Consider the following 144,179-nt stretch of genomic DNA (forward strand, 5'->3'; position numbering starts at 1 on the left):
TCAAAGCTCTGCGAGTTATGAGTCGCCCCGATCCCAGATCTCAGTCTGTGCACGCGAGCATCTCCATGCCGTCAAAAAAAAAAAAAAAAGGAAAGAAGAAGGACGATAAGGAGCCGTGCATGACGGTTTCTATCTTTGCCGCTCCCTTCGTTTATTTTACTTGGTGCTTGGGTTTCTTGTTTCACCCTCCTCTCATATAACACCAGTGAAGCCCATCGCCAGCGCGTCCCTGCAAGTGGTGCAAGGCGCCACCGCCACCCCCCCCCCCCCCTCCCCTCTCTGCTCTTTGCTTTGACGCTTGTTTTTTTGCATTGCATTTTTCGGCGTATAATTCTGTTAGGGCGGGCGGGCCAGCAGTATCGCGCTCATTTTATTTCTGAGCAACTAACTCGCTGACTGGCTTGGTTTAGCTGACAGTAAAACCCCACAAATAAATTTAAAAAAAAAGAACCGGGCCTCCTTCATTTCCATTCCATTCCGGGCAGGCATCTCATTCCATTGTCATTCCGTTCCCATTCCATTCGCCTCAACGTTGCCGCCATTCCATTCTTATTGCATTGCGGGGTCGAGAAAATGAGTAATGATTGCGGAATCATTCCAACTCCGGAGTTGCCACTCCGCAACACTGGAGAATAATATACTTCTTTCTATAAATGCTGCGAAAACCCTGCACATTTAAAATCAAATCGTCGAGGATCATTAAAAAAAAACTACCATGACAGTCAGACAGGTTATTATAGTGTAATATAAATCAATCAAGTACCAGAGTGTCGAAATCGCCGGATTCGACTTGGGCAGGCCGCTTCTTTTTGACAGTCGAGGTGGGTGGAACGTCAGATCCGCTGCTGGTAGAAGGGATGCGCTTCGCCGATACCAGATGGTGCTATCGACGTAGCAGTAACTGGCTAGTGCGGTGGGTATTTCTTGCCTGGGGTCACGCTCCGAGTAGATCTTGTGCAGTCTACGTCGCTCTCCGGAGATTGGAGGGTGGCGGCCGGATCGCCTTGAGGAGGGGATCCCGCTAAGTGCGGACTTACCCGAGAAGCCTGTGGGTGGCTCTGGAACAAGAAGGGTGAGGTCTACCGACCTTTGCGTGAAGGGTTTCTTCTGCTCGCCCATGTCGGGAGACTAAAAGACGCGGGGTCTCCAGAGTCGGTAATTGCCTTCGCCGCGGAAAAACTAGTAAAATGCATAGGGGGGGGGGGGGGGGGGTGAGACCCTGTGGAAGTTAACCCATAAGGTCATAAAAAAGTTGCAGTCGTCCCCTATGTACATCGCGTGTTGTACGGGCTCAAAGGGCCGCTTCGAGATACAGGGTAGATGTGGTGTTCTCGGAACGAAAAACGTTGAGTGGGATTTGCTCCGCAATAGAAAAGCGCGTGAGAGGGGGTGAAGAAACCGGAGGATGACGGTTGTAGCGTAAGGCACAACGTTGAGTTCGTGTCTTGCACCAAGGGGGTAGTTAACCAGATACACTTCTCTTGGGGAGAAAGGTATACATCGGCAAGACGGGCCGGTGCCTTAACCTTCGCCTGCGTGGGCATCGTAGCTCTTTAGAAAGGGCAGCGTGCTTCCACTTGGCATAGCATTGCAGAGACTACTCCTGCCAACCTGTACTAGATGAGACCGTCGTGTTGCTTACTCAAAAAAAACAAAATACACGGAAGATTGTCGAGGCTCTCAATATAAGAAAGGCAGGCCCAACCTGCGGGAGTAAGGCATCCCTGGCGCCCTTTGCTAGCGATATAAAATTTTTAGATCGGAGTGAGGGGTGTGTACTACGTGATTGACTAGGCAAAATTTTGTGAAGGCGCCAAAAACAAATACTTTGTGATGCTCGATCGTGATTGTTTCTTGAGTAAAGGGTCATATTCGTTATGTTTTCTTCTTGCTTTTATGAAAAACAAAAACAAGAAAACGTCAGTCCGCAGTCAGCGCTCGTGTCGTGCAGTCTTTCTTCGTCCTTGTCGGTGGCATTGTTTATATTATGAATACTACCAACTAGCCCAGATATCCGTTCTGTTAATCATGTACATACATCTATACACACGCACATGAAGTGAAAGATAGGCAAGCCAATTGTATTTTCTTTCCATTTCACCGATATTTTTGCTCGTGTTAACCCGTACGAAAATGTCAGATATGGCGCTGATATATTTTATATGCGGCCATATATGCTAATATAAGCAGTCAAATATGGCCATACTCCGCCATATATGGGAGCAAATACGGCAGTATTTCGCCATATAAGTGGGCAAATACTGCCAGATGTGCCGTATAAGTGCGTAAATACGGCCATATATCGCCATATACGCGTGCAAGTATAGCACCTGATAATGATATATGGGCCCGTTTCGGTCGTGCAAGCAACTCGCTATTACACTAGTTGATTGATCTATATTGCATGTGTCTCATGTAATTGGTTAACTATTGTTAACATCCTTAAAGTGAAGTTATTCCAGGTATTTGGGCCGATTAATCACTTGCGCATTTTGAAGATTGAAAGGCAAATGAAATTTGGTAGTCTGTTTGACGTGTGACAATATGACAAAGGGCGATCGGAAAGCGAGTTAATCAAATAATGGATTTTAGTCGCAGCTCTTTGGCACCCGCTTCCGAGTTAAGCGGTGTCGGCGTCGCCATCGGTGTAACCGCTTCGCTAAATTTAGCGAGAAATTGGCTTGGTACGTATGTCACGTGACTTCAATTTTTCCGTTAAATCTGGCAGTGAAACTAATTTGGTTTCAATTTTCGTTCGTTCGTTTGCGAGTGTCGGCGATTCATCGTGTGTTGAAAGTCGGAAGATGTGCTGACTGTGGTGTCTTTTACATGTAACTCTTTCGTAAACAAATTTGAAATTTAAAAACGTGAATCTAACGGTGTACACATAATTTTAAATTTATTGGTAAATAATATATATACCAGTGTGTCGAACCGAAAAAAATACGGGTTCGGTTACGGTTCAGGTTCAGGTAAATCTATTTTGTTCCGGTTCAGTTCCGGTTCGATTAATTCGATCCGCGAACCGGTTCGGAAATTATAAATGACAAATTGCAACATCAAAATAAATTACAAGTAAAACATCTGAAATCAGCACATACGAAACGGGATACATCGTAGTGTAAGGCTCAGGGATTTCTACCAGGAATGGTTTCTTTACGTGCACTCAAAGGTTACCTCACCGACGTTTTTAGGCATTCGGACTTCATCTAATTGGGTCCGACGCAGTAGCTGTAAAATCTGCGACCTCCTTACAAACCCACTTACAAGTAGAACTCGCTAACTATTCCGCCACCTCGGCGTGTAAGCAATTGAAGGAACAGTGGGGAGAAAATACAGCTTTCTTTATTTGAACTAGCCTTCGGTAACTCAAATTAGACCCTTAAAGAAGTTTTCATTAAAAAAGATACGGAATATGAAAAACACTTCACCGAACGCAACGCCAGAAGGACGTAATAGGATAAATATTAAAATAGAAGACTTCGCTGTCTCACAAATATGTTAGCCTCTAAGTGCCTATACGAAACCGGATATATTATTATCAAACTCCACAGCCTTTTCTTTTCTCATTCCGACGGAAGCAAGCTTCAAGAACTCGCGCGTTCTAGAAACGTGTTATGAAATGAGCACACAGCAGCATTTAGGATTTACGAAATTGTAGAAAAATAAAATCCCGTGACGCGATTTTTTTTTTGCACAGTCTTCCAATTTTCTTTTTTCCGTGCAAGCCGTGACCAGCGCAATACTGGTTCTTATGTCAAGAGTCATGGATGGATGCAGCGTTTGTCAAGATTCATGGATGCAGCGTTTATATTCCTAAGACTGAGTGGAGAAGAAAAATATGTAAGCGAGGCAGGGGCGGATGCAGGAATTTGCTGAGGGGGGGGGGGGGGGGGGGTCAGGTGTTGTTCAGCGTACCATATGTTTAGGAACCCCCTCCCGATCTCCCTTGTCTCACGCCCTAAATGTTACACATGCAAAAATCAAGAGGGGGGTCAGGACATCCGAACCCCCCCTCTAAATCCGCTCCTGAAGCGAGGTGTGTGTCGGTTGACGGCACTTAAAAAACAAATGGCATTGATAGCACATTCATTGTCAACAGCGCGTGGCCGAACCGTTTTGACATGAGCCGGTAACCGTTATTTTTTTTTCCGGTTCAGTTCCGGTTCGGGTTCATCGCGATAACAATATAACGGTTCGGGTTCGGTTCAGTTCCGGAAAAAATACCGATTCGGTTCCGGTTTTCGGTTCGGTTCGGTTCCGTTTCGACACCCTGATATATACAAATTTATTTATCTATTCATTTGTGGACATCGTCAACAAAAAAATAGTCGCGTTAATTTTTTTCCATTGAACAATATAATGTGGGTTGTGCAGCGAAAAACATAGTATCTTAAAACTCGCATCGTTTAGGGTCAATTTTGAGCTGGACAGCTTCTTTTAAAGTTCAAAAGCTGGACTTCATAGAGCTGTATGTTCACTCAGTAGTGACAGCAGGGTAGACGCTACACGTGTCTTAGGCCAATCATGTGTCTGCATAGGGTCACGTGACTACAGTCTAGAAGCTGGTGATAAAGCAGGACATGGCACCTACCTGGAACCCAAGGCCACACATAGCATTCACTGTAATGTCAACCTTTGTTACAAGTGACAAATCCCCTCGTTGTGGCCCCAAAAGTTTTGGCCTCTCCTTCTCTCCTTTTCTCTCTTTCCCTAAGCTTAAAGCGTGTTAGAAGGTACGTGGTCACGTGGTTTAACGGATGACGCATTAGCCGTTGGCTATCTCGGAATGCGTTTAGCCGGACCTAGTTTGGCGTGTGTTGGGCCCTGCGTGGCTGCTTCGGATGTCTTCTTCTTCTTCAAAGCTTCCTCAAAGAAGCCCAAGAATGTTTTGTGATGCATTTAGTGTTCGATTCTACAAATGACAACTTGTGCTACATCGTGTTGAATCTTCCTTCTCGATTTTGTGTTTGAGTGGCGGTTTTGCGTGGCCATGTTGACATCTATCTCGAATTACACCTTTCAACTCCCGTCTCGTCAACGTAAGTGCGCTGCAACTTACTTCGCGACAATTGATCGTTTTCCTAAAGGTATTTCTCCAGATAACTCTAGGATTAGGCCGTGTCTATCTCCTGGCAGCCGGGAGAATAATTGTGCAGAATGTTTCGGCATCGGTGCGATTGCGCTACAAGCAGAAAGATTCGATATGCCGCCGACAAAGTTTTGACGTGTCGCCAAAGAACAACAACGACAATGACTCTTAATTACGCATTCTAAAATTTGACGAGCGGCTTTACGAGTCGCTTGTAGAAAGATTGTTACGATTTTGCGAAATACTGGAAAACAACGATAGGTTACCGTCATAATCTAGACCCTGAGATGAGGATAAATTAAATAACGGACAACTCTCATTGACTCAGGCTTTATATTATGATGTTTCCTAACCAGCTTGCCTACATACTTTCGCTCCTTACAAGGATTACCGTCTCGCGAACGGCACAAACCGATCCCCTGACGGCGGCGTCTCAGCGAGCTTGCACATGGGGCCGCCGCCGACCGATTGCCGTCTGGCCGGGCTCGCGGCGCGACAAACGCCCGTACTAGGCCAGGAGCCCCGAAGGTGCGCTCAAAGCGGGGAAACGGCGTTATGTAACGATGGGCACAGGGCATCTACTCCACGAATGGGCAAAAGCCGATGCGAAGGCGAACGAGAACGTAAACAACGGTAGAAAAGTGCAGTTGCTCGCTGCTACGAGATGCGTGCCGCAAACTCGGTCATCCACGGACGTATCCCTCTCCTCCCGCTCGTACTTTCTCTAACTTGACGGACACTCTTTCACTCTGTCTCGCGGTTCATGCCGACGAAACGATCGTCGGGATACCGGGTAATTGTTACAGCCGAGCGCGGCACAGTTTACCATTGCTCTCGCTGTGAAGGGTTGAAGAGTCAACCACCAGCATGGTGGATACCGGGTTTTTTTTTTTTTTTTCCTTATTCTTGCAGATTTGTTTTAAAAGAAGCCGTGAAAGCTACAGTTATGCGGTTGGTGCGAGTGAGGCATACGCCCAGGGAGCGTTATGTAGTTTGCTAATTTTTGTGATAAGTCGGCTAATAATTAAAAATCATTAATTAACTTTTAATTAGTGAAAATAGACATATCGTTTCAAATAGAAACTTGCTGAGCGTCATCCAAAACCCTTAAACCAGTAATTTTAAGAAAGACTTTGAGCGCGTGTGAAGCGCAGTAGTGCGCTGAAGGTACCACTCGTGGACCAGGCACAAGGCTGTAGATAAGAGATGTGTGTTCAGATAAGATCGAACACGCGAGTCCGGTTCAGATTTTTGTTTTTCTTCATATTTTTATACCTTACTCCCCAATATGTGGAGGGAACGAAATCACAAATGTTTTCTAAAAATAACAAGGATCTCTAAAAGAAAAAAAAACATGACTTTCCCAAGACGGCAACGCCGTTTTCGGGTTTTGTCTGTTCTGTCAAGTTTGACTGCATGTAATAGGCAAACTAAAAATACCAAAAAACTGAATATTTTTCAGGAAGCAGGGATTATAGTTACTACATTCCTGAAGGTTTACAGTGTTCTAAAAATTATATATCGTGCGTGCCAAATTCACAAATGTGAATTAGGCACGCGTTTTAACGTTTTGAACCCATTTTGTGACTCGCTATATCGTTATATGTTAAGGATATTAAACTGAAACTTTTTTCATATGTTCTTCCTAAACGTGTCTCTCATCGAAAAAGAAATTGCTGCTCTAGTGTATAATGCAAAATATATACAGCGCTTCAAACATATTCGAAATTGAAAAGTTTCGCAACTGCAAAATGCAATTAAAAAAAAAGAAAAAAAAAACATCTTCGATCTTTTTAAAATTTGTAGGAATCACTCTCCTCTACACCCTCGTAAAAGTCCGTTAAAAACATGTTGCATAATTGTGATTCCGTCAAACGTACAGCGCTTTGAAATGTACCTCCCCACGTGGACATGTTCGCACATGGTCACGGCCGCAGTGTGGCCGCCTTCCATTTTTTTTTTTGGTTTATAACTTCTTATAATGTCCTGTTTTTTACTTGTCCACAAGTTCGAATTCTACATGCGGACCGCTCTAAATGCATGTATAGAGTGCACGTAGCTCAGGACAGCAGTTCGAAGATCGAAGATACGAACTAAGACGAGCCCGCCCCTCGTGCATAATTGTTGCATATGCCGCTGCACGGTCGCGCGAACTGAAACACAACCACCAAACGAGACTCTAGGGTCGATAGAAAGAAAGTACATATATAACCTGCCGTGTATTACGTGCGTATTGAGCCAAAACAACGGCGGATGCAACCGGAGACGCCGGGAGGGAACAGCCGGGCGGCGATCCATGGGACGCCTGGAAGCAACAGACTGGGCGCGATCGCAGGCCATAAAAGACGCTTTTCGTAACACCAACCGATTGTAACCTAAACATTTATATTAAAGGGACCATAAAATGATTTTAAAATCGAATTTCATCCACCGCACGTCGTAAAAGGTGTGAAAAGGAACACAAAAACACAAGACTAGGGAGCCAAAAAAAATTATTTGCTATAGAACTTTTAAAAGAAAACTGGACTCTTTTGCGACTTCTTTCCTTCGAAAGCTCTGCCTTTTCACTACGATGCATACGCAGAATCGGTGCACGTCAGCCGAATTCACATCGCCTATTGGGTAAGAGCCTACCTCACCAGCACCGCGATCGTAAACAATAAATAGCCGGCGAATGTTTCCTAAAAGTTTTGTTAAATAATATTCAGATCCACATTTTGTAGCATAATTAGAGATGTGTGGCGAAAATTGCCAAATTTGATAATGTTGAGAGCCAAGCGCCATCTATCGTGTGGTAAACGAAGCAACTACTGCGCGTGCGCAGTAGGGCAGGGCCAAGTTCAGAATGGTTATTTCGGTTATTTCCTTTGGTTTCCTTCCTCTCAAAACTCTGACTGACTGAACGTTTATTTTTCTACGTGTTCATCTCGCGCGTGCCGACTTCAAGGAGCAAGAAAGAAATGTACTTAAAACAAACCACGACGAACAAGAACGCTGGATCCACAAACACCCGAGAAGAGCGACAACAGCCGCGAATCCCGCTCCGACGAAACTCTCAGAATATAGGCCTAGCAGGCACTCCGACTCGGCGCAGCGTTCCTTCGTCGCAAGACCGTCTGCCTACGACCGGCTGGCGTACTGAATGGAATATGCCCGCGCTACCCTTGTGGACCCTTCCGTATTATAGTTTGATCGCTGACCTCAATTTTAGGTTAAGAGGTGAGGTCAGTCTCTTCCCCTTGTTTTCCGAGGCAGTGTTGACGAACACTCGTCGAAAAGGGACCCTCGTCGATCCTCTCCGTGTTTTCTGTGATATAGAGCTGAAATAAACGCTTTATGGATTACCTTCGTAGCACGGTATGTACACTTTGTTATTGGTATGCCATTTTTATTCTGACAGACTGCACGTCACTGTCGAGCTGTAACAGTTCGTGCAATACCGGTCCAACCTTTCTTTGCCGAGTGTCGCGTCAGTATCGAGTTGCAATTGTAAAAGATCGGTCCCGAAGCGCTTACCAACAGCGCGAATACAGCACTTCATCAAACGCGCGCGTCCGCTCCGAGTGTGAACAGGTATTTACGTGGCTCTTGCTGACAGTTGAAACGTATCTTTTTTAACGTCGGCTCGCTCCTGCATCTCCGAGACCGCGAAAAACGCCGCGGCAAATTGTTCCCATCTGCACTTCCCAACAGGCATACCGGCGTATGGGACTAGTCCCATGCTGTCGCTGTAGCGCAACGTATCTCATTGAATTTCGTTCAGCTGCGATGCGGCGATGAGAGGCGCCGATTCAGAAAATACGTCGGTGACATCGGCGCAGTAAAACCCACCGGCGCACCCCAACTCGCTAACGCTCCCATCTCCTACTGCAGAGAGTACTTCCGGTTCCGGAAACATCGTACGTCACGGCTTGTTTTGCGGTCAAGAAAAAGTCGATATTTCATTAATTTTTTGTGTAGAAGTTAATAAACCGAGACGAAAACGGATGCCTGTTCGGCATTCAGTGAACATTGACGGTTTATTGTAACAGTTATGTGGAAAAAGTAAAAAAGTCATTTCATGGTCCCTTTAATATATCCCCGCACTATCCAAAATTAACCGGCACATCACATAACCAAGAAGCTCCCAACCTTAAACCCACAAAAAGGAGGAGAAGAAATATACTTTACTATGGCGAACCCTAGCTGCGAAAGAAAAAAACAAAACTATAGCCAAAAACAAACTCTATCGCGCGATAATACTTAAAAAACAAGCGCGCTGGTGATGATTCATAATAATAAAACCCGAGACTCAGGAACACAGAAGGGGACGAACACAACACAACGTCTCAAACACAGCTGAAGGTTTATTTGTCAGACACTCGTTTAAAAAGGCGAGCCCCCACGGTGCCCCAACCGACATCCACAGTCCCGAAGATCAAGCCGCTTCCTCCCGTCCAGTCCACGTCAGCAGCCCTCCTCGCACACACATACATGCCCACACGCTAGGCGCCACAGCGTCCACGAGAATGTCCACGCAGTTGACTTGTCACCCGCCACTGCCACCACTGCTAATCTCCCACTTCCTCGCAACGCTTCCTTGCCCCCCGCCGTCGAATCGTGCACAAGCACACCACTCAGATATACCCCCTACCCGTCCCCCCCCCCTCCCTTTACAGTTGCAGACGTAAACACGAACCTCGAAAACACATGTGGAAGCCCGCCCGCTGAGCCAAATATGCGCCGCCATGTAATCTCAAAGCCTCAAAGTTAGTGCCGCTATCCGTCCGTCCCCCTTCTATGTACTTCCTCATGTTTATTTACTTTTACCAACACGCTCGTTTTGTTTTTGTACTTACTTACCTCCGACTTTTCCAAAAACCTCCCTCCCCCCTTCCCTTTATTCATGTCTCCTTCCAATGCCTTAAAAAAAAAAGGAAACCCCGACCCAAAACAGATCATTTTTACTTAACCTTTCGGCTGGATCTAACCTGTCATGGAGACGGAAACTCCGTTTCAGATATATGACCAGGTTAGGTTGTCTAAAGAAACGGAAGGATCGCTTATACAGTTCCCAATACTCCCTATTCTAATGGTCTCCCTTAATATCCTTTTAGTCGCATCTTTTTCACTGTAGATAATTTCTGTTCCGACCCACTCCAGGTTGCACCCGTTGCACTCCTCAACATGTCTGGCTATTTCTGAATTCTGAACAATCAATTCTACTGCCCTTTTGTGCTCTAATAACCGATCGTTTACACATCTTCCTGTTTGGCCAACGTAAGTGAAACCACATGTCAATGGTATACCATAAACCACCCCCTCCCGATACTTGACTTCTCTATTTCTGTGTTTTTTTGGGCACCCGTTCACCCCTCCCGTGAATGGGGTTAGTCTACTGAGTCTAAAGTCTGGTCTGAAAACCACCGTTACGTTGAATTTTTTTGCAAGAGCCTTCAAATTATGGGACACCGAATCGAAAATGGGCATGCAAACTACATTGTTCATTTTTCCTTTTACTCTGGCCGTACCCGCCAAACGCTGCAAACCCCTCGAGGCCACAACGTCCACAAGCTCTCTTCTGTATCCTCCCGCTAACAATCTAGACACCTGCGCCTGCACAGCCTCCACAACCTTGTGCGCACAAGATTTACTGAGCGCTCAGTAAATCTTGTGCGCACAAGGTTGCGGAGGCTGTGTTTCACTATTTCATAACCGCTGCTTGAACATGTTGAGTGTCAATGCATTTTTATTCATTTTACAACAATGACAGACGACGCATCAAGAGACAGCCGAAACGAGTGGACAAGCCAACGTGCCATCGATTTATTAAAACAGTTACCTAAAGATGTAGCAAATGTCCTGATCCTCAATCCCACCGAGGTGTTATGTTCAGCTCTGAGGCTTATTTCGCGAGCCCAGGTGTTGTATATCGTTTCGTTCTAGGTATTTATGTTTAAGTTCGCGCGACCGTGCGGTCGCGTGACCCGGCGAATCCGGTTGCATCCGACGTTGTCTGGGCTCAATAGGTCGTGTTCGCTATACACGGCGAGCACGGACGTAATACGTGGCAGGTTACATATGCTCTTTCTTTCTATCGACACTAGTGTCTCGTGCGGGTGGTTGTGTTTCAGTTCGCGCGACCGTGCAGTGGCGTATGCAACAATTAAGTGCGAAGGGCGGGCTCGTCTTAGGGCTCATTCACAATGGAAGCGGATCCGCGTTCGCAAAGCGGTTGCGAACGCGGTTGTATAAGGATTCAGTACAATTGCACGCGCACACGATGACATCAAATGCGCGTGCAATTGCACTGGATCTTTATACAACCGCTTTCGCAACCGCTTCGCGAACGCGGATCCGCTTCCAGTGTGAATGGGGGGTTAGTTCGCATCTTCGATGCTTCGAACCGCTTTCCTGAGCTACTTGTACTTTATACATGCATTTAGAGCGGTCCAGATGTATGATTCGAACTTGTGCACAAGGAAAAAAATAGGACCTTATGAGCATTTCTAAACAAAAAAATTGAAGGCGGCCACACTGCGGCCGTGACCTTGGGCAAACATGTCCACGTGTGGAGGTACATTTCAAAGCGCTGTACTTTTGACGGAAACAAAATGATGCAACATGTTTTTAACGGACTTTCACGAGGGTGTAGGGGAGAGTGATTCCTCCAAATTTTAAAAAGATCGAAGACGTTTTAGAGTGCAGCTCTTAGGGGCCCGTTCCCGGCTTGAGCGGCGTCGCCGTCGCCGTCGCCGTCGCCGTTGGCGTCGGCGTCGGCGTAACCAAGGTCACCCCAAGGTCACACGACCCCCAAGGTCACCCCAAGGTCACGTGACCCCCAAGGTCACCCCAAGGTCACGTGACCCTTCCCCAGAGGTCACGTGACCCCTCCCCAGGGTCACGTGACCCCCAAGTCACGTGACACTGCCAAGTCACGTGACACCCCGAGGTCACGTGATACCCCCGAGGTCACGTGACCCCCTGAGGTCACGTGACCCCCCGAAGTCACGTGACACCCCCCGAGGTCACGTGACACCCCCCCCCCCCCCGAGGTCACGTGACCTCCCAGATGACGTTACCGGCATCCGCATCGTCGTCATCATCCCTGATGACGTCATCAGTGACGTCACTGATGACCTCACCGGCATCCGCATCGTCATCGTCATCATCACTGATGACGTCACCAGTGACATCACTGATGACGTCAACTGCATCCACATCGTCATTGTTATCATCACGGATGACGTCATCGGAGTCCGCATCATCATCGTCACTGATGACGTCATCAGTGACGTCACTAATGACATCATCGGCATCGTCACATGACCCCTCAAGGTCACGACCCCCCAAGGTCACGTGACCCCCCCAGGTCGCTTCACCCCTCCCAGTACCCTTCCCTCCTCCCCCTCAAGAGCTGCGCTCTAATTCGGCGTTACAGGGAGTTGTAAACGGCTTTCACTTTTTTCTTTTTTTTTAATTCTACGTTGAAGTTGCGGAACTTTTTAATTTCAAATATTTTTGAAGCGCTGTACATATTTGGCATTATACACTAGAGCAGCAATTTATTACTCGATAAAAGACACGCTTAGGAAGGAAATATGAAAAACGTTTCAATTTAATATCCTTAAGATATAACTATATAACGAGTCACAAAAATGGGGTCAAAGCGTTAAAGCAGCCGCATTTGTGGATTTCGCACGCGCGATATATAATTTGAAGAATGCTGTAAACGATCAAGAATGTAGTAACTATAATCCCCTGCTTCCCGAAAAATATTCAGTTTTTTTGTATTTTTAGTTTGCCTATTACATGCAGTCAAACTTGACAGAACAGACAGAGCCCGAAAACGGCGTTGCCGTCTAGGGGTAGTCATGTTTTTTTTTTCTTTAGAGAATCTTGTTTTTTTTTTTTAGAAAACATTTGTGATTTCGTTTCCTCCACATATTGGGGAGTAACATGTAAAAATATGAAGAAAAACAAAAATGCGAACCGGACTCGCGTGCTGGATCTTAACTGAACACACCCGGCGCCCTACCGAAACCGCTAGCCTTATACCTGCTCCACGAATGGTAACATTAGAGCGCTTCTCACGCACCCAGAGACTTTCTGAAAATGACTGATTTAGGGATTTTGGACGACGCCCAGCAAGCTTCGTATTGGAACCGTATGTCTATTTTCATTAATTGAAAAGTTAATTAGTAAATTTTAATTAATTAGACGGGTAATCACAAAGATTAGCCCCCCATGTAATGTCCTCCTGGGCGTATAACTCACTCGCAGAAACCGCATAAGTGTAGCTTCCATAACTTTTTAAAGAACAAATATACAAGAATAAAAGAAACACCCTGATATGGCAGGCGGATATACCCCTATTTGGCAGACCCAGATATGGATATATAAAAAATTGGGCAGATCTGGCTAGATAAGGCTTATATAAACTGATGTGCTTGATATGGAAAGAGCTGCAAAATTTTTTATATATCCATATTTGTTTTGTTTTTTTATATAAGTCCAGATCTGCCATTTTCGTAAGGGAAGCGCCAGGATAGCCCATAAGGATTTTGATTTTATTATTTTGGAGAAAAAAGGTTTAGCCATAATTTTGTTCTAAACAAAACCGGTTTTTATTTTCTATTTTTTTTTACTTCGCAGATTCTGTTTTTTTGCTATCAATTAATTAATGCCCCACCTCCGGGCGTCTTTGCAGTAAATACCACCGCGATACTTTTAGAAACCGATTTCTGCGAACCGTCAAAAAGTGTGATGAGGCGCTAGTTTACACGCGGTTTTCGAAGTTGCAATTGAATGCAGGCACTGAGCTGGCACGGCGTTCGGGTTTTATCAATCTGCGTTCCTTCACCCGGTCGGCGTCTTCGCTCGCCCCACGTGCCAGCAAATTTGTAATAGACCGATCCCACCAAGCGTTCGGCGCATGCGTGACGCCGCCATAACTTTAGTTCACTGGAGGCACCGTGCTAGAGGCAAATGGTAGTGCGCGAGAGGGTTCGTGGCGTCTCGTGCTCTACACGCGCAGAGGTCCAGCGAGATTGTCGCACGTGCAGAAAGACTGAAGCTCCCTCGATGCATTGCGGCAGCGGTGGCGTAGTCAAACTGGCTGCTGAGATCGGTCTGTTGTTTAGTTTTTCGCAGTGCCTAATCTGTAGCGACGAGAATAAAAGCGTACTTTCTGCATCGTGCGTAAGTGTGCAGCTATCAATGACGACGTGAGCAATGGCGCTGTGGCGAGGATAGCAGACGACATATGCACAAGCCGGTCAAATCCAAACCGAAACTACCTGTCCACAGTATCCTGCTCCCAGAGTGCACATGAACCGCTGGGGACGCTGCTATTTGGCATGTTGGCCATTTGGTTTGGATCGGTTTCAACTTGCACGCGACTAAACGGATGTTTTATGCAGTTTTTTTTCTTAATTTTGTGATACAAATGTTTTCTCTGTAGCACAGAACCACTCAAAAAGCGGCACTGAGCCGCTTACAGAACCGTGATGTGGTTCGGAGCACCAATGGCGGGAAATTTTGCAAGAAACCTTGATGCGTGACTGAATACGTTCATCGCTAATTTTGGCTAAATTTGGAGACAACACGAATAAAGAAATGCACTGAGAGGGTTAGCATTATATACTGCCGAAAACGATGCAAAAAATAAACAAATTCAGAGACAAATCCACCCTTTTAAATCGAAAAAGCAGGTCTACAACTTGCTTATCCGAGTGATTTATCTGATACGTATATTTCTTAGTCCATTAAAAAACGTGTCATCTTAAAAATTCAAGTAAGAGCACTGAAGAAACCTATAACAACATAGAATGACAATGTGTCTCAAAACTTCTCATATATTCGGATATTGCATTATATTGTCTTATAACGTTATTCCATGTTTGTATTTGATATTATTTGATTGTGTGGGTTTCTTTGACCAATAAATTTCTTATACATATAAGATGTTTCGCAAGGGTTACAAAATACCGAATCTCTGAGAACAGATGAACTCGCAAGTTCACTGCTCACTCTTTGATGTTTCTGGACATCATTGTTTTCCGAAATTCGCACACTGGAAATACATTTATAACGATGCGGAGAATCTATACAAAGACACAATTTTCTCTCGGCCTAGTTTATTACTAAAATTAAGCACTCCAAAGTCTATTTCGGTCATGCTATCTAGGCTGATTACAACACTGGCATAATTATCAGCCCTGCTAAAGTACCCGTTAACAAAATTTTAGAATATTGCCCTTATAAAATAATTTATTTGTGATATAGACGTCTGATTACATCGTTCTGAAAAACTTATACATTCACAGCTTTTTCAAATGAAAAAAGGGCAAGGGAACAGACTTCGAAAAGTTTGGCCAAAGTCGAATGCTGGGTAACACTTCCTGGACCTATGTAGAGATATCCTTATTTGTTCGAACAGATGCGCTCCGTCGATATAGGCTTCGGGAATCACTGAAAACAAATCTTTTTCGCCATCGACAAATCTGCGCTCAGTTATTTCTATACAGGCGGCCTTTTTTTCTTCTTCAAATATATCGCGCCCTCTCTCTGTGACTCTCTCTGTGACAGCTTTTTGCGCAAATAAGTCCCAACCCTTGTATTTAAACAAATTAACTGATTTTAACCGTTTTTCTTCTGAAAGACTGCAGACACCTGAAAGACTGCAGACATTGAACCGAGCGCGCTATACTGTACCCTGAAATTCATTAGTGAACCAATCAAGCGAGTGTTCGCATCGCAAAAATGATTAAGAATGTCAAATACATGATGGTGTGAGGTATTATGAAGTAACAATTGCCAGGTGTTAGCGTACCTTTATGCCTATCGTCAGATAAAATGTACGTTAAACGATCGCTAACAATCTTCTCCGCAAGCTCTCATACATAATTATAAGCAACCGTTTTCGACATATTTTAAATACAAACAACGATGCATTCGGGAAACACACATGGCTCCTTCCGCTGATTGTTTTTGTAGCCTTTCTTCGCGTATTATGCGAATGTTGCGCCGCTATTAGTAAGCAAACCTTAGTTGTCATAAACAGTCGGCCTTTCAACCGTCGTTTAATCAACGAGTAGTCACCCACACTGCATCCGGTATCTGGAAACAAAAAAAAACAAAAATTGCCGACAACAATATTTTGTTATAGAACTGTCAAAGCCAAGATTTCGTGCAGTGAGACGATCTTTTACGCGCTTCGAAACAAACGAAAAATGTAGGGAACAAAATTATCAGATGTATATTGTGTTTTTATAGTACCCGTAACGCAATGCCCACTGCACACGCTCTGTCTAAAAAAAAAGGCGATAACAAAATGCCGTTGTAGCAATGTTAATGTTAAGAGGTCATGCTTGGAGACGCACTGTCACGCGCTTACGAACAAAAAAAAAAAAGGAAAGAGTGCGCTCTGAACAAAGTAGTCTGTGGACTCTACTGTAGATTAACGCAGAGTGGTGTCATTATATTACGTGAAACATATGTATTTAATTTTCAGCCTTTGCTGGCCGGGTTACCTGCTAAACCGCATGTAGCGAAAATGCGCAAGGATAACATCGCTTACATTTTCGCAACCCTACTACCCGTGTGCCTTACCTCGGCGTGGTTGTGTAAAGGAGAGAAGCCATTACTCGATCACGCATGTGTCGCGTGCGCAAATGGCGCCCTTGTCGCGTCACGCTTGACTAAATCAGCTAAATTTAGCCTCCCGAGCAGCTTTCACGGAGGCGTAGCCCGGCACTACGTTTGTCGATCCGAGCGAGAGTTGTCGCTTATAAGAGAGCCCACTCTGCCATACTAGGTATATACTATCGAAGCCAAGCCGGTGCTCATCAGTAGTATTAAGGCTTACAAGTATGTAATTTCTTTAAGAAATTTGACGGTTGCTCGGCTATGGCGCCCGCAAACCCCACACGTAGTGTTCAGAAATGGCGCGAAAATACTCGGGCTGCAAAAGAAAGGGATGCCAATCTTCGACCACCACCTTTGACCAGGGCGGAACGTGTCCGTCTTTATATGGGATCAAATAGGGGAAGATCACGATTACAGGATAAGACATTAAGACCCTTATAGCTGTAACATAAGTTCAGCGCATAATTTTTGTCTTGCGGGAATAAGTGTAAGTTGAGTATATGGCCTCCTTATTGTTTACCATAGTGCTATTAACCCTCTGCACGACGCAGAGGAGATTTCCGATTATTCCTCTTACGTCACAACGTCCTACCTGAATGGATTACATGTCACTGATCTCTATTCTAGTACTCTGGATCGCGGATCGGGAGCAAGACGGTGGCATTACCGTTGGCCATTGCTTGACACCTGGCAATGCGTGCATGTCTAAGGGAGGAATTAATAAAGACTAACTTCTTGAAGCCTGTGTGAAGTGCATTTATTTATATGTGTGTGCTAGTGTGAGTTTGAGTATAACGTCTTTACTACTCCATTTCATCGTGCCACCGACCTACGCGTACGGGCCATTGGCCTTTTGGAGTGACCAAACTCACTTCAAGAGTCAAATAAAGAAAGCTCAAATATCGTAAGGGTCGCCATAGCAACAACTTGACGCAAACAGTCTTAACGCAATCAAATGCAACTATTTGAACGAGCCTCTAAAGAGCACTAGGCTTGAAAGGACAATTGCTTAGGACAACTCAGGTTTCCTTAATAATAGTGGCGGAACGTCCCCAATGTCACGCAAGGAAAGATGACAAAAACAATCAGCTTAAAGGGGCAATGCAACAATTTTACCTTCCAAAAAATTTTGCAGTTTTCACTTTTTTACATCCTTGATCTCACCACAAGAAATTAAAAAAAAATATACACCTCATTCTTGCGAAATTTGGCGGTTCCGTTGCGTAACAACAAGGAACAGAACATAAATATTTCGCGATTTTAGCCTCGGTTGGACGGGTATGGGAACCAAGGTATAATGTAATGTAGTGTATAATGTATAACCTAATGTATAATGTAAACAATAGGTATAATGTAATAACTTGGCAAGATGTAGCATTATGTGCTGAATCTGATGCTATGTTTAATAACTATTGTCGTTTCAACATCAATAACTGCGTGAACAATTTTCTTACCATCGACAGTGTTGTACTATATTCAGTTTTATTTACTCCATTAAACTTATGTGAAAAAAAAAACTATTCCTCTAAGTTTTACCCTGCTGTGCCACTACGTCAGCCAAGCTTCCTTATGGAAATGCGAGCTCTTTGCTCTTCCTCCCCTCCCTCCCCCTCTACACACCAGCTCAGAGCAATCTTCAAAAACGGCTTGTGAATCGCAGCCAGAGCCCACGAGTGGTGGAGGCTCTGAAAGAGAACTCAACTGGATACCCTCATCCCCCTTGCGTGTCACTGCGCACATGACTCGGAAAAAGGTGTACAAGTTGGAAGTGATTTGGGTGTTTTAGAGCGCTGTTCTTAGGCGCTCTTCTCCGGCTAGAGCGGCGTCTTGGGCGTCGGCGTCGGCGTCGGCGTAGCCGCGCGTTGCATTATGGGACGTTTCCCATAATGACTTAACAAGTAAAGTAACGTGTGACGTCACTGTTTGCCAAGGGATCCCGTCGAGTCTGCTCCCGCGGGCGACGACGGCGACGACGAGGACAGTTTTCTCGGCGCAGTCAACGTCGACGATAAGGTCGCACTATAAAGAGGCAACCCTGAGCTGCGCGAACTGATCGACCATCTGGAGGGAGGGGGAAATAGAGTTTCCCCCGTTTTGTTTACAAGCTATGGCAAGCTTCGCCGTCTGACAAGGCGTGCTTTACAAAAATAACTTCGGGGACAACCATACGGTGTGTCTCCTAGTGATCTAAGCCGATCTCTGACAGGAGATCTTAGAAGCCTGCCACAAGAACCCGACCGCAGGACGTCTTGGCTGCACGAGGACACTGGCACGAATCGGCGGAAAGTATTTCTGGCCCAAGCTCACGAAGGCCGTCTACCAGTACGTAAGAAAGGTCAAAAGAAACATCCAACGAAGCCCGCAGAAGTGTACTGACTGATGGCACCGCCGATCGCCCCGTTCCAGCAGATCCGAATCGATCTACTTGGCACATTCTCAATGTTGAGGCAGGAAAACCGTCGGATAGTCCTTGCGGCGGATTGTCTCACCCGACACGCCGAGACGAAAGCCCTCATATTCGGGACAGCTCTGGAAATCGCCAAGATAATCATTCAGTCTATCGTCAACGTCAGGGCGTCCCTCGACTCCTGATTACGGACAAAGAAGCTGCCTTTACGGCTCAGCTGACTGGGGAAGTTTGCCTGAGACAGAGAAACCACCGACGAAACAGAGAGTACCACCCGCAGGCCAACCGGCTCACGGAACGGCTCAACGAGACCCTCACTGATGTGATTTTCATGTACGTCAACGTGGAGCACAAGACGTGGAATGAAGTATTGCCGTATGTCACGTTTGTTTATAACGGTAGTTGGAGAAACCCCTGGAGCCTGGAGTGACACAATTTCAGCTGGTCCACGGCAAAGAAGGGGCGACGATGGTCGATTTGATGTTGCCCCGTGAGGTCGTTGACGACGAAAGCGTAGACGTCCAGGTGGTCAGTCTGCGAGAAAAGAAGGGGCACCAGCTATCACTCCAGCGGATTCTAGGTCAACGATGTTTGGACGCTAGCCGGAGAAACCCCTGCCAACATGGCGTTCATTTTAGACCGGGAGTGAGAGTGTGGACGTGGATACCGATACGACACCACGGCCTTAGCGAGAAGTTTTTGAAGCGATACTTCGGACGTTCCAAAGAGCTCCGTTGCCTCGGAGACTTGAACTGGTGCTTCCAGATAATACATGGTCGTCAAGGCGCCGCCAAAGGCGGCCTCCGGTGGTTTATTTTTGTTCAAACGACCCCACAGTTTACTCATTGCTTAAAAGTACATCAGGACGGTGCACTTTTAAAGGGGGGAGTAATTCCGCGTGTATGACCGACGAGGAACTCTTCACCGTACATCTAGAATATTCGTGTTTATTCTTACCCCGAGTGTAAAAAATAAGAAGGCCCGATTGACCTTGCCAAGTGAATCTCACCCTAGCTTACTTCCGAACCTTCTGGGGCGGATGCTCCAGAAACCGAGTGTATTAAATAAGGAACCGAGCGCGGTATTGCCGACTCATTCACTTTCGCGCTAGCCAACTGTCGGGCCGACGCACCGACGCTTGCTGCATGCCACCCCAACGTTTTTTTTTTTTTTTTGGCATAAGTCTGTCGAGCAAACTTCTTCTACTTCATTACTTATCGTATCTTCGCCTTCATCCGTGAAAATATTCACAAGCTCTGATAACTTGAAATGCTCCCCCATATACGCATACGCAGGTGTTGTGCGCCTAGTGCCTTTAGGCATTTATGTGTGAGATGAGTCTGCCCATCGGCAGGTACTGCGTTTCGCCTGAGTTCATGAGACGCTGGTCGCCCTGCAGCACGTGAAGTAAAGTAGAGCCTGTTTACTTCAACGCAGAGAAAGTCAGATGTTGTCGCCTCCCGCGATCGGAATATTGAATCCGAGTGGATCAAGATGCAGTGGACAATTACAAGCATGAAAGTTGACGGGGAGTCCTGCAGTTATATGTGCTCCGTTGCCCAAGAAACCTATATTTTGAATTACAACTAATCTGCTCTGAAATAATTTATTTCAATAAGAGCAAAAATGTAGTTGTGTTTACGTGCACTGTCAACCGAAGGTGCATCTGAAAAAAAACAAGACAATTATTTTTGTCGCAGCCTTCGCAAAGTTTTGTAATTTTGTTAAATACGAAAAAAAAAAAAAAATATTGAACTCTTTCTTGAAGAGATATCTAAAAGACTACGTAGCGTTCTTATTAAACCAAGACAACTCGAGGATACAACACTTTGCCTAGCCACGGTCGTTTACTTTGGCGTCGAAGCGCTCGGGGATCAACAGAAGAGAGACGCCTTTCTTTTTCCAGGTAAACCCCTCCCTGTGTCGACATCCTGGTTGACAACGACAAGCCCCACTTCGCACTTTTTGTAACTCTTATTTGGAACATCTCTTTCTACCGCGCCTTTCAGTGATGCATTGATGCCTGAACCAGACCTGTGAGACCTTGCGCACTCTTTGGAAGAGGGCTTCAAGCAACTACTTTCGAAGGCATCTTGAACACTTTCGGCGAACTTCGTTATGCATGCATGAAGTTGCTTTTTTTTCTCTTTTTTTGCTCTTTCTTTGTTTATTTTTTGTTCGGAGAATTTAGACGCTTCCTCTGGCATTGTTCTTCCAAAGTCGCACTTTTTCTCGGTGTCGCCTCTCTTTTTGTATTCTGCCTCTTCACGTCTTCCAAATGTTATTTCCCTTTTTGTTTTGTATTATTTTTCTTTGTTCCCAGCTGTCGAAGGAAGTGGGTGTCCAAAGACGCGGAAAAGACTTTTAAGCACTCTCTTTAAGAAATAAAAACACGTAAATAACAGACTTTCTGGTGGTTGGATATTCTTCGATCCTCTTCCCTCAGGCTCCGTATACCCGTCTGCAGGACGCAGCGCGCAGCGTCCTAAGAGAACAACACCAAACAGTCTTAAATTTATGCTGGATGTTTGTTTGTTTCTTTGTACTCTCTTTTACGGTGCATTTTTGCGTTGCTTCAATGTTTCTAGAATTTCGGCTTCACTATTTTTATTTCCAGAGCAGCACAGGGTTTACCTCAGAAGCTTTTTTCGCATTGCCTTCTTTTCCCACAATCCGGAGCCTTCCAAGATCGCCGGACTCGCAAAAGCAGCCTAAATCGTTCAGCTTAATCGGAGCGCGTCTCTGCCATTAATCTGCGACCCTCCAGTTGTGGACTTTGGGATAAGTAAATGCACCTGGCCTTCTAAAACGCGCATGCGCAGTTCCATCTTCAGAGCCGGGGAGTTAACTTCGCGTTGAGTAGACGAGCGTGCGTGACCGAGCTAGTCTCTCCGTGCAGGAATGCCCTTAATCTTCCGCCATTTTCTAGCTTCCTCTTTCTCATCATGGCGTCCAGGCGTTGGTGGTGCTCTGTAATTGGTGTCGGTAACAGATCGAATTGGCGTGTCTGCAGCGCACAAGATAACTCACACACACAGACCACAGGCACACCGTCAAAAAAGAGCATCTCAGGACGCGCTGGGTATGAACGCTTTTTTGAATTTTTGTTTGCTTCCTGTGCACCAAAAACAGTAAAAAAAAACAGCAAAAAAGTACTGACACATTGCTAATTTTTTTCTGCTTATAAGTAGGACAACTATTATTCTGCCTGGTATTTTGTTCCCTTCTAACGTTTCACAGCATAACGCACCTGTTATCTTCTACTAGAGTCTAGGTATAGCAACTCCTTATCGGAAAGTGATATAGAATGTCTACTAGCACATGTGCCACTCAGCTTCGCGATACTTGCTTCTTCGATAATTTCTCTTGTGAGTGGGTGACGATTCTTGCTGATCTTGAGCTTTTGAAGTTGGCTGAGCATCTGAAACCGCTGCAGCGAATGTCTAAAGTTTTAAATTTTCTACTCGGATGTTGTTTTTGGATTCCCTTAGTCGGTCTTTAACACATCTTCCTGTTCGATCTATGCAAAGTATGCAACACTAAAGGGAGAAGGAATAAGCCACTCCTCCTGAGCAAGAGATGTGAAGGGTTTTGTACTTTTTGTGCAGCCTTTATGTGTTTTTGGTGTTGAGTTATCTTTCACGCAAACCAGTGAGCTAATAAGGCGCCTAAATTACACAATCTTTGATCGGTTACCTACTTCTTGAGGTTATGGGATATGTGGAGTATGAAGGATATAACTGCCGGTCGTGGGGGACCCTTTCTGTCTCGTGATTTGTTGGGTGTTGTTTTACCATTTTTATTTTTGTAGGAGGCTTTGATCCACATTGGTTAAGAGGTGTGATAGGTAACCCGCTCTCTGTGTCCTGGATACCTGTGCTGCAAAACTTATTTGGACTGAATACAGGCAGAACTTGAAAATAAAGTTTCTTGAAGCACTGATTTATTATACCAATTTTGATCGACTTAGAATGAGCCGAACCATAATTAAGAAATGTTTTTTTCCACCTAGGTTCATATAACCAACATATATGGCAGGGCGAAATTGACAGTCTAATGTCCAGAAACCTTAAGCATCCTTGCTCACGATGCTCATGTTTTTTATCTAACGGGTCTAAACATATTTATAATTTGGAGAGCACTCTGGCCGCAATGCTGGGGAAGTCTTGTTCGTTAATATATAGGAGTAGTAAGAAATAATATAAGCAGCGAAACTGCCACTTTTGAGGGGTTTTGGCATTTTTTAAGTAATTTGCAAGAATTAGATAACTGAGAATCGGTGCTATGCAAAACCCGATTCAGACCCCCCATTTTTCATCTAAAATAAGTTAGCTACGAAAAAAGAAGTGAATCAAAGTGTTTATGTGAGGTGCTTGATTTAAGCTTTGCTTTCATGTCGAACAAAGCCAGAATCTTAGCTTACAAATATTTTTCAGGGTCGAGACAGTCAAAATTGACTGTCCCTAAAAGAGACCCAGGAATGAATGCTTTTAAAGGGCATATTTTGCAAACTTTTTTTTTTCTAAAGATCTTTACAACACTGCAATTGCAACGTCTGACACAACCATGTGATGCTCCTATGCACAAAGCACTGAGAAAACAATTTTTCCCATTCTCGTTGAATACATGCAATTATACATAGGCTGGTATTTGAGTCAGAATGTATGTATTGCCCAGCGTACAATGAATAATAACCTGATAATGTTAATACCACAATTTAGCGAACCTAGTCAGTAGCTTAAATATAAGGTTTAGAAACTACTACCATTCACGGGACACTTGCTGTGACCAATCGTCCTTTGGACGAATTATCCTATGACGAATGTTACGCTGTCACGAATGGTCCTGTTACGAGTTGCCCTATGACCAGTCGGCATGTGACGGATTGTCTTCATCCCGAATGGCTCAACCCTATCTGCTACACCTGGAGGATTCCTGACGTAAGCGCTAGTTCGAACGTAAGTCGCCAGTCTAGCGATCCCCAAGAAAAAAAAAAAAAAAAAACGCAGGCTAGCATGAAGCTATTTGGTATCTGCATGTCTTTAAATTTCGTTATTCTAAGGATGAATGGGGCTTGGGAAAGAAATCGTGGTGAACCTGATCATTGCAAAAAATATGATTAGAGGTAATAGCGATCCCTCCAAATTGCTTCCGGGATAAAACTTTTCGCAATGGCGCGTGCATGTAGCTACGATATGTGACTTTATCCTGCCCAAGAGATGCGGTACATCAATATGATTTTGGAGGAATTTCTGTTAAATTACTACATGTTGGTAATTCCTTTGAGGTTTTGGTGACATATGTGCTGCCTTGTGTCGTAGGATTTATCATACATGCTGCTTATTAAACACTATACGCATATAGAGAGTGTTTCACGAAAAGTGCACGAATTCGATATTGTGAAAACTACGCGTCGCAACATAAAAAGGCTTGTGTCGTTTTGGTCCTGGGGCTATTTGGAAAAATTAATACAATCCTGGATAATTAGATTGCAAATTATTTTTGCCTGACTAACTTTTTTAATATTGTGTTTATGAGCATAGTTTCAATTAGAAAATTGCTCACCATCATCGAAAAACACTAAATCAATAAATTGCAGAACGATATACGGCACGCCCAGCATTTTATGGCTTTTTGAAAAACCGCACAAATTCGACGGGTTTTATGTTTTGGTTTGCCATCGGAGCGCATCTCAGCCCCGACGGCACCGCACCCCGTGGATAAATAGTGCTACCAACCTCTGCTGCGCTGTCCTCGCGCGACTCAGCAGAGGCTCCTTGCACTACTTCTCCACGGGGCGCGGTGCCGTCGGGGCCGAGATGCGTTCCGATTAAAAACCGAAACTTAAAAACCCGTCGAATTTGTGCGGTCTTTCAGAAAGCCAAAAATGCTTCGTGTCCCTTCTATCATTCCGCAATTTGTTGATTTATTGTTAGCGTCGCGCGCTCTAGCCTGCGCATGCGCGTCGTCACCATTCGCCAATCCAAGACGCAGTTTGAAGCTGCGCGCACGCTAAGTTTGGAACACGCAACGATAACACAATCGCAAAGTGCTTGCGTTTGGACGTTTAAGCAATACTAAAACTCAGTATTGACATTTCCTGATGTTTGTGTATGTCATGTTCTGTACAAGGCCGCTGGCGAAATTAGGTTTCAACATTTACGATGCGGATGTTTGCAGAGTCACACTGAGGAAAGTAACCATTCAATCAATGGTCATTGTACTCACACTGCTCAGCAACAGCACCGCGCTTCCGGTCAAAATTCTACGGATCCCCAGGTGGCGGGTTCGAATCCCGACCGAGGTGCCCGCAATCGGAGGCTTATTGCGGAGAAGGCGCCGTGTAACCGAGCTTTCGGTTGCACGTCAAAATATCCCCAGGTGGTCGAAATTAATCCTCGGTCCCTACTGGGGCGTGCCAGATGCCCATCGTAGGTTTGGCACGTAAAACCCCCAAATTTGACCGGTCAAAATTGTCCCTATTGTTTACGTTTTGCCGAATTATATTGTGAATTTTGGTTTCGCCAATGTCAGTTGTGTTCGACCCACCATGTGTTCCTTCGTTCAGAAGACGATATTTCCGTTGCGTCATCATACATTCAATTTTTAATATCGGTTTTCCGAGTGTTGATATAAACACTTGAACATGTGATTCCGGGACTCGAAGATCGTCCCTTTAAAAATAAAAAGCAAATGATACGCCTTCGGGATTTCATAAGCAAAAACCTTCGGCGTATAAGGCATGAACATTTCGCCCACCTCCTCAAGGCCCGTCGTTATTTATATTGTCACGAATGACAGACGATGAGGCAGAAGAAAACGCAATGAAATAAAGATTGAATGGGGCGAACTTGTGCTAGAAACAAAAAACGGAGAACAGACGTCGACACAAGCAGCAGCGAGCTGCGATGGAGGAAGAAACCTGCAACGCTGCGTTGGCATAACGGCTAGCTATTGCGAGAGAGAATCACCGAATGAATCGGCAATACGGCGCGTGGCTCTTTATCTCCTATGCTCGTCATCTCGAATATTCGAACTAGCGACCTAGAATGTTCGGGAAAAAGCTAGGGCGAGGCTGACTCCGTCACGCTCGGGGTAAGAGTGTATGCATATGTTCTAGATGAACGGAGAAGCTACAGCGCCGCGGTTCCGGTAGAAATCGCACACACTGTTAATGTTTTCCAGAATTATATTGTGGATCATCTTTTCGTCGATGTAAGTTGTGTATATCCCACCATGTGTTTCTTCGTTCAAGAGACAAAATTTCCGTCGCTTTATCGTATTGTCAGGAATAGCAAGTGATGAGGCGACGAAAACTGATGTAAACTAAACCTTTAATGGGGCGAACTTGTGTCCACAATAAAAAGGGAACAGAAGATAACAATAGAGCTTCACGGGCGTCGAAGTCGGCGTAACCGCAGGATCGAACGCTGGGGCGAGACTGACTGCGGCTCGCCACGCGGAGCCCCTCATGTACATGCGTGGGCTTCTGGAATAATCGGCGTAGAAGGTTTGACGCGGGGAACATTCGGACCTCGAACAGGCCCCCCCCCCCCCCCCCCCCCCCTGCAACACGCAAAAGTAGGAATATTGGAGCTTCTACGCGGTGCTGAAAGGCGAGTATTTTATTATGTGCTGCGATCATTATATTGGTTGTTTGGAGATCGAATCGGTATTTGCCGAGCGTTCGAACGCTCATTAAAAACTCAAACGTGCCGGAGCACCCACAGCCAAGCTGACAAGCTTGCTCTCGTCGTGGAGTAAACAAGGAAACGCCTTCATTAGACCCTTTTCAGAGAAACCCAGAAGTTGATTAATGTTGAAAATGTTCCTCGTTGCCAGCGGCTTTCCGGGAGTTATGAATTCCGTGTAGCAAAGTCTTCAAGTTTGTCGTCTACGCCGGGCGGCGGAAAAAAGCTCACCGGAGAAAAGCTCACCGGAGAAAAGCTCACCGGAGATAAGCTCACCGGAGAAAAGCTCACCGCAAAACTGGCAGATGCGGAGAAAAGCTCACCGATTTTTTTTTTTTTTTGACTTAGCGGATTTTGCGTTAAACGTGGCAATTTAACACAATTTGCATTCGCCACCTCATTGAAAAAAAAACAAAAAAAGAAGTCCTCTTTCTTGTAATATTCTTGAAGGTCATTGGGCATAATTACTAATTCCTCAGAAATTATAATCCCCCATTCTGTAAATTAATAAAGCCGCAAAAATTATATCAGAACGTCGTACACCGGTAAAAAAGACAACAATTTATTGACAATTGAGGGTTCGCCGTGGGTAGCTCTGTCAAATAAAGAGGTTTGTTCTTTGTGAGCTAGTATGAATAGCGGTGTGTGAACCGCTTCAGCTCTAAATATTCTGTAGTGCCTAATAGTTAAGTAGGTATTTGTTGATGCAATCAGTGTCGGCTGCGCTGTTTTCTTTCTGTTAATTTCACTAAGAAAACTTTAGTTGCGAGAACAGCTTCGTCGTGTCGTGTTTGTTGTCTTCACTCCGTCGTCGTCGTTTGAGCGGTTTTCATCATGTATAACGTTTGCCAACTCGCCGTATTCGCTACCTTACAGAAGACTATTTCTTATATAGGTCACGAGTAACAACGGTGCCAGTGTGCAGCTCTGAAAGTCATGAGTGGCTCACCTTAGAAGGGCATTATCACACAAAAGCAACGTGCGGAAACACCAGCACGAACGGCTAGAAAACGTGCATGTCCGCGGAAGAAAGAAGCCTCGATATCCTATTGACTGTTTTATCCTGTTTTCATAGGTTAATAAAAGCTTCAAAAAGAATTTCAGGCACCGCGTTGTTGCGCATGCACTTTCGAATTTTCGGCATTTACAGTTTTGATTTTTAGGTTTTAGGAAGACATAAGTTTTCGAACTTCTTCATGTTATTCAAGTTCATAAAATTTTCAGTTAGGCTTTAGTTGCCTAGAGAGTAAGCCGCAGAAAACACTGGCCCGCAATCATTAATTTGGGAGCAATATACCCAATAAGCTTAACAAATAATACAAAAAAGGACATTTTATTTTTTTATAAAGTTGACGAATTCTAAGGATAATAAATTGATATATGTTGATATATACTTGATATATACTATACCCAATAAATTGATATATACTATACCCAATAAGCTTAACGAATTTTACAAAAAGGGACATTTTCTTTTTTACAAAGTTGACGAATTTTAATGATAATAAATTGATATATGTTACGCATGATCCAACAGCCTCCATATGAAAAGAAAACAAAAAGTTGGTGAGCTCTTCTCCGCATCCGCCGGTTTTGTGGTGAGCTTTTCTCCGGTGAGCTTATCTCCGGTGAGCTTTTCTCCGGTGAGCTTTTCTCCGGTGAGCTTTTCTCCGGGATTCGTCTGCTACACCCAACTCATAGAAACCGCCACCGACTCCGCGGTAACTCTAGGTAACTCCTTTCTGATTGAGCTGCACTACATTTTAGAGCGCAGCTCTTAGGTGCCCGTTTCCGGCTTGAGCGGCGTCGCCGTCGCCGCCGCCGTCGCCGTCGGCGTAACCAAGGTCACCCCAAGGTCACTTGACCCCCAAGGTCACGTGACCCCTCAGGTCATGTGCCCCCGAGGACACGTGACCCCTCCCAAGGTCACCTCAAGGTCACGTGACCCCCCAAGGTGACCCCCACGTGACCCCCAAGGTCACGTGACCCGCAAGGTCACGTGACCCTCCGGGGTCACGTGGACCCTCCAAGGTCACGTGAACCCCCGAGGTCACGTGGACCCCCTCCCCGAGGTCACGTAACCCCCATTCTCGCCCCCCCCCCCCCCCCGAAGTCACGTGACACCCCCCCGAAAAGCCGCCAAAAAGATTCAGTGCCGTCAATAGCTTACAAGCGAGGGAAAAGACACTTTTTCATGTTTTTTTTCCTTAGAGTCCCATGCATTGGCTGCGGTCAAGTGATCACTGCCGGTGGTGCCAATCGACAGCAGCAAGACAAGCCTCGATCCACGATCCAGCCTACAACAATAGAGATCAGTGGTATTAATGCCTCCGCTTCGCACGCAGCAGGTTTATATTTCAGTGCCAGCGGACTGCGGGTGATTTTTTTCAGGGACTTGACAAACTCGATGACGGACCCCCTACATTGCCAATGGACCTTTTCCACATACCGACGGCACCAGGCGGTGGCTGCACGAACTAAAAATCGAGGAAATGACCTACCTGCGCTACCAATCCATAACGGGAGCTACACTACCAGTTTCTTCGCTCTCTGAGCCGCGGCGCGTGCCCAACGCGACTTTAAAGAGGGGCATCCATGGTGTCCACCCAAACGTCGTGTTTTTCTTTCCGTCCACGTTCCTTTTTTTGTGTAACACAATTACATATATGCTGCAATTACGTTTTTTACTCGCTGATCCACAGCCTCCTTCCGAATTTCCTCAATTTTTCGTGACGACGTCCTCGCTTGGCATCTGGCGATCGCGCGTGCGCAGAACGCTTCTCGGAAAAGGTCCATTGCAAGAACTAGAAAATCCACAACTACAGCAACGGGCGACATTTCCACTGGTTGGAAGAGCCCCTAACAACCATCGATATGAAAAGGGTTCTGGATGTGACGCCTGCCCAGCCAAAATAGAGTTCTGTTTTAGAAGAGAGCTACCAGATCCTTTCTCGTAGCAGGCGTCCTCTCCTATAACCGTCGAACGTCGAGCTCGGTGTATGAGAAAAGGCAAATAATAATATTTTGAAGTACTTTAAGTCTACAATTATACACGTCTTGAAACTCCATCGATCAATAGGGTGTTCCAAGTCACCAGGCTCGATCTGGAATGGACCCTAAAAATCAACGCCTCCACGTTGCAATCTAAACTTTTCGACAAAGGTATGTGTCAAAGGTCGAATTTTGCTTGTAAAATTACAAAGCGTAGGTTTCTTTTTTATTTTAAAAAATAGGGTCCAAAAACTTTCTAGAATCGACGGTGGATGCCGACGCAGACAACCGAGTCGATTTGCGGGATGGGTTGCGGGACGTCAGATTTAGATTTTTACGCTCCATTTTAGATCGATCCAGGTGACTTGGGACACGCTATACTACTTGAGGGTTCTCATTATAATATTATTCTTGATTAGAAAGTTGGAAGCAGGAACAAACCACGCAGAGGTGAAGATACTAATATTGAGGCAAATGGTGAGAAACCAGTAAGCTACGAATGTTTGCCATAGGGACACTCGTAAAGTTTGTTTTTATGGCAGCTAATAATTGTAAAGCACTATATATTTACTTATCGGTGTTGCGATTTTATTCCCAATACTTATCAGCTGAAAACTAAAACATAGTCGAGGCGTTCCGGGACGTTCAAATGAGCTCGAACAGTTCATGGCCAAAACTCTGAGCAGTAAATTATACAAACGTGCATGGTGAGAGAATTTGGGGGTGTCTCCTGAGTTTAAAGGAGCGGTGCAACAATATTCAATTGAAATGTTTTTCACTTCATACGAGCTTACTGACACTAGTGCGACTCAACAATACTCGCACGCATCGCCACTGGCCAAGAAACTCCTTTGTTGCGGTGTAATTTCAAGGACAAAAACGAACATTTTCGTTCAATCTCTCTTTTGCAAAATTTGATGACGCAACGTAAGGATTGCAGCATTTGGCTAGGGGCCCGTGTCCAACCACTGCAACGACGACAATAGCCGAGCCATAACAATGTCTGGAACTCAGCGCGTGTCGTGTGCTTTGCAAACACCAGCGCGTTCTGGCTGCGAGTTGAGCGGGTGAACGCTGATCGTTTTTGTCTAATTTTTTTCTGAGACTTCTATTGCGTGAGGTGAAAAACAAACGCGTGTTTTATAGGTCATTAACGTCAAAGATCCCTTCTGAGCAGTATTTGCGCTAAGTACAAAAATTGTTGCATCGCCCCTTTAAGAAGTCTATCTTGAGACGGCATCTCTTTATAAAATTCATGTTTTGAATGTTGCACTTTGCTGCTAACTAGGACTATGAGCGTGCACTAAAGGATTAACCACGCAGACACGACGTCAAAAGCCAAGATTTATTCATTTTGTTTTGTCTTCCTCTCTCTTCATTTTATCCACTAAAAAATATTCAGCTCCCGCTCTTGACACCCGGCGTCGTTTCCGAAATACAATCTGCAAAACGTAATTGCTTTTATTCGCGACTGTGTCCTACTATGTTTAGAAAACCTCATAAAGTGGACTGTTTCGTTATACCGGCAAGACGCTTACGCCATCGTAGAAGGGACTATTAATATGTCTCGATTCCGAACGTGCAATGGTGGCGAGCTACTTATTTGCGGCCTACTTGATCCGAAACTTTAAGCATGACGAGTAGGGGTACTAATATTTGGCGGCATATATATACGATTTACTTTAGTGTTTAAAAACGTTTCTTTTTTATCTTTGTGGTTGTTAACCGTGTACTTATTAGGTCGATCTAAAACGGACTTCTATTAAACTTATTGGAATGTCGAAAGCCGCAGAGCCTGGTAAAACGAATTTAATGATAGTCTCGAAAGATTCGTTTGCAAACATATAAAAAAGTGTTTTCCTAATTCTGGAAAATAAACGTGTACAAGCAGTCTCAGTTATCATTTCTGGTATTTGGTCGTTTAACGTTCTGGAAAGCTTAGATTCCGAAATTTAACGCCTGACTCTCACACTCTTCAGCGTTTGTTTTTTACTACCCAATTTGTTTTCCAGGTCAACTGACACGACACACTTTCGTTCATAGCTTCGGTTGTAACGATGTCCGCAGTTTGGTAAAGTGTTTATTTAAGTAGCCTATAGGAATTTAACACCCAGTAAGACAAGGAGCGTGGAGAAGGCGAGACGAAAACGGAGAATGAAACCCCTAACTTAAGCAGGCAAAAACAAAAACAAAAAAATTATAAATAAGTAATGTTATCACATGGTTTCTAACCCTTGAAGCTGTCTTCGATTATTAAGCCAGTGAATCAAGGACAAAAGAGCACACCTCAAAACCAGACCGTTCAAGCAGAATATCCGAAAACACAAGAATTCCCACATGCCCCTGATAAAATAGACTTCGGCAATATCTTGCATTGATGGGTACTCTCTTTAGAAAGTGAACAGATCCTATGAAAGCACATTCAGGTTTTCCATTAATATTAAATGTACATGTGTAGGACTGAAAAGTTCCTAGAGAAATAAAAGTATTTTTTATAGTGTATGCAATTTATATATATAAAACGGGCATGGTGACGGGGGGCCAAAGGCGTGGGTATATAACTGGGAAGAAGAAAAAAAAACCTTGGTGAAAACAGCAACAACGGACGATTTATTGTTCGACGTTTCGGACGAGTTTTTTACCCCCAGTTATATATATATATATATATATATATATATGCAGCCGTAGTAATATTGTGAGCGAAGAGGGGAGAAGGTGATTATTGAATTTATTGCATTATAGTCAGGGAAAGGGAAATGGAAAGATAGCTGGCGAAAAATTACCTAAATTTAATTCAATACATTAAAAAATTACCATTCTCCTCTCTTCGTTCACAATATATATATATATATATATATATATATATATGCGCGTGTGTGTGTGTGTACGTTACCAGAAACCTGGTAAGAACTACGAGTTCCTGAAAAAGGTTTCTATAAATAATAATGTGATGATTCATGAAATACTTTTGATACTGATCAGCCCTAAGCAATATTGCTACGGGCGGTTTTATTTTGTTACCATAATCCCTGCCCCATAGCTATCTTATTGTTGTAACTGCGCCAGTCGTATTACCGAATGATCAAAATAGTTCAAGAGTTAAGAAAACAAAGAAAAGGTAAGAATATACCTTCTTAAAAAGTATAAAAATCTCAGCAATTCCTAATCCTCTCTTTGACATTAACTCTATGGTTCAAACCATCACTCTTGCTGCTTCACTTTTAAGCAGTCTCCAACTTTTGTATCGTAGTATTGCATCAACCTCGATGAGCACGTCATAGATCACAATAAGCCTTTTTGAGCTGTCAAGTACAAGAGCTTCCCCGTCTTTTGAAAGCATGCCGCCAGGCAGCGGACGAAAAGGGGCTTTCAAAGATGCCATCGATCATCGAAAGAATGGCTCAATTAATTAAACGGGATCGAATCGCGAACACGTTCATCACCAGTCAACCTTACTTCAGAGAATTGGAGACTCTGTTCGTGAACTCTCGCTAAAGAACAAGACTGCATCGTTTACTCGATCTCGCTTTCTTTTAAACAAGATGACCGATGTTTTTTTTTCTTGATGCTAGAGGTTCTATCATTGAAGCTCTAGGACGGATATTTTTTTGAAAACTCGGACATTCCAAGATTTGATTTTGATTTTGTTGACGGTATAAAAATTGAAAGTGCGAACTTTGGCCTCCAACTGTATTACCTCAAAGAACCTCCTAGAAGATAAAACCAAGCGACGCAATAGAAAACCAGAAGATCCTAGGTTTAGTACTTATGCCTGCCGGTTCCTATATGGAAGGGGATTGTACCGACTTGACGTCAAGAAATCAATGCTACCTGCTGCGCGTTGAAAATTTCAGTTTAGCAATCGCTTTGCATTGAGTGACTCTGAGACCATGAATTGGCATCATAAAAATTTGAAATTCAGTGCGGCACATTAGCAGTAACCGTGTACAACACTGAACACCCCCCCCCCCCCCCCCCCCGGCCCCTCACACCAAAAAAGATAAAATTCAGTAAATAAGTAGTTTGGTGGATCTTAATTCATAACTTTTATCTCGGATTAACATAACTTCAGATTTTATGTCCAAGTTCAAATGCCCTAGAAAAAACATTAAGCTATATGGATAAATAAGCAAATAGGCATTTTGAAGAATGGCTGACCGGCGGGTAACCATAGTGGGGAGAATTATTAATATTGTCTGATGGGTTTCCCGCCCACCCCTTAAGCGGACAGTGGCGGATGCGGTTACGAAGAGGTTCTTTCGTAATGTGGTTGAGATATCTTAGGAACACCATTAATAAAATACTGAATCGTATGGGTTTTGCAGATAGGGTAAAGGTTAATTTTACATAATGAATGCACTACTTAGGTGGCGCAAACTTTGGCCCTAGGCGTTGTGAAGGGCGAGATAATAAAGAGGCTGACTAACTGGTGACAATAGAGGAGCGAATAGTGAATATTGTATGATCGGTTTTCTGTCCATCCGTTTGGCGGGCAGTCGCGGACGGGGTTACGAAGTGACTTCCGTCACATGGTTATGACGGGAAGGCTTCATTTCTAAAATGTTAGGGGTGTTTAGGGACAGTGCATCAGGGCTCAGTTTCACCAGTGAGATTCCCGCGGATGATAGCTTACAGTTTTTTTATCTTAAAATTTTTTTTCGGAATTCACCTGTCTGTTGGTTTTATTGCCCTAGGGCCAAGAAGGGTGTGTTACCATTTGATTCTAATCACTCAAAAGTAATTAAGTGGGGCATTGTCTCCACATGCCTGAGAGCTGCCTTGACGAAGTCTTGCCCACATAAGATAGAAGACAGCTTTAGTTTGCAGATAATGAAGCTAGAGGAAGGAGGCTTTTCACCTACGCTTCTTGTGGGGGTGGCAGAGGGCCTGATAAAGAAACTACGGGGAGGATGTGGTGTTGTAGGAGAGAAGCCGAGGTGTAGGCCAGTTGTAATACCTTATGTTCATAAGGTGAGCCACAGTATAAAGAAAGTGGGGCAAAAACATAGGGTTCCCGTATTACTCTCAGCTCCTCAAAAACTGGGCAGATTGTGTGGAAAAGTGGGACGAGGGGAGACACGCGTCGGTGTCTGGCAAAAGAAGCATGAGAGCAGGTATGTGGAGCGCAGCGAGGGCGTGGTGTACAAGATTCATTTATCATGTGGCAAAGTATACATAGGCCAATCGGGACGTTGTAAAAACAATAGGCTCAGGGAGCATGCACTGTCAGTTCGATCGTCACCCTCGGGAAATCTGGCTGTACATTGTGACAGATATGGGTGTGTCCCGAAGTTTGACAACACCATTATCTTGGCCCGAAACCGAAACAAAATGACAAGGGAGATATCCGAAGCTTTTTTTTATATCTGAGTGCGTTGAAGGAGCGTGTGTCAGCGCTTCATCTTTAGCCCTGTTTGGCGCTGAAGTGGCGTTTTTGAAATCTTTTTTTAAAGTAGATAGCGAACAGACGAACACCGATTGGGGGATGTCGCATTTCTGAAGTACGTGTCGCGATGTCACGGTGTATATATAAGTGTGTTTCCTGAGAATAAACTTCAGGTGCAAGTAGCGCTGTGTGTTGTTCGTTTCTTTTACTTGTCCGTTGTTTTTAGCGCTTTTACCCAAACAAATATTGATATTTATATTAATATTTAGGCAGGAATGTTTCAATCAGCAAGCTTGTTAAAATGTTATTTATGACGGTTCTAGGTCCGGCTGACCGAGGTAAACCCATTGCTTCAGTGGCATACTTTCACTAAGAGCTGCGTTAAGATAAAAACAAAAGATTTGTGATTATATATTCGAGAAGAATAAAAATAGATATGAAATAAAAAAAGGAAAAAAAATGATGATAAATAATATCGAGCGCACTAGCTGCACGCGTTTGTACGATAGTGTCCAGAAACATTTGTATTTTGCCCCTCTTTAAAACAGCTTGACGAATTCCTCTAAGCTCATGTATTGCAGTAATTTAAACGAGGGCGAGAAAATTTGCCAACTGCGAATGTGGCAGATAGGTAATGCACGAACCGATTCTCGCTGTCTCGTGATCGCAGCGTTCCGTTAGAATTGGAAAGTGTTCATGGAGTAGGTACAACTCCGGCTCTCTGGTTGTGAAAAAAAGTACAAAAAAAAAACAAAAAAAAAACACAGGTGAGCTTGTGAATGACATTCATAGTAACCCTAAGACGTAGGAACAATAAAGCCTCTACTTCGTTGTTCTGTACGTTTTTTGTTTTTTTATTCCAATGTCTCAGGATTGCGATAGATCTCTGATTCTCTAAGTTTAGGTACGTAAGATCGAGCTCTTCCTGAAACGGCAGACACAGCTAGGATTGGACTTATCCCGGCAAAACAGGCGATAATCACGTTGGCGCTGTATTTAAAAGAGAGTGTTCTAGTGATGCGAAAGCTGTTTTCTCGCTTAGCTTCGTTCGACCTGACCGATAGGCGAGCAAAGCAAAGCCGCTAACCCTAAAAACCGGCACGACCACCCGTAATACCGATTCTAGAGTCACGAGGTTTAAAAAGCATCCCTTGTAACCCGGTCACAACCTTTACTTGGCTTGCAAAGGGACCTGATATCGTTTCGACTCGCTTGCGGTACCGCCCAGGCAGCAGAAACGTCGTGGAAACGTCGAGAAAAAGTCCCGGACGTCCGTGACGTCCCGCATGACTTCGATCACGTTTTTTCGATGTTGAGGTGACGTCCATATATAACGTTCCATTAGAGTCCAATCATTGACGTTGTGACGATGTTGTATTTCAACTCAAACGTCGTCAACGTTCCCACGACGTCGGTGCACGACGTTCTCACAACGTCCAACGCTCACGTTTCTTTGACGTTTAACTGAAGTTCATAAATGACGTCCCATTATCGTCCTGTCCGTGACGTGCTGGCGACGTCACGTTTCAACTTTAACGTCGTCATCGTCACCACGACGTCACGATAAATAAGACATTTTAGCAACGTCGAACACTCACGTGTCTTCAAAGTTAAAATAAAGTCCTGGGTGACGTTACAATATTGCCCCGTCAGTGACGTTTCAGTGACGTCGCGTTCACACCTAAATGTCGTAAACGTAATACAAGACGTGCTGGCAACGTCGACCACTCACGTTTTGTTCGACGTTTTTAGATTTTCCAGCTCAATCTCCAGCCGCAGAATCACTGTGGTCAAGGTGACAGTGCTCAAGAGCCGCAAACAAAACTTAATTTTTGAGAGTTTTTTTGAGAGAGAGTTTCAAAATGCTATTAATTGCAGATCGATGACGCTAAAGAGGGCATTTACAAAACTCAATGTACACGGAAGAAAAAAAATAATATGAAAGCATGTTGGGAATATCATTCCTTTTAGATGTGCTTGTTATAATTTTGGTTTGTTTAAAATGTTGTTACCGGTTTATTTTGCGAAGCCCATGGTGTCTAGAACAGATCGAATTGTACTATTCTTGCATTTTGCACGCGCGCTGTCGTCTTCCATGGGTCCTGGGCCCTGGCACGCGCCTCAGGGGCGCCGCTACACTATCCCCTCTCCAGGTGATTTCAGGCCTGCATCCATTCCTAGGAGCATCCATACTGCTCCGCGACAACCCGAGATTGTTTTAAGGTTCGTCAATTTTTTTTTTCGTATTTTGTAACCCATGCTGACCTGCGCACAACCAAAAAATTCGCATCAACATCACAGTTCATCCATAACACCAACTTCCAGCGCCTTAGCGCTTTCGGTAGATCGGGGCGCAAAGTCTTGTCACGTGACTGTAAGTACAGATCTGGCTTTCGTTGCCACTGGTGACGTACCCAAACGATAATCGCATGCCAGCACACACTTTATCAGTGCACAACTTCACTGCATATTTGCGCATTTTTGGAGTTGACTCAAAAAAATAAATAAAATACAAAGCCGGCAATGACAAAATCCGGTGGATACTATCAACGGTTTGTGGAAATTGACATTCATGAGGCCAACCCCTGAATGGCCCAGATGACGGTCCAAAGAGCGTTCAAGCCCAGTCCGCACTTACGTGCCGAAGAAAAAAACCACAACAAAAAAAAAAAGAAAAAGAAAAAAAAACAGCCGGCACGGCGCGACAGAGAGGGCGAAAGGTAGGCAGAGGAGATGCCAGTGGCAACTCCATAGAGCCCCATGCGATACGTCGGCAAACACGGCAAGAAGAGGGCGAGAGAGAAAAGTGGGGGAAGATAGCGACGGACGAACAGTTGACAAGACTAAGTTCCGGGTGCACGAATTTTCTCAGTCGTTCCCAAAATATTTCACTGAATGCTTTGTTCTTCGAATTGGCCCAGAGAGAAGAGCTCTAGGCCCCGGTCCAGCTTTTTTCGAAAGCCAGTCACTAGCACCGGCCGTCACGTCTACAGGTCTACGAGGCAGGCTGCTATGTAGCCGTGATTTTTTTTTCCTAGTCTGCATACAGTATAAGTGCTGCGATTGGATGAGTCGTTCAAGTCGCCCCCATGAAAAAGTCGGTGATCGCCAAAAACGTCGTCGTATTCAGTCACGGCTCGAGGACCTTTTTCAAGGCCATAACGCTTCACACGTTGAATCGTACTACTGCTCGGATCAAGGTGCCTGTGAGGATATGAATGACGCCCCCCGGAAAACAAGTGGCAGTGCACATAAAGGTGCGTCAAGTCTGTTGTGTCCAGAAGTAGACACACGGAACGACGAGGAAGAAGCGAGCTCGAGCGACCGACGCGAGCCAGCGAGCCAGCCGAACGCTGCCGTCTGCCGATACCGGAATCACCCTGATTGTAAATAGTTGTTCTATATGTACTAAAGGTTTATTCGTAACGGCTGCGAGTACTCCATGGTCTTAGAAACACAACAAAGTGGCGACGAGGAATCAACCTAGACCTGATCTACCAGGGCAAGAATCGACCGAACCAGGTACTGTGCATCATGGACGACCTATCGCGTTCGATTGGACCTTATGAGGAAGGAACAAGCTGGGACGAGTACGAGGAACGCCTTCAAGAGTATTTCGAGTTGCAAAAAGAAAACATCAAGACCAATCGGATGAAAGTTTCTGTTTTGATCACTGCCATCGGACAGAAAACTTACTCCAGACTTCGGGATCTTTCGTCTCCTGAGCAACCGAGCAAGAGGACTTATGAAGAGCTCGTACAACTCCTAACTCGATTCTACTCGCCTAAGCGGTTAGTGATAGCCGAGCGCTTCAAATTTGGAAAGCGGGATCAAAGATCAGGTGAACCTTCAACCACGTATTTGGCAGAACTAAGACGGCTGGCGGAGACCTGTTAATTTGGAGACAAACTCGAGGAGCAACTGCGCGACCGATTTGTTTGTGGTCTCAATCACACGATGGCCCAGAAGCAGTGCCTGACAATTGAAAATCTGACTCTGACACGAGCTGTGGAATTAGTAGCGGGATTGGAAGCGGCTGAGGATCAAATGAAAATTCTCAAGGATGCGCGCGCCACCGCTGAAGACGAGGTGAAACAACTAGCAAGTACAAGCGCTGCCTGCTGGCGTTGTCTCAAAACCAACCACACTCCTCAAGATTGCCGCTACAAGGGCTACGACTGTGACGCATGTGGACAAAAGGGTCACCTGCGGAAAGCCTGCAAAAACAGCAGCGTGCAACAAAGAGGGAAAACGTCAAATCAGCGTGGAAAAGGCAAACGCAAGGGACCAGCCAAGAAAGGAAAAGGAGCGGTGCAACAGTTGAAAAAGGAAGAGAGAGCGGACGAATATTTAGTCCTGCGAACAAACGCGGAAATACTGACTGTACCACCCCTCAAGAAAAGCGTCTTTATTAATGAAGTGACTCTGGAGATGGAGGTGGACACCGGAGCTACGGTGACAGTGATTCCAAAGCGGCTGCAAGGAAAACTGAAGATTCGCACGCTGGAGCCTTTCAGGACCAAGCTTCGCACTTGCTCAGGACAAAGCTTGAACGTCTGTGGTACTGCGGATGTCCAGGTCACAAGCAATCAGAAGACCTGGACGCTGCCACTAGTCGTGATTAATGCAGAGGTGCCACCACTGTTGGGAAGAAATTGGATACAAGTCCTGGACGAGACATGGATGCCAGCACTCCAGGTGAATACTGTGAAAGGTGCGCATTGCTTAGAAGGCATCCTGGCCGAGTGTCAAGAACTTTTCAAAGAGGAACTAGGGTGCTTCAAAGGAGTTGAAGTCAATCTGCAGCTGAAGCCAGACGCCCAACCAAAGTTCATGAAAAGCCGGAAAGTTCCCTATGCACTCCAGCATCTGATCGAAACACAGTTAGATGACATGGTAAAAAGAGACGTCATCGAGCCAATAAACTACAGTGAATGGGCAACGCCTACAGTCAACATTCCAAAAGGAGAAAAAGAGGTCCGGATCTGTGGCGACTACAAGCTCACGGTAAATCCACAACTTGAAGTGGACCAGTACACTCTGCCAACAGCCAGTGACTTGTTCACGACTTTGAACGGTGGGCAGAAGTTCACTAAGTTGGATTTAAGACACGCCTACGAGCAACTGGTGTTGAATGAGAAGTCTCGCCAGTACGTCACCATACACACGCATAAGGGACTCTACAGATACAAGCGTCTACCTTATGGGATCGCCTCCGCCCCTGCTATCTTCCAGAAACAAATGGAGATACTATTGGGAGGGATTCCAGGTGTCTGCGTGTTCCTGGACGACGTTTTGGTAACCGCAGAGGACGATACAACGCACTTAGAGAGACTGCACGAAGTACTAACGCGCATGAAGGATCGAGGACTTCGGCTAGCGAAAAAGAAGTGCCTGTTCATGAAAGACAAGGTGGACTACCTGGGACATACAGTTAGCGGTTCTGGAATAAGCACAATGAGGAAAAAGGTCCAGGCTGTACAGGAAGCACCGGTTCCCAAGAATGTGAGCGAGCTACGATCGTTCTTGGGACTTGTAAACTACTACGGACGTTTCGTGCCCAAGTTGTCTACGATTCTAAAGCCGCTCACGCTTCTGCTGCATGAAGACATGCCGTGGAACTGGTCACCAGAGTGCGACAGGAGATTCCAGGAACTCAAGGGAATCTTGAGCAGAGCCCCAGTGTTGGCTCACTATGATCCAGAGCTACCACTGATTTTGTCTTGCGACGCTTCCGCAGTAGGAGTTGGAGCCGTGTTAGCGCACGTGTATCCGGACAAGACAGAGCGTCCTATTGCTTATGCATCAAGGACACTTGCTCGAGCAGAGGAAAATTATGCTCAACTGGAGAAGGAAGCTCTAGCGATCGTCTTTGGAGTGAAGAGATTCCATGACTACATATATGGACGTAACTTCATCTTGGTAACCGACAACAAGCCGTTGGCAACCATCCTTGGACCCAAGAAAGGCATTCCAACAATAGCAGCTGCAAGATTGCAACGTTGGGCAATGCTTTTGTCAGCATACCAATATACAATGGTCTGCAAGAAATCAGAAGACAATCTCAACGCCGATGCCCTATCTCGCCTGCCAATTGATGGACAAGAAGAAAAGGTGAACGACAATGCCACAAGTTTTTACATGGGACAGCTAGACCTGTGTCCAGTAGACACGAAGACCCTGCAGGAGGCAGGAGAGAAAGACCAACTGTACACCAAGGCACTGAAATTCACTCAAACCGGATGGCCTGAGAACGTAAGTCCAGATATGGAAGTATACTTCAAGAGGAAGTTGGAACTTACGGTGGAGGAAGAATGCTTATTGTGGGGCCGAAGAGTTGTTATTCCAGAGGCATGCCGAGAAAGAGTACTGCACGAGCTTCATGCGGTACATGACGGCATTGTGCGCATGAAGAGTCTGGCAAGACTGCATGCTTGGTGGCCCAACATAGACAATGACATTGTCAGAACAGTCGAAGAGTGTTCTCTGTGTCAGAAGTTTCGGAACCAACCAGTTCAAGAGTATTTCCACTGGCCGACACCCGAACAACCCTGGGAAAGACTGCATATTGATTTTGCTGGCCCGTTCCTAGGGGAAAGGTTTCTAGTTGTCACCGACGCCTTTTCTAAGTGGCTAGAAGTGGAAATAATGTCGAGCACGATTGCGGAGAAAGTCGTGGAAGCTTTGCGGAAGTTGTTCGCACTGCATGGACTACCGCGAACTATTGTCTCGGACAATGGACCACCCTTTCATTCTGAGGTTTTCGAAGAATTTTTGAGGGGAAATGGAATCCAACACAAGTTTTGTGCTCCGTTTCATCCCGCAACGAATGGTGCAGCCGAACGAGCAGTACAAGTGCTCAAGCAAGGACTGCGGAAACAGACCGAAGGGTCATTACAAACGAAGCTTTCCCGAGTTCTGATGGCTTATCGTTGCACACCACACACATCCACTGGTTTCGCACCATCAGAACTGTTGTTCAAGCGGAGATTTAGAACGAGATTGGATCTACTTCACCCAGAGAAGTTATCGGAGTTTCAAGCTCAGAAAGAACCGAAAAGGAAGTTTGAAGAGGGAGACGGGGTTTTGGTGCGAGACTACCGAAAGGCAAAGAGAAGTTGGATTCCAGGCACGATTCTGAAGTGTCTTGGGAGAGCGCACTACAAGGTCAAGGTGCCCAACGGAGTTTGGAAACGACACGTCGACCAACTTCTTCGACGACCAAGCCAAGTTGCAGGCACCGGGGAATCCGAGTCAGATACTCTGTTCAATCCCGAACCGGAGGAAAGTACATCAGCGGAACGTGGGAAACCAGATTTAAAAGCAACTGTCCCTTCTCCGGGTGCCCGAACAACGTCTGAAAGTGCGGAACGCCGATACCCCTCGAGAGCACGCAAGCCGGTGTCTCGGTACGGACTGTGATTAGTCTGAGGGAGTGTTGTGTCCAGAAGTAGACACACGGAACGACGAGGAAGAAGCGAGCTCGAGCGACCGACGCGAGCCAGCGAGCCAGCCGAACGCTGCCGTCTGCCGATACCGGAATCACCCTGATTGTAAATAGTTGTTCTATATGTACTAAAGGTTTATTCGTAACGGCTGCGAGTACTCCATGGTCTTAGAAACACAACAAAGTCCAGTCTCCGATCAAGACCCTTCAGACGCCTCCGACGATCCCAATCAAGAACGCCCAGCGGACGGGATCCCCCTACTGAAACCATTCCCGTGCACGCAGCGAGAGTACCAGCTACGCGCAATGGGACGGCTAAAGCTCGCGCGTCAGCGCATTAATCAGAAGCATAACGAGGTAAGCGGTGGAACATTCCGCGCCGCGTGACATCGTCTCTTGTTCATTTATTTACGTGAATTTCTTTTTTTTCATATCTTTGAGGCTGGCCCATCCAGGGACGTCTTTTGGAGGCACTCCGTATTGCATCTCGTGTCTGCCAATGCTCAAATAAACAGTTCGTACCAAACCTGTGTTTTAGTTACTTCCTTAGTACTTCCATGATAGCAGCTTGCCGTCGCAATAATACTAAAAAAGTATATATATATATATATATATATATTTTTTTTTTTTTTTTGGGGGGGGGGGGGGGACAACGTTTTCCCACAACGGCTAAGGGACGTAATTTGGAAAGGTTTCTCGACGTTCTGTGAACGTCGTTGGTAGTCCGGATGTCGTAAACACACGTATCATAAACTTCGAGGGAGGACGCAACGGCGCACTGAGACGTGCATGTGACGTGCAACAAACGTCATTTGGAACGTCCCCTCGACCTCCCGTGCACCTTTTCTCGCGGACATTTAAAGGTTTCATCGACGTCGAAGGAAGGTAACGTCCGGATTTTCGACGTTTTACGACGTCACGTTACAGATGTCTTCGACGTTCTTTCGACGTTTTCTTCACGTTTATGTGCTGCTTGGGCGGTGTTACGCAACACTTGTCAAAATCCTAAATTCCCCAAAAGTCAACGCCGGCGTCAATGGCGAAATGCCGCCAGCCCTAAAAGCGACGTGAGCAATACTAGCGGCGTCGACTAAACAGTGCAAAATCGGAAAGGTGGTGGCTCAGACAGAAAACAAGCCACTGAAACCGGCGGTCAGCCGGTCGTAGAACCGTCATGAATAGCTTTTAAGAAGTTTGGGAACAAACATTCCCAGATCATCGCTAATATTTGGAAACATTCGCATATAATTTGAACCGCTGTACTAGATTTTCTACTACTTCCGGAAAAATATATTCCAGCAGCGATTACATCTATTTTCGTCCCGCTTTTGTGGAAAACGTTCAGGTGAAGCTCCTAGAACTTGTGATTTTAAACGGCAGAACAGACTTATTTGATAAAAAGGGAAAGCAACGCAGGTATGGTTTAATTGATAGAATACTTGAATTTGAGCGAAATACCGGAAAACAGCGCAAACAATATATATATATATATATATAGTCGTAAAATACACGGAATCAAAAGATAATCTCGTCTTTGGCATTGGGCAAAAATGCCTGTTTGGAAGGTGCAGTTTAGAGCGTTATAACATTGAAGGAAACGAAATTAATAAACATATTTTCTTTTATGTATAAACACAAAAGTATGGTGGAGAACCATCACTATAAATTTCAGAAAACGCGAACATGTTCATTTTTTTTTAATTGCTCTTGAATTTTCTTAACGTAATAATTTAGGACAAATTTGAGATGACATAAAAATGTTAATTGTTTAGATAAAGGAAATATTTATAGATCATTCGAAAAGCATCTTAAAAAGAAATGTGCAATAATTTGTAATGTTGTTAGTTATTCGATTTGTCAAGATAACGGCGCAGAAATCTTGTGACAGAACGTGAAAGGAGCCATGCTTGCGCAATTTAGACAAAAAATAAATAACCTCCACGATGATGTACATATTTAAAACAATAGTTCACAAAATCTGTTAAAAGAGAAAAATGTTTGAGATTTCTGATATTTGTAGTTCGCGTAGTGTTACCAAACGTGACATAAACGAAAACTTCAAAAATCGAATATGCCGTCCTAGCGCACGCCAATTTTTCATCTTGCAATAAATGTTTTTTTATATATGTGGTATCAATATGCTTTCCACATTTTTTTTTATTATGTTCTTGACACATGCTGAGGAGTAACATATAAAAAAAATACATTTGAAATTGTGTGTCATTCTTTATCAGAACAGAACCATTAGGGAAAGGTTAATTCTTTATCATAAATACAGTGGGCACGTGGCATAACTGCCGACCGATTGACGATCTTCAATAGTAAACAGTTATTCTAAAAAGAAAAAAAAAAAACGTTGTCCGAATGCATGACTACGCTGGCATACTTGTACATATATGTTTGTTTTGTTTTTTTGTTTTTTTTTCATCGGATGTTGATTTGCGAACAGATGTTGATTCAAGCACGGAAATAACGCATTGAGGACACTAGTACTTCTTTTTGTTTGTGTTTATTTTCACTAATGGTAGGTGACAAAGCGAGAAACACTGATGAAGTAGATGTTTAATGTGGACAACTTGTGCCAAAACAAAAATACAAGATTTGGCGTCGCGGGCATCGACGTCGGCGTAACAGGATGTTCATGAGATGCAATAAAATTGCTCCATGAAGCACGCTACGGCAGGATTTATACACGTTCTAGGTTCCACAAGGTTCTAATCTAGTATACTCAATAACGATCCTGAATAAGCTGTAAATTTTCCTTCCTATCAAATTGGGAGGATCAATATTTGTTTATACTTCGAGCAAACACCGGTTAGAAGGAATCTGTAACGTTAATTACCTATGAGACACGCGTTAGTTTTTTTTACCACACGCAATGGAGGTCGCAGAAAAAAATAAAGGGCAACAAGCAGCGTTCACCTCCTCAATTCGCAGCCAGAAAAAGTGGCCACGTAATGTGGAGCCGAATATAACTTCCAATGTGGATCATAGCCAATCGCTGGGGCTGATAAAGCACAGGACAAGCTCTGAAATCCACACAATGTCATGGTTCTGATACTGACGTAATTTCAGCGATTGGACACAAGCCACTACACGAATGCTTGTTAAGCTATTGATTATCACAAGCCCAAAGGGAGTGCTCTCGCAATGTTTGGATTCAATCTACGAGCCGCATTCATTTAACGTCATTGGGGGAGACTTCGACTCCCCAATTGCGTCATCAGGTTTTGAGATTTAAAAAAAAGGCTCGCCTTTGTCCTTGAAATCATACCATAAGAATGAAGTTTCCTGATCAGAGGTGCTGCGTGCGAGCATAGTTGTGTCCCACTGTACTCGGTTCACCCCTAAGCTGAGATTAGAAGCCCCGACTTCAGCGCGAGCTTGCTGGCTTACGCCGTGACTTGTTTGCGCGTGCCTGCGCGTTCACACTTGTGTTAGCCATGGATAAAAGCTTGCGCTGAAGGCGGAGCTTCGAGTCTTTGCTTTAGGGTGAACGCAGTACAGCAAAAAGCTCGGTAATTCAAACCGCCAAGGGAAAGCCGCTTCAGTTCGAATTAACGAAAGTTCGAACAAAGTGAAGTGAAGTAACGGCCTTTGCTTCTCCCGAGACAGCACGGAAAACAAGGTCGTAACGCTCGTAGAATCGGTGGAGCAACCCATCTGAAGCAGCGATGTCGTCGTAACCGAGCTGCTGGGCGAAGTCCGCTGCCTTTGCCAGTATTACAGTGCCGCTCATTGGAATATCCTATGCACGCATGTCCTTTATCCAAAGCAGAAGCGCTTTCTCGAGGTCGGAATACTTTGCGAACCGCATCCTCTTCCTTTCATTGGCACGTTCTGCGCGAGTGCCCCTTCAATAGCCCTCTTATTCTTCATGTAAGTAGATAGCGTGCTTTTCGGTATTGCATGCTTCTTCGCAATGGACCTTTTCCGAGAAGCTTTCTGCGCACGCGCGAGCGCCCAATGCCAAGCGGCGGAAGTCGGAACGAAAAATCGAGGAAATTCGGAAGGAGGCTGTATATCAGCGAGTAGAACACGTAACTCAGCATATATATAATTGTGTTACACAAAAAAAGAACGTCGACGGAAAGGAAAACACGACGTTTGAGTGGACGCCACGGATGCCCCTCTTTAAAGTCGCGTTGGGCAGGCGCCGCTGCTCAGAGAGCGAAGAAACTGGTAGCGTAGCTCCCATTATCGATTGTTAGCGCAGGTAGGTCACTTCCTCTTGACGTGTTTTGTCACGGTGTTTGCCGCGGGCACGCGCTATCTTCAAGTCACAGCTTTGGTCCTGCGCCACACCGCTGATGTACGCCGAAACGAACTTTAGCCGAGGCTTAACAACACCACAAAGAATCGCGACGGCCGGTACCCCCAGAGCTGAAAACTGACGAGCACACCCCGCGGAGAATGCCGAGACAGACGCTGAACATATAGGGTGGTCCAAATCACCAGGCTCGATCTAAAATGGGCCGTAAAAATCGACGCCTGCACTAGCAATCTAAATTTTTCGTCAAAGGTGTAATTCACAGGTTGGTTTTTTCTTGTAAAATTACAAGCGTAGCTCTCGTTGTGTAAAAAATAAGGCCAAGAAACTTGCCAGGATCTACCGCGGCCAGCAACGCTGACGACAGGGGTCCAGTAGCGGGGTGTGCTTGAGGTTCCTATTGATAGATGACGCTACCTACTCATCGCGACGGCTCGCGACTACCGTGGTTTATTAAAAATAATATAATCTTTTTTGAAATGTACCTTCGGTTAAAAAAATAAATGCGAACAATAAAAGCAAAACTTAAAGTAAAAAAACGCGTCTGCATAACCGCGGCGCTTTTGCCGCCAACGGGTTTCATCTGCGTGTCGTCTGCTTTCTTTCGCTAGTGGGCTGCACCGTCGGACGCTGGTCCCCACGCCATCTATCAATATGAACGCCAAACAGACCCCGCTACTGGACTTTGTCGTCTGGGTCGCTGCCCGCCGTAGACCCTGGCAAGTTTCTTGGCCTTATTTTTTACACGAAGAGAGCTACACTTTGTAATTCTACAAGAAAAAAACCGACCTGTGAAATACACCTTTGACGAAACGTTTAGATGGCTACGTGCAGGGGTCGACTCTTACGGTCCATTTTAGATCAAGCCTGGTGACTTGAACCACCCTATACATTGGCGAAGGTGGCAAAAAAGCCCCGATTCGTCGGTTCTTGATTGGAAGCGCAGCTGCGACCCACTTGATTCACTGTGTTTTGGTGCTTGCCGCGCCATCTACCGCTCAGCAACAGCAGCTACACGACAAGATTTTTAAAGCCTCCAAGATCGGCGCAGGCAAGTAGTCTCTGAATCACGTGCACGTAGAACGGAGAGGAGGCTCGTTGGCCGCTGTCTTCTGGCTGGCTCCGCAGGAGGTGTTGCTCCGCGCCGGTTAGATTTTTCCCGATTTTGCCTCCTCTCGCCGTTCTCTCCGTTTCGGTGGCGATGCAGCCTTGTGTCTAGGCATGTTGGCAGGCAGCGGGTGCGTTTCTCTGGCCGTGTACCTGGCGCGAAGCCGCCGGCGAGGTGGCACGTAGTTCGAATTATCCGTGGCGGAACCTACTCGTGTTCGAATTTACGGGCTTCTTTATACATATACATTTATGGAGCTTGGCCGGACCGAATCGTGCAGTTCGAATTATTTATAAATTCAAATTATTGAGTTCGATTTAACGAGTTTTCACTCTATAATGCCAGTAAGCTCGTGCAATTGAAAAAAAATATTTCAAGCTATCATCGTTCCAAGGCTCTCTAAATAAGGATCAATAGGCAAATCGTCCTCATAAACAAACACGTTAACCCAGTAGAATATATAAATTCTTGTCTGCGATTACAATAACTCTCATTCTGCTAGGTACCAAAGGTTTTCTATATATATTGGTCGTGACAAAATGTTGAAGTCTATACTACTTTTAAAATGGCTAATCAAATAAGTGTGTTGTGTTGTATTGGGGTTTAAAAACACGCATGATGCTGTTGTCGATTAATATATCAAATTACAAACATCGAGCCTAAATTCACAATGAAACGATTTTAGCACTTTCGCTAAATAGCGCTAAAATCACTCTTTGGCATACATATTCTAAGAAACATAGGTTTGTGTACTTTAGTTCTGTCACTCGATAGTAGTCTCAAAAGACATGAAAAAAAACACAAAAAACAAGCCTTTTCGTCCCCTTAACCATTAGCATGAACAAGCGGAAGCGGGATCTGGGTTCCATTGTACGCTGCCATGCACTTGGGTTGGCGATTAGCCAGGAACGTTGACGTTTGGCTATTTCTGTCATCGCAGCGGTCGGGCACGAGCCACTGCACATATGAATTTCAGGGTATTGATTGCCACGAGCCCAAATGGAATGCTCACGCCGCACATGAGCCCGCAACAGGAGCCGAGTTTAAATAGCGTCACTCTTGACATAGCCATCATGTTTTGCGAAAACGAGGCTAAAAAAAAGACAGGCCCCCTTACAGACGCTTTTCAGCAGCTGTGCATGGGCTCCGCCATAACCTACCTTCAGTTATTGTTCCCTCTTATTTTGAGCACTTCGCTCCATCCTTACCACAATACGACAGTTTATTGCCGTTTTAGATAGGACTGTCTCTTTCTTCTCCGCATTAGCCTTTGTAGAGGTTCGTGAAAGACCGCTTTAGTGGCTTGGTGTCTTGGTAAGACAAGAGAAGGTCAGCAATGGCGGCTGCAACCTGGCGCGTGTGCGAAGTGCCTATATTCTTTGTATTTACACGTTAAAAAATCAGCTTCCTTTTCAGTGCCGTTGCGTGCGCGTGTCCTTGTGTCTCAGTCTGCCAGTAAGTTTGTGTAAAAAGAGAAACATTACGAACACATAAAGTTGCACGGTTGCTCTAGGTATATGAGTATTGTGAGTAATAAAAATATCACGTGATTGTGGAATTAAATTTATCGGTTTATGAGGCAAACTTGCGGCTACAAACAAATGAAACGAAGCCGTACAATGTGTGAAGGCGACGAATGAAATCCCTTCCTGTTTGTTTTGTGAAATAAAATTTGTAACTGCATTTGAGACCTCGTTCGTGTCGTTTTGTGTTTTCGTCCCTTGTCCCTATCCCCAGTCTCGGGTTTGCATCTGTGCGCAAATTACAGGAGCCTGCCTGCACCCTCACCATTGCTTCATTGCGCTGCCATCCACATTCAACATAGCAGGACAAAGTATTGGTGAGTTGTTGGTGATGATTTATAGTTTGAGACTATATAAAGAGGGGAACTAAATAAATGAGTTTGCCGCGTTTGATACATCGTCCTATGTATCTTTTGTTCTTTATACTTTTTAATGTTTCTCTTTTACCCCAGTCTCAGGTTAATTAAACATGGTGCACAACACATCAAGAGCAAAATCATGCAGCCTGATCAAGTTTAATATCAATTGTGTGGCAACGACCCAGTGTAGATCGCCACCGACGGCTGATTTTGAGGAGTAATGAGCGTTTCTCATTTCATTAGAGCCACCAACGCAGTTGGATGTTGCTAGGAAGGAATCACCGTTTACGATGCAGAAAAGAGCATATGAACTCACATCAACGCCTACAACCCCGGATTCCAATGATTACTATAACGGAGATAAGACATTCTTGCCCACACCCAATCGCGAATGTGCCTACCACAAGGAGCATAATGGTTCGCTTGCAAACAAGAGTTGACGAATAGAGTGAATGACTGTTTCATAAAAAAGTGTATGTGATAAAGCATGGTCAAAACTTTGAAGTCCGACAAATCGCTGACCCAACGGCAAGTTTTGAGTTCGACCAAGTAAGATGTTCCAGAGAGGAAGTCAAAGCTTACTTTAATTGACGTATGTGAGCCAGAATTCAAAGGAATTAATACATCTTACATTGTTTTACTCTTGCAAACTATACTTCAGTTCATCCTCGTACATTTTCATCCCGCTTGTGGGTACTGTAAATCCGCTAAACTCCAAATAAAGAATTGGACATGCCAGTAACACGCTTTTTTGAGAAAAACCTATAAGCAACATTAATGCAAGAATGCTTAATAAATAGACATATTCAGCAGACATTGGACCTAATTGCAAGTCTAACGTAAATAATTTTATTAATCTGGCCATTAAAAAGACACTAAACCTAGGAAAAAGATGTTCTACCAGGTCAGCAAAGGCATGTTTCAAAATGAGTGTCATTCGAAAACATGTATTTCTACCCAATATGTAACGATATAATTTTTTTTGATTTGCGGACAAAACCTAAATTGTACTCCTGTAGGACGATGATGAGAGCATTTGTACCCAATTCGTGTGCGCTTCGAGATCGCTGGGCTTTAGAGCGCACACTATAGTCGGTTACAAGTCAAGAAGGTAGGAGAAGCTCCTCCCACAAGTGTGATGCGCCCGTTTCAAATCTCTCCGCAGTCGCAAGAAGAGTTCCTTGTTCCGCTTCAATGGATTCCCACTTGTCTCCGATCCCACTTTTTAAGAGAGCGACCTTTGTATTCATCGGAGAGGGAACCGAGCCCCTGAAAGCAGCCTTTGTATCCATCGGGGGGGAAGCTAATCCCCGAAAGTCGTATTTGTTTCCGTCGGTGGGGGAGAACTCTAATCTCCCTCTCGTGGCTTCCACAATGCTAAGTCAAAGCCGAAAGATAAAGCAAATATCTACAGAAAGGACCCTCCTCGCGCGTTGTCCGCGACGTCACGGAAACGGTGGGACGCTATTGGATGCAAAGGTGGCGGAGGGATATCTGATTCCCTTTGAGGGGCATTTGCCGCTACCTTCTTAACCTGTAACTGACTATAGTGGGGTACAATCGCTATCATCATCATCAGAAATGTGCACAACTTCGGTTTCATCCGCAAATCAAACAATTTGTATTGTAACATAAATATTGGGCAGAAAATTTTCTCCGACAAACATTTATTGTGTGACATGCCTATGCTAACTAGGTGAAACAAAAGTGATTTTTTCTAGGTTCAGTGTTCTCTTAATTTCAGTGAAGAATACAATCAACCGTACCATCAGCATCTGGTCAAACATCCTCCTTAAGGAAAGTATTGGTGGCCTCGAAGAGCATCATGTCCTCAAGTCGGGAAACACGAATGGCTCAGGTGCAAGCATGTTCCAAGCTCTAGCTACCCAAGAACCATTAGTCAACAGCCACTCCAACTAAGCGTATAGCCCTTGATTCCGGTGCATCGGTTCCAAGTAGTGGTAGCAGGCTTGTAACATCAGCTTAAGGTTGGAACGTCAAGGCTGAAAAGGTGAGGCATAAAAAATCAAACACTTAGCGCGAACACTAATACAATATATTTCTTGATAATTAGAACGAAGGTTTGAAGATAAGTATGATGAGTCTGGGCCCAGTATAGTCAAACCAAACGATTAGCTAAAAAGGGCTTCCACCACAATAGCCCTCTATGAAATTGCATGCATCTGAGTCTGCGACCCCACTGAGGATTTGCGAATATTCTTTTACTCTAGTGGGTTACAGTGAAAGTAAACTGCAAGCTCCTCCCACCTTTTTTCACTTTAGAAGAGCGATGTATATGAGTTCACCTCCACACCAGCGTTTACTTTAATAAAGGAAGAGATGGGAGGAACTCACAATTTATTCTTAACTTTTCATCGACTAGAACAACATTTTCTTTGGTAAACACTCAGTATAGTAGTGTTTTCAGATATTAATATCACTATTTACTGAACCTAGAAACAATTCTGATGAATAGGTTTTCAAATCCGTAGTGCATTGAAACAATTCATTCAGCAAAGGATTGTGTCGAAGAGTTTGTGTAAACTATACAAATGGAATTTGAGAATCGTACAGTTTTAAACGCAAAATAGGTTCCCACTGTGCAGGAGAACGGTGGTGAATAAATGAATTTCAAACAATAAAGCTGGTCATTAAATCATCAAACCTTCTCAAGATTGTCATCAGAAAATATGTCCTTATTTTCGATACCAGAATTTCAGACAGAACCCCAAGTTGCACAACTCGCCGGTTTGGGACTGGGGCGGTATTAGTCTGCTGGTAAGATTCTACTGGGGCGACGCTGGAAACGTCCTATGGGCGAAAAGGGGCCACAGAGATTGCCAGTCACTGGCCAGCGACTGGGACTGACTGAGACGCCCGGCACTGGGCGTCCCTGTGCGTCACCGGGATGCTGCCAGCACAAATCCCCAGCGTGGTACCAGCAGTACAGCAAGATACCAGCAAGACCCCAGGCTAGCGACCTCAAGCCATGCAGTTCCCGGTCTTTTGTCCCAGCGAGTTCCCGGGCTGCTGCCGGTGCAAATCCCCAACATAATACCACAAGTACAGCAAGATATTCACAAGACCCCAGGCTAGCGGGCTAAAATGTATCGTTCCCTGTCTTGGTTTACAGGCTAACATCTGGTGTTATGTGATATTCACACCTGTATAGAAGAGATGTGGTTCATAAGAACGGTAATTTTAAAAAATAATGAGTGTAAAGAATTATTTTGCACTGTACATGAAAGCACATTTCTGGCATAGGTATACACCTTTTTGGTAAAGCAGCTGCCACATCGGGTGGTTCTCATTTGAACCCGTTCGCATTTCTACCTTCTCGTTTTTACCTTCTCATTTCAACCCAGCGCAAAACAACTTCCGCATTTTTCCCTTTCTCATTTAAACCGTTCTCAAAAAAAAAAAACTTTCGGGTTCGGACCCTTCTCAAAACGACTTTTCTCATTTTAACCTTTCTCATTTCAAATTTTCTCAAAACATACATTCAATGTTTTGACCATTGTCAGAAAGACTTTTCTCATTTTAACCTCTCTCATTTCGAACCCAAATTAATCCAACATCATGATCTCGCAATCTTTCTGCTGTATTTATGGCAAATTCGGGTAATTAATTGCCTTCGAGCCCTTGCCTGTGGCACCGGCGACCAAAAACGCGCCAGCGGCACATCACGTGACCCTCTCCACCTGAATGCAAAGCACAATGAACTGGCGTTTTTATTTGACTGGGTCGCAAATAAGCTCTGTTAACTTCTTCTTCGATCATTCTATGGTACCATGAGCACGCTGCATACGCCAACAACATAAATTACGACTCTTTGAAATGTGTGTAAACAGAAGCGGCTTCACAAAACTTTTCAAAATATTGGCATTACCACAGTCCGTACTACTGACAGAATATTAAAATATAAAATCAATGAAAGGGCAGATGTATAAATCAGTGTGGTGCTGCCCGCACGCGCGTCAAATTTCAATAAACTTCCTTTGGATTTTCGATTAACTGTTGCCACGGAGGTTTGCCAGCGTCGCTTTCCATATTCTGTTTACTGTTAGTAAAGAGTTTTAGTAGATCGTTTCCATGACTCGGATAACGATACCCGATACTCCGGCACCGCCTCCCTTGCGCATGCATAGTGTCGTTATCGGGGCTATCGGGGGTATCGGAACGATCTACTAAAACTCTCTAGTACCTTTTTTGGAATCCTCAGTCTTCTCATTGCACCCACCCTCCTTGAAATTGTAATGCGTGTTCAAGTTTCAAACTGCATTACTATGCATACTTTTTTTTTTCTGCGGTGTAATAACTTGTTATTACAGAGCTGTAAAATAAAGTGATGTATGATGCAGCCCGTGCCTCAGAGCAAACATAGCTTGCTCAGGTTGGATAAATTCTTCCAAAAATGTTGACTTTCTGTGAAACATAAATTATCTTTCTCTTCGTTGTTTTTGCTATCTTGTCTCAGAGCACAAAAGGGTGCCTGTCTCGATGGCTTCGTTCGCCACTCGAACCCGCTATTTGCCGCCTCAGCGAGCATTGTTTCGTTTGGTTCCCTATCCCGATTCGGATGTGACGATACTGGATACAGTCTGGCAGACAAGCTGCCCGACCTCTTGGAACTCGGGAAAACTTCTGCTGGTAAATTGCCGGTACACGCCTGAGGAGCGCAACCCGAAAAGCTTGCACCCGTTAGACTTTGACCACGCGAACGCCATTGCCGAAGGTATGGGAAAACTTTTTTTCGGGGAAAATTACCACCCGAATTGGCCATTACAAGCAATAACACACGACTAGTACAATGATCCATCCGCTCCACACGATGACATCTTAACGACATACAGCGACAGAAGAGAAATGAAGTACCGAATCTGCGCTAGCACTTTTGAAACCACGTCACCATGTGACCACGTAGCTACGTCAACAGAGTCGGGGTGGCACGCAGGCATAAGGAAAATTGTTTCATGTGCTATGCAAGAGAGGGGGCCGCTTCGCTTCATCTTCAACTTTCATCCTTCAACTGTTTTTTCTTCTTTCTATACCTCACTACGGTGCTCAAATGACAACGCGTTCAAATGAGAAAGGGTCGAAACGCGAAAGGTTAAAACGCGAAGAGCGTTTTGCGGATGGGTTCAGACGAGAAGGGTTCAAATGAGACAGGTATAAATAAGAAAGGGTCGAAACGCGAAAGATTAAAACGAGAAGGGCGTTTTGCGAATGGGTTCAGACGAGAAGGGTTCAAATAAGAATGGGTTGTTCCGAGATACACCCGCTACATCCATCTGTCACTCATACATGGGTAGTAAATGAAACATACAAAATTGTTACCGTAATCGTTTATTGTCAGTTGCAGTGAAGCTACAGTTCGGCTGTTAATGATGGGCTTGTCGCCAGAGGAGCGCGCTGGATGAAAGAGGCTGCATGTTACAAGCCTAGGAAATTTTCTTCACACTTCTTATGCAGCTTATGATGCAAGTCGACCATGTACCCGGGAAGGCGAGTCCTTCATTACAGCACCTGTAAAGAGAATCGTCACCACAGTAGGACAGGGCAAATCAATACCAGCTGCACAGGATAATCCAGAAATTTCAAACTGGGGTAAGGGGCATGAGACAAGCAGCCCATGTAAAAGAAAAACGTTTTGTAGGTAATGCACTAATTATTTTATTTTCAGTCTGGAAACTATATAAAAAGAAAAATGCTTTGATTGCCCTAAGAGACACCTGTAACAACACACTGGATGACCAAGCGGCCAAAATGGTGCTGTTATCTCATAATCAGAGTCAGCTATTTGTATGAAAAAGGCCCATTCCAGAGTAAGGCTTGTGGAAATCATCTATTTAATTCAAAAGGGCATGTCGAGGGACAGGCGAGCTTTGCAGAGTAGTCGGCATGTAGTTTAGCATTGTCGTTCGTCTTGATAGGTGCGCAAGATCCAGCATTTTTAGGTAAATATAGCGATTCATTATTCTTACTGAGATAATGACGAATCATATCCTTGACATATTTTCGACTCTAGCAAAACGGACGGCACCAAGCGGGAAAACCGGGAACCAGCCGGAACAGGTCGCTTTGCGCCTCTCCGCGTCTCTGGCGACTTTCGTGGACACGTGTTGTCGGCGCGGTGGCGAACAATGTAATTTGACGAAGGTCAGAATATTTCTCAAGTTTGCCTAAGTGTTCATCAGTGTGATGATGCCTCAGTAGATTGCTTCCTTCCATCAAGTGTTTGAAAGCCCGTTTACTCCACAACACATGGCCCCGTGCTTTCGATTTCTTGGATAGAAAGGAATCAAGGAAAAACGTTTTGATTTCTTGTCCGGCTCGAATCACATTCAAAGTGACGACTACTTAATAACTGATAGGTGGTTTCTTTATAAAGATGTAGAAGAGTAGATTGAGGACGACAGACGAGGTGTTTCACTGGAGGGAACCTCAATGTTGCAGTCAAGTGAATGGGAAGGTTCCATAGCTGCTTTTCTTGAGTTTGGTTGAGATTGATTAGCTTCAAGATTGAGCCACCCATACTGGTAGATGCGTTGGCTACTCATCTTAGCTGCTTTTTGCCGAAAAAATCTCTGGACCAAACTGCAAGAGTCGGGCTGATTTCGCAATTACTTGAAAACGGAAAACCTGCTCGCTGCTTACGATTAATGAGGGAAATTGTCTGCTTTCAAAAAGGTGGGGACGCGTCACGCAAAGTTAGAATCTATCACAACATTATGATCTATCGCGCCTCCAATATTTATATTATACCCCCGTCGAAGCCAGCAGCAATATTCGGCTACATTGCTCAGGTTTTCCGGCCCTAAAGATACTCCATTTCTCCGTTCAGGATTTCAAATCAGGTTCAATGCAGAGGTGCTCTGCGTGAATCTCCGATGAAGACTCTCTTTAGTTCGTCCGCTTTCGTCTCCGTGCTGCAGGCTAGAACCATATGGCTGAGTTTAGGTAGTATCTCTCTGTCTGTAAAATATACTTTTATTCAGTAGTTCACTTAATAGCTAGGCAACTAATCTCATATTTCAACCTGAAGAATATACTAATAGCGCTTTAGTGGGACATAGCACGTAATATCCCAAGCGGCACATAAACGTGAAGAAAACGTCGAAAGAACGTCGAAGACGTCTGTAACGTGACGTCATAAAACGCCGAAGGTCCGGACGTTACCTTCCTTCGACGTCGATGAAACCTTTAAATGTCCGCGAAAAAAGGTGCACAGAAGCTCGAGGGGACGTTCCAAAGGACGTTTGTTGCACGTCACATACACGTCTCAGTGGGCCGTTGCGTCCTCCCTCGACGTTTATGATACGTGTGTTTACGACATCCGGACTACCAACGACGTTCACAGAACGTCGAGAAACCTTTCCAAATTAAGTTCCCATAGCCGTCGTGTAAAAACTTTGTGTCCCCCCCCCCCCCCCCCCACAAAATTTTTTTTTGTTTTTTTTTTTTTCAGTATTATTGCGAAGGCAAGTCGCTCTCATGCAAGTCCGAAGGAAGTATCTAAAACACAGGTTTGGTACGAACTGTTTATTTGAGCATTTTCAGACACGAGATGCAATACGGAGTGCCTCCAAAAGACGTCCCTGGATGTGCCAGCCTCAAAGATATAAAAGAACAAACTAATTCACGAAAATAAATGAACAAGAGAAGATGTCGCGCAGCTAGGAATGTTCCACCGCTTGCCTCGTTCTGCTTCTGATTAATGCGCTGACGCGCGTGCTTTAGACGCCCCATCGCACATAGCTGGTACTCTCGCTGCGTGCACGGGAATGGATTCAGAAGGGGGATCCCGTCCGCTGGCCGTTTTTGATTTTGATCGTCGGAGGCGTCTGAAGGGTCTTGATCGGAGACTGGACTTGACGCGCCGTTATGTGCACTGCCACTTGTTTTCTAGGGGGCGTCATTCATATCCTCACAGGCACCTTGATCCGAGCAGTAGTACGATTCAACGTGTGAAGCGTTATGGCCTTGAAAAAGGTCCTCGAGCCGTGACTGAATACGACGGCGTTCTTGGCGATCACCGAATTCTTCATAAGGGCGACTTGAACGACTCATCTAATCGCAGCACTTACACTGTATGCAGACTCGAAAAAAAATCACGGCGACATAGCAGCCTGCCTCGTAGAGCCGTAGACCTCTGGGCCGATTGCTAGTGACTGGCTTTAGGAAAAAGCTGGACCGGGTCCCAGAGCTGTGCTCTCTGGGCCAATTCGAAGAACAGAAAATTTAGTGAAATATTTTGGGAACGACTGAGAAAATACGTGCACCCGGAACTTACGCTTGTCAATTGTTCGTCGTCACTATCTTCCCCCACTTTTCTCTCGCCCTCTTCTTGCCGAGTTTTCCGACGCATCGCATGGGGCTCTATGGAGATGCTACTGGTTGCTACTGGCACCTCCTCTGCCTACCTTTCATCCTCTCTCTCGCGCCGTGCAGGCTGTTTATTTTTTCTTCTTTGCTTCTTCCTTTTTTGTGTTTTTTTTTTTTCGGCACGTAAGTGCGAACTGGACTTGAACGCTTTTTGGACAGTCATCTGAGCCATTCAGGGGTTGGCATCATGAATGTTAATTTCCACAAACCATTAACAGTATCTACCGGATTTCGTCATTGCCGGGCATTTTATTTTTTATTTTTTGAGTCAACTCCAAAAATGCGCAAGTGTGCAATGAATTTGTGCTTTGATATAGTGTGTGCTGGCATGCGATTTTTGTTTGGGTACGCCACCAGTGGCAACGAAAGCCAGATCTGTACTGAAAGTCACGTGACAAGACTTTGCGCCCCGATTTACCGAAAGCGCTAAGGCGTTTGAAGTTGGTGTTGTGGATAAACTGTGATGTTGATGCGAATTTTTCGGTTGTGCGCAAGTGAGCATGGGTTACAAAATACGAAGAGAAATTGACGAACCTTAAAACAATCTCAGGTGGTCGCGGAGCAGTATGGATGCTCTTAGGAAAGGATGCAGGCCTGAAATCACCTGTAGAGGGGATAGTGTAGCGGCACCCCTGAGGCGCGTGCCAGGGCCCAGGGCCCATGGAAGACGACAACGCGCGTGCAAAATGCAAGACTGGCACAATTCGATCCGTTCTAGACGCCATCGGCTTCGTAACAATATTTTAAACAAACCAAAATTATAACCAGCGCATCTGAAAGGAATGATATTCCCAGCATGCTTTCATATTATTTTTTTTTCTTCCGTGTACATTGAGTTTTGTAAATGCCCTCCCTAGCGTCATCGATGTGCAATTAATAACATTTTGAAATACGTAAATTAATGTATAAATAATTAAACTTCTCAACCTCTCAAAAATTAAGCTTTGTTTGCGGCTGCTCTTGAGCACTGTCGCCTTGACCAGTTATTCTGCGGCTGGAGATGGAGCTGGAAAATCTAAAAACGTCGAACAAAACGTGAGTGGTCGACGTTGCCAGCACGTCTTGTATGACGTTTACGACACTTAGATGGGGACGCAACGTCGCTGAAACGTCACTGACGGGGCAATAATGTAACGTCACCCTGGACTTTATTTTAACTTCGAAGAAACGTGAGTGTTCGACGTTGATAAAACGTCTTGCCTTGACGTCGTGGCGACGATGTCAACGTTAAAGTTGAAAACTGACGTCGCCAGCACGTCACGGGCAGGACGATAATGGAACGTCATTTATGAACTTCAGTTAAACGTCAAAGAAACGTGGGCGTTGGACGTTGTGAGAACGTCGTGCATCGAGGTCGTGGGAGCGTTGACGACGTTTGAGTTGAAATACAACGTCGTCACAACGTCAATGATTGGACTCTAATGGAACGTTATATAAGGACGTCACCTCAACATCGAAAAAACGTGATCGAAGTCATGCGGGGCGTCACGGACGTCCGGGACTTTTTCTCGACGTTTCCACGACGTTTTTTGCTGCCTGGGATAATACATAACCCGCATATTCGCCAAAATGACTTCTAGATCGCTATTAAAACCTGATTTGAAATACGAGCACAAGCTGCTTAATGGGGCACCAGCGAGTTAACATGCTCTTTGGCTTAGGAAGCGCTTCCTTAATTTTCGTAATTTTCCTGCTGCCTGTGTTGGCCGAGCAGACGACTGGCGCTGTTTTTTAATACGCACAAAAGCTCCACTTCGCGGACAGATAAGTCGCATGGTCGAGGCATGCGAGTTACCTAAAAATTACTCTCGGTGGAACAATACTGTAGTCATCACCGATTTCCTTAGCTGATCAAAACTGATTAGAGTCTATTACCGCCTGTCCGGAGCCCATAGTTTCGGTATTGAACGGAATCTCCGAAACAAAAGTTTGACATGAAAAAAACAAAAAGCACCATGACAACAAAACTATGCTCTACAAGTTTATGTGCACCTGCTAGACTTAACCGTCGCAGTTCAATTACCTATAAAATAGGGCATTTAACAGAAGAAAACATTTTAAATTGAATGCGCGACGTGTTCAGGCGGCCCGGCCGAGCCGACACAAACTGTTCCCTGCCGCCATGTTTGTTTGGTGGTGGCGCTCCCTATAGGTCGCTGGAGTCGCGAATACAGCTCATTGTTGTACACATACTAATGAGATTGGGTAGACACATGTAAACATATAATGTACTGCAGAGTACGACTAAAACCTGCGTTCCCACATAATGGCAACCTGACGACTAAAAGGCATCTGCAGACTTCATCAAATAAAAGATAGCGATTTACACACAAACTAGTATATATTATCAGCGTCCACCATCAAACTCACACTAAGAGTTTACCATCCGCATGCCCCATAGCCCTTGAAAATGCCCGCAAGCCTCACTTACTTTAAGCATATGACATCACATGACAAGAAACATTCCCTCATGATCATCTTTAAGATGTCTACAGGCGCGAACAGTTCAGGCAAATCAACTGAAAGATATGAAATCAGTAATGAAGCAGTTTTCATTGGTTGGTAGATGCAGGTTAATATGTATGGGACATTTTCTATTTTTCGAAGCAACATTGTTTACCTAGTCAATTTTCTTCGCAGACCCATCACATACTGAGAAAAAGTTTTGAATACAGTGGTAAACAGAAAGGAGGAGTGCGTTCTAGATTTAGTTTTGCACAAGCTATGTGGCAACCGACTTCATCCTCTTAGACTTTATTGAAGTGGATCTGGGTATAACAATATCTAGCCGGACAATACTGCCACGAGCACATGTCCCAAAACCTGTCAGAAAGGAATAGAGGAAGTTTGAATCATAATTTCCGTATTGCGATGAGAGCTGCTCATACAGAAAATTGATGTGAGCAATGTCGGCCATCCCTCTTCCTAAAATATCTATGCATCCGCACCCTCTATCGGAGAAAATTTTAGCTGGGCGCTTTTTACGACTCCTGCGCTCAGCCACGGAGCGAGACAGCCACCAGGCATGCCCGTAACGCTCAGCCGGCAGTGGACATCGGTGTGCAGGAATTGCCTGCTCTATCGGCATCTGCGCTCTGACTGGTTGTTGCTGACTGAGCGTTGTGCGCATGTAGGTGCTTTCCTGCTGAGTGGAGTGCAGTCAATTCTTCCTCACTTTCACAATAGAACAAAATTGCACTGCATACTGCTTTAGAGACTTGCTGACATGTCTTACACTTGCTATCTGCAGACAGCTAGGACTGTCCGTAAACGAGGAAAAAAATACTGTGAACAGATACCATGCACGACAAAACAAAACATCAACGGGACTACACCAGACTGAATTAAATTGACCAATTGGGCATGTTTTATACCGCACAGCCATCGTGTGTACACAAGTCAACTAGCTCTACACATACCGCTCAACACAACACAGCTAGGCTGAATGAGATAAGTGTTGCACTTGCCGAGCTTGAAGTACAGTCGTGATTAATATCAGTGTAAACAAGCAATCGTCGACTGCTTAGTATTGGGAGCATCATGCAGCAGCTGACTTGCTCTACTTTTCAAATGAGTGGCGAACCAAGCATGGTAAGTCGTCTGATAAGGAGAGAACGTCACCCCAGACAGTACTGAGCAGTTGATAATCTCGTGCTTACCTTCATATGGATCAAGTCTCTGCTTGGCCGAAGTAGGCAGTGTGTGTGCAGCAGAAACGGCTGTACTGAAATCTCAAGAGGATGAAAGATCAGAACAGGCTTGGTAAGGTTTCATATTGCAAGTATGTCCATGCAAAGTTCACTTTCTAAAACATAAAAACGCATTTCAAGCTGTCACCCAGGACAAGCTGCGATTACACATCTGTATATATAAGGCAGCTTAGTATCAACGACCTTTGCAGGCTGCCATGCATGGACCTGAACCTCGGCTCAGCTGGTGATGCAGGAACGAATCGGCCTAGTCAATGCTAGCTTATGTTCGGCGACGGTCGCACTGAGTATAGACCGACACGCGGAGCGGCTCTGTTTACCAACACGGCCGGAAGTCCGCGCATGCGCGGTAGCTATGTGGGAAAAAGCAGCCCGGCTCTCTGTGTTTTCGCCATTGCGTTCTATGGGGTGCGCTCGTTGTCGACGTTGTAGGGACGCTTGTATCTTTATTTGTGCGTCCCCCGCAGGGGGCACCTGTGAAAGCAGGTGTTTGGAGAGTGGCGTGTCCACGGACCCCGAGCCCCGCAGGGGCCGCCTGCACCTTAGGTGCTAGGTGCTTGGTGAGTAGCGTCACCACGGACCCCAGCCACGTGGGCCACCATACCCGCACGCAGGGGGCACCTACTTTAGTAGGCGCTTGGTGAGTGGCGTCACTACGAACCCCGAGCCATGTGGGTTCGCCCACACACGTCTGGCTGTGCGTGGCGTACCCGTGTCCGGGGAAAAGGGGACCCTGGTGGTTGAGGTGAGCCCGGGATATGTTTGGACCCTTCGGGGCCCCCCGGGCGAGGCAATAAACCACTTCGACACCAGCTTCTCGTAGACGGGTGTCCTGGCTTGGCCTGACCAGGATGATTCAGTCAGTCGCCTCTTCTACCCTCTACTTTCTTCTTTCACTTTTGCTCCCACCTCTGTCTCTTTCCTTCTACACTCTGTTCCTTCCTTCTTCACCTTCTTAGGCGGCAAGGGCTAACCTTGAGTGGAAACAGGTCCTGTCCCTGCATCCACACTCGGTTATAGTGCCCGGGCAGCACTGCTTGAGTAATTGTGTCAGCTAAGCCTTTCTTGTTATGGCCCATTACCTACCCCCTCGTTGGGCTCCGTGGTGGGCGGTGCACCCGGGCACTGAAATTCCTTCCCATCTTTATCGGTTTCAGAACTAAACAAACTGATCGGGCCCTGAAAAGGACCCGCACCGAAGTCCTTGACATTTCCACTAAGACCCCTGATCTTTTCAAATTTCCAAAGTTTCTTGTTCTGCACTCTGAGGACGAAAAGCCACTGGCTAAACTTTCTCCTTTTTTAGTTTCCAAAGTGCTTGAAGGTTTTATCGGTGCGAACTTTAGCGCCAAAAAGATGGCATCAGGCGACCTCCTTGTGGAGGTAAACACAAAAAAACAGAGTGTCTCACTTTTAGTCCTGAACTCCGTCTCGCACTACAAGGTCAGTTGACCCCTCATCGAAAGCTAAACACCATCCAAGGGGTCATCTCTGAAGATGGCTTGCTCCACTTGACAGATACAGAGCTAGTTGAGGGTCTCTCCGGACAGGGAGTGGTTGCAGCACGACGCATCACCATCCGTCGCGACGGCATAGAACGCAAAACAAGGCATGTTATTCTCACTTTCGACTCCCACGACTCTACCCACTAATGTAAAAGCAGGCTACCTTCAGTGCCGTGTCCGGCCTTATGTGCCGAACCCTCAGCGCTGCTTTAGTGCCAGAGGTTTGGCCATGGGTCGCGGAGCTGTCGGGGTAGCGAGACATGCTCCAAATGCTCCAGTAAGGAGCACGTCGCTGACGTGTGTGAGAACGGAGCTCAGTGCACTAACTGCAATGGAAAACATCCAGCATACTCCCGACCATGCCCGTTATAGAAGCAAGAAGAAGAAATTCTCACCTTGAAGGTTAAAGATAACATTTCCTACATTGATGAAAAAAAGCGTTTTGCCCTCCTCTCCAAAGGCTCTTATGCCCAGGCCGTACATAGGGGACCGGTACGGCCAATGGTTTCGACTGGAACACAGACGTCTACGGACGATCTGCGCCTCCCGTCGAGGTCCCCTGCGTCATCGGGAGCGGTGACAGTGACACCGCTTTCGAATCGCAAGGTGGATGCTGCCTCCTCAGCATCCACCTCAGGGCAGGGGCTGACCACCCCCCTGCTCCACCTGGCCCTTTGGCCCCTAAGGGCCGAGGCTTACCCCCTCGCACCTCCGCTCCCCAGAGGAAGCCCGGGGAGTCGCCGAAGCAGCCGATCTCCAAGGGTCAGCTGCCGGTGGCACCAGACGAGCCCAAGGACGTAAGTGGGCCCAGGTCCGAGGAGGATGCTCCCCTCTCAGGATCGGAGTCGTCTCTTTCTGTCGCCAGTGACCCCACTTGGAAAGAGAAAGATCCTCCTAAAAAGCAGAGTACCCCACGTGTAAAAATAGATTTTAAACATTAACGGATCTCCCTTTTAGGTCACTTTTATATTTTTTTTTGTCTTTAAATGGCAAAGAACTATAGTATCATGCAGTTGAATTGCCGTGGTCTCAGGCTCGTTGGACAAGGAAACGAGCTAAGAAAAGCTCATGGATGAAATATATTTCCAAGGTGAACATTTTTTGTCACTACTAAGGAGGTGTGGGACCGAATGAGGAAAATTCGGGGTAACCACCTCTCTTTTAGGACGCCTCTTTTTCCCTCGGCTTCGCCAACCTTGAAAGGCCAGGCAAATTTTCTTGCGGAATATTTTTGTGAAGTGTCTAGCTCGTCTAATTATTCGGCAAAATTTAAGAAGTTCAAAGCTGTAGCAGAAAAGCGGCCAATTAAATTGCTACGTCAGGATCAGACACTCTTGTATACAACCAGCCTTTCACAATGTGCGAACTCGAGGTGGCCCTTGGGTCAAAAAAGCAGTCGGCACCTGGTCCTGACAAAATCCGCTATGAAATGTTGCGGCACTTGTCTCCTGAATTTCTAGGCCATTTGTTAACCTTTTTTAATCATTTGTGGAGGGCTTCTGCCTTTCCTCCGTGCTGGAAGCGGGCACATATAACTCCTCTCCTAAAACCCGGTAAAGACTCTACTCTACCAGCAAGTTATCGTGCCATTGCAATGACCAGTTGTCTTGGGAAAACCTATGAAAAACTAATAAATAGACGATTAGTACACTTTTTAGAGACTGAGGGAATTTTGGATCCCAATCAGTGTGGGTTTAAAATGGGGCGATCAACATTGGATCATTTTGTTCGCCTGGAAACTTTCATACGTGAAGCGTTTGTTCATCGACAGCATTGTGTTTCGGTATTTTTTGACCTAGAGAAAGCATATGATACTACTTGGCGTTACGGGATTCTAAAGGACTTATACACACATGGTGTCTGTGGCCGCATGCTGCGCTGCATTAGGGAGTTTTTGACTAACCGAACTTTTCAGGTTAGGTTTGGTTCCACACTTTCGGATGTTTTTCCTCAGGAAAATGGCGTCCCTCAAGGGGCTGTATTGAGCGTCACTTTGTTTGTGGTGAAGATAAACAGCCTTCCTGCAGTGATACCTCCATCAGTTTCATATTCATTATATGTAGATGATGTGCAGATTTCCTTTTCGTTTTGCAATCTCTCAAGTTGCGAGTGCCAGCATCAACTCTCAATAAACAAAATGAGCAATTGGGCCGATGAAAATGGTTTTAAGTTTTCATCTGAAAAAACGGTGTGTGTGCCCTTTTCACTATGTCGTGGTCTGTTGCTTGATCCTTGTTTGCAGCTCAATAGCGCTGCAATACCTATAAAATACGAGCACAAATTTTTAGGGGTTATATTCGACAAGAAACTAACCTTTCTGGCTCACGGCAAAGAGCTGAAGCAGAAATGCTTGCGGTCGTCTAACATTCTCAAAGTACTTTCACACACATCCTGGGGGTCTGACAGGCGATGTATCATCCGATTGTACAACTCACTGGTCCGTTCCCGTCTCGACTATGGTGCAATTGTGTACGGATCAGCACGACAACCTGTCTTAAAAATGCTGGATCCGGTCCATCACCTTGGCCTTCGACTTGCCACAGGAGCATTTCGGACATCGCCTGTTTTGAGCCTGTATTTAGATACACATGAAATGTCACTAGAGAAGCGCACACAATATCTTAGCTTATGTTATGGGTACAAAGTGAAATCTGATCCTATGCATCCATCAAACAATTCGGTTCACACCTCCATATTTTTACGGCTTTTTGAAAACAAACCTAGCATAATACGCCCATTAAGCTTCCGGCTTCAGAGCATTTCTGCCTCCCTGCAGCTGGCTCTTCATGAAAGTGACTTGATTAAGGAAACACGAACTGTTGCCCCTTGGAAGGCAGTAAGATTGTCATGTGACTGGTCGCTTACAAAATATAACAAAACGTCAGTTAACCATCAGGTTTTTATCAAGGAATTTCTTGCATTACAAGAGAAATATCAAGACTATGTGCAATTTTTTACTGACGGGGCCAAACGCTCGTCTTTCGTAGGCTCCACAGTTTATTCGGAACAATTCAGTAGAGAGAGACGTATTGACAGTGTTGCTAGTATTTTCACTGCTGAGCTTTACGCTGTGCTCATGGCGCTTGAACACATCTTAGAAGACGTGTGAGGAAGGCTATTTTGTTCGTAGATTCCCAGAGTGCTCTACTGGCTTTATGTTCTCTTACCGTTACTAAGAATCGCCTCGTTCAACAAGCGCGGGTCCAAATGAATCGCGCTGTCCTACTTGGCCTTGATATAAAACTATGCTGGGTGCCAAGCCATGTAGGTATTCCAGGTAATGAGGCAGCAGATAGATTGCCTGCTTCTGTTATTGGTGGCCTAAAAGCATCGGTCGGCCTACCTTATCAGGATTTTAAACCAGTTATTAAAAAATCAATTCATGAACTTTGGGAGTTAAAATGGAATCAAGAAACAGACAATAAACTACATAATATCAAACCTTGTTTAGAATTATGGGAGAGTTCCCATCAGAGGAACCGGTTCCACGAGGTCTTGATGTGCCACTTGCGTATTGGGCACACTCGTTTAACGCATCTATATTTACTTTGTAATGATGATACCCCGCGCTGTGAGCATTGTCGCAAAACGTTGACTATCCTACATATTCTGTGGCACTGTAGGTACTTGGATCAAAAACGACAAATATGTTTTTCCACTATTTTTAGATCCCATCTTCCATTTCATCCCAAATTTTTGCTAGGAAATGAACCTCTTGTACATTTCAGTAAAGTTTTGGAATTTCTTAAAATAACAGGCTATCTACACCTGTTATAACCCCTCCTTTTTCACCATGTTTTCATGTTTTTTTTTTATTTTCAGATAATTCTTTACTGATTATAACTTTTACACTTACCTGAAATTTATATACATATCTTTTAGACGATTCATGTTCATACTTTTATTGCATCACCAGCTACTATAGCTCTGTCTTCTCCTTAGCCCTTTTCCTGCAATAGTGTATGCACCTGGCGCATTTTGGCCTAGTTGCTTTCGCGCCATAAAACTCCAATCAATCAAATTTATTTGTGCGTCGTATTTCCTCACAACGTATGTCGTATGCTATTCCCGACTATTTGAGCTCGTTGCCTGAGCCTGAACGGCAGCGGTATCGAAACAAACTGTGCGTGGACGGCGTTGCCTACGAGGATCCGTACGCCGTAAGCAAGGCATGCTGGACTTCCGACGTAAAGTTGCTCCACGGAAGTCGACGGCTCACGTCGTCGTTTATTTAGTTTTTTTGCCAAGCCAGTTCCCAACACGCTGCAGGCGTACAAGTCTCTCGAGGTCTACAATTACTTCAAGTTGGTTTCCGCACTGCCGGCGGGATCAGCAGCCCGTGGGTCTGCGGAAGTGTGTGTATTCATTAATTGATTAAATACACACAGCGTCTTCAAGTCAAGGTATGATATTTTCCCTGCCCTCATGACCACAAGGCATGAAAAGCAAGCAGTAACGCTTTGTCCGTTCTGCAGTCTTGGCGGTAACAGGTTACAAGTAACGGCGTTGTTGGTAACGCGTTACTTTTTCCAGTAACGTAGTAACCTACTCCTTACGTTTTCGACACAGTAACGGGTAACGTACTTACGTAACTAACGTTACTCTTTCAAGTAACGTTAGTTACATTACTCGTTACTACTTCCTAACTCTTAAAGAAATTACACTTCAATTTTTTACGTGTTTTAGGCGTCAAGCCATGTTTTTTTTTAGTTTTTTCTCGTAAGTATTTAGGTGAAACCGTAAAAAGAGATAAAGTAATTATGTTCAGTTTCTGCATGAACATAATGTTTCTTGATATATTACCTGTATCGTCAAAACCGTAAAATGTGGTAAATCATAATTTTCAAAAAGTAACGCAGAAGTAACGTGCGTTACTCGTTATCGGTAGCGGTAACGCGTTCCTTTTATTTTTAGGTAACGTAGCTCAGTAACGCGTACATTTTATTTGCAAGTAACGAGTAACGTAGTTCGTTACTTTTTTCGGTAACGCCTACAACACTGCCGTTCTGTCGCCGATCCCCTTCTGCTGGGTAGCACGGCCGTAACGAGCCTCCAACGAGCGCTTGGCCGTTGCTTTGTGCGCGAACACCATGGGAACAAAATCCGGGTGGTCTCGATCAGACAACGGTTTCCCTGCACATAAGCAAGTTTCGGGACGGAGATTGAAATGAAAGCCGCGCTTGCCTTCAAGAAAGTGTTTGCCGCACAAACGGTCGTTCGCGTGAGGCGACCATACTTTTCGATCCACGGATAGTATCCACCTTCTATGCCTTTCAGAGTCTGCCGGGAAGTTGTGGAAACTCACTCCGCTGCTTTTCTTGTACATTTCGGTGCAATTAACGGCAACACAGCTTCGCGGCATGCTGAAATGCTATGACGCCCATGCGAAACTTGCGCGCTTTTGCCCACACCCCCCGGCTCCGGCGCGATCGCAGCGCCGCCGTAGTTCCGTGACGTCAAACCCGCGTGTCGATCTATAAAGGTGAAAAAAGTGCTGTAGATTATGTGAAACAAACGAACAAACAATAGCAATCCTAGCATGCACAATCCGCTAGAGGCACTGACAATTAAAGATCAGCTTGGGTCAATTATGGTAATGCAATATACTTCGGACACGCACCATGACTGCTGATAAGATATTTGCTGCCTTCAATCTAGATAAGCTTGTAAATTTACAAGCCAAATTACAAATAACTGATAAGCTGAAACATATTTCGATGAAACTACAAAATCCGAAAAAATATCTTTGGAAATATGGTGCTATCTAGTGCACCAGAGATGAGACGAATCGGATTATAGCGTCCTCCTTACAAAGATTGAAGCAAAACAAGTATAGATTCTGCCGTGCCCCTACAACAGAAACGATGGTAGTGTGATCTCGTTCAGGTCAGAGTTCGGAACAGGTGTGACAGGGTTTGGCACAAAAATATGTCAATGTCCTTATTTATTCTTGCAACATTAAAATGACTTTGAAAGTGTTACCATCTACAGGGTGTATTCACACGAATCTTTCGAGTGTTGAATCGTAGGTACAGCGCCCTCGTTTTGTTCTTGTGCGATATATGACCAAATACCAAGAGACCAATACTGCAAACTTCTCCGAAAACCAATGGGCCCGGTGGCGACCGGCGAGAGTGGCGCTGCTCACCACTCTTGCCGTTCATTCATGCCAGTGTGTTGCCACTAACAAGCCCACCAATGGGAAGGCTTCAGCCATTTTTGGGAACACTAAATAAACAAATACAAAATACAAATACAACACACACAGCAATACTGGCAGCAGGTAGAGACGCACTTCTGTTGTAAACCCAGCATTCCGCTTACGAATGGAATGAACAATTCCCCTACAGGATTTCATTCCACGCGAGTGGCATCGGAATCGCCAAAGGCAAGTTTATAAACACAGTCTGTGTTGAAAGAACCCTAGCAGTACTAAGTTGCTATTATATTGCTCAATATGTCGAGCACCTTACCATGAACAGCCTTAGCAGTCTTCCATGAAGCCTGGACTTCAGCAGAGGAAGCTGTCATTTAGTGTCGTCTCACGACACTCACATCAGGATGACGAAAGTAAATGCCAAACTACACTTGGCAAAGGTTGCAGTAAGTATAAAGATGAAAACACAGAGCAAAATATACGATAAAAAAAATCACGGACCAACTTAAAAAGAAGTGCACAAAACGACAAGGACAAAAGGACACGAACACGTAGGACGCAGAGTGGTACACACTCGCAACTTGATCTATTGAACACAAAATAAACTAGGAAAGGTCGAGGATCAGAGGAATCAGAAAGGCTGTGTTCAGAGAACGTGAGCTTCAGAAACCAGTGCGTAAGGCAAAGATGTCAGGTAGATTGTTTTAAAGACACTTTGGAATTAGCAACATCCTTTCCATGCAGTAAGGTGGTGAGTTCATTCTGACTGAACATCTTGAAAAATAGGACAGAAAAAACAAGGAATAAAGCAGAAGAATACATACACTACATACGAGTGCAGACTCTTAGCTCACATAAATTGGAGAAGAAAAGAATGAAGAATGCGGAAGGAGCTTTAGCAAAAGTTCGATCTGGTCCAAGTAGAACGTGTTGATTTACCCATATGCTGTGGGGTTCTTTTTACGGAGATCCCTCTACAAATAATCCTGCCCGATCGGTATGCGCTCCGCCCGTTACCCAGGGAGTGACACGCTGCAACGAGAAGACAGCGAATGGGTTTACTGTACCTCCCGGTTGCCCGTCGTCGAGAGCCGTCAGTCCAGGCACGCCGACTCTCGTTGTCGCCCGCCGATCAGAGGTCACAGTCGCAGTCCGTGTCCAGGCCTGCGGATCGCCTTTCCCACGCCAGCGCTGCGTAGGCTGGCTGTCCCGGGCTATCAATGCCCTAGTCTTGCTGCGGAACCACTCCGGAATCGTCGTACCCCAGGTCATAAGGCCAGGGCTCGCCGTTTCTACCGGTCTGTCTCCAGACATCGCTGGCGGACCGCTCCGGGGTTCGTCATAATTAAGGCCAGGCCAGCTTGGCTTCGACGTTCCTTGTCCAGCTCCTGCCTCGCTCAGCTCGCGCTGTCCCGCGCCAGCTCGTGACTTCTCGGCCGGCCGCCTGTCACGTGCAATCTGCTTCGTCGTTCACCCTCGGCTCCCACACTCTCCCCCCTCAAGGCCCGGACTTCGGGGGACTTCATGGGCCTCAGGGAGCCGCTAGGCTTCATGGGCGGCCGCTGTTTCTGTTGCCGGAGTGGCCACGTTGCAGCGTCCGAAAGCGGCGTAGGTGGTGGTGGATAGCGAAGCCGTCAGACAATGCCGACCTGTCCGTCGCTCGCTGTCCTACTCACCGCGATGCAGGAGGGGGCTTGCTTTAAGCTGGTCCGGCCGACGCAGACGGACTTGCCCCGTTCCGCTTAGAGGTCACAGCGGGTTTAGAACTGCCCGCCTGAACCGTTCGTCAGGCCGAACAACTGTCAGCCACCCTGAGCACTTGGGAAACCGAATGGGCCCGTCTTTCCTCCCGGTGGGCTTCCTGGGTTACGCCGTCTACGGCCGTCTTTCCAAGAAGCTATTCTGCGCAGAACAAAATCTTAAAACAACACACAACGAAGAAGTACTCCGCCGCAGACTGTGGCAGTGGCCATAGCTCATAGCCCAGGTCATATGGCCAGGGCTCGCCGTTTCCACCGGACTTGCTCCAGACCTCGCTGGTCAACCACTCCGGGGTTCGCCATAAGCCAGGCCAGGCCAGCTTGGCTTCGACATTCCTTGTCGAGCTCCTGCCTCGCTCAGCTCGCGCTGTCTCGCGTCAGCTCGTGACTTCTCGGCCGGCCGCCTGTCACGTGCAATCTGCCTCGTCGTTCACCCTCGGCTCCCACACTCTCCCCCCCTCAAGGCCCGGACTTCGGGGGACTTCATGGGCCTCAGGGAGCCGCTGGGCTTCATGGGCGGCCACTGTTTCTGTTGCCGGAGTGGCAACGTTGCAGCGTCCGAAAGCGGCGTAGGTGGTGGTGGCTAGCGAAGCCGCCAGACAGTGCCGACCTGTCCGTCGCTCGCTGTCGCACTCAATTAAAACGGGGTGGGAAGGGCACCCGAGGTATAAAGACGCTAGCGTCATGTCTTACTTCTAGGCTTACTCGGCGAGATACAAACGAGGAGGCTTGCCAGGTTCACATCGCTGACTTGAAAGGATACTACTGTTGTCGCGATGGGGAACACGTGTAACATGAGGTTACGGTAGGACAAGAGAAATCCCCTGTTCTTGGCGACCCAGGAGCGAGCACTGGAATGCAGACTTGCTGAGTTTGCCGCATGGTACACGAACCCGTCGGCAAGCTATTTGGCGGTGGAGGCTATGGCCACTGCCGCAGTCTGCGGCAGAGTACTTGTTCGTTGTGTGTTGTTTTAACATTTTGTTCTGCGCAGAATAGCTTCTTGGAAAGACGGCCGTAGACGGCGTAACCCTGGAAGCCCACCGGGAGCGAAGACGGGCACATTCGTTTTCCCAAGTGCTCAGGGTGGCTGACAGTTGTTCGGCCTGACGAACGGTTCAGGCGGGCAGTTCTGAGCCCGCTGTGACCTCTAAGCGGAACGGGGAAAGTCTGTCTGCGTCGGCCGAACCAACTTAAAGCAAGCCCCCTGCTGCATCGCGGTGAGTGGGACAGCGAGCGACGGACAGGTCGGCATTGTCTGACGGCTTCGCTAGCCACCACCACCTACGCCGCTTTCGGACGCTGCAACGTTGCCACTCCGGCAACAGAAACAGTGGCCGCCCATGAAGCCCAGCGGCTCCCTGAGGCCCATGAAGTCCCCCGAAGTCCGGGCCTTGAGGGGGGGAGAGTGTGGGAGCCGAGGGTGAACGACGAGGCAGATTGCACGTGACAGGCGGCCGGCCGAGAAGTCACGAGCTGACGCGAGACAGCGCGAGCTGAGCGAGGCAGGAGCTCGACAAGGAATGTCGAAGCCAAGCTGGCCTGGCCTGGCTTGTGACGAACCCTGGAGCGGTCCACCAGCGAGGTCTGAAGACAGACCGGTAGAAACGGCGAGCCCTGGCCATATGACCTGGGGTGCGACGATTCCGGGTTGTTCCGCAGCGAGACTCGGGCATTGATAGCCCGGGACAGCCAGCCTACGCAGCGCTGGCGTGGGAAAGGCGATCCGCAGGCCTGGACACGGACTGCGACTGTGAGCTCTGATCGGCGGGCGACAACGAGAGTCGGCGTGCCTGGACTAACGGCTCTCGACGACGGGCAACCGGGAGGTACATTAAACCCGTTCGCTGTCTTCTCGTTGCAGTGTGTCACTCCTTGGGTGACGGGCGGAACGCATACCGATCGGGCGGGATTATTAGTAGAGGGATCTCCGTAAAGAACCCCACAATGCATAGGAGTGTAAACACAATTTTCTAGGCAGCTCAGGTAAGAGACGGATGTGAGGAAACATTGGTCGCCTATACTACGAATAATAAAGGCCTAAAATAGTCCCCTTGTATGTTTTTCATAGTATCTTCTAATTATTCACGTTTTTTTCGAACATGGACATACACGAGCAGCGTAAACAGCGCATAAGTACGGGAAAATCCATCCTAGATATTAGAGCGAGATTGAGCTGTCTTTATGTATTAGCCATCCATATGTTACATTAACTGGCAAGGAAATTATATTTTCTTTTTTATATCTGCTCTTGCTAACCGGTTAATCAGCGCGTTCCACTTGGGCCTCTGCTCGAGCTTGTTCCGCGTTCTTTATTTCTCCCTTCTTCTCTGTTTATGCGACTTGAGAGTCTGTGCTTGCATGTGGTCTACGTGTTACTCTCATAGTCTCCTTGACCTTTGGTGAACTATTTTTCAGGGTGTTCAATTACTACAGCTTACCACCTTAATACACTCATGCAACAACAAAAAACAATTACAACCTACACCATTCGCTAAAGGCAGTACGAAAGGGGAAAAAAGAAACAGGGATTGGGTGAGGTATGAACACTATATACTTACACTGAACAGAATGTACCTCCCATAAACTGGCGAGACACAAGCTTAATTAAGGATATGCTTGTAAATTTCCCCAGAAGCCCAGGAGCGGCGTCAAAAATTATTTCGCGGGCACAAAGTTTTGCGATCGGGAGCGGTATGCATGCAGTATACATCAAGGTGTGAATTTATGGTGGCACAGATTTTCAACAGTTTTTTTTTTCTTTTTCTGATTAGGAATCGCGGAAGTGAAGTCGTTTACAGGGCGGCGGAAGCTAGGTACTTGCTCGATCGATCAATCACTGCCTTTTGACTGGCTCAGCTCTCCTGACGCAAATACGCGCACAGAATCCACCCGGAGTGTCAAACCTAGAGCTTCGGAGATGGAGGGGCACCGCGCTCTACCAAACATTCTAGCTTACCAGTAAACAATACGGTGAAAGGAGGCAATCAAACCCCCCCCCCCCCCTTCCCTTTTCGCCTTTGCCTGGCCGCCCGCCCCCATGTCCGAAAAAGTTCTGCCGCTACTGATGGACCAGCGAGAACGCAGCCTAAGCGCTCATTTGTGACCGATAATTTAGCGCGAGGATGGAGTGCTCCGCATCGGGGAACAAAAAGAAGAAAAACAGTTTCGCATAACACCATTCGCGCACAATTAGTAATACTGGTGAAAGCAAGCGATCTAGAGAGCATTTTGAACGGAGGAAAGAATAATCTAGCCCTAAAGAACAAAGAAAGGAACTTACTTAGAAACGACCGTGCCATGTATTGATACCGCTGTCGAAAATTTTACAGCTATAGTGCGAAAGGGCATTGATGTGTTTGTACCGAAGCGTGTCAAAAGGCCTCCCAAGTATCCCGCTTGGTTTTCCAAGGAACTGCGATATTATGTGCAGAAAAAAGCGCATTGTCTTAAACTATATAAGTCAACTGGCATAGAGTTGTGGGATGTCAAGTTCAGGATCTATATAGCGCTCGTTAAAAAACTGTTTGCGCACGACAAACGCGCTCACCAGGTCCGAGTAGAAATAGCATGTTCCGCAAGCCGCATGAGTTCTGGCGATTTGTCAAACAACAGACAAAGGACACAACTAACAGCATTTTTCTACGGAGTGGGTCTGGAATATACGTGTCTTCTCCGCAAGAAGTAGCTAATGGTTTCGCAAATCACTTCCGAGAGTGCTACTCTTCAGAGATATTCCTTGGTGCTACCTCGTCTAAAAATTTTGTTTGCGATGACGCTTTGAATATCACTCGCATGGATACGGTTGAAATCTTGGAAGCGATAAAGAAACTGAAGCCAAAGTTTTCAGTGGGTGTTGACCAGATATCGAGCTTTATCGTTAAGGGCTGCGGACAGTTATTTGCGCCTGTTTTGGAGCACATTTTTAACCTTTCTTTGCGACTGTGTATATTCCCGTCCCTGTGGAAAAGTTCCATTGTCGTACCAGTCCACAAAAGCGGTGACGCTTCTGTGGTAAATGACTACAGACCGGTTTCTTTACTCTGGTGCCATTTCTAAATTTTTCGAGATAGTTATCCATTCCCGACTGTCTTACTTCTTTCGGCATAAGCTAAGCGCTCTGCAGCATGTTTTCTCGAAGGGTCGTTCGGTGGAAAGGAACCCCTGTTCGTTCCTTCAATATTATGTTCCTTTTCTTCTCACTCGCAGTCAAGTTGATACCGTCTACTTCGACATGTACAAAGCTTTTGATAAAGTAAATAATAAATTACTTTTGCAAAAGCTCTCTCTGTATGGTGTTTGTCCCGTACTTACCGAGTGGTTTCAGTCTTATCTTACAGATCTTAAAAGCAGTGTGCGAATTGGTGACAGTTTTTTCTGACACGTTTGTTCCTTCGTCCGGTGTCCCACAGGGCGCTAACCTGGGGCCACTTTTGTTTCTTATATCCATTAATGATGTTGTATTGTGCGTAAAAACTCGCAGTTGTTGCTATTTGCAGATGATCTGAAGTTATCTTTGAATGTCCGATCAGTCGCTGACTGTGAACTTCTCCAGGACGATGTGTCACGAGTGCAGGAATGTTCTTCGTCAAACTTTTTGTTGATTTATCCCGATAAAATGAAAGTGCTTTCAATGTGTAGAAGACGGGAGGCGATTTCTAACTACTATTTTATTGATTCCATTGTTATATTACGTGTGTCAGTGGTTCGTGACCTCGGTGTTTATTTCAACAGTCATCTCTCTTTTTCTCATCATGTCTCTCAGATTGTGGGCTCAACTATAAGCTTGCTGGCCGTGGTCTCGCGACTAACCCGAGAGTTTTCAAACGCAATATGTATAATTCCATTATTTTCTAGCCTTATTCGTTCGCGGCTTGAGTTTGCAAGTGTTGTGTGGAACACTATTACAATGACGGATGCTTTAGAGATTGAAACTGTTCAGAAGAGGTTTATTAGAATTGTTTACGACCGATACTTTCAACTTAGGTGCTACTACCACTATGCCTACATACTCGGAAATGTCGGCTTAAAAAAGTTACCAAGTCGAAGGACTGCGAGAGATTTACTACTTATGCACAAGATAATTCATGGCTAGATAGATAGCAGCTTGGCATGTTCTTTTAGTTTTCATGTTCCGGTACGTTTCAGCCGACACACATGCTTGTTTTATCCTGATTCACAGGAAAAGCTCTGTCCGACCACCCGTATGCAGCTCTGTTTTAATGACATTTCATCGAAATCTTCTTTAGATGCTTTTACAGATTACATCTTTTAAAAATGAACTTGAAATTGCACTCTACGATTCATAGTCATGTAGCATTCCCGCATGTGTTTTGTTCACTGTACGCATGTGCCTCATATCAAGACTGACTTCAGTCGTTCTGAAGCACGGAATAATAATAAAATAATAATAATAATAATAATAATAATAATAATAATAATAATAATAATAATAATAATAATAATAATAATAATAATAATAACAATAATAATAATAATAATAATAATAATAATAATAATGATGATGATGATCTTGGCTGTTGAGCAGATTCGACGTAGTTCAAGCGCTCACAGTTGCTTCCTCCTTTTTCGGACGCATTTGAAACTAAGCTAAACTCCACGCATCACGACTAATCGGTAAATTGACCTCAAGACAGAGATATGAAACACACGGCCAACGCGGCTGGCAAAACGTGCAAGCCAAGGTTGTGGATTGGATTGCGTTCGTTGGCTATTTGGATGTCCAGCGACTTTACGGATGCTATGTTCGCGTATCTTCAACACACTTGAAATAAAACTATCAGCAAAGCGCATTAAAGAAACTATTAGGAGACAGAGTAATAATAAATTATTGCGCATGCAAACATTGCCACAATATTAGAAATACCTCCTGACACGTAGCAAAAAATTCAACACGAAAGTAACCGCACAATCTATCCAGACGAATTTAGCAGACATATAACCTATCTGCCGGTTTGGCCTCGCTTATTAACACGCGGTTCTGCTGATCTCGTCGTCGGTGGTTCGAATCGCAGTAGAGTTTTTTTTTTCTTTTTTGCTAAGTTTTTTATTTGTTTTTATTATTTTAAATATTTGATATGTTCTCTGCAGTCGCCGCCCCCTACTTTAGGGTAAAAATCGCGCAGGTTGTGAAAATAGAAAGTACGAGCCCAAATTTGAACTGATGCGATGCACGAACCGTGGCCCTCTTGCTTTGTCAGATTAATTCGCCCCCCCCCCCCCCCCCCCCGTGCTAACAGGTGGGTCAGTGTAATAGGCAAACAGCGCAAGTTCTTTCAAAGAAGTAAAGAAGGTAATATTAATGGGAATATTGAGAGAAAAATGGGAAAATGTGTAAGTGGTCAAGCTGCCACAGTGATGCAGTCGAGGTTTGTCTGAAGGCGGTCACCTTTACCCACTATTAAGACAAAATATCCGCTATTTTAAGGCCGTTATTAACCTGAGCTCATAGCGCGCTACGTATTAAGCACATCCCTTAATTTTCTGACTTCCGGAAAGAAGTACTTAATTTTTTTTCTGGTATATCAGTGATATCCCTCGCCTGCCGCCTGGTTTTACTTATCGAGGTTGCGCTCCGCAGTTTTACTTTTTTACTAGGCCGAGACATGTTTCTATTCCTGAGATCCAAGAACAGTGCGGATAATTAAACTAGCTTTCAGAAACGGCATCGTTCGGCGTTATAACTTTTATGTTTCATAGCGTCAAGGGGTCACATCCACAAACCCGGCCCCAGGTAGCACACCGCGTCGGCCGGTATCGGGACTACGCCGGCCGGTCCTGGCAACAGGACGGCGGTGCCCGGCCAAGGGCGCCGGTGAGCTGCCCGCCGCGGCCGGCGTCGGGCTTTCGTCTTGCTCACTGGCCAGTTCAGCCGTAGAAGTTACAGTGACTGGCCGGCATCGGGTTTTTGCTGTCTTCACTGGCCAGTCGTTTCATGGAGGTTCCAGTAACTGGCCAGCATCGGTATTTGCTGTCTGTGACGGCCAGTATTTACATGGAAATACCAGTAATTGGCAGGCATCGGTGTTTTGCTGTTCGCGCTGGCCAGCCTTGCCAGGAAGTTCCGTTGAGTGACCGGCATCGCTTTATTTTATTTATTTTGTTCGCTGTTTTTACTTCGCAGTCATGTTATTGAGATTCTGACGAACTTCGGCAATTCATAAACAGCGACTAGAATTGTTCGTGAAGCGATCGTCCGTTTCTTTTTAGCATTCTTTCTTACAATCGAGAGGCTAGCAAATTGAAACTGTGTGATGAAAAATTTGCCATAGGCACTTGACCAAGCTGAGAAAAAGAATTTCTGAATTCATGGTTTGCGGCCTCGTCTACTTTACATGCCGATGTGGGGTCACTTCAAGTAGGGTTGTCTCACGAAATATCAATTTCACTTCCGGCAAGCCATCTGCCTCCGTGCTGACGTACCCATTTTCCATGCAGGTCCGCGGATGGAGGTGCGAGACAGAGCCGCCGATGCAGCCTTCCAGCAAATACTTTTGGCTTCCAGCGTGGAGTTGACGTCACCGCGCGCGAGACAAAGGCGCGGCGCGCGGTGGCAGCATCTCCACAGTGGAAGACTGCATTGGTTGTTCCGTCTCGCGCCTTTGTCCGCGGATTTCTCCTTCATGTGAATACGCCTTTAGAGATTCGTCTCGTGAGTCTGGGAAGCGCGACCTCCACGAAGGAACTGAAGAATAATATCGGACACGTGTTTGAGTCAAATCAACTCGTCTCATCGCAGTTGCTTTCCCTTTTGGAGTCGCCTCGGCGGCATCCGCCGAGTACACTTTGACCGCTGACGAGCAGTCTCCTGCCGGCGCGTATTTCGTCAGAATAAGGATCGGTGTGTTCCAAAATCTAGCAACAGCCGGTGCACCATGTCTCCGATTATCCTCGCAATTACGCTACAAACCAAATGCAAAACGCCTGCCAAAGCCGGCCAAGCGCATTTGGCGGTTGCTAATGGCCATAACAATTGTTATGTGCTTGCTTTCTTCCTGACTGAGTATGCCGAGATGATTTCAGACACACAGATCTTGGGCGTCAGTAAAAGCTCGTCCAAAAAGGCTTAGCGAGGAGGGGACGCTTGTTAGGGCCTCTGCCGTAGCTAGCCGACCTCAGCGTTTGCGAAAACTTAATATTCTATCAGCATAAAATTTGAATGTGAGATATGTGATGACACGAGGAAGACATTATAGTAACGTTTGTGCAGTAGGGAGGTCGAATTTATTGCGTTTCCTTAACATGCGCCAACGCTGGGTTCAAGTTTGATACTCCCGTGAGGATGCGACTTGCTTTTCGCCCAGCGGAGTAGCAACAAGCGGATGTTTGGCAAACAAAATACATGTAGGGCTCAAGGTGACCAAATTTCCGTTGTAGTTCACTAGAATTAGACCGGATTGAGCTCAAAGATGCACTCGCGGGGTGAGGTGAGTAAGCCACGTCTTACTACGTTTGCATTCGCACGCACAATATCCGGTGTTTCGGGAAAACTAAGGAAAGTGCCCCGGTCTTCGTTCTGTATCGCTCGAGAATGAGTGTATTGTACATTCGTAAAAAGTCAGATAATCGAAAACGCAAGCAGCGCGTTCCGCTCGGTCGCTGTGGGATAGCATGCGATGAAGCTGCTCAGTCGACACCGAAACTGATGGCCTACTAGTTCCCAGAGTGCACTGTGTGGTATTTCGCCGCGATGTGGCGCGTCGGTTTTGGAAGAAGTTTAATGAAAGGTTGCGTTACGTCCGGACGGAGCACTGCAACGCGTATACCTAACCCTCCCCCTTGCCCTTCTCTCGCTCCCCCGTGAACCTAGGGAAGGCGGAGATTTGGACGTAACTTGGGTTACGTCGGACGCAACGCTAGACACTTCAAACGTACCGTACGCGGGAGCGATATCGGTGCTATGGCTGCGTATGTGTTAGTTTCGGTTTCGCGAATAAACTCAAAAGTTTGTTTTGCGGTGTAAATATTGCGACATTTTTTTTTGCCCGGCTATAAATTGTGCTATGACGTCCCTGTTCTATTTAGGTAGTAACAAATGTGTTCTTTTGCAAGCTCAGTTTTATATGATTGCTCGTTAAGATCAGACAGAATTAGGCTGCCAGATCTTTGGACACCGAGCAATACCTTTTCTCGGAAAGGGTTTAATCATTCATATTATACTTGCGTTTTGGAAATATCGCTACATTTTTGGGCCTAATATAACAGGAAAACTGTTGAGTACTGTTATATCAATGTTCCTTCTTCACCTCGTCAATTTTGATCATACCACTTTCTAATTCCCTCACTCTAAATCCCACAAGTAATTTTTTTATAGCACTAAACAACAGCAATGTATTAATTTTGTGAGATCTTGGGCTAAGTGGATGTCACTCTCGTATCAAAAAAATATGCTGGTAAACTCATCTTAATTTATATTGCCAAAATAAACATGAAACTGTCATCTTTAGGAATAAACTAGACCAAATTTATGAAAAATACAAAATACAAAAACCTGCATACTTGACAAATGTGCCAAGAGAATAAAACAATTCTAGATCATCGCCAAAATGAGATCTATGAGTCAACTCTCATCATCATCCAGAATGAAAACACAAACCACTCAAACGAACAATATTATTCATGCTTTATTTGTGTCATGTCCCAGAATAACCAATTGGTCACACTGTTTACGTTCATAGAAAAGAAAATGATAATAGAATGCCATAGATTGTAAACAATGCTCTGCTTTCGGAATAACGTGTAGAGTGTCATAAGCCAAAAATGCATATATTCGAGGTACAATAAAAAGTTATTAGACTGGGCGAATATACAACGAAGCATTCTCCTTTGAAGTAGCCCCTTTGTGTAGCGATACACCACTCGCACTGGTTTTTTCACCCTTAGAAGGCTTTTTGGAAGTTTTGTTCTTGAAGCCTGTTAATTGCCTTCAGCGACTCACTCTGGATCTCATCAAGGTTCCAAGGCCACGTCTCTTGAGATTCTGCGAGTTTGTAATGATCTGTGCATGGGCCTATTGTCATGATGGAGCATCCAATGAATCCATTGCTACAGTTCAGGTCTTCTGGCCTGAATTTCCTCTCAAAGAAGTATCAAAACATTGAAACAGAACTGGGCATTGATGGTTAACAAAAATCAGTCGAAATTTGAGCACTCAAGCTCTAAAGTCTTCAACACCTCGGAAATGTAAAGATGTCATAAGCCCATAACGTGCCAAATATCAGCAAATACGAAGAGGGTACCTCAACGTCAAAATTCCACAAAATAGTGTCATTAGGACCCCAATTCCAGACACAAAAGGGTGGCTTTAATATTCTCGCACACAACAACACGTGCACGAGAGCTGCTCAACGTGTCTGATCGCACCTGAAGACCAAATAGACGAGACGACACACGAGTTTGCGCTCGCAGAAGACGACAGTCACACAGCCAATTCCACACAAGCAGCTGACAACTCGAAATAGACGGACTTTAAATTCCTCCAGAAAATGTCACCAGGGCTGCAACGTTCTTTCATCGACACACAGGGACTCTTCAATATCTACCGCACGCAACAACACAGGCACAAGCGTTACTCAAAGTGTCTGAACGCACCTGAAGACCAAATAGTCGAGACGACCCATGAGTTTTCACTTGCAGAAGACAACAGCTGCTCAGCAGTTTTCACACACGCAGCCGACAGCTCGAGATAGACGGACTTCAAATTTCTAGAGAGAATGTCACCAGGGCTCCTACGTTCCTTCTTCGACAGACGATGACTCTTCAATATCCTTCGCACGCAACAACACGGGCACATCACTACTCAAAGTATCTGAACGCACCTGAAGACGAAAAGTTGAGACGACTACTGAGTTTGCGCTCGCAGAGGACGACAGTGCACAGCAGATTCCACACACAAAACCGACAACTCGAGATAGAAAGACTTCAAATTCCTCGAGAGAATGTCACCAGGGCTCCAACGTTCCTTCTTCGACAGACGAGGACTCTTCAATATCTGTTGCACACAACAACACGGGCACAAGCACTACTCAAAGTGTCTGAACGCACCTGAAGACCAAATATTTGAGACGACTCATGAGTTTGCGCTCGCAGAGGACGACAGTGCACAGCAGATTCCACACACAAAGCCGACAGCTCGAGATAGACTTCAAATTCTTCGAGAAAACGTCACCAGGGCTCCAATGTTCTTTCTTTGACAGGCGGGGACTCATATATCTATCGCACGCAACAACACGGGCACTAGCGCTACTCAAAGTGTCTGAACGCACCTAAGACCAAATAGTCAAGACGACCCATGAGTTTGCGCTCGCAGAAGACAACAGCTGCATAGCAGATTCCACACACGCAGACGACAACTCGAGATGGGCGGACTTCAAATTTCTAGAGAGAATGTCACCACGACTCCAACGTTCCTTCTTCGACACACAAGACTCTTCAATACCCTCGCACGCAACGACACGGGCACGAGCACTATTCACCCAACAACACGGGTAAAAGCACTGCTCAGACGCTGGAGCTCTTGAAAAGCGGCAGTCCATCGATGCTCACTTGAAGATGCAACTCTTGCGGCAGGGGAAAATCACCCAGCGATTCCGTAAGGCCTTTCATTAAGCCGAAATGTATGAAGGTGTTGGCCTGCCCAGGTTGAGCCTTCCTTTCCGTGCCCAAGATAGTCCGGGCGTCCTTCGGAACGCCATGGCCCAACCTTCGCAGTGAGGCTGCAAAGGCGTTGACGGCCCCGTGCGTAAGATGAAATATTCGCGCTGTGGTGGCCAGTTCCTCCGTGGCCGAAGGCTCGGGTTGCTCGGAGGAGGGTTCGGCATCGACGTCTGAGCAGGAGTCGCTGCTCATCTCCTTCGGAGGGTCCTGCATCCTTTGCTCGGCCGGCAGGTCATCTCTCTTAGTGTCGTGATCACTTTCAGCTTCATTGCTGCTTGGGGAAGTACTTGCGCACGACTCGGACGGAGAATCGTTTGCGGAAGAAGCAGCACCAATGCTCATGCACGGCGTGGCGGTCGCGGCGGTGCTGGCCGCGATGTCCCGCATGACGGTCTTATATTCCTCCTGAAGAATCCGTGGTTTCTTCCTTCGCGAGCTCATCCTGAGACACTCAATCGACTTGTCGAGAATGAACACCGCGAGAGATGGTTCGGGCACAACGTTCGAAGCCAGAGAGACACAACGGGCACCCCAAACGTGACCACTGACAAGGGCACAACTGGCACGAAGCTACAACTCCGACCCAGTCAGCTAGAGTCTCTAGGGTCACCCGAGTCGCTGCCCACCGCACTCCGCTATTTCCGCTACACTCCGCCCACCAGCGGTTCCGCTCAGCGCTCAGCAGCTGCGCCGTTTAGAATAACTTGCTCTAAGGAAGATTTTTACCGTTTATAACGTAACTGTTGATGTTTCAATTTTAAAGATCGTTAGATAATTATAGCCGCTTCTCCTGGCAGATGCCGAGCGCTCCGCGCTAGCGATCGTCGAGGTTGGCCTTCGGCCTTCGTGAGCGATCGGTCACGTGATCCACCCCAGTGGCACGCGCTGCGGAGCAAATCCAGCGTAACGCTCCCAGCGCCACCGCTTTCAGAGCGTCTGCCCTCGCTTTTTAACAGTTTCTGTTTCCATTGCTAGTTTGCTGAAAGCATAAAGTTCCAACCGGAACTTCAATTGACAAAATTTGATTGTTTACTACTTGATTAACGGTGGCCCGACGTTAAGACACAATTTTTTTTTTACTTATATAATCCTGATGAAGACAACTAGAATTACTTGTACGAACCGTAGAATTTAAGCAATACCAAACACGGATGCCGTAAAACGATCCGTCATCTCCGAAGGCGACTTACATCTGCAGAGTATTTTGGCGTGTTGCCTTCTAATTATTCGAATTGCATTACAGAGACCACACAACGAACCAACGACATACCTAGCTGTTCGTCCGAATAGGCGCGCACAACGTCTTCGACGTAACACAATATCATGACCCTCTTCGCTGGCAAGGCGAACGATTCGGCGAACAATTCGCCGAGAACGGCTGCCTAGTCTTCACTCGAGCTGGAGCTAAGCTGGTATCTTCGTCGCTGTCGCTGATTACGCTGTCACTGCGTTTAATTAGACCTATTTCTTGAAATTAACTGCAACGATGTCATCGCCGCAGTATGCTCGGGCGAGTGGGTCATTACGAGAGGAACGAAAGCAAGCACAGCAAGAGAGCCCACCCAGCAATCGAAACAAAAAAGCCGCGAAACTCCTTCACTCCCCCGCGGGAACGTTGATAACGAAACTGATATGTTGCGAGTGACTACATATCGTGCTCCTCTGAAAATGGCTGCTCGGAGAACTACTTCGGATCGCTCGACGCGTTCCGCCACTTTCCCACGGATCGGTTGGAGCCGCTCGGCGAGCGCCCCACTGGGAACAAGAATCCGCTCGGCAAGCGCGCGCCGAGCGCTCGCTATTTATCAGGGAAGGATCTACTAGTCATGCCCTGTGACGAGCGATCGGTGCCTCAAACCACTTATTTTAGGGTGACTTCATATGCGCTTTGCTTAGGATGAAGACATCTGGCCATTTTGTCCCACTTTTATTTTTGCTTTTTTGTTCAGAAGCGCGTGAAAGAGCGTGTACCTGCACGCGTTTGTGGCGCTGACTGTGCTATGGCGATATTTTGTTTTCGTCGATTTCTTTGTATCGTACCTGTGGGGGCGTGCTGTCGGCATCGGGTACTACAAAGGGTGGCGTCACCCTAAACAGAAGAACTGGCATCCCCGTTCCGCGAGTACGGCCACCGACGGTCATCTTGCATCTCGAAAAATCACGTTTCTGGAGCGTAGCGGAGGCAGTCGGCAGCATACTGAAGACACGTTTCCTACTCGTTCGTCGTCATTCGCCTGAAGAAGTTCTTTAATACTCTTGTAAGCCGTGAGACTTGCCGTTGAGAACACGTGGAAATTTTTACGGAAGTACAGTGCCGCAGAAAACATGCACAACTCGTCGAAAGCAAATTTCACCGGTCTCGCGGAGTGATCAAAGCTCCATTTGCACGCCGAAGCGCTGCACCTCTGTGCCTGCGTACGCTTGCATGCCGATCAAGAATCGGCGCCGCGGCAAAGTTTTGAAGCTCGGTGTGTCGTGCGTAGATGTCTGCATCATATATCGGCCACGGAGTTCTGGACCGTCGAGCTGTGCCGGCGAGTTGCTATCAATAAATGAGGGAAAACAATATTTACGGTTGCTCTTTTGCATTATCAGCCACGGCTATGTTCCAAATCCACCCTAATGGATCACATGGCAGTACAAACAGAGCAACGCTGTAAAGAAAAGAGTGTTTTCGAAGGCCAAACTACAAGACAGCCTGAATTAAAAGTTTTCAAGCGTGGCCCATACGGTCATGTGCAATCTGTTTACCAATCCGAATTAGGCACGTTCGGCAAATTAGGCAGCCAAGCAAGTGCGTGCTAGTTGCTTCGGAGAGCTAGCAAAGCGCCCTCCTTATGCACGAATACTCAAGATGGCAGCTCTTTTTGAGAAAGGCCTGCAAGCGTATGCTGCCTACGTTACGTTGATTACTTAGCGCGCCTGCTGAGTGTGCTTGAAACAGTAGAACACCAGCCGGGATACCAGGCTTGGAATTGTTCTTATTGCTGGAGAATAAAACAACGAAAACTGGCTATCAAGCTGATATGATATATATCTGGAGAAAACTATTGAACCGGGTGAGATTGTACGTAAGGCTCTATAAGTATTTCTGCATAAGTCCATAAAAAAAGGGAAAGGAAACGGTTGTTTGAATTCCTGGCTTTATTATGTTATTCTCCGTATATACGCCGTATTTTCTGGTTTTTAGTATACTGATCTTACCTGTTCCAAATGTCATTAAAACAAATTGTTATAGTGAATGGGTTTCTTTTTCCCCCTTTTTTGCGAGTTTTGTTGTTCTTTTAATAACGCCTACAGTCAATACTATATGTATAAATTATTTAGTGACTCTAATAACGGCCACTGCTCTAACGTAACGATGACGCCGTGCAGGACAAAGCGGATGCGACGCTGGGGATGAGAAGAGGTTTCCCCCTCCCCATCCTCCCTTTTTTTCGCCGGTCTAAATCCTACCAGATGAGATGTCAGCGTTGCAGCTGCATACCTCCCTGTTTCTCACTCTCCCCGCCCCCCCCCCCCCCCCACTTGTTCCCCCCGAAAGCCAGTGACAAATGCACCCTCTGCGTATACACAACTGGCTTTGTTTCCCCCTTCCCTCATCTCTATTTACGACGCCTACACACACCCACCTCCGAGCCGTCCTTCTTCTGCTTTGCAAAGCAACGTCACCTATTGTTTGATCTCTCCCCCTTCCCCGCACCTTCTGGGAGCAGTCCAGTCCCGCAGCAGGGTCCCGCTACCATCCCAGAACTTCCTTCATTTTCCTCGGACTACTGCGTGTCTTCGGGTGCTCGTGTATCTTGAGTATTTTCTGAGTGTGAAGATTGCGCTCAGAAGTTTGGAAAACCTTTCTTTTTTGTCCTAGTGGCAGAGATGTCCCCGTCATATTAAGGTAAGTGCGTGCTTTCTAGCCAATTACGAGTCTTTTCATTGTTTCTCGTCAAAAGGGTTGAGAGCTAAGCTTTGTCCCTTTGACACCTGGGCCAGCTAGAAGCAGTGTCTTTGTAGAAATGCTTAGGCGCGCTAGCGTCTGAGATGCGGTTTAAGCTCGAGCGTTAGCTCTGACTGCGCTTAGTAGACGCTGCTTCTAGCAAACCGACCCCGTTTCTCCCAAGCAGTAGCAATCACTGTTCCGATTTTCGTCATTGAAGAAATAGTTTATCATGCCTTTTTACAGCGATCGCGATACATATCGCGGCTCAGTTTTGAGTAAAAACCTCAGGATTTGGTACGGTCGCGTGTCTAGTGGTCAAAATTGTACAACGTGGCGGCAGCCAAGTAGGGTTCACTTTCGCCTGGTGAACGGGATACCAGTTTTCGGGAAACGGGGAGCTTTATTTATTTATTCTTAATTTTGTTACCCGCAAGCCAACGTTGTTAGGCAATTTCTCCTTCCCGTTTTTTGTTTTTAGAGCGCAGCTCTTAGGCGCCCGTTTCCGGCTTGAGCGGCGTCGCCGTCGCCGTCGCCGTCGGCGTCGCCGTCGGCGTCGGCGTAACCGCGCGGCGCATTATGGGTAAATTTCCCCGCTAAATCTAGCGGAAAATTTCCCCGCTAAATCTAGCGGAATCATTTCCCCGCTAGATCTAGCGGAATATTTTCCCCGCTAAATCTAGCGGAAAAATTTCCCCCCTAAATCTAGCGGAAAAATTTCCCGCTAAAACTAGCGGAAAAATTTCCCCGCTAAATCTAGCGGAATATTTTCCCCGCTAAATCTAGCGGAAAATTTTCCCGCTAAATCTAGCGGAACAATTTCCCCGCTAAATCTAGCGGAAAAATTTTCCCGCAAAATCTAGCGGAATATTTTCCCCGCTAAATCTAGCGGAAAAATTTCCCCGCTAAATCTAGCGGAAAAATTTCCCAGCTAAATCTCCTGCTAAATCTAGCGGAAAAAGCCCCGGTAAATCTAGCGGAGAAATTTCCCGCTAAATCTAGCGGAATATTTTCCCCGCTAAATTTAGCGGAAAAATTTCCCCGCTGTCTAGCGGAAAAATTTCCCCGCTAAATCTAGCGGAATATTTTCCCCGCAAAATCCTAGCGGAAAAATTTCCCCGCTAAATCTAGCGGAAAAATTTCCCTGCTAAATCTAGCGGAATATTTTCCCCGCAAAATCCTAGCGGAAAAATTTCCCCGCTAAATCTAGCGGAAAAAATTCCCCGCTAGATCTAGCGGAATATTTCCCCGCTAAATCTAGCGGAAAAAGTTCCCCGCTAAATCTAGCGGAGACATTTCCCGCTAAATCTAGCGGAATATTTTCCCCGCTAAATCTAGCGGAAAAATTTCCCCGCTAAATCTAGCGGAATATTTTCCCCGCAAAATCTAGCGGAAAAATTTCCCCGCTAAATCTAGCGGAAAAATTTCCCCGCTAAATCTAGCGGAATATTTTCCCCGCTAAATCTAGCGGAAAAATTTCCCTGCTGAACCTAGCGGAAAAATTTCCCCGCTAAATCTAGCGGAATATTTTCCCCGCTAAATCTAGCGGAATATTTTCCCCGCTAAATCTAGCGGAAAAATTTCCCGCTAAATCTAGCGGAAAATTTTCCCCGCTAAATTTAGCGGGAAAATTTTCCGCTAAATCTCCCGCTAAATCTAGCGGAAAAATTTCCCCGCTAAATCGAGCGGAGAAATTTCCCCGCTAAATCTAGCGGAAAAGTTTTTCCGCTAAATCTAGCGGAATATTTTCCCCGCTAAATCTAGCGGAATATTTTCCCCGCTAAATCTAGCGGAAAAATTTTCCCACTAAATCTAGCGGAATGTTTTCCCCCCTAAATCTAGCAGAAAAATTTCCCCGCTAAATCTAGCGGAAAATTTTCTTTTCAGGTCAGGTGACCTGAGGTCACGTGACCCCCGTGGCCACGTGACACCCCCAGGTCACGTGTCCCCCACGTGACCTTGGCGAGGGGGTCATGTGACCTTTCCAAGGTCACGTGACCACCCCTCCCCCCCGATAACACGTGAACCTCAGTACCCTTCCCTCCTCCTCCTCAAGAGCTGCGCTCTAATTCGGCGTTACAGGGAGTTGTAAACGGCTTTGATTTTTTTTTTATTGTGCAAACGTTTTTTTTTCCTTTTTGCTTTTTTCTCTTCGCTCAAGTCGCATTGATAGATAATAGTAGCCGGGACGGCTACTATTATCTATACACGGCTCTGGCTGTACGCTTTGCAGCGGGCGGTAGCTTCCGCCACCTGGCCTTGAAAATTGTTTTCTTTTTCCTTGCTCGATTTAAATATGCACTTTCTTTCCCTCTATACCCCTGCAGCTATCATTGGGCCGGAAAGAAATCCATCAAAATAAACTTTAAAAAATAAATAATAAAAAAGCACGCACTTTTGTTTTTGAGAGACAGGGCAGGAGAGGAGTCCCAATTTTCCTTCGTACCTACTGTCGCCAGTTCTCCTGCGGTCGATTTTTTTCGGCGGGATGCTTTATTTGTGTTTTTATTTTATTCCTCGCAAGCAGGTGGTTTGCATTGTGGTAAAACCGAGACCGAGAACTGGGAACACGAACTGACGTTCGGTGTTACCCAGCACAGTTAATTTTTTAACCACTTATCCAGTTGGAAAGAAATGTACTGAGTGTCTTTATAATTATATTCCGTACATTTGTACCAAATTTCGTTCACCTGCATTGATTGTGAAGGGAACTACAAACGCAAGCAGACAAAATTTATGCAGCCTAGTATACCGTTACTAGATCAACTCAGTTATGGAACTTCCCATAGACGCTGTATATTGGAGGGGGTCCGAAACCGTGTCCGATTTTCTTGCAGCTAGGTGGCGCTGTCGGCGCATTATTCCACGCGTTTTCGTCTGCTACTGGTCCACGGCTGCTTGCGAGTCCCGACTCCTCTCGGGGTTCAGCATGGTTTTTGGTTAATTTTTGCCCTTTCGCCAGTAAAAATTACAATTTGAGCATGAAAAGCGCTACGACCTTTTTGGCATACGCTTTGCATTATTGTAAAATGCTGCTGCCTTAGCTGTGCTGGCAGCGCGAAGCGTTTCGAACAACCCAAATTCGTCGGCGCCACGATTCGGTGGCTACAATCAGGGCAAGTTTGTAGATACTGTAATAGTAGATGTGCCGATGACTACCAACTGCAGCAGAAACAATATCAAAGTCGTCTGCTACTGTCAGAAAAAGCGCCACGAACATCCGTAAGCTGAGTAGGACAGATGCAAAGGCCATGTACGATCTCTATGGCAACGGCCACAAGCGCGCCGTCAATGATGATGATAGCGAGTATTAATGCGGAGTGCGCGCCCTCTAACAGGCGCCACGCAAACGGACACCCCTCCGGAGCGGAGTTCCTGAACTGAGTTGGTTCTAATAACGTTGGCCTAGTAAACCTATGTACCGATTACTTCTCTTCTTTGTGTCCTCTGTCCCGGATAGTAAAAGAAGAACATCGGACCTGCCGGCTTGGCACACCAGTAACATTGCACAAGGGCGCGAACCAAACAGCCGATCCAGTATCCGTGTTAATGCCGATTGAAGTCACAAGTAAACAGAAGTCAACAGAAGCTAACACAGGATGGGAGTGTCAGGTATGCTGGATTCACCCTGCCGATCAAAAGGCACTCGCATTGCGGTCGCTTGTGCAGTTTCACGCACGTTTGCTGACGCGATGCTCACTTTGCGATAGAGAAGCTATCGCGCAACCGCCGCGACTCGCCAGTTGAGAGTTTTCGTAGACCGCGCTGCCTGGCTGCTTCCTCCGCTAAGCTCCGCAACGAAAATGCCGCTACTTCAAATGCGCGATACCAGCTCTGGCTGCACAGTTTCGCGCCGGATTGCGCAGAGCGTTGCGTAATCCGGGTCTCCAATGTTCGCCGGATGGCGCTCCCCAAAGAGTACGCACTACGTCGTGCATCTCAACCGGAAGTGGCTGCACGCACGATGCGTTGAGCTCGTGCCATTTACGTCACCCCGCTGATCTTGGGCGCTTTAACTCGGCGCTCCTTTACTCCTACATATACTTAGATTGGAAAGCCGAGACACCAGTTAGCGTTGTGGGAAAGGTTTCTTTGTGCATACCGCCTAAAAAGGACGTGCTATCGAACGACAATGTGCCGGTATCAGCGTAGCTTCCGTCTTGCTGCGAGCCAGAACCAGGGAGTCTTTGACAAATTTGAGGGTTTCCTGCGTCGGCAAGCGGGTTCAAGGATGTTTTCTTAAATTTAAATCGCAACAGCATGCATGGTCAATAAATAGATCGGCCAAGGTAACCTTCCACATATGCGCACGATGTGAGTCTTCAAACCAATCTGGAATATTGTAACGGTCGTAGAACCTTCATAACGTCGCCGTCTCTTTTGCTTTAGACTCTGCCGCTCCGTACGGGCCTAATTATTAATCTTAGAAATATTTCCGGCTTCTGCCACTTCTATCCAAAGTCAAAAGTAGCTTGTGTGGCCCGTCGATAGTTTCTGGCTGTGTTCCAAAACTTACTCGATCTAACTCTAGGGTAAAGGTGGTTATCGAAAACCTACCCGCGCCCAGCATTTCTCTATTTTCGATAGAGAAACGCTTACCACCGTTTCTCTATCGAAGATTTTCATTCTTGCCGTCTTGTACTTTTGCCTTCGAAAAACCTTCTTGCTCCCCAGCGTTGCTCAATTCGTGCTCCCACGTAATGCATTAAAGTAGATTTGGAACATAGCCATGGTTAGTAGTACATAAGAGCACAAACAGACCCCCCCCCCCCCCCCCCTTGATAGCAACTCGCCGAAACAGCTAGATGATCCATCCAGAACTCTGTGGCCGACATATATATATGGTCTAAAGACATCTACGCGCGACACACCTTCACAACTTTGGTGCGGCGTCGATTCTTGATCATATCCAAGCGTGCGAAGGCACAAAGATGTAGCACTCGGCGTGCCAAGGAAGCTATGATCACGCCGCGAGACCGGCGACACTTGCTTTCGACGAGTTCTACCTTTACATACGGCTTCACACATATTGTACTCGCAATACACATCCACACGGCGTCGATTCTTGGTTGGTATCCAAGCGTGCGAAGGTACAGAGAGGCAGTACCTCAGCGTGCCAAGGAACCTTTGATCGCGCCGCGAGACCGGCAACACTTGCTTTCGGCAAGTTGTCCTTTACATTTGGCTTCACACACATTGTACTCGCAATGCACATCCACACTGCGTCGATTCTTGATCGGTATCCAAACGTGCGAAGGCACAGAGACGCAGTGCTTCGGCGTGCCAAGGAAGCTTTGGTCCCGCCGCAAGACCGGCGAAACTTGCTTTTGACGAGTTGTAGTTTTTTCCTGCTGCACTGCGGTTTCATAAAAATTATCACAATTTCTCAACGGCAAGTCTCGATAGAGTCTTAAATGTCTTTTTCTGCGAATGACGACGAACAAGTAGAAAACGTGTCTACAGCACGCTGGAAGACCACAGCGAAACGCTAGCAAAACCGCACATCGTCTCCCTGGCCGTCCGGTGGTTTCACGTGCGGGGGCGGGAAGCGCAAAGTGAAGAGTGCAAGCGTTACATGTAGCAATTCGAGCTAACTGTACTGTTTAGCGTGGTAAATTTTTTTCAAGGAGTACCTGCATGTTTTATGCGTATGCATGATCTCCCTGGTTCGGCCTCAAGGCCTAGCGAACCGTGCGTATGCTTTGTTGCTCGAGGTCTTTCCGGTTTGGCCTGATGCCTAGCGAACCAAAGCTTAGAATTTTCATACACCGCCTCCGCTCTGCAGCCAAGGCTAGCGTCGCGCATGAGCAGTGCGACGTCCTCGTTGCGGAGAAGAAAACTCGGTTTACGAATACTTGCCATTGTACGGGTTTTCATGTTGATTGCTCCTGAGGAGTAAAGCTATACGCACGAGTTCGTGCACCTTGACCGGAAGTGGCTATACGCATAATGTGGAGAGCTCTTGCCATTTGGGTGACCCTTTTCGGACGGTGTGTGTATCACTGGGAAACTCATTAATCGCCCCCCTCCCCACCGACTGCGTTCACGCCTCTTCGCAGTTACAGTCTGCGGCTGCTAATGACAAAACTATTAACCTACAAAATTATTAACCTGTACATGCCACTTCGCGCCGTTCACCGAGCAACCCAAGCTCTGCTACCCCCCATTGTACCTCTGGAAAGAGAGTCGCATACGATTTCGCCAAAGTTTCGTCGACAACATTCGTTTTTTTCTCTGTTAATTAAAAAAAAGTCCTTAATATCGCCAAAAGCCCAAAAAAAAATAATCAGGAAAAAAAAGCAAGGTAGTTCTGTGGATCCAAATGGGGTCTGCTGTGTATGAAGCAAACGCCTTTCCACAAGGCTACGCTTTCCCTTCGGAAACTCGTAACCATTGGTTTTATACGAGTTTCGCGTCGTGCGTATAGCCATTTCCGATCGAGGTGCACGACGTAGTTCGTAAAGCTTTATTCTTCCATGAAACGCTCGATTTACCCTGCAGAGACTGGTAGTGTCGAGAAAACTACGCCACTACCCTTTTCTGTTGAGAGAACCATGTAACGGGCCTCTCCGAAATGTGAATCTGAGACATTCGCTGAAGTCAAAACATCATTATCGCATGACCATAGCACGTAAACCAAACAGGTTGTATGCACAGATTTTTCACACTTCGAACACATTTCTTGGTGTATTTCAGACTGGGCTGTCCTCGTGCTTTAACCTAGTCTTGGGTTCACCAAAATGCTTCAAAAGTGGTCGGTGCCAACCACTTTTGCTTTCAACTTTGCACCCACTTCTAAGTGAGAAGGACATAGTCCTAAGTCAAAGCGTGAAGATGTATCAATGAGAACTTGATTGAACACCATGTCTGACTACAACTTTCATTTTTGTTATGAAACGAAAACGTTTGCGTGGTAGAGTTTCTCAATGAGAACACTGTGGAGGCTGTCCCGTTGTCATGGGTCATCGAGGACAAGCGAGGCAAGCAGCTATGCTACTGGCCTAACAACATGTCCGGAGTGGAAATAAAAAATTATGTGAAAGTGTCTCACATTCCGGATTGAAGCTGGCCACGCTAAACTAAAGATTTTGGCAAGATGCAGTGAGTTTTATTTCTTTCGGTTGATCTGAAAGAAATAAAAGACTTCAATTCTTTTGTGTTCTGTACACCTCCACATACTTTGTTAAATCGTACAAATTTATTTACTCTTCGTTAGCATAATTGTTCACATCAGCCTTCATTGCGTCCCTCTTTTGAAGTGCAGCTGCTGTGTTCTGTTCAGTGAGCTTTATTCCCCTGTTGGTGACAAGTTCCCATTTACAGTAATGGTCATAGCAGAGGTTTTATGCACTAAAATTGAGTGCCAGAAAACATTGTGCATTGTGGGGCATAAACATGTTTGACAGAATTTCTAGCCTGAGCTCCAGCTCTTTATTGCCTTCTTTCACGAGCTGTATATACTGTAAAGTACCGAGCAAGTGCCCATTAAAAGTTTGGAGATAACCGCGAAAAAGTGGTAGATGGGCACTCGCTAGGTCATCAATTTTAGGCATATTTGTACTGAGCATAATTTTTCAGATGTTAGAAAATTTGGGTGTAGGGAGATGGCCGGTATTTTAATGGTATGTGCAAGGTATGATTATAGAGCAACTGACAGTTTGTGTAGCGAAAAATGTACCTGTGATGTCTCGTCTTTCGTACACTGAGACTCGGATTCTGTCGTCATATTTCAGTTCATTATTTGGGGTGGGAGGGTACTTACGGTCTTTATTCTCTGTACAGACACCTACAAGGAGGCAAAAAGGAAAGCAGGTGAGGCCAAGACTCTTTCCTGTCTTGAGACAACAGATGCTGGCGAACCTGACGATGAAGGTGATTATACTTACATTTCTAAAAATTGTGTTGGAACAGAAAAGTACAAAGTTGTAATATCCCGTGTCATCGCACCCCCCCCACTCCTCCTCCTCCTCCTCCTCCTCCTCCTTCCTTCCCAGTCTGGAATTCACCCAAAGAGCTGGGGTGGGAGATCAAGGTAGAAAATACTCAGAAAAAGCTTATCATATCTTTTTTCTATGTTGGTCAAGCCCAGCGGGACAGGAGATGTAACAAATTCAGCCAGAGTTATGCTGATGCCCATAACTCATTTGAAACAACAAACCGACACACAGTTGAAAGTTTGACTAGAGAGACCGCACGTTTGCTGGTCTAACTGGATATAAACCCTGCATACCGCTTCTGTCAATCTGAGTTGTAAACACCTTCAGGTTCCATGCTTGAGCGACCATTTCTGTGAAAGTGTGCTTCGAAGCCGCAATCTTAGGCCTCTAGCCTTTGCTGGCGTGCAGGCTTAACAATGAACCTGCAAGCCAAAAAGTGTAGTAGGAGGAAAACAAGTTCAAAGCATGTCAACAAAACTATAATCAAGAGGAGTGGCAGCTGGGAGAGCAAAGTTGGGCATCTTGTCAATTAAGAGTTGCAGGCTCTTGCGCAAATTTTCTTGTTCGCTGTGTGTGCAGCCTGCATACAACACAGGCGGCAGGCTGCACTGCAGCAGTGTAGATGAGGCATCCTCTTCCTGTTATCCTATTTATTTTTCTCTGACAACGATGTCACTTGACTGTACAAACTGCAGTTGTGACATCCCAGGAGCATGCCTGTGTGTTCGCTGAGGGTATTGTTTTTGCGCAAGACATCTGTCGGCGTATTTTAGGTAAGTAATAGAACAAACCCTCCTTTTGAAAACAAAAAGAAGGTTCGGCCTGTTCAATAAGTTCTTTTTTCTTGGCTACAACCCTTCTTGAGTTTTGTGCGCTGAAAACATTCCTGAAAAAGGGGCATTCGCTGACTTCTATATCCACAGATTGGCTTGTTTATAAATGCGAAGCATTTCTGGGCGAACCCTTCTTTACTTCGCGCGTTGGTTGGTCGCTGAGTTGTGAGCTCCTGTTCAGAACCATGTAGGCGCGAAATACGTCAAAAGGCCAAAAAGGCATTCGAATATCGGCACAACATCTTGAAAAAAGAAATAAAGAAGGGGAACAACAATCAATGGGTGGCACGAGGAAGGCGCAGAGAACCGAACGTCGGCACAAGCTTTTGAAGAAGGGGAATACCAATCAACACCCCCCAGAGAAATTTGCTACACCCCGCCCAGATTTAGAATTCTGGATACCTCCCTGGATGACGTCTCCTGCGATCATGTATGATTAAGCAACTTTGTGTTGCGTGATGATCATGTAAGATTAGCACTAACTGCAGGACTAATTTACGCGCTTACATGACACAAAGTCACGTAATTGTGAAAATCTTAATTTAACGTAAAAGTTTCAGGTCAGTTTCACGGCAGTTACAAAGAAACGTTTACGCAGTACAAGAAACTGCAAAATGCTTCGCATTTCAAAGAGAATCTGTGCAGTGACTTAGCTATGTTTTTTTACATATTGATCGTTCCATTTCTTTTTAAAAGGGGGATACAAAGAAAAAACATTTGCTTGCGAACAAAATATAATTCTGTTATTTCATTACATTTTTTTGGCACTAGCGTCCTTCAATCTTGGGGTCCCAATAATTGTGGAGGATGAACGAAAGAAAGCTTTCTGTAATCTCCTTCATTTTTATGTGTCACTTCCTCCAATCTTGCAATCTCAGTACCGAGGAGGACACAGCTTTTTTAGGGGTTTCTTGTGTAATATGTGTTTTTTTCCGATAAAGTGGGGTGGGCGATGTCTTGGTGATAAGCAATAGCTCGGGATATTATGATAGGTAGAGTGGACAGTTAATAACTCTTGTTTTAATTTACCTTCAGTAGCAGCCGGCGGACACATTGAGTCAACTTTACTTTGAAACACCCTGTAGATACCATGTTACACTGTAAACGACTTATTTTTTGCTAGGTCCACTTATTTCGTGGTATTGGCTAAATCTGAAGTTTTGGATTTTTTCGCTGGTACTAATTTTCTCAAAATGGAAGGGATTTTGTTCTTGAATTGTTCACGAGACCTATCTTTTTGCGAAATTAATGAAAATTAAGGCCTGGGGAAAATCAAGGCTTCTACAGTATTTTTTGACATTTGTGCATTGCATAGTTTCGGAAAATTTTATAATCCGTCAAAATTAAACAACCTTGTTATTTGTAGTCCCAAGTCGGTTTGGCAGAGCATCCTCTCAAGGTAATAAGCATTTCACATTTCGCTCTATACTTCATTTGATTGCATTTAAACGCCCACGTTTTGTTCTCTAATCCATGAACTTGAGACTTAAAGCGGCACTAAAGTGGTTTCTGAAGGAGATCATTTTTTTATATTAAATTGTTTAAAAAGTATTAGTACATACAAGTTCTAGGTTGCAAAACGGCGTCATCATTTCTAGGCAAGAAAAAACATGCGGACTCTTTTTTCTTGCGAACCACATTCTCTGGACAAGTGAAATTCTTACAATAGGTACAGATTCTGTACGATTTTATTGTAATTTATTTTGAAAGGAGTGATACGCAAACATTTGGATAAGACTCCGCTTTTTGACTACGGGCGATGCCACCGCTTGCAATCGGCCGACGAATGCCCTTCGTCGACCACTTCACTCTGGGAAATTTCCTAGGGAAAAGGCGTGTCGGTGACCTTTGGGAGCGTTTTTAACATGTCAATAATGCGCATAAGATTGTAATTTTGGGTTTGTTAGAATTCTTGGAGTATGTAGATTCAGTTATCGCCATATTTAAAAAGGTTATTTCAAAAATCCCTTCAGTGCCCCTTTATTAAAGGAAAGAAGGGATGCTTTGCTATGCAATGGATTCTTTTGTTATCTATGCTTTTGATCTTTACCATATGCTGGCATTGAATGGAAGATTCTATCATTCGTAGAAAGCCATAACAGAAATTAACATTTTACAACCCCAAACTCTGAAACAAAAAAAGTGTGACAACAGACGCAGTTCCATTTTGTTGTGTTCCTGAATCTCACTTTGCAAAGGATGCATTCTCACCAGCTCGCCTGCTGCCTAAGTACTTCATTATGAAGGCATCTTTTAATGCATGTTAAGGTTAGCTTTTTTTACTGTTGTTCCCTTATTTTTAGCCTCATTTCGGGCGGATCATCCCCTGGAGCCAAGCAAACAGCGGATGAGGACGGAGCCACAGCATGTGACATGCGAGTCTAGCATTTAATTTCTGAATCCGGTGCCAACTGAAAAAGGGAGGGGGGGAGGTAAGAAAGGTAATGGCATCTTACATGATATGCCTGCTTCAGGAGGGAAATATTTTACATGCAAGACATTGGGACATTGACCCTAATATCTTTATGTGCCGAGGTCCTGCTGGAAGCTCGGCACCGTGTGCTATCTCACATGTCTGTATAATGGGAAAGAATATGAATGTGTGCGGTATTTGGGGAATCTGTTTTATTCGTTCTGGCACAGCATGAACACTAAGAATAGGTTTGTGACCTTTGTGAAAAGAATCATTATTTTTTTGATGAATGGTAAGAATTGGTGTTTGCTATGGCTGTATATATACAATCTTGCCATGTGCCTTAATGGGTGAATCCGGCTATTTATTGAGCTACCCAATCAAACTACATTCTCTGAATACCCAGACGTCGCTGTTCCCCGCATAATAGTTTGCACCTTTAAATTAAGAATTGTTATTGAGAAAATGGCGATGTCAAAATCAGCATTCACATTTCACCGTGCTTTCTAGTTGCATGACGTCACAAATAAGCATTTTTGCCACTGTGACAGGAATCCTAAGGAACGCATTACCTTGCACTTTTTTTCGTTCTAATGAGCAAGGGCTTTCACATCATTCATTATGCACCATGAAACATTTTGTAATCAGTCGAAAGTTGTACAGCCCAAACAGTGAAAAAGAGACGTCAGATGAAAGCATTGGTTCAGTGTTGCCAGTGATGACTTTCACTTTGAAGTGAACGCTGGATTTTCACCATATAATGCTGGTTGCCATCTTCTGACAACATATCAACTTGGCTGTTATGGCTTGCAGTACATGCTGCAATTCAGATTTAAAAAAATTTAGGATATTGATTTTCTTGGTTCTTTTTACAAGGTTATTCTTTTAGTATAATTTATGCTTATGTTTCTGGCACGGCATACTTGCTGATAAATTTCTGCAGTTTTCCTGGGCGACAAATTTTGATCTACTATTGCAGTCGTAATTTTAGGATTTTTCAGCATTTCAATGGCACTTGCTAAACCGACATTATTTTTGCCCATGATAACAAGCATCCGGCAGATAATGTTAAAATATTTCCCACTGCTTGGCTGTTCTTCTGGGTATTAGCACTGAAGAATTTGATGCATTGGTTTCCAGCCCAGCAGGGGCTACTGGACTCTTGTGATGAGAGTTCAGCGTCAGCAGAGGTGCTGGAGTACACTATCACTCGCAAGTCTTGTGATCACAGTTTTAGTCGTGTGCAATTTGCTATAGCTAAGCCTTTTAACCAGGTTGCTGAGCATCTTCAGAGTAGTGAGACATGAAAACATCCCATAAATACTGAGGTAATGATGTCAGTCGTGAATAAAAATAAAGTTCACTCTTCGGCAAAACAGTAAAGGTCATAATGGTACCATACCCATTTTCTAACCTTTGGTGGTACATAACTAAAGGTATGTGTTTTTGGATAAATCTGAAAAACTCCGAAGAACACTAGCCGGTAAAGTTTCTGTCAATTCGGATTTATCCGAAAAACTGATTTCCGAGGTCACAGCGACAAAATTAACAGCAAAAAAGACGGAGTTCTACAACTAAACCTTATAAGTGCACAAGGTCAGTGGTCCCGAGGAGATTCCACTTCAGTTTCCTTTGAAATTTGGACCTGCTAACAAAAAAGGGTTTGCTTTCTAACACATTGAGGTTCCTTCGGTACAACGGGCCATGGTACTTGTACCATATTTATTTCGTTTTCAAATTTTTAAGTTTTACGCAGCAAAATAAACTTTGTATTTCAAAGAATTGGGAATCTAACAATCTCATTATTTTGGGTGCACACTAGCTCCACCTTTATCTCATTTATTGGAGATCATCAATACGATGCTGGTTAGAGCTATCGTAATAAGGCCCTTCATGTCCATTTTGCTTCGTTCCATGAAATTTCACTGCTCTTTGGGGTTAGTTCAAGTTAATCATTGCCATGCTCGACTTCCTTCGAAGTTACAGGCAGGCAGCATATGCTAAAGGACATGTTTGCTGAGACCATGTTGATAGTTTTAATGATTTAGTTTCCAAATTAACGCGGATTAAATGAACAAGGTTTTACTATGCTGTAAATGACCTAATTTTCGCGAGTACCTAGGTTTCGCGAATTGCCTACAATTAACGAAAAATAAATACCACAGACAATTCGAGTAAATATTTAGACACATTGGAAGCTACATTGAGATCCTACCACGTTGCAAAAGTTTGCAGCGGCGAATAATTAAAATGTTCGAAGTTTGACCGAAATCACAAAAAATTGAGCCCGCAGTCCGCGACTGCAAAACTTTTTAAGACTACTAATTTGTTTTTGTCACATGCGCTCGCTATGGTGCTCTTATGGCACTCTTCTATTTATTTTGCTTGAAAGCACGATCGGTCAGTTGTTTGGGTGCTTGTACCATCTCTGCTGACTTCAAAAATTTTGTTAAGTGACATAGTTACTTTTAATTCACCTGCTATGTGTTTACCTGTAGTTAATGCAGGTTGTACACTCACATAGCAGCAAGGCGACAAGAAATATGCTTCTCTAAGAGCGACTTTAATCACCAGTGTTTCCTGTGGTATGACGAATTTTCACAGAACATGAATAAAAATTACTGGTATCGCTTTAATGACACGAGATACGATCACAGCCAAAATATTGCAAAAAGGGGACGACACATTCCCAACTAATACCTATATTAAAAATGTGACTCGCTGCGACCAGCTGTTCCTTAGCAGGACGCCAGTGGGTTACCGATTACTGTAGCAACACTCGATTGTGACATATTGTCGTACCCCCTATCTCGAATCTGCTAGCGTGATTGGGCCATTCGCACGTGGTGAGGAGTGCATGTGATGTCATTGTAGTCCTTCTTCCGGCTGATTTCCACTGTTGCCGTTGCCCCTGAGCTGGCAGTCTCAGTTTTGTCGACCACGTCCTACTACTCACAATATAGAGAAAAAAATAACATCTTCTAATTCAAGGACGTTGACCGCACTAAAAACAGTCGCAATCCCAAAATAGAAACATGGACCGGAGTTTCCCTTTAAAGAAAATAGAGCTTGTAGTAGGAACCCTTTAAATTCGGGCAACTTCCAGTCGGCAAATAAAGGAATCTGTCATTTTCACTTGACCCATGCTACATCACATTTTTAATGTGCGACCCTGACAAAACAAATGGTGCATATACTTACTTAGTCTCCAATGACATTAGCTGTAACTTACTGCACAGTAAACAGTTGTCATGGAGTAGAATTGTCTGTGGTGGAGTGTATATAGGGGTACAGCCTGTTATTTTTTATCCTTGCAGTGACTTTAATGAACGATGGTTATCTAATGTGATTAAGGTAGATAAAATGAAATTGTTTGTTTCCAGCCTCTATTTTCTGGAAAAAAAAAGAACTGCCATAGAATCAAATTGAATTCTGAGGAGTTAACTTATAAGCATTATTTCATTGGCGAATAGTGCTCATTGGTAATATATATAATGCTTCATTTGCTTTGCTTATCATTCAGCCTCTGAAACCCACCTGCTCAAGATCGTCCTAGAGGTCCCTGCTCAAAACAAGCAGATTGAGCAACAGAACAGGGAGCTCTTGGCCACGGTAGGGCAAGTGCTCCGACACCTGGTGGCTGTAGAACAGTGTCAGGACGCAAGGCCAGAAGAACAGGCCAGACCCGATGTACCCGAGCTCTTCGAGATGCCAATCTCTACATAGGAGGAGTTTTGGGCTGCTGATAAGCGCCTCAGGAGCGCCACAGACAAAGCACTGCTGGTATTTATGTTTTTTTTTTTTTTAATTTACAAGTTATGAGCTTGAGCAGCTGTTATTGTACAGTTCGGGCACGAACACTTCTCACTTAGCGGTCTGTCTATTGGTGGGTCAGTTTGTAACCACTTACAAAGAGCGTCACGCAAAACCAAGTATAACAAATCGTGTTACACAACCCTACTTGACACCTAATCATATATCCTTACGTGACTTATACTATACCAGAGCAAGAAGCAGCACCAGCAGAAAGAAGACAAAGAGGATAGTGTTAGCTATATTTGTCTTCCTTTTCACTACAGATACATGATTGCTTTATTGATACTGATCAGTGGAGTCTGTTCTTTATCAGAAAAAATGTGGCAGCAATAAAGTCTTAAAAAACGAACTAAATAAAAAACAGCACACTAATTATTTAGGCTTATTTTCCAAACTTAGCTGTTGGCCTTTAATAGGGACCCCTTGTAAAAACACCAGAAGGCTGCATGCGCTCCACTGTCCCTGTGCCTCCTCGCCCTCCTTTTGACCCCCTGCCTTGCCACCGCTACCCCGTCATTTAAGCCAGCGAGAGAACATTTTTCATGCCTCCGTTGACTGTGACTATCGAGTTTTTTACAAGGCATTGCGGCACGGGCAGAAGGCACTGGAGCTTACGTAACAGATTTATTGTAACTGAAACAGGTTTCGCATATAACAGTAAACAAATTTTAAAAGGCCACAGAGTAAACTGAGCCATGTAAATGAAAGGGGTTGTGAATTGTGTCCATGGCTACTATAAAGCGGTGTAGGTATGCACTTAGCTGCATAACACATAATAGCCAAGGAGATGCTTACAATCACAGGCTTATGATGCCATCGAAGCAGCATGTGAATGAGCAGGAAAGTTTTTTGACAATGAAACTACAAATTTTTTGCAATAATGCACAATAATGGAGACTGTTGTTTGTCAGCTTTTCCCTGACATCCTGATCCTCTTATTTCTTGTGTTGTGTCTGTGTCCTTCTCAATAAGCACTAGTGAGGGATGTGTGGGGTGGCTTCTTGACGGGCATTAGCTTCACTGGATTAAAGAAGTGCAGCGTCTAGATTTCACTGGACAGTTTCATGAACATCATACTGTAAACCAGGGGTTCTCAAACTTTTCGGTCCCACGGAACCCCGGTAAGCCTAAAAAAATGCCGCGGAACCCCCCCACCTCCCTTAATGCATTTTTGCCGACAGAGAAGAAACACAAGCACAAACTTAGGCGATTTTCGCTTCTGTTGCTTCTCACATATCCCCATATGAATCGCGATGTCAGTACAAAAAAAAATGAAGGCACTTTGCACAATCCTGCCGCGCAGTATGCACGGCAAGACAGGCTGGGGGGGGGGGGGGTTGCAGTTTGGTTGTTCGCAAAAACCATCATGAGAACCGTTGCCGTAAACGACCCTTCTTTCGTGTGCTCAATATTTCACAATTTTTTTTTAAATTTTTGGCTACTAATTTCTGCTAGGTGCAACAATCTCCATGTGTCTACATTTTACCGGAATTGTTTGTGGGACCTGTTTTTCAGAAATTTTAGGCGAATCACGAAATTTGCGAAAATTAAGTCATTTACACTATACAACATTGTCTTCATCACTGAGCAGATTCAGATGAGGGTCCTGGTGTTCGCTCTGGAAGTTTGAACCGTCAAATAACGACGCGGCAAGTGTGATTGACAAGCAAGCTTTATCCAAATACGCAGGAAGATAACCATTGCTTTCGTTGGTTTAGAAAGATTACGGTTAACTTACATTCGAGTATCTTTGTTATCTTCTGTTCGTTCTATAGGGTGAGGATCAAACTATATTGGGGTTAATATAAACCTCTTTGTGCATGTAATGTGGCTTGTCACATTTATATGGCATTTATATATTTTATTCTTTAGATGTGTTCGTGCCAGTGTACCTATTTGACTTGTCGAGAACTGGTCCAGCCTTTCCAGAAGGGGCAGCTGCTTTTCCTGGGCGAGAGCACCTCTCTCCCGAAGGTCATCCAAGATATGGTGGGGCGGCTGCTGTACAGGGGGGTGCAGGACAGATTTTCACTCCTTGGTCAGCGGTCTAAGCTCTTGTTCAAGAGTACCAACACGTGCAGTGGCATTATTGGTAAGAAATTACTTAAATTTATATTAGCTACAATTAGATGGAATATATATTACTGTATATATGCGCCCAATATGTTTCCTAATAGGCCTTTAAATATAGGCCCCCCGCAGTGTCTGAGACATCACTTCATGTATTTTATATGATTTATTTACATTCTCTATCATTAATTCCTTCTATGCATGTAATCCTCATGCTGAAAACTAGTAATGCTTCGAAATAACCGCGAGGAGAAGATGCGGTTTGCCGTTTGGTTCATCTTTTCGTTATGTTTTTCCAGGTTGAATATCAAGTGAATATAATTGAGGTCTGAAGTCCTGAGATGTTAGTGTTTTTTAGTACCACTCCCACGGTGGAAATTCAGTGGAGTATCATGTGAATCATCGATACGCCTCCGTAGGGAAAATGCTTTAGCATAAAAAAATCCATTATCTCCCTATCTGTGAGACAGCCATTAACATCAATTACCCAGAAAAAAAATTCTGCAAAAAAGTTTGAATTTGGAAAATGACATATTTACATCTACTAACATCTAGAGGGTATTCCCAGAAACTTTAATTAGTTTACACTGCATGGTTATTTCTTTTATAAATTATTTTCGGTCCACCGATGCCAAAGAAAAAGTAGAGGTTGGAGCACTTTGAACGCATTTTTCTCCGTTTCACTTTTTGGCATAAATTTTACTTCAGGAAAACTGTCCTTTTGTTATCATGTAACTTGGATTCATTTCGAAATTGTTATGGGGTGAAATTTTAAGGACAAGATAGCTATAAACTTGCAGTTTTTTATTTTTGTAATTTTCATGCTCGAAAAATATTTTGGATAAAGAATGTAAATTTAGAAAACAGTATTTGTGTTTATGGGGCTTTTTCGTCATGAAAGATGGTATATTATAGATATATAGCTCTAGAGCTATCTGGTCTGAACTGTCCCAAAGCAATATAGCACATGGAAATGACAAAATTGTAGATAATTTTAAAATTATAGTTTTCCTACGCAGACACGCCCACTTTCATCTTCGAACGTTTGTAATTTTTTTTGTACGTCACTCAGGTTAACAAAATTTGCCACAAATGTTCTCAACAACAACAGAAATAAAACCTGTAAATGTTATTTAAATCGGGCAAGTGGTTCAAACATTCACTTTTTTGGGTAGTGTCCCTTAAGGGCATTGTTTTTTCATGAAAAAAACAAACAAAAAAAAAACTAGTATAATCTGCATAGTCCCTGACCAGTACCTTGCATGGAACTAGTCTTGAAGATATTGATTTGCACTATCATTTCACTAATCTGTATGATTCAATAATTTTTTTACAGGTGCAATACGAGCCCGACTGCCGTCATGTGTTGTGGAGGCAGCGGAGAAGAAGCTAAGCCGGTACCTATCGGGGGCACCTGACAGAGAAGGTGGCAGGGCCAGGAGGGTCCAGAAAAAGTCCCTGCCTGAGGAGGTTCAAGAAGCTCCTGCGTCCTTGGCCCACTCCCTTGACGAGGAGCTGGACACCCTTCCCGAGGTTCCCGACCAGCAGTTTGAATGAATAAACACCCTTGTCACGGTAACAATCGAGTACGTTCCCTTCATGTATATATGCTACCCAGGTTGATGTGACACAATTGTTTTAACAACTGGTTATAACTATGTCAGGGATGTATTTTCTCCTATACAGAGCGAAAAGATGTTAAGGTCACCACTTAATGCAAAAGATGTTCTGTAGTTCTAAAGATGGGTGATGTCAACCAGTTCACTTGCCTAATTAATTAATTCAATCCTATTATTAAATGCACCTGAGAAAGTTCTCATCTGCATCCTTAAACAAATTTGGTCTCGTAAGAAACTAGCTCTTCGTTATTTTTTTTCAATGCAATGCAATGCTTGAACTTCATAGATCACTGGGGCAGATACTGGAAAGGCTTGATGCTGACGGGCAGATATATGCGAAGCATACCTGACATTCCTACCAGATACAAACTCGTATCCTTGTGGGTCTGTGCCGGGTATGCACGATCCCGCTAGCACTTGCTGTCACTGACTGGCAAGTAAACTGGCACTGACAGTCACTGGCTGGCAAATAGGCTGGCACTCTCTGTCACTGACTGGCAAATAGGCTGGCACTCACTGTCACTGATTGGCAAATAAGCTGGCAACAGTCACTGACTGGCAGAGAGGCTGGTACTGACAGTCACTGACTGGCAAATAGGCTGGCACTCACTGTCACTGACTGGCAAATAAGCTGGCAACAGTCACTGACTGGCAGATAGGCTGGCACTGACCGTCACAGACTGGCAAATAGGCTGGCACTCACTGTCACTAACTGGCAAATAAGCTGGCAACAGTCACTGACTGGCAAATAGGCTGGCACTGACAGTCACTGACCGGCAAATAGGTTGGCATTCACTGTCACTGACTGGCAAATAAGCTGGCAACAGTTGCTGACTGGCAAATAAGCTGGACCTCACCGTCGCTGGCTGGTAAATACGCTGGCACTCACTGTTGCCGACTGGCAAATAAGTTGGCACTCACTGTCACTGACTGGCAACAGGCCCTGACTGGCAAATAAGCTGGAACTCACTGTCACTGACTGGCAAATAAGCTGGCACTCACTGTCACTGTCTGGCAAATAAGCTGGCACTCATTGTTACTCACTGGTACTCGCTGGTGTTTTACTGTACCACAGATAGCACGCCGGGGATTTACGCTGGCAGGTTACTGGGACAAGGTTGTCCACCCAGCGTAACAGTGTGTCGGTAGGTTCCCGGTGCTGCCCAGTGACTGGGAATCTCACTGGCCCGTTGCCGCCTCACGGGGCGTTTCCAGCGTCGCCCCAGTAGGATCTTGCCAGCAGACCGGTACCGCCCCATTCCCAAACCGACGAGTTGTGCTACTTGGGGCAGTGTAAACATCTACAGCGCATTTGTGTTTCCCGTTTTATTGTAATAAATAAAAGAAAAAAAGTTTTTATATTTTCGGTTTTTTTTTGTGCGGTATGTCGTATAACATAAACTTACCATTTTTTAGACCACCTGGGACTGGGTGGAAGAAACACGACGACGTCTCAAAGGGCACTAAGCCTGCCTCAGGTACGATTAATGAAAAAACAGTTAGGGCGCAGGCGAGCTGGTGTAAGTTTACCATTTTTTAGACCAAAATTGAGACGTCGTCGTGTTTCTTCCACCCAGTCTCAGGTGGTCTAAAAAATGGTAAACTTACACCAGTTCGCCTGCGCCCTAGCTGTTTTTTCATTAAACATAAACTATCGGTGTACAGATCGCCTGGCTATGTGAACATTCGAAATATTTCTGTTAGATGATCGTAACTACCACAGAAGGCAGTCGATTCCTGCCTGAAATAGCATATTTTCACACTCAAATAAAATCACCAATAACCTGATCTCAGGAGAGTTGTGTATCTCTCGTAGCGTCATAAGCAATACACACATTTCTTTCTTGTCCAGATTCTGGAAAGTGATGCGTATTATTGTTTTCGTAACTCAAAGCGCGTGCTCAATCATGCCACGTGTTTGTTGTTGTTGTTGTTTTTCTTCATTCGGAGGCTCCGCTATAGCTTTTTTTTATCAGAGCCAAACACGTGTGTATACCGCCGGACCTTAAGTATAGTACATCAAATTAAATTAGCTTCCTGAAAAAGTATCGTTCGGCGTTGTATAATTTATTTTTGATGGCAATGGTGGTCAGATTCTCGAAACCTGAACTGCAATTTGTTTTCGCCGCATTTTTGTTTCTCGTGTTTTCGCAATACGGCCGGAACGGGGATTTGCGGCCGTTCCGGCCAAAAGGCTGATCGTGAATCTGCTTGGTTTTCCAGTTATCGGACGTTTATCATCGTCAAGCTTCGGAATTTATCTTCACGACCAGCAACCGTGCTTCAAGCATCAGCCTGTCCAAGCGCAGGAGCGTCGGTTCTACCGGGCCAAGCAGTCAACACAAGTGGAAACCACGTCACCCGAACGGTGCGGGCGACGCCAGCGGTCTTATCCAGCGATATAAAAGAGGCAGCTGCACTTATACCTTCGGGATTTGCGGCCGTTCCGGCCGAAAGGCTGATCATGAATCTGCTTGGTTTTCCAGTTATCGGACGCTTATCATCGTCAAGCTTCGGAATTTATATTCACGACCAGCAACCGTGCTTCAAGCATCAGCCTGTCCAGGCGCAAGAGCGTCGGTTCTACCGGACCAAGCAGTCAACACAAGTGGAAACCACGTCACCCGAACAGTGCGGGCGGCGCCAGCGCTCTTCTCCAGCGATATAAAAGAGGCAGCTGCGCTTCATACCTTCGGGATCTGCGGCCGTTCCGGCCGAAAGGCTGATCGTGAATCTGCATGGTTTTCCAGGTAAGAATATCACGGGGCTTTCCCTGTCTCGCAATAGTTAGGCCGCAAGTCCCGAAGTGTTCGCTTTGTTGTGCATTTCTGTTTGAAAAGATGGGCGTTTCTGCCTCTGTTTACCGAGCACGTATTGGGCGGTTCTTTCGGTCCCATGCCCCCGGGGATGGGAAAAGTCAAATGTTGTTAATTAGACTGGACCTTGTTTTCCCGAGACCCCGGAGTGTGTTTGCTGTCGTCTGCATATGCTCTCTGCTTATCCTTCCTGGAGATGTGGAGCTGAATCCCGGCCCTGACAAAATGGAAGAACTGCAGGCTTCCCTTGACGAGGTTTTTGCAAACATAGAATCTTATCAAAAAGATAACCCGGAAAGGCTTCAGTCAATATCTAATGGTGTGGCGACTTTAACCTCAAGGGTTGCCCAGCTTGAATCGAAGATGGAAGAAATAGGACGCAGCCACGACGATATAATCTCAATGAAAAACGACATAATTTCACTGAAAACCAACTTGTGTGAATTGTCTTCAACTTGTCAGGATATGGGTTACATCGCAGAACAGGTTGATGGACTTGATAATCGCTTACGAAGAAATAATCTTATTTTCAAGGGTATCCTAGAGGTACATGGCGATACTTGGAGTCAGACAGAGCAGAGTCTAACAGATTTCATACAAACCAACCTGAAAATTAACGCTGGTGTAATCGAGCGGGCTCACCGTTTAGGCAGAAAGCGTAACGAATACAGCCGCATGACGGTCGTCAAATTTCAAAATTTCAAGAAGAAACAGGAAATTCTGAGTTGTGCACCTTTATTAAAAACCCTGACGTCCATGAAGGTGTGGATAGAAGAAGACTTCTCTCCTCGCGTAAGAGAGGCTAGAAGAAAGCTTTGTGAATACGGAAAGCCGTTCCGTTCAGCTCAAGCACGTGTACGTCTTAGTTTCGACAAGCTTTTCATTGGTGACCAGGCATATTATTACGACCCCGTATCCGATAGAATTATTGCATTGAATCAGGATTCTGTACCGAGTACGAGCACAGGGCAAAAACCGTATCAAACGTCTGCGCCGAATACAAGCACAGGGCAGGAATGACGGTGCGGGATGAGGCCCAGCACCGATATGGATGCGTCTTTTCTTGTTGTTAACTTTAGAAGTATTCTCTCGAAACAAGATGATTTAAACAACTTGATCGCGGTATGCAACCCTTGTGTTATTCTCGGGACGGAAACCTGGCTTTCGAGTGACATAGACAACAACGCACTCTCTATAGATAAGGATTACACTATCTATAGAAAAAACAGGAACCAATCAAGAGGCGGTGGAGTGCTTGTTGCTATCAAAAACTGTTTTTCCACCACTCCAATCTTGTTTGATACTGATATTGAAATTGTTTTTGTTCGTGTGAAGTTCACATTTTCCTATGCCATAACAGGTGCGTTTTACAGACCGCCTGACCAACATGTCTTGTTCAACGATATAATGAGTAAAGCCCTTGATTATGTCACTCTTCAATTCCCTCAGTGTTCAGTTTTTCTTGGAGGCGATTTTAATTTCCCAGGTATTGACTGGACTGCGTACGAACCAAAAGATGGCTGCACAAATGTCTCACAGTGTCAAATATTTCTGGATTTGTGAAAGTCGAGCTACCTGGAACAAGTAGTACACATGCCGACTCGTGAGAATTCCATCCTTGGCTTATTTCTGACTTCCCTACTGAAAAAAACCATTTGAAATTCAAACGGGTGGCAAACTGGTAAATCAAACGGGTGCAAACTTGTCGACCCGTTTGGATCAAACGTGATTATGGGATACGGGTAGCCGTTTGAAACGGTACCCGCTCGAAACGGTACCCATTTGATACAGGTGCCCGTTTGATACAGGTGCCCGTTCGACCTTGCACGTGACCACATGTTTGAACGTGCCTTTTGAATCGGGAAATTATGCGCTAGCCCTAAACGGGGATCGTCTGGTAGGTTGGTTATCTTAAACTTATTTAAGACGTTCCGAAACTCATTAACCTATTTATAACATGAAGGAAACACGTAGAACAAATGTGCTCGCGTAGGCGCTTGCAAATGGACAGGAAAACAGACACAAAAGATTGTTTTCAATTCTCCTCAAAGTTTATTACCTCTTCTGTAGACAAGTACAAACGTGCAAGCGATCTGTGAAATGTGAGGGGCACTCTAAGCTTTTATACAACTGAGAAAATAGCAAACCAAACAAGAACCGAGGTAATTCTAGACTATGAAGGTAGACTTTCGGGAAATTATTCGCCCGGCTGCCGCGAGAATAGTGGCTGCATAATTATATAGATCGTCTGGAAGAGTACGAGCAGAAGAACGGTCAATCGTTGCCAAGAAGTAAGGTTGCAGTGCACTTACCATAAAAATAGCGGACTTGAAAGATGTAATCCGCGATATTTGTCGACACGGTCAAAGCAGGACAACCACACAAACACAAATGAGAGGGAACGGCTTCTTGGAAGTTTCAACACGATGTGGCGCACAAGCTGTCAGTTGCCGAACCCAACCAAACCGCAAGATTTCCTGACTTCTTTAAAGAATCCCTTGTTGCCGATATAGGCGTAGGACTTTTCGAACACTGATAGCTTTCGTGCACATCCAATACGTTGTCGAGAGACATCCTAATAAGACCGCGGGGTTAGGCGACAGGTCGAAGCAGGTGGACGCGCGAAGGTCCAGCTGCAACTGACAACAAGCAGACAAAAAAAAAAAAGCGGCTGCTCGGCGCACCCTTCCGGATCTCGATGCTTATCAGCGTGTAGCTCGCGCGCGGCTGCAGGTCACGTGATGGGTGACAAGAGAGGGAGGGAGGGGACGAGGACCACAGGGACGGCCCCTCTCCCTCTCCTCAGGCATTCCAATGAGAAGTGTTTTTGTAACCTCGAAAGAAAAAAAAACACGCGCGCGCGCATTTTAGCACGCTCGAACCTTGGAAATGGCGGCGGAGCGGCCAGAAGCCCGGCTTGCGCCCGAGCGAAGAAAGTACTAGTTTGACTGCTGCAACGGCGGGCGTGCTCTCGCAATGCTCGATGTTCTTGCAACCGCGTGTACGCGTGCTACCTTCGCTGCGTCTTGAATTAAAGTGAAACGGAGTCTAGACGTACATTCTTTCACGCGGTCGAGTCTTCTGCGAGAGAGATTCGAGCTGAATAAGTAAATTGAGGCAACAAAGATGGACAAAGTTTTAAAGTTCTGTCAAAAATATCGGCTCACCGACGCCCCGCGTTTAAGTAAAACAACAACAAAAAAGGTGTTATTTTTAGTTGCAATATAAGCGAACATCAGCGCAATTGAAATATAAATGTAATTACTTGCATTACGCGGACGATCTGAAATCGATGAACCGGCGCTCCCAGCCTTCCGGAAACATTGGCTGCCACGGATGAAACGCTAGGCGTGCTCACGCCGCCGATCTGTACGTTCAGTATCAAACGGGCTCCTAAGAGCCGTTTGATTAAACCGGTACAGTTGGCAACATGGTCACCGGTTTGAGCAAACGTGCGACAACTTTGCCCAAACGAGTCGCCCATTTGCCCAGACGAGCGACCCATTTGCCCAACGAGCGACCCGTTTGACAAAGGAGTGACCTGTTTGTCCAAATAGGTGAGTGTTATGGCTCATATGGGAGACCCCTTTGAGCCATACGGGCGACCCCTTTGACAAACTGGTGACCGGTATGGTTAAACTGTTACCGGTATGGACCCGTTTATTTTCATATAGGCGCCAAATGGTTTTTTTCAGTAGGGTTCTGCTCCTGAAAAGGTTAAATCCGTTTTCTTGCTTGAAGAGCTTAACGACCGCAACGTGGTTTTAGTAATGGTACACATTTCATTACGTGACAAACCGGATGACGATAAAGTGATTTATGATTATGCGAAAGCAAACACAGCTGAGAGTTTTACAGCATTAGAAGCTTTTCTTAGGCAGTTTGAAAGGGACTATAGGTGCCGATCTATTGATGAGAACATGGACCCTAATTAAGGAAACCTTACTGAAATTACAAAACTTGCATGTACCGAAAATTAAGATCCCCTGTAATGTAAAAAAACGTGGTTTTCTAAGTCTTTAAACAGCCTCCTTAATACAAAAAAACGACTTTGTCAAAGCAAAAAAATCAATAATACGGACTCATGGAGCCGTTACTATAATCAGCCGCAGGTATGTAAAATAGAAGTGAAAAGAGCGAAAGAAGACTTTTTTGGAGTAAAGCTTAAAGATATCTTGAAATCAAATCCAAGAAAATTTTGGAGTACTATTGGGTCTCAGAAGGCCACGGGAACCCCTAAGGGGCTTATTAATGACGAAGGTAACCCTATGTCTGATTCTGAATGTGCCAACTCTTTGAACGTATTCTTTGGAGAAGTATTCACCAGTGAGATTTTCCCACTGCCAACCTGTGATCCCGATGTCAACATTCCTTTTCTAGACAAAGTTAGCGTTACTTCTCTTGGTATAAGCAAACTCATCCACAATCTTCCTCATTACTCTTTTCCAGGTAAGGACAATATTACTGCCACATTGCTTAAGCTAACTGCCCCGTACTCTAGTAGTTTCCTGAGTTTGTTGTACCAACAGAGTATTGACATAGGAGTCATTCCTAAAGATTGGAAGCACGCAAAAGTGCTGCCTATATTTAAGTCCGGTGACAAAAATTCTCCAAACAACTACCGTCCTATATCACTGACTAGTATCCCCTGTAAGCTTTTCGAACATATATTGTATAGTAAAATTATGAGTCACCATACAGACAACGACCTGCTCTTTTGCAATCAACACGGTTTTCGTAAACATAAATCATGTGAAACGCAGTCATTTAAATTGGTTAACGACCTTCATGAAGCTATTCATTCTAGGGTTCAAACAGATGCTGTGTTTATAGATTTCTCTAAGGCTTTTGACGGGGTTCCTCACCAGCGGTTACTGAAAAAGTTAGGCAGTCTAAATCTTCACCCTGTGTACATCAATTGGATCTTTAATTTTTTCTCTCACCGAACACTATCAGTAACCATTAACAAAGAAACCTCTAATACAATAAATGTAATATCTAGAGTTCCTCAGGGCTCAGTTCTTGGACCGCTTATTTTTCTTGTTTATATCAATGACCTCCCGACAAACATAACCTCTAAAATTGGACTGTTTGCTGACGATTGCGTTATTTATAGGCAAATACGTAACTCGGACGATGCTTCGCAATTGCAGCGGGATGTTGATTCCATCACAGCTTGGTGTACGTATTGGCAAATGTGTGTTAACGTATCAAAAAGCAAAGTCATGACGTTCTCGACCAAGAAAAGCAATATCACTATTGAGTTTTGATTATACATTCGCCAACACAAATCTTGAAAGGGTAACAAAGTATAAGTACCTTGGCGTTATCTTAACTGAAAAACTGGATTGTAAGGAACACATACATTTTATTGTTGGTAGGGCAAACAAAAATCTGGGGTACTTGAAAAGAGACTTGTACTTAGTTCCTCCAGAAGTCCGCATCCTTGCATACACATCATTTATTCGTTCTAAAGTTGAACACGCTCGTGTGATTTTGAACCCATGGCAAATAAATCTTACACAGAAGTTAGAGTCCGTACAAAACAAAGCTGCGCGTTTTATTTATAAAGGCTATTCACACTCATCCAGTGTAACTGCCCTGAAATCGAGAGCAGGGTTGCAGTCACTGAGTAGCAGACGTAAACAGGCGAGGCTTTTATTTTTACATAAAATCTGCTACTTCCACCAGGAACTCAGGAAACTACTTTTGCTCCCGCCCTACCATATTTCTCCTAGGATTGATCATCCCTTCAAGATAAGATTATCACCTAGTTGCACCAAACAATTTTCGGAATCGCCTTTGCAATTAGCCATTAAACATTGGAACAGTCTACCTGAATCCGTTGCGGGTCTAGCGGACGTCGCTCTTTTCAGAGACGCCTGTGAAGCTTTGTTCGGTGACTAATTTTTTTTTTTTGCGTATTGTGCGTGTACAATATCTGCATTTTTTACGATTATTGGTATATGCGCTTGTGTTAGCACTGACTGTTGTCTGCTTGGTTAGTTGAACCATACTGTATGCTTTCTTTTTTTCTTTTAAGTACCTGCTGATGTTTTGCCTTTCTCTCATTCGCGTGTATTGTATTAGAATATAGTCACCTTGTCTCCTCCCCCCTCATGTAATGCCTTCGGGCGATTTGAGGTCAATAAATGAAATGAAATGAAATGCAAACACGTCAGCCATGCTGTGCTGGGATCAAATACACCAGCGTCGGCAGTTATTTGCGAAGGATTGATCAAAGCAAACATTTCCACTCGCTATTCATGAGTTGCCGCAGTTCGTCAGAATCTCAATGACTTAACTGCACAGCAAAACGGCAAAAAAAAAAGAAAAGGTAACGATGTCGGTCAGTAAACGCAACTTCCATGGCCGGGCTCGCCAGTCTGAACAGCAAAGCGCCGATGCCAGTCAGTCTGAACAGCAAAGCGCCGATGCCGATCAGTCTGAACAGCAAAGCGCGGATGCCGGCCAGTCACTGAACTTCCATGTAAATACTGACCATCAAAGACAGCAAAGTACCGATGCCGGCCAGTTACTGCACTTCCATGTAAATACTGGCCATCAAAGACAGCAAAATACCGATTCCCGCCACTCACTGGAACCTCCATGGAAAGACTGGCCAGCGAAGAGAGCAGAAACCCGATGCCGGCCTGTCACTGAAACTTCTACGGCTGAACTGGCCACTGAGCAAGACGAAACCCCGACGCCGCCCGGGGCCGGTAGCTCACCGGCGCCAATGGCCGGGCGCCGACATCCTGTTACCAGGACCGGCCGGCGTAGTCCCGATACCGGCCGACGCGGTGCGCTACCTGGGACTTGGCCACATCTAGCATATTAAAATTCCCAAGAAACACACAGAACGAGCTTTCTCTCAAAATTATGGAAATTATAGGCGTTTTTTACTCTCTTAATGCTGCCGGCAAGTGCACACTAAAAGCCCTCGATACGATTCACGCTTTCAAGTACCGAAAGCCATTGTTGCGTAAAAACGCAAGACAGGAACCAGGAGCGGTATTCCCATTTGCTTCCAAGGGCTGCTCATTTCAGTGCTGCGCTGCCATCTGCTTTCAAGTACTGCTTGAGACACGGGCCTCGTGCACTGGCGCATTTGACGCTAACTGCAAGACAAACGCATACATATTCCAGGAAGCTTTAGTCCTGACGGATGAGAGAGCACCTATTCATTCCACCATGAAACAGTAAGATCACTGTTGAAAGAGCCGTTCATAACGAACAAGAGCACAGTGAATTATCGAGGTTATTTATGATGATACTAAACTGGTTTAGGGGTTCGTGTTACTTGGCCTAAAAGTTAGAAAGGTAAAAAAAGAGCAAGTCTTCGCCTCACCTTTGGAAAAAGGTATTTTCCACCAACTGGAGGTCTGCTTGGTTCTCTTACTAAAGCGCAACACGCGAAGTGTTAAATTTACGAAAAATTGTTTCGGGCGCCGAAACGCAAACATCAATATTTAATTTGTATTCTACTGTAAGCACTTGTTTGTTGGCTGAGGAAATATCCGTTATCATTTAAAATTATATGGATCATGTTTTCTTTTTCATATCTACTAGCCACTTAACCAGGTCTACACAGAATGAAACATATCAAATAATGTTTCACAAAAAATGCGCTTCAGAATAAGTAGTTTGCCCTCTTTTAATGTATTCAAGTATTTTTTTTTATATTTCCAAATACACATTAGTGTATCTCTCTTGAGCCTTGCACGATATTAGGATGCTTACAAGCCACGTTTCTAGCGTATACAGGCGTTTGTCCACAAGCGCTATCATGCCATACAAAAAAAAAATAGAATCAACATAGCTTCCGCTTGCAGAGTTGTATCTGGCCTTTCGCTAGGAGCCTACTGAAGTCCAGTTACACGTGAAACACGTGCTAGCGTGTGCAGCACTGTTCATTTGTGTAATTTTCCGTGCTCATGAACCGCCTGTAGATTAAGTAATGATGCACATAGTCAAAAGGAGCACAGACAAAAGTTTACGGCTCTTGCAAGAAATAATATCTAATATGAGGGAACAGGACCGGAAAGGTTCCTTTTTTAATTCAGAAAGTGGGGTGTATTATCAGACGCACTCGGGGTATATATATATTGATAGCTGATGTGAGGTTTGGACAATCAATGCGACGATGAACGCATCAATACAAAACCATTGGATCGCGCTCAAGTCCTCTCGAGCTTAGTGTAGTACAACCATATCATCGTAAAAGCCTGTCATACTCATAATAAACACTGCGGTCTATGTATCGATCGAAAATAATACAAAAAAACGTCTGTGTACGTTTTAAATGTTTGCCTGGTTTGCACTACCAACACAATTCCAAACAACAGACCTAAATTCAAGCTTGCCACGTACTATTGAAAAATACAGCATGAATATACAAGTTGACGAAGGAAATTCACGCGTTATTCTCGAAATAACACCTAGGGTCTGATAGGCAGCATTTGTAATGTTGGAAACGGGTTCTTTGAATGACACTGATGACTCAGTATATACTCGTAAATCTTTTGTGCATTCAACCCTACGCAGAGAAAAGTTCTCAAGATAGTAACGAGAACTTATGATTTACAATTTCTTAGAAAAGGACATGTCTAAAGTTTTCTTAGGATTTAGCGTTAACAGATTGCTGCAACACCAATAGTGCACAGCATTAACATTGTCGAGCAGCATTTCACAGTCATACATGGATGACACCTGCCTAAATATTTTGATGCCGTCAGCATATTTCAAAATATGTGAACGGCGGAAAGAAGAATTCAGATCATTTATAAAAACATTGAATAAAATTGGCCCTAGTATGGACCGATATGGTACACCAGAAAAAGACACGTAGTTCGAAAATGATGTTCTAATATTTGAATTTTTTCTCTTTCCATTAGATTGTTAAAAAAATGTTTAAAACTGGGTATTTACTTCACATGTCCCCAATTTATGTACAAGAAAAACTGTTTGAAACCAAAAATCTACTCTGTTTTCTAACAGTTTTATTTTATATTGATGATTTGCTTATGATTACTTATACAGAAGAGGTGAGCGTGGAAAGTGCATGCACCTGTTTTTGAGAAAATCGTGTTTTTGGCCAGTGTGAGTAAATTACGCAAAGCGAGAAGCTGGATCCTTAAGAATGTTACTACAGCAGTTGAAATGAAGCACAAACATTTGAGAGCATAAAATCAAATAAATTAAATATTTCTTTTTTTATGTACGACATTTACTTGAGCCTAATATTGTCAAAACAAGAACGTTTGTTGTGAACTCCTCTAGGATTTATTTCAGTGGAAACGCCTCACCAAAAAATAAAACAACAGCCCAGCTAGCGAAGCGGTTTGTCAACATCACCCGCAGCATCGCTACCTACAAGACGCATATTGACTTCACGAGGGCCTGTCAGGACTTGCACGTGATTCCCAAAAGCCTCCGTCTCAAGCGCTTTGTGCACATCCAGGAGGGAAAAAAGATCTTGGCACAGGCGGAGCACCGGCTGGTAAGCGCCAGGATTCACGAGTGCCACTCCATCCTAAGGAGAAAAGAACTGGACCTGTACTTCACGCGTCGGCAGCTCGAACATCGCATCCCCGGTGTGCTTCCGTCGTTGCAGTCGTTCGCTTCCAGCATCGCCTCCACTACTAGAGAAAAACGACAAGCATCTCAAGAAGAGAAGCTTTATAAGCTAAGAAAAGAAAAACCAGAAAGGGGAGGCGCTGACACCGCCAGTTTTGTCACGAACCTGTCTTCAAGACAACTCTCCCCCTGCGAGATTAAAGTCTTGGCAAAAGGCCACGGCTTCAACATGAGCAAGACCCGGCCCCCTCTACCAAAAATGGTTGCCGCTGTGGAAGACGGCATTGCGCGTCTAGACCCTAGCGTCCGAGAAGGTGTGCGACTTAAAGCGATAGGCATTTTTTAAAAACCTCCGCCGAGGCAACGCCACAATCTATCTCGCGATGAAATTCCTGCGCTTCAGAAGCTCCGCGAGGATACAGAGATTGTACTACTGCCGGCAGATAAAGGGAAATCTACCGTCGTCCTGGACCGGGAGGGGTACGAACAGAAGGCCCGGGATCTTCTGGAAAGTCCGGCCTATGAAAAGCTCAAGAAAGATCCAACGTCCCAAATTTAGCGGAGCATGAACAAGATGTTGTCTGACATTTTCAAGCAATATCCAGAGTCAAAAGCCCTTTACTTGCATCTCATCTGCAGGAATGGCTCTGCGCCAAGCGTCTACGGACCACCCAAGACCCACAAACCTAATGTCCCCTTGAGACCTATCGTGGACTTTACGACATCACCGCTCCGGGCGCTGTCAAATTACCTACACCGGACTATAGCTCCCTTTGTTAAAAATACGCCGACCCATGTGCTGAACACCGGACACTTTGTGGAACGTGCCTCGCAAGTGAGACTCAGCGATGATGACACGATTGTGTCTTTCGACGTTGTGTCGCTCTTTACCAGCGTGCCAGTTCCCTTAGCAGTTGCTGCAGCCAGAGAGGTTCTCGAAAAAGATGAAACATTGGGCTCAAGAACCAGCCTCAGTGTTGATGAGCTATGCCGCCTTCTCGAGTTCTGCCTTGGCAGTACGTACTTCTGCTTCAAGGGTGAGATTTTCAAACAAGTCAGCGGAACGGCAATGGGCGCCTCTATTTCTGTCACGACGGCAAACCTCACAATGGAAGTGGTTGAACAGAAAGCGCTTAGCACTTTCCCCAAGAGGCCAAAAGAGTTCATGCGCTATGTAGATGACTGTTTTTGCATCGTGAAGAAATCAGAGGTGAACCACTTCCTCGCACACCTGAATTCCATAAAACCGGCCTTCCAGTTCACTGTAGAATGCGAGAGAGATGGAGTATTGCCGTTACTCGATGCTCTGGTGAAAAGGCAAGGAGACAAGCTGGGGTTCATGGTCTACAGGAAGCCAACACACACCGGACGCTACCTTGATTATGACTCAAACCACCCAACGAGTCACAAGACGTCGGTGGTCTCTACTCTCTCGTCCAGAGCAATGACCATCTGCTCGTCGCGAAGAGACAGAAGAAAGGAAAAACAGACCATACTTGCTGACCTCCAAAAAAACGGCTATTCAAGGAGTTTTGTTCAACGCGTCGCCCGTCGACAGTGCTGCACGTGCAATAACCATGGATCGTCGGGTGACACACAGCCCCGCCCCATCGCGCGCATCAGCGTCCCCTATGTAAAAGGAACAAGCGAGACACTGGCGCGCGTGCTCCGAAAAGAAGGGATCCAGGTGGCGCACAAGCCAGTGTCAACATTACGACGGCTCATGCCAAGGCCGAAAGATCACCTCCCAAAAGAGAAAGCACAAGGCGTGGTCTATAAGATACCATGTGCGGAGTGCCCCGCCGCCTACATCGGTGAAACAAAATCTTTTCCCGAACGCATGCGCCAGCACCAGAACGATGAGCGAAATTTCGATCGCAAACGTAGCGCCGTAGCGGAACATTGTGAGGTATTTGATCATCGGATTGACTTCGGAAACGCACACGTGATAGACACGGAGCCACATATTCAAAGACGCCTGTTCTTGGAGTCGTGGCATATCCAGAATACACCGGGGAACATTAACAGGTCCCTCGGGGCCTTACCATCTATTTATGTTCATGGCCTGCTTCACGTTCACAAAACATCACCTCGGTAGAAGAGGAAGGAGAGGTCGAAGCTCGCGCTGTCCCATTCCATTTTTAGTCACCCCTGAAGAAGGAGTCAAGTCGACCCCGAAATGTTGGGAACTCTTTGTTTCTGAACTTTTGGTTTAAGCTTTCTTTTTTTTCGAACACCATTTTTCTTGCTCCCAAGTGTATCTCACGTATATAGATATCACATGCGTCCACAACGTTTGTTCTTGTTTTAACGATATTAGACTTAAGTGGACATTTCCTGATTTTCTGCATTATGGCAGAACCACCGGCCTTGTGGAACTTGGGAATCTGAAACTTTCGGTTATAATTAGAAATGCCGTAAGCGCAAACCCGTACCATTGGTTCGCTCTCCCGCTGCATGAGTACTGTTCAAGCTGAACTTCTATCGTCTTCAAAGAGCTGACACTCGTATCCGAAATTATGCAGGGATTCCACAGCTTGCAACAGAGGTCAAACTTTCGGAATGGTCTATTCAGCTTGCCATAAGCACTCTTGGTAGCTTGAGCGTGACATGCGACTCCTGTTTTATGTTTTGCACTCCCGTACTTTGAAGAAATATTTCCTTCATACGTCCACTTGAGGTACTAAATAAGAGGGCATGACCAAGTGAGGAGCAGCACAAAGATTCCTTTCAGTGGAAAAGGAAAAATAGACACAAAGGGGTTGTTCCTTATTATTTCCTAGTTCCATAGAGCGACATATATAACCAATCGACACCGATGAGCCTCAGGCAAGTGAAGCAATCAATGCCCACTCCTGTCCGTTTTGATCTGGATGAGCATCGTACCGACATGCGGTCGTGTATCACAACTGCGTGGTGCGCGCTAATGACCCCAGGCTAGCGGTTGTACTGCACTGGCTTCATTGCTCTTCGGCAGCTGAGAGACAAGTCGCCAGTTCAGGCAGACTAACTTCAGGCTGTGTAAACACACACACACAAACAAATGAAGCACGCACGCAAAGGCATCTTTTGCAGACATCCTGTCTCTGGGTGCTTTAGAAGTAAGCACGAGCAATGGCTAAAGCCTTCAAAAGATACATTCGCGTGCGTGGTTCATTAGCTTGAAGCTTGTCGGCGTTTGTTCTTTCTATAGATCACTCTCGTTGGACTTGGGCATGAGCATACCCATAAAAAAATGGTTAACGCCAGTTGAAGTACGTATGACGATCGCTGATAATAAGCAGTCGATCAAGTAGCTATAGATAGTAATCGTCATTTAGATGTCATCCGATCGACCTTCGTAGCCACTACGCCACCGCCAACTTTTTGCCTTTCTATAGCTATCGGCAGAGTATCGCAAGTGTGTCGACATACTAACATCAATCTGGTATTTTAGGAGATCAAAATACTATAAATTTCAGAGCCTTTTAATTTCCTCCAATAGTCACTTGATATTAGTAAGTCGATAAACTGGCGGTACACAGGTGATAGCCTAAACAATGGTGAAACGTTGACGGTGGCGAAATGGCTATGAAGTTCGATAGGATGACGTCTAAATGACGACTACCATCCACCGCCGTGTAATCATCGTTTAGACGTCATTTTATCGACCTCCGTATTCATTTTTCCACTGGTAACGTCTCGTCAACTATAAGCTTGCCAGCCAAAAAAACTGCGATAAGTATAGCATCCATGACCTTACCATTGTCTTCGGGAGTGCCCTTTACGGGCTGGTTGGATTTTAGGGCCTGATACACAGAGTGCTTGCTTGCAATATGAGAAGAAAACAAAGATTGAAGAGCATTTTAAAGGACCAATGTTTATTTGCCACAGTGTCATTAAAATGACTAGTGTTTTTTCAGAAGACTGATTTAATCGCCGAAATGTAAACAATGAGCGAAAAATGGCCTTTCCTTGCTTTCTAACATATCAGTAAGGTGTGAGCTTAAAGTAGAAACACATTCTAATTTAAATGGGCATATAACCAGCACAAATATTCTTGTATCACATTACATACCATGCACAGAAGAGTTTTGCTCATATATTTTCTCGGATGTTATGTTCACCAACACCGGTCTTGTAGAAAGTTCATAAGTATGTATGTCTTTAAATTGCAGGCATCATGAATTGCCCTCCCGGTCCTTATGCAGAAAAACTGGCACTCAAGTTGGCCGGTATGACTACTGGACACATGACTATCCTGTTTCTTCTTCTTTACACTTTTTATTTCACGTTCTTACTTCTCCGCGTTGTTTTTCTTGATTGCTTTTGTATCACCCTGTAACAGATTCAGGCTGTCAGGACAGACCATTTCTTTAACCCCTCCATGCCTTCATGTTATAGCAGTGGCGACAGAATCCAGTTCCACTGCTTTGATCTGGCATGCCAGGTGCAGTGATTTGTGTAAGAAGCTATGGTTTAGCTCGATGGGCTCGTAACTTTTGTATCGTTATATTTCAATAATATTTTTTTTTTACTGCAACTAAAGTCAAACATGTGGCACTGACGTCGCACTACTGTAGTGACTCTGCTGTCGGCACAGTTCATGAGGAGAGATGTCTGCTAACACTAATCTACTTTTTTGAACCAACTAGGTGGAGGGGCTAGAAGTGATAAAGTGGTATCCAGTTCACCAGTTAAAAGTGACCCCCACTTGGCTACCGCCATGTTGTAGACTTCTGACCACTAGACACGAGAGCGTACCAAATCTTGAGGCTTTTATGTGAAATTGAGCCGAGATTTCTATTGCAATCGCTTTAAAATATGTTTTTTTTTTTAAATACTGTTCGCCCCAGCGATTAGTGTCTAGCCCCGATATAAACCCAAATTAGAGCACTGCGGCTGACGGCATCTAGCCGGGCCATTTCGAAGATGCCCACGTTTTTGTCGTAAACTCACATTTTATGTTTAGGACAAACGAAACATAACTTATCTCGTCTGTACTGGTATTAAGGATCAATAAGCCATTATTTGTTCGCGGTACTTCGTTAAAATCTAAACCTTAACTTGTAAGGTCACGTATCTAGTGCTCAAGAATGTGCAACATGGCAGTGGCCAATTGGGGGTCGCTTTCAACTGCCACTTTATTTATTTATTTTTATTTGAATAATAATGCCGGCCTACGTTTGTGGGACAAGACATGCGAATACATATCTGGCATCTACAACAGCACACCTCTAGTTATACATGGCTTCAAAAAACATATTTGAGAAAAAGTAAAAGGCATATAGTACAAACGCTTCCCAATAAGCAGAGGTAACACTTGGCAAATGATTAGTCAAATGGATTTGAAACTCCAGCTAAGGCGCTGACAAACGAGTCGAAGGTGTCACTGCCTGTAATGTTGTGAGGCAGGCCATTCCAGTCTCGGACAGTTCTCGGAAAGAAAGAGAAGTTAAAAATGTATTTTCTGCATTGAAACTCTCGAAGAAGATTGTCATGCTTCTGCCGTGTGACTCGACTGAGATTGTACACCAGATAGTTTTCGAACTTTATACCAATCTTATCGTGTCACTGAAGGCTCTCTACCTCATTGCTGTCCACGCAGTGCCCATAGCTGCTGTGGGCAGATGCAAGGATATTTGTAAACAGTGCATTTTTTACAGTTCAATCAGAATTTAAAAAAAAGTGTTGAGAAAAACGTTCATCTATAAAATAAGGCAACTCTTTACAGACATGAAAACTAAGGGGAAATAAACAGTGATATTATAGCCTCCTGAAGCCTTTACAGCTATCCCAAGGGCATTCTCTGTTGTGACATTTTCTTTCATAATGTGATCATTCATTGTGTCCTCCTGAAAACGCGGCAGCAAGGTTCTACTGTGTTTCACAGAAAGTTTGAATGTGTAATAGATTTAACTTCTCCAACACATTTACCAATCATTGGTTGTCAAAATATGAACTCCACTATAATGCAATAGGTATGCATACAATAATATTCCCTGCGAAAGGGGAACCATAGGGACAAAGAAAAAACACAAGTCTCCTTTGTTCCTCTGCTACAGGGATCATTATCGTCTTTCTCGTCTATCTTGCTTGCACAATTGCATCAATTGCATTATGAAGTATGAATAGCGGACAGGTACATTTACATGAAAAAAGGGTCGATTTTTGTTTCTTAAGGGAGATGTGCGACGATTTTAACGTTGAAAGAATTGGCATATTCTATTATTGATATTTTTCACCTTTTCACGAAGGACGGAAAACATACCTCCTTCTATCGAAATGTTGCGATTCCGCCGCGTAATCCGGAGGCGAAAATTAGAATATTTATCGACCTGCAGCCGCGAGCGGTGGCCATGAGAAACATGCGGCGTGACGTTAATGGGGGGGAGGGGGGGGGGGGGGTCTTGTTGGAAGATAGCAATTGAGTTGTGCGAATACCTGCTCGATAAAAGCTATCTTTTCTAGAAATCTTGTCGTTCCAACATAAATATAAATACGTCAAAAACCTGGTATTATCGATAAAACTTTTATTATAGGGAGTTTTAGTGGCGCCATCTATCCTAGGTCTACAAAACCGTCAGCTCTATCTGCTACCGGAAACAGCCGCCAGAAGCCGAAGCGGTAATGGGAACAGAGCCGGACTGGGTATGCCCCCATCCGGATGAGACTTTCCTCCTTTCGCCATATTATTCGCGCTGCGCCCGCCAACACGTGGTCACGCGGTCGCGAGCGGATGAGTTCTCTCTGCTCAGTGATGGCTCTAGAGAGAGAGCTTCACCGGAACCCGGTGTAAACCCCTTTGACGACGCAGAGCACGTTACTCGGAAGATGGTGAAGGAGTTGAGAGGTGCCGAAAACCTCAATCTTTGTCCATTTTTAAAATAAAAACTAGGGCATGCAGGCAAAAGCGGTTTTTAGAGCGCAGCTCTTATGGCGCATTCATGGCGCGTTCACACTTAAAGTGGATCCGCGTTCGCGAAGCGGATCCGCGCGTTCTCAACCGCAAAGCGGCTAGGATCGAGCGGTTGGAGCGCGTTTTTGCCAACCACTTCGGGACCGATTTCTCCCAACCGCTTTCACGAAAGGGCAAAGCGGCAACCAATCACAAAGCGACACTGACGTGACGTCAGCGACTTTCGAAACAAGATGGCACCTGTCGCTGGTGAGGCGTCCAAGGCGCTGTAGTCTTAGCTTTCGACAAATCAACGGAGAAACACGATGTTCACGTCCGTCACTTGAATCCGCCGCGAACAAAATAGACTCGTAGTTTTAGCGGGCTTCGCACCGGTGACTTGGTTCGGGTAAGTGTTTGTTTATAATTCCGGGTGCCACAGCCCAAGCTCGCTGCCTTGTTAATCTCTGGCTGTAGAACCTCGGAACCCGCCCCTGATCGACCGAAATGTTAGCTTTTCTACCAACTAGGATAGTCGCGTGAACTATTGAAAGCTTTTGACACCGTGCATGACCACCACGAAGACCGATAAAGACGTCGTGAGGTTGATTGCGTAGCCAACGCATTACCGCGGAGGGGGCAGGGTACCTGCGCTAACTCGACCTGTAACGTTTACTACTAATAAAATAAATAAAGGGAACCTACTCAAGAAATAAAGTGTACGTACCAGACAATGCAGAGCTAATCCATACGGCGTTTATTTGAGCTTAATCCCAAACAAACAGCAGACTCGATCGACGAGCGAGTGACGAGAGGAGAGTGCGCCACCAACGAAGCAACGACCGGCTAGCACCGAAGACATTCCCCCGCACCACGGTCCACCCCACCGCTCACAACTTCGAAAATGATAAGAGCGAACAACGAAGGGGGAAAACTGGCCCTCTATTCCGAAAACAAGGTCAGCTATTCATGCGGGAATGGTCCACTTCGAAGAAAAGGTCGGGGGCATCCTGTTCTGAGTCAGCAAGGCGCGCCTAGCTGGGCTTTGCTTGTGGGCGAAGTCGAGGGAATCACATGCGAGTTTGGCGGGTCCATGCTTCTTTTTTCCCTGCCTGAACTCGTGATGCGCGCGAACATCCCGGAGAAAAATATTCCGAGTGCCAAAATCGCCAAAACAGCAAGACTTTGGCTTTGTATCTTAAACTGAAGTGGATTTTGGATTGTAAACCAGGGTTGCCAAACGCAAGTCTCAAAAGATCACGCGGGATCGCCGAGAAACCGCCAACCGCTTCTCGGTGTGTCTGAACAGGGTCGCTCGCGAACCGCATCCGCAACCGCTTCGCGAACGCGGATCCGCTTCCAGTGTGAATGCGCCATAACACTGGAAGCGGATCCGCGTTCGCGAAGCGGTCGCGGATGCGGTTCGCGAACGACCCCGTTCAGACACACCGAGAGGCGGTTGGCGGTTTCTCGGCGATCACACGTGATCTTTTGAGACTTGCGTTTGGCAACCCTGTTTTACAATCCAAAATCCACGTTAATTCAATATACAAAGCCAAACTTATGCTATTTTGGCACTCGGAATATATTTCTCCGGGATGTTCGCACCCATCACGAGTTCAGGCAGCGAAAAAAGATGCATGCACCCGCCAAACTCGCCTGTGATTCCCTCGACTTCGCCCACAAGCAAAGCCCAGCTAGGCGCGCCTTGCTGACTCAGAACAGGATGCCCCCGACCTTTTCTTCGAAGTAGACCCTGCCCGCATGAATAGCTGACCTTTTTTTGGGGGATAGAGGGCCAGTTTCCCCCCCTCGCTGTTGTTCGCTCTTATCATTTTCGACGTTGCGAGCGGTGGGGCGGACCGTGGTGCGGGGGAATGTGTTCGGTGCTAGCCGGTCGTTGCTTCGTTGGTGGCGCACTCTCCTCTCGTGACTCGCTCGTCGATCGAGTCTACTGTTTGTTTGACATTAAGCTCCAATAAATGCCGTATGGATTACCTCTGCATGGTCTGGTACGTACACTTTGATCCTTGAATAGATTCCCTTTATTTATTTTATTAGTAGTAAACGTTACAGGTCGAGCTAGCGCAGGTACCCTGCCCCGTCCGTGGTAGTGCGTTGGCTCGGTGTCGAAAGCTTTCAATAGTTCACGCGGCAATCTTAGTGGGTAGAAAAGCTGACATTTCGGTCAATCAGGTTCGGGTTCCGACTTTCTACAGGCAGAGATTAAGAAGGCAGCGAGCTTGGGCTGTGGCACCCGAAATAATAAACAAACTCTTACCCGGACCAAATCACCGGTGCGAAGTCCGTTAAAATTACGAGTCAATTGTTTCGCGGCGGATTCGAGTGACGGACGTGAACATCAAGTTTCTCCGTTGATTTGTCGAAAGCTAAGACTACAGCGTTAGGACTACAGCGCCTTGGACGCCTCACCAGCGACAGGTGCCATCTTGTTTCGAAAGTCACTGACGTCACGTCAGCGTCACGTTGTGATTGGTTGCCGCTTTGCGGTTCGTGAAAGCGGTTGGGAGAAATCGGTCCCGAAGCGGTTGGTAACACCGCGCTCCAGCCGTTCGATCCTAGCCGCTTTGCGGTTGAGAACACACGGATCCGCTTCGCGAACGCGGATCCGCTTCCAGTGGGAACGCGCCATTAGGCGCCCGTTTCCGGCTTAAGCGGCGTCGCCGTCGGCGCCAGCGTCGCCATCGCCGTCGGCGTAACCGCGCGGTGCATTAGGGGTAACTTTCCCCGCTAAATCTAGCGGAAAATTTTCCCCGCTTAATATAGCGGAAAAATTTCCCCGCTAAATCTAGCGAAAAAATTTCAGCGCTAAATCTAGAGGAAAAATTTAACCGCTAAATCTAGCGGAAAACTTGATCCGCTAAATCTAGCGGAAAAATTTCCCCGCTAACTCTAACGAAAACATTTCCCCGCTAAATATAGCAGAACAATTTCCCCGCTAAATCTAGCGGAAAATTTCTTTCGGGGTCACGTGACCCTCATGTCACGTACCCCCCCCCCCCTTCCTGAGGTCACGTGACCCCCCCCCCCCCCCCCCGAGAACACGTGACCCTCAGTACCCTTCCCTCCTCCTCCTGAAGAGCTGCGCTCAAATTCGGCATTGGAGGGAGTTGTAAACGGCTTTCATTTTTTTTGTTCCTTACTTCAGAAAGGTCGAGACACCAACTCCCAGATTATTTAAGCAAAGCACTGAAACTGTTGCACAGCTCCTTTAAGAGATTGACGCAGCTTACCTGAAAGAGCATAGTGTCCCAGAAAAAAAAATGTTAAGAGCCGGACCTTGACTTGCTTGTCCACATCGCCGTAGTCCATGAAGGTGTCAGCTGGAAGAGCAAATGAGATTTGTAATTTTAAAATGATAATAGCCACAAAAAGCTACGCTCAAATATCGCACTCTTTTCCTCATTGCCCAGCGCTTTCAAGACGGTCATTCATCCATTCGAATGGTGAGATTCGTGTTCGTGCCTGCAGCTTTTGGGCACTGCCTTGTTGCCATTGCGTCATTGCTTGAATTTGACTTAACTGTTCTCATCCATTACACAAGGAACTATGCAATACTTTTGATAAAATATTTGCACGCATTACACTTTTTACTGCAGCTTGGGGCGCCCCCATACATGCGCCACTCTTCAGTTGGTGTTCGGGAGCGCGTCTTTGAACGCTCCATCTTTTTGTCGCAAGGAAAAAAGCATTATCTATCCCTAAACATTAAAAAAATATTTTCGTCAGAATTTAATGCATAAACGACAGCACAAAACGTTCAGTACCAAAAAATAATGTCAAAATGGGGAAAAATAGATTCCACATTGTGCCAACGTTATTTGGTTACAGAAGTCCCCAATGAACGGGTTAATAAATAGATTGATCTTGTGTGTTACAACGTTTTTTTTCAAACAAAGACATTACATGAATATGTTCTGAAGTGTATTGCTCTTTTTACTTTGGTCATAATGAGGTGATGAAGCCTTTGTAATCTGCCACACTAAGCTCAACAAATAAAAAACTAAAAACAAGAATATTTGCAGACCAAGAGCCGTTACCATATGTAGTCTGAGTTTTGAGCGTCAATACTCCGGCAGAGATCCGCCTAATAAGAAAAAAAAAAAACATAAAAATTCGAAAAAAAATAAATTTTTTTTTACAGTTGCACTTTTCGGTTTCCTACATAAAGGTCGCTAGCAAAGTGCTGGCGCGTACACTGGCAAAATAAAGTATTCAGGTGTCCCACAAGCCGGTATCAACACTTGGACGTATGATGCCGCGACCGAAAGTTTGTACCTCGAAACTAAAAAAAAAAATAAAAAAACCTGGGTGTTGTATATTAAATTTTATGCCCAGAGTGTCCTGCCTATATATCGGCGGAACAAAGAATTTCTCGAAAAAGAATTGATAACATAAAAATAATGTGGGTAAATTCAACCGTGAGCCCAGCGAATTTGCGTAGTATGGTGAGGACAATGACTTTTGAACCGACTTCGCAAACACCCGCATCATAAATGGTGGGACGAACTTCCACCAGCGGCTTTTGATAGATTAATGGCATATCCAAACCACACCAGGCAACATCAATAGGTGAAGTGGCACATTACCCTCATCCTATATGAACGGACTAAGCCACATAACAAAACAGTGAAAATCGAAACCATCATCGTAGAAGAGAACGGAGCTGCTCTCAACTGTCTATAAAGAGTCGCCCCCGAAGAAAACAACAAGCCTGCTTTAAAACGTCGGGACCTCGTTGCAGAATTTGATTGGTGATTTTTTTTTTTTTTTAATTTCGAAGTGTGAGTTTTGCATTTGTTTGAGTCATCATTCAATTTCATACTATATTTACTCGCATAATGAGCACACTTTTCTTTCCCATAAAATGGACACCTATTTATGGGTGCGTTCTTTACACGGGAAAATCTGTTGCAATTACACACTTTACGTAAATGTCGTTTCAGGGGCTAATATGACACGGCAGGGTACAGTGGCATGGCTCCAGTCGCGGAGGCGCACACACCACACGTTGTGGGAGCGCCACAATAACTATGCTGTTTGAATTGCAAACCTTTTTAGGGCGCTTTCGGTCTCCCATTTGCGGAATGAAAAGCGTTCTATGTAGCTCACTCAGCACGGAGAACGACGCGACCATTCTTAGGCTTAACCACTTTCATGATTTCACTGTATAAAATCGCACCACGGACGACCGCGTATTTGTTGAAGTCATGCATCAGGTGGGCGATACATGTCCGAGGCTGGGCGACTCCTCGACCCCAGCTCAGCTGTTTGAATTGCAAACCTTTTTTAGGGCGCTTTCGGTCTCTCATTTGCGGAATGAAAAGCGTTCTATGAGGCTCACTCAGCACGGAGTGTGACGCGACCATTCTTAGGCCTAGCCACTTTCATGATTTCACTGTATGAAACTGCACCACGGACGACCGCGTATTTGTTGAATTCATGCATCAGGTGGGCGATACATGTCTGAAGCTGGGCGATTCCTCGACCCCAGCTTTGTTAGGAGTGCTCGCCGCTCGGTTTAACTGATGATCACTTCCGCAACTACGCACTTGCAGCCATTAGAGCGTATATTGCTATGCTTGGCTTGGTGTGGCCTGGCCGCTTTGCAGGAAAAGAAAATAGGCTTGGTGGGTTTCGTGGCTCGCTGAGTTAGACACAGTTCGAGACTTTCGAAGCCGAAAATTGGAGCTGCGTTTATTACACGAAGAAAAACACAGGTCGAAATATTAATGCCTGTTGGGAGGGGGGGGGGGGGGGGGGGAGGGGAGTGAGTTCATTATCCGAATGCGTTCATTATGCGAGTACATATGGTAAATTCAAATACCCTCAAACACTTCTCAGGTGTTCATCAAGCTTCGAGTAATTCACAGTTACCTCTAAGTTGACACTGCGGTGGAAACTACGCACCCACCGGACCAATAAACCACCTCCCTTTCATTACCTGATCCCGCCTTCTACACAAGGTAATGGGCGGGAGCGGGAACAAAAGGCGAAACACAGACATGACTGGGGTAACCAGCCTGTAACTTCCTCCACGCTAGCAGCTGGTCATTAAATAGAGTGTAGGGATGCACCACGAACTAAACGATGCTATTTCAGAATGTTTGAAGGAAAACACACCCTCAAAAATTCTGAAACTGTAGAGCGTTTCCTTCCGAGCCACTCGACTTCATTGGCCAGGCAGTAAAGAAAAGATACACTCATAAAACACTCGTATGGTAAGCCTGCAACCCCTTTCAGGAAATTGGTAAAGAACCAAAAAGGCCCCAGGAATGTAACACTGGATCCTGGAACAGAAAAAAAGCAGAGCCAAATGCAGTTATTAACACAAGACATGAACCGCCTCGGTGAGATACACTTAAAATTAGCTACAGTTATTTAAGCACTCTTCTTCTATCGCAGATCATTGTGTGCGATTGCGGGCTGTCATTTCTTTCTAGCCCTATCAACCTCTCCCGAGTCAATTGTCCATGACGCCGGTTACGCAAACTTTATCAAATCTGCCAGTACTGCATGATCAACTTCTAGAGTAAGTGACGTGTTAAAATTTCAATGGTAGTGGCTGACAAGCATTAACCACCTGCTTCAAGCCCCTCCGCTGTCGAAAAAATAATATGTCATGCGCTCCGAAACATCGGCTTCGTGCAGAAGAGAGATTGAAGTGTGCTGCTGATTCAGCCGAACTACATCATATTAATCAAATACTGCTAAGCCAATTCACTATGCGACTCATCGTGACGTCGAGAGTTGGCCAGGGCAATACGTTTTATAGAGAAACGTTGAGCAATTCGATAGTATAATTTTATTAGGCAACCTTATTTATTTGCTCTTTAAGAAGCAGATGAAGAGCAGTGAAGTGGAAAAAAAAACAAAAATAGTGTTATCGACAACGAGAAGTCGAAGTGACAGGACAAGCGCTACTTGTGATTCTTCAAGTTGTCATTGTACTGCCTTTTGAGTATCACTTTGTTTAAGCAACTTGTCAAGCTGTTCAATTTAGTACCAGTGAAAGGGCTTGTCAGTAGCTATGGCACTCAATCACAAGACATGAGAAAAACAAACTACTTTGATGGTAAAAACCACAAAATGTTCATATCATGTCTCAAAATCGCCCCAAAGGTTAAAAAAAACGTATTCCGGCGCCATCCTGAAAGGTTCGGGATCGAAGTTATCGAAATGTTTGCAGTAAAGGATAAAAGCCGTTTACAACTCTCTGTAACGCAGAATTAGAGCGCAGCTCTTGAGGAGGAGGAGGGGAAGGTACGGAGAGGAGGCTACCCAAGCAGCACGTTGTGAATGGGCCATCGCTGGCAAGTGTACTATGGCCAACCAGATTTTCAATGGCCCAAGCTTGGCCAAAGTGCTCGGCAATAGCAGTGTTTTCGTCCTCGTCTGGTGACTTGCCATTCACTTTATGCCAGTCGCTGGCCATTCACTTTAGGCCAGTGACTGGCCATTCACTTTAGGCCAGTGACTGGCCATTCACCTTTGTCCAGTGGCTGGCCATTCACTTTAGGCCAGTGACTGGCCATTCACTTTAGGCCAGTGACTGGCCATTCACCTTTGTCCAGTGGCTGGCCATTCACTTTAGGCCAGAGACTGGCCATTTACCTTTGGCCATGACTGGCCATTCATATTTGGCCAGTGACTGGCCATTCACTTTAGGCCAGTCACTGGCCGAAAGTGGCTGTAGTTATACACTTAATACATAATTTATCACAGACTGCCAGAAAATTTGGGTGTTCCTCAGGAGACTGTCAAGAGTTTCGGGAGGTCAAGTATGAGAACTCAACCCCAGAAACTTTTACATAGTAATGACACGCGAAGCTGCTGCAAGTCTGCTCAATATTTATTGGACCTTTTTGAGTACTAAGTCTTACGACGCTGGTTGCGACCACCATTCCAGTCGTCGTGGGTTCAGGGATGGTATGTTGTCCCACCATTAAGATCCCCCGGTAATGCAGCAGTAAAAAAAATAAAAAGAAGTAACTTTAGGTGAAGGGATAGTGCAACAATAGAGAGTTTTAGTAGATCGTTCCGATACCTCCGATAGCCGCGATAACGATACTATGCATGCGCAAGGGAGGCGGTGGCGGAGTACCGGGTATCGTTATCGGAGTCATGGGAGCGATCTACTAAAACTCTCTACTCTTCAGTTACAATATTTTTCAGTTTACACAAGCTTACTGGCACTAATGGGAAAGAGAAGCCTTGAGTATACAGTAAAAGTTTTTACACACTTAGGGGTGTAAATCAGTTTGTCCCTGGGCTAACACCCTTATGGCGTTCAGGCAAGCACCCTTCATAAAGGGTTCTTGCTAACACCCTTGGTAAAGGGTGCTTGGCATGAAATGGGCACCTGCTGGTGTGGCCCAGTGGATGCTGGGCCACCCCAGCCAATCTGGCGCCGGGAGAGTATCATGCGACGTTTTGGCTATGTGGAGTACAAGGTCACATGACGCTCTCCCGACGCTGGATTGGCTGGTAGCGTCCGCCGCGCTCGGACGAAGGGTGAAATGAAGTATAGACCCCAGTGAACATTTCATTGGAATGTGTCCAATACACATAACGGAACTTGTAAATTTTACAAAAATCATATATGGTATTGCATATTCTTATATTATTATTACATGATTTACCGCTTATCATGTTTACTGAACACATTTACACTTTTTTTCACTTAGAGGGATTGCCACATCACCACATACGAGGCATGTGATAAAGAAATAATGAGTCACACTAAACACAACTCACTTCATGAAGTAATACAAAAGAGCTCCTTGCAAGCCACATCATAACCCCGTGGGCAATTGGGAAGTGCTACGGCACCCCCCTTTCTCGAACTCTAAGTGAGCAAGCAGTGGCCCCAAGCACCGCACTGCACGGCTGAACCATTGAGAACATCATGGTCTGCCACAAACGAAGCATGTAAAGCTTTCCTGTTTGGAGATCAAGTGATATGTTTTGTTTGTCTCAGGGGATTGCAGGCAACCCACGCTTCGCTTATCACTTGTCTCCTACGCGCATCTGGCTCAACTCACAAATCGCGCATTGTACCAAACGGTCCAAGAAGACGGAAAGGAAGGACTCCCCTCATTCTCGGACCCTCGTTCGTGCAACCGGAAACAGCCATTTACCCCCTAGAAGATTAGCCCGTCGCTTAAAACTCGAACAAAAGTTGATTTCCCCACCCCATTCAGCCCTAAGCTGACAGTGTTGTGGAAGCTACGTGCTCCTTGGGCCAGCCCACGTGGGCCAGCCACACGCTCGTCACGCCACGGGTACTTCGAACGGCTTGGTTGTACCGCGCTGACGCTATTGACACCACCACAACCCTGCCAGCGCCACCAAGGGCAAAGCTGATAACCACGCCTGCCTTGCTACTCCACGAACGCGGGGAATCTTTTCTTTCTGCTTTTGTTTGCGCCGGATATCCCCTGACGCATCGCGCTCTGCCAGCCGTTCAAAATACAAACGTGCGATTATCATTTACGGTTATTATCCCTCATACTTGATTCACTTCCAAACGAAACTTAAATATTTCGATTTTTGTTTCCGTATCCCTTTAAAGAACACAACTGTGATGATGATTTCATGAATGATGATGATGAAACAATTTTGACTAAAGAGAGTGACCACAAGGGTATACTGAAAGAATCACTAACAAGGATGAAACCTAGAAATCTATTAGTGCCTTCCCTGTGTTTTGCCATTGAGTGGAAGAAGTTTCTTGGCCTATATTTTTGTTAGAAACAGGTGCGATGCGTCCGTCTGTTTTTTTTTAATCTTGATGTTGTGCATATTTTTTATTACCTAGGTTGAAAGCTCAAGGCATTCCCTGTTGTTTGTTCAACCACATTTACCCAAATGTTAGTAGGTGGCTTTTTTATGTTTACTGTCCTTGGGTATGTCAGGGGTTGTGAACAGTAAAACGCTGTAAGACCCAGGAAGAAATTCCCTTTGTAAAGTGGTGGCAAGCAGAAGAGGAATTGTAAAGACTGACTTCATGTCTTCTCCTGCGTTTTCTTTTTTGGGTCGCCTATTCATTTTTTGCCCATTAATACTCAGCTGTGTTTGATACTTCTCAGCGTTTGTGTCATCCTTCAGAGAACCCGTCTTTAATAAATTATGTGTTTAGCCTGTTTAGCTAGCTTGCACCCTCCTTTTTGTTTTTGACCATTAATAAATGACTGTAGGATTCAACTGCAAGCACGGTGTTAATGCATACTAATAAATAGCAGCATACCTTTATTGACTAGTGGTGATGATTGGACTAGTTAGTAGCCAATTATTGAAAAGAAATCATGAAGAATATGGGAACAGAGGATCTGAACATAACACAGCGCTGTGTTGATCTCCTCCTTCTTGTCCGTGCCATTCACATTCCATGTTTTTAATAACACATTTATTAATAATTTTCTGCTTGGTATCATCTGTATAGGGGTTCACTGGAACGACCCATCTGCTATTGCATTCACTTTAGGGCAGCTCCCCCTTCCTCATGGTGCCATCGCTCAGGAAGTGCAAGGCGGGTGTCACTCTCACTCCTGTGGTTCAGTTCCCCAGGTTCCCATAGGTTTCAAGCTGCTAGCCAAACTGAGTCAGGCCTTCCAGCCCTGCAGGAAATGTCAATTCCACTCTTTTCGACGTAGACACCCACATTTTGCGTGTACGTGAAAGAAGCTCTAACAGAGAGGAAACAAAATGATTGGCCTTTTTTAATGCATCCTTTTCTTTCGCTGAGAACATACATAAACGTTACACGCTATTGTACATTCAGTGGTGCGGCTTAATTTAGGAAGAGCACTTTTTCTCATAACTTTTATATAAAGAAAAAACTCAATATAATGGGTCGGACATAAATGGTTGCTATGAACTGCCCTATACATTTACACATTACCTGATATCACTGAAAGAGTAGAGTAGCGTAGGGCTGCACTGCAACAATTACGTCTTTGTAACCAATTAATAGTTGGCATTTATTTGTTTATTACTATTGGCTATTATTCTTTGACAGAAAGAATAACCGGGCGAGTTGGTACGGTGGAAGTCTTTGAACTCCATCAAATATTCGGGTTTGACATTAGTTAGAGGGGCCCCCCGGATCGTTATGCGATGATCTATTTATGGCGGTAACTCAATCTACAGGCCCTAATGATCCTAAAAATCGTAAAATTACGCTCATGCGCGGCGGATTTCCCTACTAAAATTGCTATCAAAGTCCACGGCACGCCCCCCTTTCTGAGATGAGCCCGGAAAAAGGGAGGGGCATCTCTTTACGCGTCAGCCAATAGCAAGCGAAGGATTCCGGCGTCACTGCGCGTCACCAACGCGGCCGACCGCCGACCCGCGGAGGAATCTCTCGAACACGCGCGGACCGTCGTCAAGGAACCCGGACTTTGTGCTCGGCAGTCGTCGTTCGTCGCAGCGCACCGTCGCGCTGCTACTGCAATATGCAGTCGCATTCCACAGATGACAAGGAAAAGTTTGACTCGTTGACGTGGAAGGATCGCAAAGCTGGCTTCGGAGTCGAGATCCACGGGAAGGAGGAACATGTGTCCCGCAAACGCACGCCTGCAGACGCCCCGGGAAGCAGACGAGCCGACGCGCCGACGCGCCGACGCATCGCCCACTAGCAACAAATTTGCTTGCGGGGAGAAAACATAGTTCGCTGGTATTGGAGCGATAATTGCGGACTATGTTTCCCGCACCACAATCAGTTTACGTTTTTTTCAAACTCTAATTTACAACAAGCTTAAAAAGTGTTGCAATAATAACGTTCGCATTCACCGCGAGATGCAGCATTTCTATTGGTCAAGTTTTAGCGATGGGCAGGGAATGGGGGATCGTCTTCCAAGAGAAAATAGTCCCGATATATTTCTTCTGCCATCTGCTTAATAAACGGTTTTGTAATCTAAAACTTTGTACACATATTAACTTGCACCTACTATGCAATATAACAACATAAACAGACGATCGCAGAAAGCTCCGAAGGGCCCCTTTAATTTTTTCCGCCTTTTTTCATGTTTTTGTTTTTTCTAGCTGCTCTGATTTTTGTAAGGGCTTTCGCCACTACTAAAAAACGTGACATCTAAACTTCTTTTATTTTTTGCATCACACAATCGTAAACTTAAAAAGTGTGCCGGTTCGGTAAACGCGAAGAGACATAATTTCCGAGGGTGAAACCTGTAAAAACAACGGACAAGCAAAAGAAACAAACACAGGGCGTTGTTTGTCCGTTGTTTTTAGCGCTTTTACCCTCGGAATAATGACGAAGCGACCGCGCGTCTCTACGCACAGGCATTAGCTTATGCAAAAAATCATGCTGCATGCTCGCTCTTCTAACGTTTTTCTCGCTCCCGCTTTATGAAACAAATCGGTGGGGAGCGGCTGTTAGGACAAGATGTCAGAACTAGCATGACCTGTGATTAACACTTTGGGACGGCGACTGAATGCTTGAACTGCCGTCAGACGGCACTTGAACGCTCCGCACAAGCGTCGTCGGACGAGCGCCGCACAACGGCGCAAAGAACATGCCCAAGGTTCCGCCGCGCGGGAATCCTTCTCACACTGCGGAGCGAGCCACAGGTTTTGAAGAAGATACGCTCTTTTCAAATAACGAAATAACACAGGGCAGAAGCATAGTTAGAATCAAGCATAGCTTAGCAAGCACACGGTACACGACAAAGTTTGAAACAGCAGCCCACTTCGCAGAAACAAAAGAAAGTTGCTAACCGGCGTTTCACGAGTCCTGCATGGGCGGTTCTGAACTTACGGGCGTTGCCAAGACGCAGCGTCTCCCAGCTGTCAGTCATCGATTGTTATTCTTGAACACGGTATTCGTAAGGAAGATATTTAAAATATCCACTAAAACGGCTAAAACGTAAAAAAAAGAGATTTCCGAAGCTTCTGGAACTTCAAAGACCATTCAAACGAGCCCAACGGAAGCTGATTGCGATAGCGATGGTCTTGCGCAGTCTTCAAGAGTTTCTTTTCCTTTTTATTTATTGTTATTTTTTTAGAACTCTACTAAGCAAAATAAATTATATTAGTAACAATAAGAATTTCACTAAAATAATAATGTAAACATTACAAAAAGTGAGTAAATCTTAGGTTTTATTTAAACTTTAGGTTGTTTCTTTTTTGTGTAAACCGAAACCGAAACTAACTCAAGCAACGTTTCTTTCGTCGTAATTGTTTGCGTGTGCGTGTGTGCATGCGCGTGCGTGTGTTTGTGCGCACGCGTGTGGATGCGTCCGCGTGCATGCGCGTGTGCGTTTCTGGTTGTGCGTGCGTGTGCGTCTGCGCGCGGGCGTGGGTTTGCGCGTGTGCATGCGTGTTTACGTGCGTGCGCTCGTGTATGTGTGCGACTGCGAGCGCGCAAGCGTCTGTTTGTTCGTTCTATTGCACTGTGCCCGCAAGAAGAACAATTGGATGTCCCTGGACACTGTTAAAACACTAACTTATTGATTATTATTATTATTATTATTATTGTTGTTGTTGCTGTTATTGAAACATAGCCCTCAGACTTTAGACACATGGCCCTAAACTTTTCTATAGCTGGCTGTAGATGTATCTATAAATTCTTAAGGCCGACCATGCGAAGCTACAGGGGGTGATAGCCTCCCATTGAATTTCCCATAGACGACCATAGGCCATTTTTTATGGGATGTCTCGGACTGGTTTATTATGGGATTTGCCTCTTTATGTGTGTGAGTTTTTGTGCATGTCAACATATTCTCAAAGGAATATTTTACTTGGGTTGACATGGTCATGAGACAGGTTCTAGCAGCATGTCATGAATATTTGTCAAACATTTTCACAATATTTTGATTTCATGTTGCCAGATATAAACTCGAGACCAGGGATGGGCGGTATTTCAAATACAAGTATTTGAAATACGTATTTTAAATACTTTGTGTATTTTGCATTTGTATTTAATTACAAATTGGGTAATGTATTTGAGGTGTGTATTTAAATACTAAAACGTGGGTATTTCAATTACAATTGTAATTAAATACAATTTCGTGGGCGAAAATACATCCCTCAAATATATTGTCACTGTCCAGAGCAGTAAGAAAACTACGCTCTACACCAAATGCAGTGTCTCTGAATCAAGCACAAGCGTTTAGTGACTTTGTGATTACGGTGCTAGTCCAGGGCAAGAATAGTGGCGAAATCGACGTTCACAGGCAGACTGGCTAAATAAGTGCCTGTGACAAGTTGTATTGCTTTCCAGCCTGATTTCCCTCCATATTTTTGCCTGGAACATTCTAAATTGGCGGGTCTTCTAGATTTTCGTAACTGATGCGAGTTGCAAAAATAAAAAAAATTATCTAGCTAGTGCTGCGCGTCTTGGTCGTCTCGGATCTTTGTTGGTCTATACCAAAATGTAATCGACAAAAAAAGCTGCTTGAAGCTCTTTACTTTTTTCACTTATTACGTCCAAGCTGATTACATTTTTTTGTGATTATATTTTTATTACGTTACTAGAGCCTCGCACACTATAACTCCCAAGCGTGCGATGCAAAATTAAAATGAGATACCCAGAAACCCGTTGCAGGTGCCCTGAACTCGGTGACGCAAATTTTGAGGAATGTATTTGGAAAAGTATTTGGAGGAGACCAAATACATTTGGTTGTATTTGTATCTTGTATTTAAATGCTTTTTTGGAATTGTAATTATATTTGTAATTAAATACATTTTTGACGCTGTATTTTGTATTTGTATTTCGATACATATTTGCATGTATTTTGCCCATCCCTGCTCGAGACTAACTGATTTTCTTACTGTACACTTCCATCAATCAATATTTGTAAAAAATGCTAGTATAGAGCATTTCACCCTACTTTCCGATTTCTGAGCATGGAGTGATTTTTAAGAAAATTAAATATGAACTCATATATAAAATTTTGTTCTCAAACATAAAAATTGTATGCAAAAGAGGCACTTAATTATTAGCTATTTGCATGAATTACAACTGACATTATAGGAAACTAGCCTGGTAACAACTGTTGCTTTTCAAGCAGAAATCTTACCTGTACATTATGTACAGAGCCATATATAAGCTTTCCAAAACCATGTCACATTATTTTAACACCCTCTTCTACACCCTTCTCACATTCTTCACTAAATGTAGGGTGTAACACGAAACAGCACCTTTTTCGGTAAAATTATGAGGTTGTATTCCTAGTTTTAAGTTGTTAAAAAGGTGTAGCCGAGGGTGTAAGTTGCTACAACACCCCTTTTACACCCTTAAAGGTGTAAACACTTTTACTGTGTAGTACGGCCGAGCATCACTGGCGTCAATCACCACGATAGCGTCAATAGCGTCACGGCGTTGCCCACCACCCGCCAACAATCACGTTTTTAACAACTTAACCAGCGTTCTGCACATCTAGGTCGAGATGTTCACTTTCTTTTTCTTTTACGTGTGGCTCGATTTTGAACGTTTCCGTTGCGGTTTTAACCGAAGCTGTTAGCTTTCCTTGACTCAGGAAACCAGAATCCTAGCACCTAATTAAAACATTACTGAGACTAGCTTAAGTTTAATCAATATATGAGAGACGTCTTGTTTAGGCTCTTCCAAAACACAAAGTCTGAAATATCCAATCTTATCCGATTCAAGCACAAGCTGATCGGGGTGCATGGCTAGCGTGGCGGTTTACTAAGCTGAGTGCATTGATACACCTTTAGGTTTTTAAGGTAGATTAGGGGGCTTATGGTCGGTATACAGGTACACTGGCTGGGTAACGGTGGGTGCGTCTTCCAGGAAATGGGAGCATCTGCGCCCGATGTACCCGACTACAACTTTTTTTTTCTTCGAGTGCAGTTGGGATGTAAATATGTGGAGCAGTAACCGAAAAATCGCGGATGTGGCATTCGCGCTAAGAGTGCCGCGCGGCGACAGAGCGGTATAGTTAACGCGAAGATGACGTCGGCGCTGCTTTCGTATTTTATTTTCATAGAACAACGACGGGCACAATATTTTCCCGCTTCTAGTATAATGTTCCAAATGAACATATCACACGACAGTGCTAGTTAAGACAATAGCCTTTCAAGTCTAACGAAAAAAAAAACTGAATAAAACGGTGATCGTTTGCTTGCGCTAACAGTGTTCGCGCGATGCACGCACTAATATTCTGCCAACCACTCACTCGTGATGCTTCTCTCGCTGCCCGTCGTTATGCCAAAGTTTCGTCAACGCGATGAACGTTTAGATTATGGGTGTCCCTGCGGCGAAACTGAAAATCAGCACTTTTGGCAGAACACTTGTCGGCCATGTTTATGTCCACGGCGGCCAAGCTGAGAATCAGCACTTCTGGCCAAACACTCGCCGGCCGTGTTTATGTTTCCGGCGGCCAAAGTGGAAATCAGCACTGCTGGCCAAACACTTGCCGGCCGTGTTTATGTCTCCGGCGGCCAAGCTGAAAATCAGCACTGCTGGCCAAACACTCGCCGGCCGTGTTTATGTTTCCGGCGGCCAAGCTAAAAATCAGCACTACTGGCCAAACACTTGCCGGCCGTGTTTATGTCTCCGGCGGCCAAGCTGAAAATCAGCACTTGTGGCCAAACACTTGCCAGGCGTGTTTATGTCCCCGGCGGCCAAGCTCAAAATCACCACTGCTGGCCAAACACTTGCCGACCGTGTTTATGTCCCCGGCGGCCAAGCTCGAAATCAACACTGCTGGCCAAACACTTGCCGGCCGTGTTTATGTCTCCGGCGTCCAAGCTGAAAATGAGCACTTCTGGCCAGGCGCTTGCCGGCAGTGTTTATGTCTCCGGCGGACAAGCTAAAAACAGCTAGTTTGTGGACGGACCCTTGCCGGCCTTGTTTATGTCTCCGGTGGCCAAGCACTTAAAGTGGCCAAGCTGTCCAGACACTGGCCAACCGTCGGCCGATTGAAATTCACTTTCTGGGGCTGCTTGGGTATGCCCCTCTTCCTCTGCTGCTCGGCTCCCATTTAGGGGCAAATCTTCCGTTTAATTTAGCGGTGATTTTTTTCCGCTAGATTTAGCGGGTAAATTTTTCCGTTAAGTTTAGGGGGGAAATTGTTTCCGCTAGATTTAGCGGGAAAACCTTCAGCTAGAATTAGTGGGGAAATTTTTCCGCTAGATTTAGCGGGAAAGTTTTCTGCTAAATTTAGTGGGGAAATTTTCTCTGCTAGATTTAGCGGAAAAATTGTTCCGCTACGTTTAGCGGAAAAAAAATTCCCCGCTAAATTTAGTGGGGAAATTTTTTCCTCTCGATTTAGCGGGGAAATTTTTCCGCTAGATTTAGCGGTTAAACTTTCCGCTAAAGTTAGCGGGGAAATTTTTCCGCTAAATTTTGGGGGGAAATGTTTCCGCTAGATTAAGCGGGAAAACTTTCCGCTAGATTTAGCGTGAAAATTTTTCCTCTAAATTTAGCGGGGAAATTAACCCATAGTGCATTGCGCGGTTACGCCGACGCCGACGACGACGCCGACGCCGCTCAGGCCGGAAACGGGCGCCTAAGAGCTGCGCTATAAAACTCCGCAGTCATTAGGGAGTTTTCGTAGACCGCGCTGCCCCCTCCGCTAAGCTTTCCGCAACGAAGAAGTGGCTACTGTGCCTGCGCGCCGATAGCCTTGACTATTGAGTTCCCGCTATCCTAGCGGGTTGCGGAGGGCCTCGCGGGACGGCAAAAACGATCTACGAAATCTCCCTAATTTCTCTTCCCCCTCGCTGGCCCTCTCTGATAGACGGGGATTATCAGAGCCCAGAGCTGTCCGGGGTGATTAGACGACCTTGTTGAGCGGCCCGGCACAAACAGGCCGAAGCACCTATCCGACTCTCTAGCACGTCCTTCTTTCCTCTGACTTCCCCCCTCTGCCTCGGCCCTTCCCCCCTTTCACTAAGTCTGCGCAGGGGAACTGGCGTTCCCACCCTATGGAATAAACATTGTTGTGAGTTGAAGGAATGTACTCGTGTGTGTTTCGTTCTCTCTATGTTTTATTATTTCTTAATCTATTATACCTTACCAACACGCTCGTTAGGAATATAGGAAAAGCTGATCCTGCACAATTGCTGCAGGATATATGCGTCATCTGAAGGCGCGGTCTAGAAAGTCACACTGCAGTTCGTTTCCTGCGTTACACTCCCAGTTTGAACGCGGTGACCAATTGGCCTTTCGGCGATAAAAAAAAACATTGCTCTGAATGGTCTGTTGTTTCCCTTGTTTTCCTTATTAAAACGGTTGCACGTCAATTGGACTAAGGCAGCACCTCATGATGAACGTGTCACACCAACCTATCAACGATGATAACAGCAATGCGATCCAAGTCAAATTATAAGGCGAGTAAAAACAAGAAATACCATACCAATTGAAGCTGAGGCAACAAAGAAAGAAAGGAAGGGGCTATGCGATAATTGTATCGGGAAGTGGCAACAGTCCCAGAAAGATCTGCTTCAGTTTTTGTAGTATCAACGACCTGCTCATTAGGCGGCTGTTATCATTCGACAACTGCTCACGTATTATATTTTACAGTGAATCACACTGTACACTGGCGTGTTTTCTCGGCGATATGCCAACCTTTTGCTGGTTTTTCAATTATCCCGAAAAATACAAACATTACAAATAAATTAAGCCGAATTAGAACAATACGATCACACAAATCTATCTAAAACGAGTATACTACATCAGTGCATGCAGTAGGACTCCATGTGGGGCCGTATAGAAGCTCTACGAGCGTCATAATATCTTGTTAAATCAAACTCGATTATCCCCTGCTAGACGTGTGAGCTGCATGGTCTAGGCAGAGACTTCAAGTTCCTCACTAACCCCGCTTTAAACTCCTGAAATACTCACACTGCTTGCGTTTGCTAGGCGTCATAAACAATGCTCTAAGTTGGCATTTTGCCGATCATTAAATGTCCTTTGGTTTCTCAATCTAGCAAATGCATATACCGAAAGGGTGCTTACTGCCTAATAACGTCCGCGAGAAAAGTTTGAAGTCCGAGATTTGTGATTTGCTTGATCTACGCGGTACAATATTTGCCCTTCAAAGGAACGCAGCACCAAATGTGTCGGCTACGAACCCGAGAAAATATCAGAAGAGACTAATGATCGATTTAGGCAGTCTAATAATTACAAAACTACATGATACTATGACCCAGAAAGTTGAACAAGCATACATAAGGGATCT

The 144,179-nt window shown here is 45.1% G+C and overlaps 1 protein-coding gene and 1 pseudogene across 1 annotated transcript; one reads left to right on the forward strand and one right to left on the reverse strand.

Annotated features, from left to right (window-relative positions):
• Positions 1 to 10,104: 10,104 nt before the first annotated feature.
• Positions 10,105 to 10,828, reverse strand: LOC121838103. The gene is made up of 4 exons (XM_042294171.1): positions 10,788 to 10,828; positions 10,592 to 10,724; positions 10,301 to 10,423; positions 10,105 to 10,113 (listed from the first exon to the last, which is right to left on the reverse strand). Exons 1-4 carry the CDS (start codon positions 10,826 to 10,828, stop codon positions 10,105 to 10,107), a joined length of 306 nt encoding a protein of 101 aa, XP_042150105.1.
• A 28,324-nt stretch (positions 10,829 to 39,152) lies between these two features.
• Positions 39,153 to 106,852, forward strand: LOC120838251 (annotated as a pseudogene).
• Positions 106,853 to 144,179: the final 37,327 nt, after the last annotated feature.

The sequence above is a fragment of the Ixodes scapularis genome, unplaced genomic scaffold, assembly GCF_016920785.2.
Source record: "Ixodes scapularis isolate PalLabHiFi unplaced genomic scaffold, ASM1692078v2 PGA_scaffold5__190_contigs__length_132052651, whole genome shotgun sequence".
NCBI lineage: Eukaryota > Metazoa > Arthropoda > Arachnida > Ixodida > Ixodidae > Ixodes > Ixodes scapularis.

Bases quoted from the DNA above. Each gene is read 5' to 3' on its own strand.
- LOC121838103 (XM_042294171.1), bottom strand. From the start codon at position 10,828: ATGAATAAAAATGCATTGACACTCAACATGTTCAAGCAGCG. The intron at 10,725-10,787 runs GTTATGAAATAG...CTGAGCGCTCAG, and splicing joins CTCAACATGTTCAAGCAGCG to TAAATCTTGTGCGCACAAGG. The intron at 10,424-10,591 runs GTAAAAGGAAAA...TGCCCAAAAAAA, and splicing joins GTTTGGCGGGTACGGCCAGA to CACAGAAATAGAGAAGTCAA.